This window comes from Gossypium raimondii, chromosome 11 (genome assembly GCF_025698545.1).
Source record: "Gossypium raimondii isolate GPD5lz chromosome 11, ASM2569854v1, whole genome shotgun sequence".
Classification (NCBI taxonomy): Eukaryota; Viridiplantae; Streptophyta; class Magnoliopsida; order Malvales; family Malvaceae; genus Gossypium; species Gossypium raimondii.
Window position 1 is genome coordinate 2,175,713 of NC_068575.1, and position 144,179 is coordinate 2,319,891.

The 144,179-nt window shown below is 31.9% G+C and overlaps 9 protein-coding genes and 1 pseudogene across 9 annotated transcripts; 9 read left to right on the top strand and 1 right to left on the bottom strand.

The window, feature by feature from the left end:
* The first annotated feature begins 5,611 nt into the window (after positions 1-5,611).
* LOC105801391 (probable disease resistance protein At4g27220) lies at positions 5,612-11,162 on the top strand (annotated as a pseudogene).
* Positions 11,163-15,107: 3,945 nt separating this feature from the next.
* On the top strand, positions 15,108-27,128 carry LOC105761611 (uncharacterized). The gene is made up of 15 exons (XM_052622992.1): positions 15,108-15,522; positions 15,621-15,705; positions 16,075-16,366; positions 16,512-17,018; positions 17,479-17,934; positions 18,037-18,405; positions 19,177-20,010; positions 20,151-20,264; positions 20,593-20,658; positions 21,303-21,364; positions 21,464-22,007; positions 22,381-23,214; positions 23,352-23,876; positions 24,439-25,134; positions 26,286-27,128. The coding sequence occupies exons 1-15, from the start codon at positions 15,108-15,110 to the stop codon at positions 27,126-27,128; spliced, it is 6,642 nt and encodes a 2,213-aa protein (XP_052478952.1).
* A 35,211-nt stretch (positions 27,129-62,339) lies between these two features.
* LOC105761606 (uncharacterized) lies at positions 62,340-73,404 on the top strand. The gene is made up of 8 exons (XM_052622975.1): positions 62,340-65,255; positions 65,544-65,999; positions 66,106-66,813; positions 67,253-68,086; positions 68,223-68,729; positions 70,136-70,840; positions 72,185-73,013; positions 73,158-73,404. The coding sequence occupies exons 1-8, from the start codon at positions 62,724-62,726 to the stop codon at positions 73,202-73,204; spliced, it is 6,618 nt and encodes a 2,205-aa protein (XP_052478935.1). The 5' UTR covers positions 62,340-62,723; the 3' UTR covers positions 73,205-73,404.
* Positions 73,405-78,699: 5,295 nt separating this feature from the next.
* Positions 78,700-79,676, top strand: LOC128034554 (uncharacterized). The gene is made up of 2 exons (XM_052623061.1): positions 78,700-79,364; positions 79,511-79,676. The coding sequence occupies exons 1-2, from the start codon at positions 78,722-78,724 to the stop codon at positions 79,570-79,572; spliced, it is 705 nt and encodes a 234-aa protein (XP_052479021.1). The 5' UTR covers positions 78,700-78,721; the 3' UTR covers positions 79,573-79,676.
* A 2,852-nt stretch (positions 79,677-82,528) lies between these two features.
* On the top strand, positions 82,529-85,856 carry LOC105761602 (eukaryotic translation initiation factor 3 subunit E). Its single transcript, XM_012579454.2, has 7 exons — positions 82,529-82,964; positions 83,248-83,475; positions 83,570-83,691; positions 84,210-84,429; positions 84,582-84,724; positions 85,326-85,463; positions 85,580-85,856. The coding sequence occupies exons 1-7, from the start codon at positions 82,602-82,604 to the stop codon at positions 85,677-85,679; spliced, it is 1,314 nt and encodes a 437-aa protein (XP_012434908.1). The 5' UTR covers positions 82,529-82,601; the 3' UTR covers positions 85,680-85,856.
* Positions 85,857-87,353: 1,497 nt separating this feature from the next.
* On the top strand, positions 87,354-90,599 carry LOC105761603 (eukaryotic translation initiation factor 3 subunit E). The gene is made up of 7 exons (XM_012579455.2): positions 87,354-87,765; positions 88,050-88,277; positions 88,372-88,493; positions 89,026-89,245; positions 89,396-89,538; positions 90,075-90,212; positions 90,329-90,599. Exons 1-7 carry the CDS (start codon positions 87,403-87,405, stop codon positions 90,426-90,428), a joined length of 1,314 nt encoding a protein of 437 aa, XP_012434909.1. The 5' UTR covers positions 87,354-87,402; the 3' UTR covers positions 90,429-90,599.
* Positions 90,600-92,382: 1,783 nt separating this feature from the next.
* On the top strand, positions 92,383-99,244 carry LOC105761601 (DNA repair protein recA homolog 2, mitochondrial). The gene is made up of 8 exons (XM_012579453.2): positions 92,383-92,584; positions 92,973-93,033; positions 94,273-94,490; positions 94,909-94,996; positions 96,013-96,185; positions 97,438-97,584; positions 97,719-97,853; positions 98,508-99,244. The coding sequence occupies exons 1-8, from the start codon at positions 92,519-92,521 to the stop codon at positions 98,793-98,795; spliced, it is 1,176 nt and encodes a 391-aa protein (XP_012434907.1). The 5' UTR covers positions 92,383-92,518; the 3' UTR covers positions 98,796-99,244.
* Positions 99,245-100,652: 1,408 nt separating this feature from the next.
* LOC105761600 (glycosyltransferase-like At2g41451) lies at positions 100,653-107,153 on the bottom strand. The gene is made up of 11 exons (XM_012579452.2): positions 106,631-107,153; positions 104,950-105,099; positions 104,788-104,840; positions 104,119-104,227; positions 103,869-104,003; positions 103,686-103,730; positions 103,336-103,523; positions 102,470-102,611; positions 101,907-101,953; positions 101,401-101,488; positions 100,653-101,307 (listed from the first exon to the last, which is right to left on the bottom strand). The coding sequence occupies exons 1-11, from the start codon at positions 106,997-106,999 to the stop codon at positions 101,047-101,049; spliced, it is 1,587 nt and encodes a 528-aa protein (XP_012434906.1). The 5' UTR covers positions 107,000-107,153; the 3' UTR covers positions 100,653-101,046.
* Positions 107,154-124,388: 17,235 nt separating this feature from the next.
* Positions 124,389-126,001, top strand: LOC105761599 (uncharacterized protein At5g39865). Its single transcript, XM_012579451.2, has one exon. It carries the CDS (start codon positions 124,646-124,648, stop codon positions 125,723-125,725), a length of 1,080 nt encoding a protein of 359 aa, XP_012434905.1. The 5' UTR covers positions 124,389-124,645; the 3' UTR covers positions 125,726-126,001.
* On the top strand, positions 125,785-129,870 carry LOC128034526 (protein MAINTENANCE OF MERISTEMS-like). Its single transcript, XM_052622993.1, has 3 exons — positions 125,785-125,836; positions 128,973-129,037; positions 129,151-129,870. Exons 1-3 carry the CDS (start codon positions 125,785-125,787, stop codon positions 129,868-129,870), a joined length of 837 nt encoding a protein of 278 aa, XP_052478953.1.
* Positions 129,871-144,179: the final 14,309 nt, after the last annotated feature.

Consider the following 144,179-nt stretch of genomic DNA (forward strand, 5'->3'; position numbering starts at 1 on the left):
TATATATATATATATATCTTCAAATAGAATTATCAATTCTATGCAAAATGAATTATTAAATATATATTGTGGAAACCAAATTTTAATACGGAAAAAGATCCCAAAATTCAATCGACGAAAAAGAAAATCAAAACGAGCAACTATATATAAATCTGCAAATAAATTTAATAATAAATAAAATGAAAAGCACAAAACATTGCGATAATCAATGTTTTTATAATTAGATCAGTTATCAAACTCATCAAATTATCAATTTTTATATGATCAATTAGTTTGATTTGATTAAATAGATTATTAAAATTTTAAAAATAAAAAATTTAATTAAACAAAATAAAAATGGAACTGGTTCAAACTAACAATGGCCTTGCCCCACCTCTCTTGGGTCAATGGTGTAATTGTAGTGCCTCCGAAATGTTAATTATTTAATTTATTCCCTTTTAACTTTTATTTAATTGGAACAATTGTAATTTTGTCCCATTTCAAAAGTTTAAAATTTAATTAAAGCTATTTTAATATAATTTTTTATTTTTTCTCTCCAAATTTTAGAATTTTATCTCGATCCCTCTTATATAAATCTTGATTTTGTCCTATGTACCAATTTACAAATTAATTGATTCAACCTCATTCTTGGAGTTAATAATATACCGATCAATCCGATTTGATCCCACAGCCTGCAACTATCGAAAGTCTTCTTTGTTTTTCTTTTTCCGAGTATGCTGTCCTGTTGTCTCTTTTATGTACTTTATTTTGGAAAAGCACTTACCTAATACATTATTTCATACATATATATGCATATATAGTACTTGTCATGGCTCGAATATAAGGAAAATAACAGAAGATTTAGGGAATCGTCTCTCTATAAATTATTGAAAGCTCTTTTTCTTGGAATCTACCTTATTTAAATTCCAGTTCATTTGTTACGCAATATAAAATATATATTTTCTGACTTCAAATACAACCATCAATTCTAAGTGGAAATCATTATTATATAAATTTTTATGACATAAGTCATGATTTCATCTAATTATTAAATGACATATAAAATTATGTTTGTACATGTTATTGTTTGACTAGAAATTTCTAAATAAAAATTATTCAAAAAATTTATTTTCTTCTTCTTCAACCATTATGTGTCTAGAGAATCATCAAAGTTTTTTTCATCAAACTTATTCTAAAATTCGTACTATACAACTATTGGTTTAAACCTAAACTACCCATCACATTCACAAGCATATTTGCTGTCCTAAAAATTGCACTACAATTTGCGGCACAAATAACCTATTTATAAGCCTCTTCAAGTGATTAACTAGTATTGTTTTGCTAGGCTTGAAACACTCATTTAAAAGTTGATTTTATTCCATTAATTATTTTAAGTATTTGTCACATAAATGTCTTTATAAACTAGCTAGTTAATAGCTTGAAATACTCTAAAAAATAAGTATCTATCAAAGTTCAAACTTCTCTCCTTCTTCAAATCTAATCAAATGGATGATAATTATATTATAATTTATCATGAAATTTCCTTATTAACTAATACTAAAATATAAATCAACACCAAAAACTTTGATTAAGTTAATACTAAAATATAAATCAACACCAAAAACTTTGATTGCTTCAAATAGTTGATTCTAACTATCATTCAAGCAAAGCAGTCAAAGTTTTCAATAGTTTTCATCTATAGATCTAGTTGTAAATCTTGGGTATTTTCAACTTTCTCATTCTTACTTTTCCACTATTTTGTTAAAGAAGAATTCAAAATTAATAAATTCTTGGGGTATTTTGATTAAAGAACCCGTATTTTTTTTAAAAGGTAAATTTATTAATATATTTAATAAATGGAATCATACAAGCTCCACCAACAGAAGAAAGGTTTTAGCCTTAGCATCAATAGAACATCATGGCATGTTGACAATTGGCTTTGTCACAACTCAAGCACGACATATCTGGTGTGATTGCAAGCACTTAATATGATAAAGAAATCAACCCCGGATGGTCCAAAGCGACGACAACAAAACTAAGGTTACATGCACCAGAGATACCCAAACTAGAGAGGATGACAACAAAACCATGCCTAAAATCACTTGTAAAACTAAGGTTACATACATAAGCAAGACTAAAGAACGTGCTACAAGAGCAGACAAAAACTTCTAAAACTAAAAACTTATTAAACAATGGAAAAACAAACAAAAAAAAACATATAAAACTTAAGACAACACAGATCCAAAACAACTCGTGAAATCATTTTTTGTTTTGAAATACTCTCAAAACATAAACATATTAAGAAGCTGACGAATAGCTACTCACTTTTCAAGAAAAATTACTGATGGCCGATGGAGTTTTAGCGAACAACAGGCGCCGTCATCTATCCATCACAACTTGTGAAGACAAAAAAAATACTCACAAAATAAATCTGCAAATCGAAAAAAGAGAAGGCATGTGGAATAAATGAGAAAAAAAAGAAAAAAATAGTGAGAGGGAGAAAAAGACTGGCGATAATCCATCGGGATTAAACCTGTATTTAAATCTAGTGGTGGTGACCCTTGCTAATATTCTTTTCAACAAAAAAGTATCAATTGTATTTTGTGAAACCAAAATACCTAAGATGCAAATCAAAGGTAGAAAGAAAATTTCGTAATTTGCAATTGTATTTTGATTTCTTCTTTAATAAATTTTCAAGAAGCAATTCAAAAGAACTTGTATTTTGTGATGACCTTTGCCATGGTTCTCCAATTGCCGTGTCGTTAAAGGAGAAAATAAAATTTTGGATATTTTCTTTTAAAATTTCTTAATCACAATGATATGTAAAAATAATTTTATATCATAAGAAGGATCTATCTAATAATTTCTTCTTACGCAGTTGACTGGTTAATTTATATTAATTTCTCATGTAAAATTTACAATTACAAAGATTATTTGACAAAAATAGTTATGAAGATCTGTATGATATATTTTTCATCATAATAATTATGTCGAAATCTTAATTTAATAAAATTATTAAAAGTTTAATATAGAATTTACTAAAATTGCCCTACTTTACGAAGGAGTAATATTATTTTTACAATAGATCTCTCATTTTAACAAAGTAAATATTATTTTGAAGATATTTTTATCGTTTTATATTTTATACAAAATTTAAGAAAATACTTATAAATGAGATTTGAACACAAAACATCGTAAATTTTACTCTCTCTATTTGACCATCTCAACTAAAAAATATTTAATAGTTATATTAATTTTTGGATAAACTACCTAGTTAGTCACCCAATTTTTATGGCAACGTTAAATTTCTAATGGCGGTTAACTATATACACTACATCATGTTTACACTTTCATTATGGTCATCCAACTTTTAGGCCGCTTTCATTTTGGTCACCCAAAAAATTCTTTTTTAAGTATTGAGTGGGATAAAAAAATCAAGGATTAAAGTGAAAAAACGGTAGAAACTAAAATAATATACAAAAGATTGTCAATTTGTACTTATTTATTCCCTTGCCAAAAATTTTATTTTTAAAAAAATTAAATTTTAAATTATAAAACATCAAAATAAATTGAATAAACTGTTGTAAAAATTATACATTGATAATGTGAACCAAATTTTTACTATAATATTAAAATTACTTTATATAATCTCTTTTAAATTTTAAAATTAACGAAATCAACTCAAATAATTCATATTTAATAATTGTCTATGTACATTTCTATTTGTTACAATAATTTTGAATATTAATATTTAAAATTTATATTTCAAAACCCAAATTTAGAATTTTCGCAAAGTGATAAACGATTAAAATTTGAAAATTTTTGTGTTATATTTTAGTTTCTACCGTTTTTCACTTTAATCATTAATTTTTTACCCCAATCAATACTAAAAATATATTTTTTGGGTGACCAAAATGAGAGTGCAAACATGATGTGACATATATAGTTAACCGTCGTTAGAAATTTAATATTTGGGTGACTAAAATAAAATCGCCCTAAAAATTAAATGACAGAATTGCAAAAGTTTCATTTTGGATGACCAAAATGAAAATGCTTTAAAAGTTGAATGACCAACTAGATAGTTCACCCTTAATTTTTTTATAAATTTATTAAATAATTATTTTACTTACGTACCATAATTTAGGATTCATTAATGATTATTTCATTGAAGTATTTAAAATATTTAAGAATATAAATAATAAAAATTTAAAAAGAATGAAATATAAAAGAGGGCAAGCAATAGATTATTAGTGATAGAAACATAAGATAATGGTGAATGATAAAATAGAATTAAAGCGCCAACCAAATTTGAAAAATCTGCTTTAAACTTTTTTTTAAAATTTCTCTTTTATTATTAACAAACAAACTTTAAATATTGTTTCAATAGGTCTACGTTGAAAAATTGAATAAAACATGTATTCTACCGTAATCATACGTATCTTATATATATGACATGGTTTATTTAAATTATCATATATTTTTTTCATATAGATTATTTTTGTTAAATTTGAGGCAAATTATTTAGGTAAACTACACCTATGGTCATTTTGTTTTCCTTAGATTACATTTTAATCACTTATATTTGAAATATTACGTTTTAGCTACTTTTGTTATCATGTTGTAACATTTTAGTCACTAAGCCGTTAATTGTTGTTATGATGTAATAGTAAGTGACGTAGTAGTTAAATCATCATTTCAAATAAAAATTTAGGTTAAATTATGCAATCGGTCCCCATATTTTTTATTTTGAACTATTTAATTTTTTTCTTTTATGTTCTTTAAACTTTTATTTTCTTTTATATTCTTTAAACTTTCCTGTTTTTTTCTTTTTTTTTTCCTTTCTCTTCTGTTTCTCACCTTGTTTTCCTACCATATTAGGAAGTCGAATTGGCAGTGAAGAAAAAAGCAATAAGTCAAAAGCCATCATTGCCTATAACTAAAACCCATAAACCCATATCATGCTTATTTCCTCGTTGCAAATTCAACTTCTTGATATATTAAAAAAAAGGAGAAGGTAGGAAAATAGAGGGAGAAGCAAAAACGAATGGAAAATAACAATAAAAAAGTTAAAAGAACATAAAACAAAAACTTAAATTGCTCAAAACAAAAAAATTTATATGGACCAATTGAATAATTTAACCTAAAATTTTTATTTGAAATGATGATTTAACATGTTATGTCAGCTTACCGTTACATCGTTAATGACAATTAGCAGCTCAGTGACTAAAATGTTGCAACACAATAACGTAAGTGACTAAAACGTAACATTTCAAACATAAGTGACTAAAATGTAACCTGAGGTAAACAAAAGTGACCATAGATATAGTTTACCCAATTATTTATTTTAAAATAAAGTATCTCATTAGTCCCTCTAAATAGGAGTTGTTACTATTTTGATCACTTAAAAAATTATTTTTATTAATTTAGTCATTAAAATATAAAATTGTTCAAATTCATTACTGAAATTTTAACGATTGATTTTCACGTTAATCACGTAGTAATTCGTTGGATTTTGGGTTAATTTAATTGATGAACCCAAACAATTGTGATTGGGTGAATGAAATTTCAAAATTAACTAGAATACATAATATAATACAACCCTCCCACATGATCTAAGTAATTCCATTTCGAAATCCTCAGCCGCCTACCCAAACGTACAACCGTTTTCTGCCCCAAGTGCCCACCATAGCAACGTTCAGTCCGCTTCAAATACTTCAAATCTTTGTCTTGTCTAACTTTCTTCATCTTCTGCTTCACAATTTCATTCCAGCGTTGTTTTTGTTCAGAGCTTGGGATCTGTCAAAACCAAGTCTCCTCATCCTTGTTTCCTTTTACTTGAATTTCCTCCCCCCTCTGTCATTCTATCACTTACTCTCTACTTTACTACCTTTGAACCCCCTCTTTTCAATGGAGATTACTATGGGCAGTGCTAGCAACCTTGTTACCGGTGTTGTCGGATACTTGTTCCAAAAAATCAAACGTAATTTCAGCTATGTTTTCCACCATAGAACAATGGTCTTGGATTTCGAGAAGAAAGTTGAGATGTTGAAAGACAAAAGAGACAGAGTGCTGCTAGACGTTGATGCTGCTCAAAATAACGGCGAGACTATATACCCCGACGTCAACAATTGGCTCATGAAAGTCGACGACATGATCATTTCAGAGTTGAACAAAGTGAAGGGTCTTGAAGACGAAGCAAAGAACAAGTGTTTTATCGGCTTGTGTCCTAATTTTAAGGCTTTCTATCAGCTTAGCAAGAAAGCAGAAGAAGATGCTGGTGCCGTTGATGAACTCCTCCAGCAAGGTGGATTTGACAAAATATCATACCGGGATGTCCCGCAGCCCATAGTGGTTGTACCTCCAAAAGATTTTGAGGACTTTAATTCAAGAAAACTGGTGTTTAACAAGATCATGGAGGCGGTGAAAGATCCTAATGTCAACATAATAGGAGTGCATGGAATGCCTGGTGTCGGCAAGACTACGCTTGTGAAAGAAGTTGTCAGACAAGTCAAAGAAGATAAGTTATTCGACTCGGTGGTTATGGCTGTTGTGACTTATACTCCTGACGTCCAGAAAATTCAAGACCAAATTGCAGATATGTTGGGATTGAAATTTGAGGAGCAAAGTATGAGTGGAAGAGCAAGTCGGTTGTGCCAAAGGTTGAAGAAAGAGAAGAAGATTCTTGTTGTTTTAGATGACATTTGGGCAAAATTAGACCTGATGGAAGTGGGAATTCCTTTGGGAGATAGGATCAGGTATGCACCATACTGCTGACGTCCAGAGATCGTAATGTCCTGAGGAAGGATATGGATGCTAAAGAGAGTTTTCCACTCGGAGTTTTAACACACGAAGAAGCTTGGAATTTCTTCAAGAATATAGCACGGGACGGTGTTGAAAGTCATGACTTGCCTCCTATAGCAATTGAGGTAGCTAAAAGATGTGGTGGTCTACCAATCGCCATTAGAACACTTGCAACGCCTTTGAAAAATGAACCTCCATTTGCATGGGAGGATGCTTTGCAACAGCTAAACGGGCCACCGTCGAGCAACTTCAAAGGAGTACCAGCAGCTGTATGTTCAAGTATAGAGTGGAGTTACGATCGTTTACCAAACGAGGAACATAAACAGACTTTTTTGCTTTGCGGTCTAATTGGTCATAATGCTCTCTTTGATGAGTTGCTTATGTATGCAATGGGATTGGGTTTATTCCATGGTCTCAACACGGTTGAAAAAACATGGATCAGATTATTGACAGTGGTGAGTCATCTCAAAGCCTGTTGTTTGTTAGTTGATAGTTATAGCAATCAACGATTTGATATGCATGATCTTATTTCTGATGTGGCCATCTCAATTGATTCTAAAGGCAACCACGTCTTTTCTTTAAGACCCCAGGATGTTTTGGATGACTGGCCAGATGATGAAACGATGAAAGAGTACGACAAAATATATTTACCGTATGGTAGCATCAGCGAACTTCCTGATCAGTTGAAATGTCCCAAACTTAGTTTTTTCGGTATCGGTAGCAAAAATCCTTTGTTGAAAATACCAACAAACTTTTTTAAGGAAACAAAAAATCTTAAAGTCCTAATTTTGGCTTGTTTGAATTTACCGTCCTTGCCTTCATCAATTTCCTTGCTGGCAAACCTTCGAACATTGTGCTTGATGTATTGTGCGTTGGGAGACATTGCCCTTATCGGAGAGCTCAAGAATCTGGAAATTCTTAGCTTTGAAGGTTCTGAAATTGAAATGCTACCGGAGGAAATAGGACAGCTGACTAAACTAAAGTGGTTAGGTTTAATTGATTGTTCCAAACTCAAAAGAATTCCACCTGGTGTCTTCTGCAAATTGTCTCGATTAGAAGAACTGTATATGAGTAACAGTTTTAATGAATGGGAAGCAGAGGGGCAGTCTAGTCAACAAAGCAATTTCAGTCTTGCTGAATTGAAAGCTTTGTCATGTTTAACTTCTTTAGAAATTCATATTCCTAATGCCAACACTATTCCCAAAGACTTCTCCTTTGAAAAGTTGCAAAGATACATTTTTTTTATCGGAGAAGCATCGCATTGGGATTGGAATTGGGGTTGGGTTCGTGAAAACTCCAGAACCCTAAAGCTTAGCCTACAGACAAGCATTAGCTTTCTTAATAATGGAGTCAAAGTTTTATTGAAGAAAGCTGAAAATTTATACATAGATGAAGTGAAAGATGTGGAGATTTTGCTACAGGAATCAGAAGTTGGAGATTATTTTCGACAGTTGAAGAATCTGCATATCCAGAATGGTGCAATGATCCAATATATCTTTAAAGATAATGATGATGTTGACAAAATTGAATTCCAACTAGAGATTTTGGAGCTCCATGGCCTACCAAAGCTCATTAGCTTTTGCTCTAAAAATAAAGGTTCCACTTCCACATCTCCACAGGAAACAACTCTTTTTGAGCAAAAGGTGTGTGATATCTTTTTCCCACTTCCAATGCATGCATTTTAATCACATTTCCTACTCTCTTTTTTTTTTTTTAATTTAACTTTTATCTCAACCACTCATTTTCAACTAAAACTCAATTTAGTTCTCTATCTGGCTTTAGAAGTTTAAGCTATGCTCTCTTTTTGTTAATCACATTTCCTACTATTTTCTCAATGTTGATGGTGAATAATTTTAATTGTCAAAAAATTTAACATAATATGAGATTTTGATATGATAGGAAGATATTGGAATACCATGTTATGCTTGCCTTGTTACAAAATATTCCACAACTATAATAATAAATTTAGTCCTAATATATATTCTCTTTTATTATTTTAGTTACTCTTTCATTATATTTGAAAAAAAAAAATCAAACTTAATAAGATTAGATTTGGTAAGTAAACAAGTATATTTTTGCAGACACAGTTTCCTAAGTTGAAGGAGTTGGTGCTATCCTCAATTAGCATCGAAAGAATATGGCTTCCCCAAGGGTTTTGTTCAACCCAAAATTTGACGTTGTTGATCATTGAGGGCTGTGCCAACTTAAAACACGTCTTATCCGACTTCATGGTTGAAAATCTCCAACAGCTCGAATGCTTGGAAATAAGTGAATGTAAGGGCATACATGAGATAATATCTAAGGAGAAGATTATCAAGGAAGCATTCAGAACTAGATACCTAATCTGCTTCCCTCGATTAAACTCCCTCAAATTGAAAGGACTTCAGAATCTCATCGGATTTTGTCATGAAGATTATACTGTTGAATTCCCAACCTTGAAGATTCTTGAGATAGAAAACTGTCCACAATTGAAGGGATTCATCCATAATTCTACAAGTAAAGAAATCCTTACAGATGTAGTTTTATTCAACAATAAGGTACTATTTTCAACACATTCTTCTTTTGTTATATTTAACTCTTTTAATCATTGCTTTCATTCGCATCAAAAATTCATTGTAGGTTGTTTTTTTCAATTTGGAGAAAATCACAATCTCCCATTTGAGAAAAGTAAAGCGGGTATGGGACAGCCAACTTCATACAAATTCTTTTCCTATACTAAAAGAGTTGAGTATTATGGAATGTAATGTGTTGTTGAATATCTTTCCACCTTTTCTTTTGGGGGCTTTTCAAAGATTGGAGAAATTAATAGTGACTGATTGTACTTCATTAGAAGAAGTGTTCCAACTCCAAGAACAAGGGTTAGATATTGAAGAAACGCATGTAGCAAACTGTCAATTAAGAGAAGTGAATCTCATTCGCCTACCAAAATTAAAGCATGTGTGGACCAAGTATCACAAAGGAAATATTTCTTTTGAAAGTCTACGACAAGTATGCATTGAAGATTGTTGGAGCTTGAAAACTCTATTCCCATTTTCAATTGCTAAAGATCTTCAGCAACTTGAAAGACTAACTATTGCTAGGTGTGGGTTGGAGGAGATTGTTTCAAAAAGTGTTGAAGAATCAGGCGAATTGAAAATTTGTTTTGCATTTAATCAATTGTCCTTCCTTGAACTTTGGGATCTACCATACCTAACATGTTTCTATCCAGGAATGCATAGAACAACATGGCCTACATTGAAGCAATTGAGGATACATTGGTATGGGGGGATTAAGATATTTGGGCATGAAGAATCCCAAATTCAACATTCACTTTTCCTCATTGAAAAGGTATGAACAGCCACTTTTTTCTTTTTCTTTTTTTTTTTTGACAAAGTTTATATATTATATTTAAACCATTTAATAAATTCAAATATTCATTTGAAAATATAAAACAATTAAAATAATAATCAAATTCATTTTTTTCCTATCTAATTGATAACCTCTAGCAGTTCTAAATTTTATTTTAGTAACAAATTGTTTGTAACTCTTTACATATTAATAAATTCTATTTAAGTTTTTTTTAAATCTAACATACATATTCTTAATATAGAATTTAAAAGTAAAAATACACAACAATTCAAACATTTGATTTCATAGTTCACGTATAGACTTATATTATGTCTTATGGCTATTCTTTTAAATGGAATTCTAAATCTAATACTCTACGGTTCTTATTGTTCTTACTTGTTTCTTTTTAGGTTATCCCTCAATTGGAGGAGGTTTCATTTAGCCATAGTGATATTGCGATGATAAGTGATGGCCAGTTTGAGGCCGACTTATTTTGCAATGTAAAATTTCTTCGAATCTCTTGCTACTTTGATGAATCAGCTATTTTCCCAATTTCTTTCCTTAGAAGGTTTTACAATTTGGAAGGGCTTGACGTGGTTTTTTGTAACTTCAAAGAGCTAGCTTCTTTCGAAAGCGATGCACATGAAGATAAAGACATGAGAATCACAACCCCCAAAATCAAGAAGTTGAAATTGGATCTGGTTAACAACATAAGACATCTATGGAAGCTAGACTCCCCGCTTGACCATATTTGTGCAAGTCTCGAATGTCTTCAACTTTGGCAGTGTGACAATTTGATTAATTTAGGATTAGGTCTTTCATTTTTTGAAACTCTTACAACTTTAGATGTCTGGAAATGCAATGGGATGTCAGAGTTGATTACATCTTTCAAAGTCCAAAGTTTGGTGTGCCTTGTTACAATGAGGATAAGAGAATGTGAAATGATGAGAGAAGTAGTTGCAAGCGACGAGGGTGAAACACCATACGAGATTGTTTTCAGAGCGCTGAAACATTTTGTTGAAAATTTGGATCGCAAAGCAACATGTGGCCAATGACATGGTTGGTGTCGAGCTTGGTGATAATGCTTGGTGTGCATGATGAAGTGAACCGGATGAAGCAATCAACTTTGGATGTTTTGTTCTTTTGTAATTTAGTTTAGTTCAACTTTAACTAGTTTCCAAAGTTAGTTGGATTAAGTTTGTGATTGGATTGATGATGTAAAAGTCGGTATGTCACTTATTTTGTATTGACTTAAGCTTGTATTAGTTTAGTTTAAGTGGGAGCAGTTATGTCATTAGGTAAGCTGTCAAATGAATCAAATTTGTAACTCTTTTATATATTCAAATTTTGAATGAAAAAAGGGAATGTTCAGTTACAATTTCTTTGAGTATTCAATTTTGTTCACTTTTTTTTGCTTTGCTTTGATTTCTTTTGCTTGATACTTCTTGCTTCAGTTTTGCAAATTCATTTTGCAACTTTGTTTTCTTTTCTTTCTTGCCATTGTTCCAACAAATGGTATCATGAGCCCGAGTCTTTGAGGGCCTTTGTATGCAATCTGTTGTGTTCAAATCAAAACCAACAACAAGTTCAAAATTTGGTAAGATCAAGCATCTGGATTCGATCTAGCAGGATGAGTTTCACTCCACCACCTCCATCTGTGTTCCTTTGGAGAAAACTATCACATTTGGATAGTTAAAATGAAGACTTACCTCCGGGCACATGATCTCCAGGTGTGATTGAGAATGATCTTGAACCACCTCCATTGAGAGCCAATCCCACTATTGCAGATGAGGCAACATCTTGAGGAGCGAGCTAAGAAGCACAAGGCTATGGCCTGTCTGCAGAGTGGAGTGTCGATGTGATATTCACACGCATCATGGCATGTGACACACCTAAGCGAGCCTGGGACAAGTGAAGGAGGAGTTCATGGGGACCGACAAGACAAGGCAACAGCGGTGATCAACCTCGGAGAGACTTTGAAAATTTGAGGATGAGGAGTGCGAGACCATCAAGCGATTACTCGAGACGGGATAATGGCCATTGTCAACATGACATTAGGCTCACGGGAGTGAACTTCACAGAGAGCGAGTTGTTGAAAAGTCATTACAACTCTCCCGAGAAATTTGAGTCAAAATCTCTTCACTTGAGGACTCGAGGATTTATCACCATTTCATTGTGCAGTGATAAACTCCTGTATGCACTTGAGCAAAGAAGGGCAAATAGGCAGGAGGAGAATCCTGAAGCTGCCTTCCAGGCTAAAGCCAGTGAAGGCTCGAGTGTGAATGCAAAAGGCAAGAAGCCTTGGCACAACAAAAGGGTCAAGTCAGGAAGAGATGAAGCAAAAAGGGTGTTCCCACCATGTGTTCATTGCAAGAAGACAACACATTCAGAAAAGTATTCTTTGGTTTAGGCGGATATTGATGTAGAAAGTGTAAGCAGTTTGGCCATGTGGAGAAGGTGTGCAAGGGCAAACCAAGGGAGGCTGCTCTGCAACAAGCTAGACCTGCTGAGGACATTCAAGCTCAGGAGGAGCATGTGTTCACAGCAACTTGTTTTGTTGGCACAACCAAGGCCAGCAATGATTGGCTACTAGACAGTGGTTGCTCACACCATATGGCTGCAGATGAGAAGCTGTTCAAGGGCCTAGACAGAAGCTTCCACTCGAGGATTAGAATTGGAGATGGCAGGGTGATTGAGGCTAAAGGCAAGGGCAATGTGTTGATAAGCTTGGTTCGGTAATAAGTCGATCTCGGATGTGTTTTTGTACGACTTAGACCGAATCGCTTAGTGTTGGCCAATTAGTTGAAAAGGGCTATACATTGGTTTTAAGGATAGTTCTTGTATTGTTCAAGACATGAATGGTGCAGAGTTAGTCCTTGTCTCTATGGTGATAGGTGCTTCATGTTGGATGTTAGCCAAATAAAAAGAAAGGCATACACCAGCCTTGTTGAAAGCACTGACTTGTGGCATAGGAGACTAGGCCATGCAAATTTCAGATCCATCGATCTGCTACATAGGCTGAATTTGGTTGATGACATTTCAAAAATTGAAGTTAGTGGGAATGTTTGTGAAGTTTGTCAGCTTGGTAAGTAGGCTAGACTGCCTTTTTCTGCTGACAGTGCTTGGAGAGCTCAGAACAAGCTCGAATTGGTGCACTCTGATGTTTGTGGCCCTATGAGAACACCTTCAATCAGTGAGAACAGGTACTTTGCCCTGTTTATAGATGATTTAACAAGGTTGTGCTGGGTCTACTTCTTGAAGCAAAAGTCAGAAGTGTTTGAGGCCTTCTGCAAATTCAAGGCATATGCTGAAAATCAGTCAGGCTGCAAAATTAGAGCCTTGAGGACTGATAATGGCTCTGAATATGTGTCTGAGAGATTTCAAAAGCTTTGTGATAGTGCTGGGATTCACCATCAGCTCACAACAGTCTATACTCCTCAACAGAATGGAGTTTGTGAGAGGAAAAATAGGATTTGTCTTGAATATGGCTAGGTGTCTATTGTTTCAAGGCAAGCTTCCAAGCCGGTTTTGGTGAGGCGATCAACACCTCGGTGTATTCGCTCAATAGGCGCCAACTCGGCGATCAAGGATAAAACACCTTTTGAGGCTTGGCATGGAGTCAAACCTATGGTAACACATTTAAAAGTGTTTGGCTGTATATGTTATGCTCTTATTCCAGTAGAGAAGAGGACCAAGCTCGAGAGCGGGGCTACTCAGAATCTTTGTTGGCTCTGGCAAGACAACAAGAAGGGTTATAGAGTGTATGATCCTCTGACAAAGAAGGTCTTAGTCGTGAGGATGTAAAGTTTGATGAAGAAAAAGTGTGGAATTGGAATGGTGTTGAAGCTGACATGTCTGAAATGGACCAGTTGGACTTGGTTGATGAACCTATAGAAGAGGGACCAAGTGAAGATGCTGTAGATGACATACCGATGAGGGCACGGGACTTTGGCTGATGTCTATCAGAGGTGCAATGTTGCTGTGATTGAGCCCTCAGACTTTGAAGAGGCTGCCAAGGACAGAAGCTGGATGAAAGCTATGGAAGATGAGTTAGAAATGATCAACAAAAATCAGACTTGGGAGTTGGTGAGCAGACCAGAACACAAGAAGGTCATTGGAGTTAAATGGGTGTACTGGGCCAAGTACAATCTGATGGCTCATCGAACAAGCACAAGGCCGGGCTTGTGGTGAAGGGCTCTGATCGTGAGTATGGTGTGGACTACTTGGAGACTTTTGCTCCGATGGCAAGATCGGATACAATTAATTCTTTGTTTGCTTTAGCATTTCGAAAGCGATGGAGAGTTCACCAATTGGATGTCAAATCAGCATTCCTAAATGGTTTTCTCAAGGAGGAGATCTTCATTGAGCAACCTGAAGGTTTTGAAGTTCTTTGGGCATGAAGACAAAGTGTACAAGTTAAGAAAGGCCCTCTATGGCTGAAAGCAGCACCAAGGGCTGGTATGACAGAGTTGATGCTTATCTGACCAAGCTTGGATTTGTGAAGAGCCTTAGTGAACCTACTCTGTATGTTAAGAGGTCAGAATTTGAAACCTTGCTGATTGTCTCCTTGTATGTGGATGACTTGTTAGTGACAGGGAGCAAAGTTGAGCTCATTGATGAGTTCAAGGTCCAAATGCAGCAAGTGTTTGAGATGACAGACTTGGGGATCATGACTTACTTCCTTGGCATGGAAGTTCACCAGTCTGATCGAGGTATCTTCATCAGCCAACACTCATTTGCTTTGAAGATCCTAGACAAATTTTGCATGCATAACTGTAAAGCAGTCAGCACACCTGTGGCTCAAGGTGAAAAATTGACCAGCAATGGTGATCAGCAAAGGGTTGATGAGAGGCATTATCGAAGCCTAGTAGGTTGCTTGTTGTATCTAACAGCAACTAGGTCAGACATTATGTTTGGTGTTAGTCGCTATCAAGGTTCATGCATTCTTTGTAATGAGGCGCATTTGAAGGCGCCAAAGGGTTCTTAGATACATCAAAGGCATGGCTAACTTTGGTGTAATGTTTGAAAGTGGGAAGGAACTGAAATTAGAAGGTTACTCTGATAGTGATTGGGCAGGATCCCTCGATGACATGAAGAGTACCTCTGGATACTTCTTCACACTTGGATCGGGCATGTTTTGTTGGAGTTCAAAGAAGCAACAAACTGTTGCTCAGTCCACAGCTGAAGCAGAGTACATTGCAGCAGCAGCAGCAGTCAATCAGGCCATTTGGCTCAGGAAATTGCTTCAGGACCTTAATGAAACACAAGCTGAAGCAACTGAAATTTGGGTGGACAATCAATCAGCAGTTGCTATAGCTAAGAACCCCGTGTTTCATGGGAAAACTAAACATTTTAAGATAAAGTTACACTTTGTTCGAGAGGCTGAACAAACAAAAGAGATCAGCCTTGTTCATTGTAGCTCAGGGGCACAATTAGCTGATATGTTGACTAAGCCCTTAGGAGCTGCTAAGTTTGAAGTATTGAGAAATGGAATTGGTATGTGTTGCTTACAGTCGAAGGAGGAGTGTTGAAAGCTGGACTGCAAAGCAACATGTGGCCAGTAGCATGGTTGGCTGTCGAGCTTGGTGATAATGCTTGGTGTGCATGACTGAAGCTGAACCAGATGAAGCAATCAACTTTGGATGTTTTGTTCTTTTGTAATTTAGTTTAGTTCAACTTTAACTAGTTTCCAAAGTTAGTTGGATTAAGTTTGTGATTGGATTGATGATGTAAAAGCTGGTATGTCAGCTTATTTTGTATTTGACTTAAGCTTGTATTAGTTTAGTTTAAGTGGGAGCAGTTATGTCATTAGGTAACTGTCAAATGAATCAAATTTGTAACTCTTTTATATATTCAAATTTTGAATGAAAAAAGGTAAATGTTCAGTTACAATTTGCTGAGTATTCAATTTTGTTCACTGTTTTTGCTTTGCTTTGATTTCTTTTGCTTCGATACTTCTTGCTTCAGTTTTGCAAATTCTGTTTTGCAACTTTGTTTTCTTTTTGCTGCTGCCATTGTTCCAACACATTTGGAGCTTCATTGTTTACAAAGGCTAGTAAGCTTTTGTTCAGGGCATTACACGTTAAGGTTTCCATCCTTAGAACAAGTTACTTTGAGCCAGTGTCCTAGGATGAAGAACTTTTATGAAGGAGTGCTAAGCACACCAAAACTGCATAAAGTGCAGTTAACGGTAACAGATTTTAAGGGACGTTGGGCTGGTGACCTTAATGCCACAGTGGAGCAATTATACAAAGAGCAGGTACTGGTTGAAAAATTCATTGAAAGATATATATATACATTTAATTATGATTTTTGTAATTTATTTTCACAATAGCATTGTAGGGCCCTTTTTTAAAATATGTTGGTAATATAAATATTTATCTTTTTTATATGTTGCTTCTTAGGTTGGATATCGTGGTCTAAAGAATTTGAAGTTGTCAGATTTTTCGGAGTTGATAAACATATGGAGTAGAAATCCTCAAGAAATGTTGGATTTTATAACTCTTGAATTTCTTGAGTTTTGTGATTCCAATAATTTGAGATACATTTTTAACTTCTCAATGGTCTTCTGCTTGGGACAACTCCGGCAAATGGAGATCAAGAGATGCAATAATTTGGAACAAGTCATCAAAGAAGAGGGTTCAATTACAATGGTTGAGGAAGCAATAACAGATAATAGCAAGATCATTGTCATATTCCCTCGTCTACAATCCATTATAGTGGAATCTTGTCCAAATATAACAAGCTTTTACCTAGGAAGTAAAGGTCTTGAATGTCCATCCTTGCTTGAAATTAAGATAGCTAACTGTTCAAACATGACTACTTTAATTTCTACATTTTCAACAGACGAAGATAAAGAACTTATAATTGGTGATGAAGTTGATAACGTTTCTACATTTTTCTCCCACAAGGTTAGTTTTTCTTTTAATAAATCTTCATTTATACATTTAAGTCATGGTTAGTCATGACTCATGAACTATATTTGTATTCCTTGCTAATGAAAGTTCCTAGCAATTTGAAGAATAAAACAACAATAAAGTTATGGCTGTATTAATATTCAATTAGGTGCCCTTCTTGTATTTTGAACATATTGTTTTATTTCGAATGGTGGTTTCCACCTGTTATTAAGAAAATTTATTTGGCTGAGAAAAAATTAGATGTGAAAATGATAATAACTTTAGTTTGATTGCTATGAAAATGATCACATATGTTATTTTATTTGTTTGTTTATTTTGGAATTACATGGTTTTTCTAGCTAAGTTATTTTCACTATATTATTGTTTGTATAATAAAATTATTTTATTATTGTTTGACTCATAATTAGCTAATGAAACTTATACATTAGGCAAGTAAACACGTATATTTCTGCAGACACAGTTCCCTAAGTTGAAGGAGTTGGTGCTATCTTCAATTAGCATCGAAAGAATATGGCTTCTCCAAGGGTTTTGTTCAACCCAAAATTTGACAACGTTGATCATTGAGGGCTGCGACAACTTAAAACACGTCTTATCCGACTCTATGGTTGAATATCTTCAACAGCTCGAATGCTTGGAAATAAGTGAATGCAAGTGCATACATGAGATAATATCAATGAAGAAGATTATCAAAGAAGCATTTGGAAATAGATATCTAATCTGCTTCCCTCGATTAAACTCCCTCAGATTGAAAAGACTTGAAAAACTCATTGGATTTTGCCATGAAGATTATACTGTTGAATTCCCAACCTTGAAGATTCTTGAGATAGAAAGCTGTCCAAAATTGGAAGGATTCATCCATAATTCTATGAGTAAAGAGATCTCTACAGATGCAATTTTTTTCAACAATAAGGTACTATTTTCAACGCAGTGAATTTTTCTTTTTCCTTTTCTTCTGTTGTTATATTTAACTCTTTTAATTATTGTTTTCATTGGCATGAATAATTCATTGTAGGTTGCTTTTCCCAATTTGGAGAAAATCACAATCTCCCATTTGAGGAAAGCAAAGAGGATATGGTACAACCAACTTCATACGAGTTCCTTTTCTATGCTAAAAGAGTTGACTGTTAAGGATTGTGATGCGTTGTTGAACATCTTTCCACATTTTCTTTTGAGGGCTTTCCAAAGATTAGAGAAATTAATAGTGATTGATTGTGCCTCAGTTGAAGAAGTGTTCCAACTTCAAGCGCAAGGGCTAGATGTTGAAGAAAAATATACGGTAGACAGTGAATTAAAAGAAGTGAATCTCGTTTGCTTACCAAAGTTGAAGCATGTTTGGACCAAGTATCACATGAGAAATATTTCTTTTGAAAGTCTACGACAAGTATGCATTCAGGAATGTTGGAGCTTGAAAACTCTGTTTCCATTTTCAATTGCCAAAGATCTTTAGCAACTTGAAAGACTTACTATTGATAATTGTGGGTTGGAGGAGATTGTTTCAAAAAATGTTGAAGGATCAGACGAACAGGAAATTTGTTTTGCATTTAATCAACTGTCCTTCCTTATGCTTTGGCATCTACCATACCTAAAATGTTTCAACCCAGGAATGCATAGAACAACATGGCCCGCATTAAAGCAATTGAGGATATCAGGGTGTTGGAGGATTAAGATATTTGGGCATGAAAAATCCCAAATCCGACATCCACTTTTCCTCATTGAAAAGGTATGAACTGCCACACTTTTAAGCAAAGTTGGTAAATTGTATTTAAATCATTTTGTACCTCTCAACTAATACATCCAGATGTTCATTTGAAAATACAAAATAATAAGATAATCACTTAACACATATTTCTCTTTGTCTCAATGATACTCCCTAACAATTCTAAATCCTAATTTAGTACCTCCTTTTTTTTGTAACTCTTTACCAATTAATAAATCCCATTGCATTCTTTTATAAAAAAAATCTAACATGCACATTCTTAATATAGAATTTAAAACTACAAATACACATCACTTCAAACTATTGATTTCATGGTTCATTTATGGGGTTATATTATGTGTTTTAGCTATTCTTTTGTGTTAAGTGTTTCTATTTAAATGGAATTCTAAATCTAATACCCTCTGGTTCTCATTGTTCATGCTTGTTTATTTTTAGGTGATCCCCCAATTGGAGGAGGTTTCATTTAGCCATGGTGATATTGCGATGATAAGTGATGGCCAGTTTGACGCTGGCTTATTTTGCAATGTAAAATTTCTTCGAATCTCTTGTTATTCTGATGTATCAGATGTTTTCCCAATTTCTTTCATTAGAAGGTTTTACAATTTGGAAGGGCTTGACATGGTTTTTTGTAATTTCAAAGAGCTAGCTTCTTTCGAAAGCGATGCATGTGAAGATAAAGACATGACCATCACAATCCCAAAAATCAAGAAGTTGAAATTAGATATGGTTGACAACATAAGACATCTATGGAAGCAAGACTCCCCGCTTGACCATATTTGTGCAAGTCTCGAATGTCTTGAACTTTGGGAGTGTGGCAATTTGATTAATTTAGGATTAGGTCTTTCATTTTTTGAAACTCTTACAACTTTAGATGTCTGGAAATGCAATGGGATGTCAGAGTTGATTACATCGTTCAAAGCCCAAAGTTTAGTGTGCCTTGTTACAATAAGGATCAGAGAATGTGAAATGATGAGAGAAGTAGTTGCAAGCGACGGGGATGAAACATCATATGAGATTGGTTTCAGAGCGCTAAAATTTTTGGAGCTTCATTGTTTACCAAGCCTCACAAGCTTTTGTTCAGGGTATTGCACTTTAAGGTTTCCATCTTTGGAACAAGTTACTTTGAGCCAATGTCCTAGAATGAATAACTTCTATCAAGGAGTGCTAAGCGCACCACAACTGCATAAAGTGCAGTTAACAGAAACAGATTTTAAGGGACGTTGGGCCGGTGACCTTAATGCCACCGTTGAGCAGTTATACAAAGAGCAGGTATTGATTGAAAATTTCATCCAAAAAAAAGAAATTTTTAATTATGCTTTGCATAATTTATTTTCATGATAGCCTTGTTGGCTCATGTTAAATATGTTGGTAATATAAATATTTATATTTTTCTATATATTGCTAATTAGGTTGGATATCGTGGTCTAAAGCATTTGAAGTTGTCAGATTTTTCGAAGCTTATAGACATATGGAGTAAAAATCCTCAAGAAATATTGAATTTTACAACTCTTGAATTTCTGGAGGTCAGTGATTCCAACAATTTGAGATGCATTTTTAACCTCTCAACGACCTTCAACCTGGGGCAACTCCGACAAATGGAAATTAAGAGATGCAATAATTTTGGAACAAGTCATCAAAGAAGAGGGTTCAGTTAGAATGGTTGAGGAAGCAATAACAGATAGTTGCAATATCCTTAGCATATTCCCTCATCTGCAATCCATTATAGTGGAGTCTTGTCCAGATATGACAAGCTTTTACTTAGGAAGTAAAGGTCTTGAGTGTCCATCATTGATTGAAATTAAGGTAGTTGACTGTTCAAACATGACTACTTTTATTTCTACATTTTCAAAGGACGAAGATATAGAAGCAATAATTGGTGACGAAGTTGAAAGCCTTACTACATTTTTCTCTGACAAGGTTAGTTTTTCTTTTAATGAATTTTCATTTATGCATTTAAGTCATAAAATATTTGCGATACCCTAAATCCATGTACCGCGTCTAAGAAAACACCATAATGGTGTATGAGATAAATAAAAAAGACTTTCATTAAAAGAACTTATATAATAAATAAAAGAAAAGTTATCTTTTATATTTTAAATTATTATGTTTCCATTAACTAAAATGTAAAAAGAAATATTATATTACTTATTCATAAATAATTAACTTTAATTATTTATATACTAGTTAAATTTATATTTCATATATACAATTTCGTAAATAATACATTTATATTATTTGTATATTATTTACAATCTACTGTCCAAAGTTTTTTACTATTAGGTATTTTTATTAGCACAATATTTTAAAATTATCAAAATAATTTATATATTCTAAAATCATGCATAATACATGTGAAACTAGCGTGTATATGAAGTAGTTACGTATATAAAAGTCGACCAAAGATAATTTTATATTAAATTCATTTAAATTCTTCTCAGATTACCAATGATTTCAATTGCCTTAATTATATGATTTACCGATGCCTTCATCTAAATATCGATGAGCTAACATTTTATATAATTTATTTCTAATTGCAATTAGCTTTTTCTATCATTATTCAGGTTGCTTTTCCAAATTTTGAGAAAATCACAATCTCCAATTTGAGAAACACAAAGAGAATATGGTACAACCAACTTCATACAAATTCATTTTCTATACTAAAAAAGTTGACTGTTAAGAAATGTGATGTGTTGTTAAACATTTTTCCACTTTTTCTTTTGAGGGTTTTCCAAAGATTGGAGAAATTAGTACTGATTGACTGTGTTTCACTAGAAGAAGTGTTCCAACTCCAAGTGCAAGGGTTAGATATTGAAGAAACATATGTGTTAAACAGTCAACTAAGAGAAATGAATCTCGTTCGCCTACCAAAGTTGAAGCATGTTTGGACCAAGTATCGCAAAGGAAATATTTCTTTTGAAAATCTACAAGTAGTATGCATTCATAAATGTTGGAGCTTGAAAACTCTGTTTCCATTTTCAATTGCCAAAGGTCTTCAGCAACTTGAAGGACTTACTATTAATAGGTGTGGGGTGGAGGAGATTGTTTCAAAGAATGATGAAGGGTCAAACAACCATGAAATTTGTTTTGTATTTAATCAGTTGTCCTTCCTTATGCTTTGGTATCTACCATACCTAACATGTTTCTACCCAGGGAAGCATAGAACAACATGGCCTGCATTAAAGCATCTGAGGATGTCTTGGTTGAGGATTAAGATATTTGGGCATGAAAAATTCCAAATCCGACGTCCACTTTTCCTCATTGAAAAGGTATGAACTGCCACACCTTTTTAGCACAGTTTGTAAATTGTATTTAAATCATTTTGTACCTCTCAACTAATACATCCAAATATTCATTTGAAAATACAAAATAATTAAGATAACCACTCAATTCATATTTTTCTTTTTCTAAATGATACTCTCTAACAATTATAAATTAACTATGAATGCAATGGAATTTATTAACTGGTAAAGAGTTACAAAAAAAGGAGGTACTAAATCACTTCAAACTATTGATTTCATAGTTCATTTATGGGCTTATATCATGTGCTTTAGCTATACTTTGTGTTAAGTGTTTCTATTTAAATGGAATTCTAAATCTAACACTCTACAGTTCTCATTGTTTTTACTTGTTTCTTTTTAGGTTATCCCCCAATTGGAGGAGGTTTCATTTAGCCATGATGATATTGCGATGATAAGTGATGGCCAGTTTGAGGCCGACTTATTTTGCAATGTCAAATTTCTTCGAATCTCTTGCTACTTTGATGTATCAGTTGTTTTCCCAATTTCTTTCCTTAGAAGGTTTTACAATTTGGAAAGGCTTGACGTGGTTTCTTGTCATTTCAAAGAGCTAGCTTCTTTCGAAAGCGATGCATGTGAAGATAAAGACCTGATCATCACGATCCCAAAAATCAAGAAGTTGAAATTGGATATGGTTGACAACATAAGACATCTATGGAAGCAAGACTCCCCGCTTGACCATATTTGTGCAAGTCTCGAATGTCTTCAACTTTGGCAGTGTGACAATTTGATTAATTTAGGATTAAGTCTTTCATTTTTTGAAACTCTTACAATTTTAGATGTCTGGAAATGCAATGGGATGTCAGAGTTGATTACATCTTTCAAAGTCCAAAGTTTGGTGTGCCTTGTTACAATGAGGATAAGAGAATGTGAAATGATGAGAGAAGTAGTTGCAAGCGACGATGATGAAACGTCATACGAGATTGTTTTCAGAGCGCTGAAACATTTGGAGCTTCATTGTTTACAAAGGCTGTTAACCTTTTGTTCAGGGAATTACACGTTAAGGTTTCCATCCTTGGAACAAATTACTTTGAGCCAGTGTCCTAGAATGAAGAACTTTAATCAGGGGGAGCTAACCACACCAAAACTGCATAAAGTGCAGTTAACAGAAACAGATTTTAAGGGACGTTGGGCTGGTGACCTTGATTCCACCGTGGAGCAATTATACAAAGAGCAGGTATGATTTAAAAATTCATTGGAAGATATATATACATTTAATTATGATTGTGTGTAATTTATTTTCACAATAGAAGTGTAGGGCCTTGTTAATTATGTTGGTATGAAAATTCAACTTTTTGATATGTTGCTTCTTAGGTTGGATATCTTGGTCTAAAGCATTTAAAGTTTTCAGAGTTTCCAAAGCTGATAGACTTATGGAGTAGAAATCCTCAAGAAATGTTAAATTTTGCAACTCTTGAATTTTTGGAGGTTTGTGATACCAACAATTTGAGATGCATTTTTAACCTCTCAACGGCCTTCAGCCTGAGGCAACTCCGACAAATGGAAATCAAGAGATGCAGTAATTTGGAACAAGTCATCAAAGAAGAGGGTTCAATTACAATGGTCGAGGAAGCAATAACAGAAAGTTGCAAGATCAATAGCATATTCCCTCGTCTACAATCCATTATAGTGGAGTCTTGTCCAGATATGACAAGCTTTTACCTGGGAAGTAAAGGTCTTGAATGTCCATCCGTAGTTGAAATTAAGGTAGTTGATGAAATTAAGGTAGTTGATTGTTTAAACATGACTACTTTTGTTTCTACATTTTCAAGAGACGAAGATAAAGAAGCAATAATTGGTGACGAAGTTGTTAACGTTGCTACACTTTTCTCCAACAAGGTTAGGCTTATTTTATTGAACGAGTCTTTATTTATACATTTAATTTTCCTTTTATGTGACTATGTCTCTTTCATATCATATATAGCTTTTGACACGTGACACTATCCAATTGAAGCACGTATTTACAATTTGAGTAAAATTCTTTTTGCTCCTTGCCTTTTTTTTTTTCAAGTTATTGCATGTTTTTTGTTTCTATTTTTTCTTTATAAATTTTTATATGTTAAATATAAACATTATCTCTTTATTATAGAATTAGTTAACTTAATTAAATTTTAATTTTATCATATTAAAATTAATAAATATTAAATTATTAAGCTTAAATTATAATTTTAGAAAATAATAACATACATTAAATTAGATTTACATTTTTAAAATATAGTAAGAATTAATTACATTAATTGATTAAAGTAGAGCAAATATAAATATAAAATTACAAGAAATAAAATATTAATAATTTTATTTATAAGTTAATTGAATACTTTTGAGAATTAAAATATAAGTTTAAAAATTTTTCTTGTTGTAATATTAACCTCTTCTAATAATTGTTTTCAATGTATTGTAGGTTGCTTTTCTCGGGTTAGAGAAAGTCACAATCTCCTACTTGAGGAATGTGAAGAGGATATGGTATAAGCAGCTTGATTCGAAATCGTTTTCTAATTTGAAAGAGTTAAAAGCAGAGCACTGTTATGCATTGTTGAATATTTTTCCACATTTTTATCTCGGAAATTTCCAAAGTTTGGAGAAACTAACAGTAACTGATTGTGCTTCATTAGAAGAAGTGTTCCAACCCCAAGTCCAAGGGTTAGATATTGAAGAAGCATGCTTCGTGACGAGTAAATTAAGACAAGTGAAACTCTTCCGCTTGCCAAAGTTGAAGCATGTATGGAACAAGGATCCTGATGAAAATACTTCTTTTGAAAATCTTCAAGAAATACATGTTCAAGATTGTTGGAATTTGAAAACTTTGTTTCCATTTTCAACAGTCAGAGATCTTCAGAAACTTAGGAGCCTTATTGTTAGTGGTTGTGGGGTAGAAGAGATTGTTTCAAAGAATGTTGAAGGATCAAATCAACATGAAATTTTGTTTGAATTTAATCAATTATCCTTCCTTGCACTCTGGGATTTACCAAATCTCGTATGTTTCTATCCAGGAATGCACAACATAATGTGCCCTATGTTAAAAAGGTTGACAACATCTTGGCCGATGAAGTTTAAGGTGTCTGGGAATGTAGTGTCACAACTGTTGCCCATTGGAAAGGTACGTCTCTTCACTCTTCCTTTACAAATAATTTCACTTAAATATGGTTCATTTCACTTACTTGAATCATTTATTACCACTTAACTAAATGCATTTAATTTTCATTCATTAAAAAAGATCATCACTAACTTCATATTTTATCTTTATCTTCATAAGTTATTACTTAATAATTTAATCAACGAGCATTTCTTTGGTCAACTCAACTACATACAAAGCTAGAAACACAAATATTGGCCTTTAAAACTAAAAAGATTATTTTACCTTTGATCCTTGTATATTTTGCTTTTTTATTATAAAGTCCTAATCCTATAAGATTATGAATACGGCATTGGAATCTATTTTTCTGGTGCACAAGGAATTGCTAAAGCCAGAGGACCAGGCTACCATTTTCTCTCTTTTGATTTCTAAAGATTCAAACCCAACACTTAAAAAGTTGGAAGTAATTCATACACTTAGGGTAATACAAAGAAGGGTAAATTACAGTAGTAGTCACCCAACTATTAGTATTTTTTATTACCCAATTATGAAAATTTACAAAATTGTCGGTCAATCATTCAGTTTTCTCTTTTTTGGTCTCCCAGTTATCTTTTGTACTAATAAATAAGCAACTACTAGTGTAGTTTACCCTATAAAAAATATAATCTCATAAATTGAGACCAATTGTAAAAAACTCAATTTAATAAGTAAGACAAAAGTAGTCAAAATTACTCATTATATAAATTTTAAAATATGGAGTCAGTTCTTATTCTGTACTCTATACTTAAAATGCTAAAATTCATCTTTTTTTTTTTTTTTTTAAGTTTTAATCCAAAGATCAAAGTTACTAGATGAAAAGAGATAAACTAGAATGTATCAAATGAATGTCCAAATCTAGCATAGCATATCAAGAAAGAATATGATAACTAATCAGAATAAATCTAAAAAATTTGAATGCCACTGTTTAAATGTTAGTACAAATTTTTAGCCATATGTTTGTTTTTAATTATAATAATCACAACAAAATCAAGCATTGAAAAGTGCAGAATTAATTAATGCATGTTCTTTAATTTATTGGTTCTTTTATTGGCTCATGTTTGTGTTAGACCTTCCTATTCCTCTGTAATTCAAAAACCAGTCTAATATATCATCATTTTTGGGTGTTGACTTCTCAGATAATCCCTCAATTGGAACATATTTCACTTACTACTGATGACATTGCAATGATCACTGGTGGCCAGTTTGCGGTTGACTTGTTTTCCCATATTAAAGTTCTTCAAATCACTGAATACCTCAATGATTCTGCAGTTGTTGCGCTCCATTTCTTCCAAAGATTTTCCAATTTAGAAAAGCTTAAGATGGTTGGTTGCAGTTTTAAAGAGTTGTCTCCTTACGAAGGAAATGTTAGTGAGGAGAGAGACGTGGCAATGTTGCTCCCAAGAATTAACGAGTTAACGTTGGTAGGTGTTGATAAGATGACACATCTATGGAAGCAAGGATCTCCCCTCCATCACATTTGTGCTAATCTTGAAACTCTTCAAGTTTACGAGTGTGTTAGCTTAATGAGTTTATCATGTGCTTCTTCATCTTTCCAAAATCTTACAACTTTGGATGTTTGGATCTGCGAAGAGATGGTAGAGCTGATTACATCTTCGAAAGCCCAATGTTTGGAGCAGCTTGTTACATTAAAGATAGGAGGATGTGAAATGATGCGAGAAGTAATTGCAAGTGATGGAGATGAAGCACCATATCATGAGATTATTTTCAAGGAGTTGAAATGTTTGGGGCTTTATGATCTACAAAATCTCAAAAGCTTTTGTTCAGGGAATTACACTTTGAAGTTCCCAGCATTGGATGACTTAACAGTGATTAACTGTCCCGCAATGGAGAATTTTTGCAATGGAGCTTTAAGCACGCCAAAGCTACAACAGGTACTAACAGGATGGGAAGTTAGGAGACGTACTTGGGACCTTAGTGCTACCATGAGCAGTTTAAACAAAGAAGGTACAGAGTACTGAAATTCGTAGAAATATATATACATATAACCTTGTAAGCTTATTGTAAATCCATCTGATGTTGATTTTATATGCAGAAGTATAAATGCAAGTCTCATCTTGTTATATATGACTCCTTGTTATTACGGAATGTTAGGTGTCTGAAGAGACGGACAAAAATGGTGGACATAATTGGAGGATCATGTTCCTTGAATAATTGAAGTGAGGTGCTGATTTCGAAATGAAAAGCCAAAAGGTGAGGTATTTTAAAGAGGTTCTTAAATGGCAATTTCTTGTGTATAAGTACTGAATCTTGACTGTGGAGATTTGATCGTTTTGTATTCTTGGGATTGTATTTCAAGCATTCTTTGTGTTTTCAGACAATTTGGTCCTGTGTACAGGAGACTTTTTACCAATAAATTATACTGAGTGCAGTGTAAAATACAATATATTTTTAAGGAGAATGAGAGAATTTAGATTCCAACCATATATTACATTTCTAAATAGAAGGAGAGCATTTAGATTCAAACCTTGGACATCACATAATAACATTCATATCCATTAGACAGATATCATTATCACAATTTTTGCTATCTTTCTTTCCCGATTCTCTATCTCTACCCATCTCTTATCATACAAAATATTGGCCAATGTGCTCCCAATCACGCCATGATGGTTTATGGAATACAAATAATTAGACCGAGCAAGAAAAATAAAAAAAAATTACTTATACCTAAGTTTATTAAATTATTAGTAAGTTTTTGTTTTAGTTATTCAACTTTAAAGTGTTACAAAATGGTCACTGAATTATTTAAAATTTTTTATTTAATTCATTGGGCTATTAAATTTTTGTTTTAAGTTCTACTAGCAAGCTCCAAGTGACAATTCAACAATCGATACAGTGGATCAATACACATCGACGAGTAAAAGAACATACCTTACATCTAAGTTACTCTGACGATCAATGTTGGAGATCAAAGAAGAAGGATATTTGGATTTTGGTTTGCAGATTAATGATGTTCAAAGTTGTTTCATAAAAAATTAAACTGTAGAAAAAAAGGCGAATGAGAGCTTTTGATTGGTGCGAACAAAGAAAGCCATATAGTAGCACTTTAATTAATAGTCCGATAACTTAAATGAAAACTTTCGAATAGTTGAGTAACCACTTTATAATTTTTTGAAATTAAATGATCAAAATATAAATTTACTAATAGTTTAATAACCTCGAGTGTAGTTTACCCTACAAATTTTGTGATGTTTTTAAAACAAAACACCCTTGCCTATGGCATACGTAAAAAAGGAAGTACGTTTTATGGAAAGAGAAAATATTTAATACACTGTTAATAATTTTTTTAGACTCCACAAATAGAATCGAGTTATGACACGTGTCCTATAAGATATAGTAAAAAATTAAAAAATAAAGATATTAAATAAATGAGACAGCAAGTGTGCCAAATATTAACAGTTACAGAAAGGAAATGCTAATGAAAACGTTTTGTGGAACAAAAATCAAGCATTGAAAAGTTCAGAATTAAGTAATGCATGTTTTTCTTTTAAATTTATTGATTCTGAGAAAAATATAATGTCGGTAATGACAATATATCGCAAAGAAAAATAGAAATAGAAAAATAAAGAACACACAGATTTTACGTGGAAACCCTTTCGGGAAAAAAACCACGGGCAGAGGAGAAGAAAATTCACTATGTCGAAAACTTAATTACAAGAGGAGTAGACTATGCCTATTTATAGGCTTGTAAACTTTATTCTAATAGGAGTGAAACTCCTTATTCAAATAATATCAAATAGATGGAGTTTAATAAGGTTTAGAAACCTTATTTTAAAATAAAATAAAAGAAGTATAATTCTATAGGGATTTTACTTTTATTTTATTTTATCACAGTATTTTATTTAAATAAGGATTTGGGTCACTTAATTCTAACAATCTCCACCTTGACACGAATTCTTAATGAACAATTTTTCATCGCGAACTCTCAACGAACAAGTTTCTCCACCTCTTCCATAAAACCCCTTAAGGGTTTATTTGCAACAATGAACACCAACCAAGTTTAAGCAATACTCAAACTTGGTTATAGGAAGTGACTTAGTCATCATATCTGCAGGATTTTCATGAGTACTAATTTTGCTCACAACAATATCACCACGAGCAATAATATCACGAACAAAATGATACCGAACATCAATGTGTTTTGTTCTCTCATGAAACATTTGATCTTTTGTAAGGAAGATGGCACTCTGACTGTCACAAAATACTGTATTGATTTGAAGGTCTTCATTGAGTTCACTAAAGAGTCCCTTCAACCATATAGCTTCTTAACAAGCCTCATGAATCGCCATGTACTCGACGATTGGTAGACAAAGCGATCGTAGTTTGCAAACTGGCTTTCCAACTGATTGCACAACCTCTGATTGTAAAGACATAACCGGTGAGAGATCTTCTTCTATCGAGGTCCCCAGCAAAATCAGCATCAACATACCCAATGACTCCATCTCTAGTTCTTCCAAACTGTAAGCAAACATTGGTAGTACCTCGTAAGTATCTTAAAACCCACTGAACTGCTTTCCAATGTTCTTTACCAGGATTTGTTATGCATCTGCTAACTGCACTAACTGCATATAATAAATCTGGACGTGAACAAACCATGGCATACATGAGAGATCCCACTGCACTAGAGTATGGAACATGTGACATGTACTTAATCTCATCATCTGATTGTGGAGACAAAGCCGATGAAAGTCTTAAATGGGCTGCTAAAGGAGTACTAACAGGCTTAGCATTCTGCATATTGAATCTGAAAAGAACTTTCTCAATGTACCCTTTCTGACTTAGATACAATTTACTTGCTTTTCTATCCACGAGAATCTCCATACCAAGTATCTTCTTTCTTTGGTCCCAAGTCTTTCATCTCAAATTCTTCACTTAGTTGGGCTTTGACCTTTCTTATCTCTCCTTTATCTTTCGTTGCTATCAACATGTCATCAACATAAAGGAGTAGATACACAAAAGAACCATCACTATTTTTCTTAAAGTAAACACAACATCAAAGCTACTTCTTTTAAAATCATGAGAAGTCATAAAGGAATCAAACCTCTTATACCCTTGTCTTGGTCCTTTGTTTCAAACCGTAAAGGGACGTTTTCAGCAAGCAAACATAGTCCTCTTTTTCTGAGACTGTAAAACCCTCTGGTTGTTGCATGTAAATATCCTCCTCAAGTTCTCCATGCAAAAATGCAGTTTTTACATCTAACTGCATAAGCTCCAAATCATGCATGGCCACAATACCAAGCAAAGCTCGAATCGAACTATGCTTCACAACTAGAGAGAACACATCTGTGAATTCCACTCCTGGAATTTGACTGTAACCCTTTGCAACAAGCCTTGCTTTATATCTGGGTTCTTTAACTCTTGGAGTCCCCTCTTTCTTTTTAAACACCCATTTACAACGAACAACCTTTTTACCTTTGGGAAGTTTCACAAGATCCCATGTTTTATTTTTGTGGAGTGATTCCATCTCCTCTTGCATAGCAAACATCCACTTTTCTGAATCTTCACAACTAACTTCCTCAGAATAATTAGATGGCTCTTGGTTTGCATCTATATCTTAAGCCACATTTAAAGCATAAGCAACTAGATCAGCCACATTTAAAGCATAAGCAACTAGATCAGCCTCGGCATACTTCTTTGGAGGTTTAATTTCTCTTCTAGTTCTGTTTTTGGCGATAGAGTATTGTGGTGAAGAAGCAACTTTATTTTGAATTTTCGTACTGGCTTTAGTAGTCGACTCTATTGCAGATTCTAGATTAATCTGATGCTCCACCTGCTTTTGATTTTCTTTATTGGAAGAGTCTTTAAGAGATAAGTTAGGTAGCATAGCAGTTTCATCAAAAACAACATCTCTGCTAATCACAACTTTTCTATTTTCAGGACACCATAACTTATACCCTTTTACACCAGCTTTATAACCAAGAAAAACACATTTAATAGATCTCGGTTCTAATTTTCCATTATCAAAATGAGCATACGCAGGACAACCAAAGATCTTTAAATTAGAATAGTCAGCAGGATTACCAGACCATACCTCTTGTGGAGTCTTTTTCTCAATGGCAATGGATGGAGATCGATTGATCAAAAAACATGCAGTAAAGGCTGCTTCTGCCCAAAATGACTTTGATAAGTTAGAATTTGACAACATACATCGAACCTTCTCCATGATCGTTCTGTTCATTCGTTCTGCAACGCCGTTTTGCTCTGGAGTATGACGAACTGTCAAGTGTCTCACGATCCCTTCTGACTTGCACAGTTTATTAAATTCATTAGAACAGAACTCTATGCCATTGTCTGTGCGGAGATATTTTATTTACTTTCCCGTCTTTTTTTCAATCATGGTTTTCCAAGACTTAAATGCGGAAAACACATCGCTTTTCTGCTTCAGGAAGAACGCCCACACTTTTCTGGAAAAATCATCAATAAAAGTTAGCATATAATTAGCTCCACCTCTCGAAGGCACTCTGGATGGCCCCCATAGGTCAGAATGAATATACTCCAACGTTCCCTTCGTGTTATGGATTCCTCTGGTGAATCGAACTCTCTTTTGCTTCCCAAAAATGCAGTGCTCACAGAACTTCAGTTTGTAAATTCCTTGCCCATCAAGAAGTCCTCTTTTGCTCAATTCTGCCATGCCATTCTCACTCATATGCCCTAGGCGCATATGCCAAAGTTTAGTAATATCATCATCTAACAAGGAAGAGAATGACACAGCTACATCACCAGTAACAGTAGAACCCTGCAAAACATATAACTTGGCAGTCTTTCTCTGCCCTTTCATCACAATGAGGGAACCTTTGGAAATTTTCAAAACCCCACTTTCAGCTGTGTATTTGTACCCTTTTGAATCAAGAGTACTCAATGAAATTAAATTTCTCTTTAATTTTGGAACATGTCATACGTCACTGAGTGTTCTGACAACTCCATCAAACATTTTAACTCTAATTGTTCCAACACCTACAATTCTACATGAAGCATTATTTCCCATCAACACAATACCTTCAGATACTGTTTCTTAAGTTGTAAACCAATCCCGATTGGGACTCATGTGGAAGGTGCAACCCGAATCAATGATCCATTCCTCGCTCGCTTTGGAATTGTTGACAGAAGCGACTAGAAGTTCACCATCGCTGTAATCTTCTACAACATCAGCTTTACCAGAATTTTCTAGTTGTTTTCCATTTTGATTCGCAGCCTCCTTTTGATCTTATTCGTAGCTTATAGCTTTTCAGATTTAATGTGCCCTTTTTCTTGCAAAAGTTACAAGTTTTCCTCTGTTTGAAGACTTGATCTACCTTTAGATTTACTACGAGGATTACATTCTGTGTCCTTCCACGATCATCATCGACATTCGATCTTGTCTCTCACGAACAATAAGACCCTCTCCACGAGAGTCGGTTTTAACCACAAGATGCTTCATCTTATCATACGAGGTTAAAGAATCATAAACCTCATCAACTGTGAGAGACTCGCGGCTATATAAAATTGTATCTCTAAAGGTTGAATAAGACGGGGGCAACGAACAAAGTAGAATTAGCCCTAGATCTTCCTTATCATACTGAACCTCCATGGCCTCCAAGTTTGAGAGAATTTCTTTGAACACTGTTAAGTGTTCGTGCACAGATGCACCTTCCTCCAAACGATGAGCATAAAGACGCTGCTTCATATGTAGTTTGCTAGTTAGAGTTTTCGACATACATATCTGTTCCAACCTCTTCCATAATCCAGCGGCAGTCTTTTCCTTCATCACATCCTGCAAAATTTCGTTAGACAAATGCAGATGTAACTGTGTTAATGCCTTTCGATCCTTGCGCTTCTTCTCTTCTTCCGTCAATATTGAAAGCATCTTATCTACCCCTAGTAGGGCTTCCTCTAAGTCCATCTGTGCAAGAACTGCTTGCATCTTTATCTGCCACAACGTAAATCTGGTGTTGCGATCCAACAATGGAATTTCGTACTTCAAAGATGTCATTACCGTGATTGAGATGAACAACCCAGAAGCTCTGATACCAATTTGAGAAAATATAATGTCGGTAATGACAATATATCGCAAAGAAAAATAGAAATAGAAAAATAAAGAACACACAGATTTTACGTGGAAACCCTTTCGGGAAAAAAACCACGGGCAGAGGAGAAGAAAATTCACTATGTCAAAAACTTAATTACAAGAGGAGTAGACTATGCCTATTTATAGGCTTGTAAACCTTATTCTAATAGGAGTGAAACTCCTTATTCAAATAATATCAAATAGATGGAGTTTAATAAGGTTTAGAAACCTTATTTTAAAATAAAATAAAAGAAGTATAGTTCTATAGGGATTTTACTTTTATTTTATTTTATCACAGTATTTTATTTAAATAAGGATTTGGGTCACTTAATTCTAACAGATTCATTTATTGGCTCATAATTGTATCAGACTTTCCTATTCCTCTGCAATTTAAAAACCAGACAGATATATCATCATTTTTTGTTGTTGACTTCTAAGATTATCCCTCAAGTGGAAGAAGTTCCATTTCCTAGTGATGACATTGCAATGATCAGTGAAGGCCAGTTTGCGATTGACATGTTTTCTCATATAAAATGTGTTGAAGTCACTGAATACCTCAACGAAGTAGCAGTTTTTCGTTCCATTTTTTTCCAAAGATTTTCCAGTTTGGAAAAGCTTCAGATGTTTTCTTGCAATTTTCAAGAGTTTTCTCCTCACGAAGGTGATGTTGGTGAGGAGAGAGACGTGGTAATGATGCTCCCGAAGATTAAACAGTTAACGTTGCAAGGTGTTGATAAGATAACACATCTATAGAAGCAAGGCTCTCCCCTCCACCACATTTGTGCTAATTTTCAAACTCTTCAAGTTTACCATGATAGCTTACTTAATCTATCATGTGCTTCCTCATCTTTTAAAGATCTTACAACTTTGCATGCTAAATTTTAAAGGACATTGGGCAGGTGACCTTAATGTCACCGTGAAGCAATTATACAAACAACAGTTGTTAAACTGATTGAAAAAGATATACATCTAATTATGACTTGTGTAATTTGTTTTTACGATAGCGTTTTAAGGCGCTTGTTAAATTTGCTGGTAGGGGGGCTACGTTTTGTGAATTTTCTTCTGGGTCGCTTTCAGTGTTGAAAATTTTTATTTTATGATCCCCAAAAGTTTCGTTTGTACATTTGGTAATTTAATACAACGTAGTATTCAAATATTAGTTTAGTAAAATAAAGTTTAATAATTACAATATTTAAGTGTAAAAAGCATCTAAACAATAATTAGATAAAAGAATACATTTAAATAATTATATTTAATATAAGTTGAGCCTTTAAATTTTTTTAATAATCTAATTGGCATGGATTCAAATCTTATCATATTCATATTTTGAGAAGATTGTATGAAACCGGGATGTCACGTCATCTGTATCCCTTTTCCAATTGTTTTATGCCACATCAGCATCTTCATCTTGAATTTCAACATTTTCACCCTGAAAAATATCAAATTTAAATGAAAATCCTAAAATTAAGGATGAAATTACTATTTTGTATAAAACTATTGGAAAGTGACAATATCCATGTTTCATACAATCCTTTCTCACATATTTTTATTAGAATTGCGTTAAAACTATATTGATGAGTAACACCAACTCAATAAAATAATTTTCAATTAACTAATTTGTTTGCATAAGTATTAGAAAGATTTTGGATTGAAGCCATAAAAGTAGATATCGGCTCTTCTATTATTTTATTGAAGTTTGTAATTAAAATTGAAATTTTAATGCAGTATTATCACACAATTTTATTTTTTACTCATTTTACATGATTTGATTATTTGATTTTAATAATTAAAAATGAAATTAAATCGTAAAATATTAAAAATAAAAATACTTCAATTTTATTTTATAAAAAATCAACATTTCGTTTGGTTTGATAAAATGTTTTTATTTTCATTTTAGAAAATAGTTTTTATTTTAATTGAAAAATATGTTTGTCAAATGAAAATGAAAATCTATTTTGAAAATGGATTTTCATTTTTGGTATTTATTTTCAGATTAAAAACATGAGTAATGACTATTAAATAGTAATTAATTAAAGCATACTATTTTTAAATAAATAACGATGTCACTAATATAATAAATTAAATTAAATTTAAATAAACATAAGCCATCGAATAAAATTAAAATAAAATGTTTTTACTTTTCTTTTCTTTTCGCTTTCTTTCCTTTTCCCCTTTCAAGTGAGATATATTTGAGAATTAAGATTCAACGAAAATGCTAAATTGCATTATCTCATTTGAAATGAAGCAGATGAGATGGTGAAAAATTTAAAAGTATATAATTTAAAAATGATTATTGGTTGCCTAAAACAAAAATTAAGAGTAGAAAACTTAAATAGGAAATCATATATTCAACAGATGATAATTTAATATCAATTCACTTATATTCCACGCTAATCAACAATGATTCTAACTATCTTAATGATATGATTTGCAGATGTCTTCGTCTAAATGTCAATGAGCTCACATTTTATATACTTTTATTTCTAAGATGACTCTATAAATTCACTGATACAATAATCGTTGTAATTATCTCTTTTGATCATTATGTAGGTTGTTTTCTCTAACTAGCTAGGAATGTAAAGAGAATATGGTATGCCAAATTCATAAACATTCCTTTTCCTCTGCTGAAAGAGTTGAATATTGTAAATTGTGATGCGTTGTTGAACATTTTTCCATCTTTACTATTGGGTGTTTTCCAACTATTGGAGAAATTCATGGTAAGATTTTGAAGAAACGTATGCGATAGGCAGTCAATTAAGAGAAGTGTCTCTCTTTGGCTTGCCAAACTCTAGGATCTCAATAAAAATATTTCTTTTGAAAATCTTTGAGAATAGTATGTGTTTGGGAATGTTGAAGTTTGAAAACTCTATTTCCGTTTTTAGTGGCTACAAATCTTCAGCATCTTGGAAGGATTAGTGTTTATAGTTGTGGGGTAGAGGAGATTGTTTCAAAGATTGTTAGAAAGATCAAACTAAGAGGAAATTTGGTGGAATTTAATCAGTTTTCGTATGTTGAGCTTTGGAAGCTACCAAACCCTGTGTGTTTCTTCCCAAGGATGCATACAACAATATGGCCTGTGTTAAAAGCAGTTAAAGACATACAAGTATGGGAAGTTTAAGATATTTGGGCATGTAGAATCCCAAATTCAACATCCAACCTATGGCATCCAAATTTTTATTTAAATATAGAAAATAATCACTGACTCCATATTTTTCCTTGTCTAAGTAACAATCCCCAACAGTTTTAATTTTTTTTCCTTCTAAAACTTGTTACCGCCCTGTAACTCTTTGTTGATTAATAAATTCTCTTGCATTTAAAAAATATATATGAATCCCATGTGATAGTTTGATGGTCAAAAGTATTCACCGCTGCAAGTGTGGTCTAAATTTGAGTCGAGCTAGTCGCGTAGATTATTAATTTACTAAAATAAAAAAAATCTAATATGCATATTCTTAATATAGAATTTAAAAAGATACAAATACATACTTGAGTATTAGTTGTGTTAGGCCTTCCTATACTTTTAATGAAATTCTAAATTAATTAGTCTACAGTTCTTGCTTGTTTTTCTTACGTTGTCCCCCAATTGGACCAAATTTTATTTAGCATCGATGATAACGAGATGATAAGTGACGGTTAGTTTGCAGCCCACTTGTTTTGCAATATAAAATTTCTTCGGATTACTAGCGATTCGGATAAATAAACTACTTCTCCAATTTGTTTCCTTCAACGGTTTTTTACAATCTGGAAATCTTGAGTTGATCTTTTGCAATATCAAAGAGTTGTCTTCTTTGGAAAGTGATGCTAGTGAGGATGAAGACATGATCATCACGCTCCCAAAAATCAAAGAGTTGAACTTGAATGTGATTAGCAACATAAGACATCTATGGAGGCAAGGCTCCCCATCTTGTGATCTGTGACTCCTTGTTATTACAGAATGTTGAACCGTCTGAAGAAAAAGTATGAAAATAGCCTTTAATTACATGAAGCTGGGCTAATCGGACGAAAACAGTGGTTTTACAAGTGAGACACAGTGGCGATCATGTGTGGAAATACTAAATATTGACTTTTCAAGGATTTGTGAGATTGGATGATTTTAGATTCTGGGGATTATATTTTCTGCATTCTTTGTTTTTCAGACAATGTAGTCCTCCTAACAGGAGACATTTTCAGCACTCTTTTCCTCACATATATAATAATGGTGATTCATGCGCCATCTGCTTTGACAAAGCTGAATATTATGAATTAATTTTGGATTGCAGGTAGAATTGTTCATCTTCTTTGCAACCCAAAATATGTAATATAATATATGAGGCTACTTTATTTTCCATTATCAAGTCAAGAGGTATTTACTTTACAGAATAGAATATTCAATCTTCTTCGTTGGTAGCATTGTATTCTCAAGTTTGCAAATTGCAGTCACAAGATACCACTAAATTCCAGATTTTGCAGTGTTTTTCAAACAAAACGACCCTACATTATTTGCATTTATTATTTAAAATAATATATATTAATATTTAATTAAATTAGTTGGTGATAACAATAGCAATAAGGTGTTGAAGAAGAATTCTTGTGTGTGTAATTCATCCGGGTGAAGAAGAGTATTTAATACATGAAGATTACAGCATTAACTAACTGTGAAACAGCAGTTAACTCATTCTGTTTAACAAACTAACTTCAAAGCTGCTCATAACAGTTACAACGGTCAACTTTCACAATCATCTCTATTCCTTAATAGTTGGTTTAGGTAATTTCATGAATTGAAGCCAAAGCATTACATAATTTCCTGGCAATGCTACATTATTTTATGTAGTATTTTCTTTTTTAAAAGCACTTACCTTATATATAATTTTATATATATTGCTTGTCATGGTTGGAAATATTAGGGAAAACAACAGAAGATTAAGTGAATGGTCTTTCTTTATAAATTTCGGATAGCTTCCAATGTCTTTTTTCCTTGCCATGGAATCTACATTTGTTTGTCCATTTCATTTTGTACGTATTATAACATAAAAATTTCTTCGATTCCAAATAGAACCATTAGGCTCTTTCTCCCACATTAATCATTATTTTATAAATAAAATGAAGAGCACAAAATATTACAGTAATCAATATTTTTATAATCAAATTGGTAATTAGATTAGTCAAATTATTAACTTTTTATATCTTTGTTGATTTGATTTGATTAAATAAATTTTTAAAACTTTTAAAAATAAAAAATTTAATTAAATAAATAAAAATAATTTAATAGGTTCAACTCGTGTTTTAGCCCAACTCAACTGGTTGGTACCAATAGGGACTTCCCACCCCCTTGGCTCAATGGTGTAATTTTAGTGCTTCCCAAATGTGAACATGTTTAAGGCTCTCAATTATTCTTTTCAATAACATTATCTAAAAATCAGCAAGAAAGATTTTATTTGATGCGTTATAGTTTTATGTCTATGTTTGAATGATTTTTTTCAAGGTATTTATAACCCCCAACAACTAAAATGGAATGTGTGTATATATATGTGTGTGTTAAATTTATGAGTAACTTAAGAAATTTAATAATTTCTATGTTTGATCGAAAAATTGTACATAAAATGAATTTTGAATAGAAAATTAAGTATATAAAGTTTTGTTGTCAAAATTAAGGTATCTATTATTGGTAGCAATGACCAATTCCTTGTTACAATTACTCTCTAAAAATGTGAACAGTTGGTCATACAATGTGCTCTATTCCCATCCTTATCCTTAAAAGTATCAAATGATATTTGTTTAGGAAGAAAAATGTTTAATAATCTTTCCAAAAAAATTAATTAATAAAACCAAAGCAAACGGAAAAAAATTATTGTAAGATAAATGGCAGTAAAATTTTTCCAGATCACAATATTCAATTCTTATAATTATTACAGTCCAAGTCCCTAATTAATAGTACTAACTAGTCCTTTTCATTTGAGGGGGGCTGGGGGGACTGTGATAGACATTTTAAATGTAAATGGTTAATCCTACATTATGGACTTTTACCTGTTGACAGGTTACCCTGCAACACCCACGTTCATGTTTACTAAGAAGGATTTCTCACATGAGCTTATTCTTTTAATGATGGAAGAGGTTTTGCTCTATCTGTAATATTATTTCAAGTTTACATCTTTGGGAAATCAAAGGTTGTAGTGGCATAGAGGCAGCTAAATAAGCATATATTCTATCACAATGCTGATTCAAGATGAATAAAGATCACAATGCTGATTCAAGATGAATAAAGAATGTGTATGGAATATATGGTAATGCATGTCCCGATGTCTTGTTTATGTATCTTCTTCCACGTCCTTTTTCATCATTTTTAAGTAAAGTTTCGTGATTTATGTAAGCCACCTTATGACCATGTCTATCTCTGATGTTTTTACTCTTTTTACTGTTACTAAGGTTGGGCCATTTATTCAGAACACTTTTTAACTTTGAGCTTTCCAATGTAGATATATGACGAGATGAGCTTGCCAAATGGTGTTCTGAGGCTATCTTCATCATACGTATTTGAGAAATACTAGTTCATAGATTCATCCTTATGATACGGAACAAAAAATGAAACTCAAAGTTGTTTCTCCTGTCTGTTTAAGTGCATCCTTACCTCTCTCCCAACAAATGGTGATTTGAAAACATTAACTTATGCTTTCTTGTTGCCGAGTGAAGAGTGTGATGGGGCATCTGGATGGCAGTCGAATCCCATCTGTTTCAGCTTAATTTTTGCATCATAAACACATATCCCTTTTAATAGGTAGATTAGATGTATACGGTGATTCACAGTTCCATAATTCTATAAGAATAATTTATTGTTTAGGCATTGCAAGTCCACCTAGTGCCATTAATGGTCACTAAACTAATTATAAATACGACTAAAGCAAATACACTGATGAAGCAATAGTATAATTATGATGAGTAGAAAATATCATATCCAATCAGAGATGGCGATAACTAGGCGCAGGCAAGGCAAGCAAGAAGAGGAATAAATTAGGAGGAATGGAAAGCTTAAAAACCCAAAACCCTTTGAGTGGGTTACGAGTTTTGTACATTCAAGATTGGGGTTCTGATTAAAAGGACTCTCTTTTCGTCCCAAATAGCAGGCTTGCAAACCCAATACGGCTTGCAATTGTTAATGGGTTATTGGGTTAATTTGGTTCAAATCAATGACACCCCTTATAATTTCAACAAAACTATATTACCTTCTTTCATATATATATATATATATATATAACCTTCTAATTTTTTTATATTTTTGTTTTTTAATTAAAAAGGCTGAGGGATTTATTAGAAAATACATCATGTTTCAGCTGCCATAAAAGCAATCGACATTATGCAATACAATGATATGACATTGATGAATGCAACATACGACTGCATTCATACCAAAAGAAAGAACAATGAATTTGGAAAAGTTCTTTTCTTTGTTGAATTAGAAACATACCACCTTAACTAAAACAAAAATCTAATAAGCGTATTCTTAATGGAATAATATTTAATGCATCTTTAGTGTATAGAACCATACACCATTAATAAATCACATTAAGTCACTTCATTAATAAGTAAAATAAAATAAATATTTAAGGATTTATAAATAAATACTAAAATTATTTAAATATAGTTAAAATTAATTAAATTTATTAGATTTTCATCTTCTTCTCAATTAATCGAAATAGAAAATTTCTGTAAAATCCTAAAAAGAAAATTTACACTAAATTAATGCAATTCAAGTTATTGTTGAAAGGTTGTTTGTTCATAGGAAGTTATTTTTCTTAAAAGATTTATCGCATCTCTTTCCCAAAACCAAGTTTATATATGTCAGGATTTTTTTTTTTTGATAAAAGATTTTCAATAAGCAAACAGGGTTTTATGTAATCAAGAATTTCTAGATTAAACTTGCTTATAAGGATCTATCACTATAAATTATATATACTTTTTATTAGCTATTTCTATTGACCTTTTCAAGATTTCAAAAATTTCAATCGAAATTTTAACAACTGTGGTGATTTATAGGAAAAGAAAGGGACGAGAAACTAAAATTTTAATTATACTTAAATAAACTTATTAATATTTATTTATAAATCTTTAGTTATTTATTCTATTTTACTTATTAATTAAGTGGCTTAATGTAATTCAAAGACAATACATGAGACTTATACATTAATAATGTATATAAAATTTAAAAAAACAAAACACATATCACTTCAAACATTTGATTTCATGGTTCGTTAATGGGCTTATCTTTTATATTATGCTTATTTTTTGTGTCTCAATGAAATTCTAAATCAAATATTCTGTCATTCTTTCTTGTTGCTTCTCAGGTTGTCCCCCAATTGGAGGAAGCTTCTTTTAGCAGTGATGATATATTGAGATGATAAGTGATGAGGTTGACTTGTTTTGTAATATAAAATTTCTTGGCATTACTTGTGATTTTGATGAATCAAGTATTATTCCTATTCGTTTCCTTTAGAAAGCTTTGAGCTAGGTTCTTGCAATTTCAAAGAGTTGTCATTCCTTTGAAAGCGATGCATGCGAGGATAAATACATGGTCATCATGCTCCCAAAAATTAAGAAGTTGAAATTATACGTGGTTAATAACATAAGACATCTATGGAAGCTAGACTCCCTACTGGACTATATTTGTGCAAGTTTTGAATGTCTTGAAATTTGACATTGTGGCAGTTAGATTAAATCCTTTAATATTTTTTGAAAATTTTACAACTTTAAATGTTTGGAAATGCAAAGAGACGTTAGAGCCAACTACATCCTCCAAAGCCCAAAGTATGGTGTGCATTGTTACAATGAGAATAAGAGAATGTGAAATGATGAGACAAATAATTGCAAGCGAGGGGATGAAATATCAATGAAATTATTTTTAGAGAATTGTAATGCTGTTTACAAAGCCTTACAAGCTTTTGTTCAAGGAACCATGTCACATCCCGAAAATCAGAGACATTTTTGCATTCTTTGTATTTTCAAACTCTCTGTCTGGGTTTTCTAAATGCTAACGGGAGACATTTTTCTGTATTTTTTTTTCTCACGTGTAGAATATTATGCATTAATTTTGGATGAGAATAAAAAGTAAGCTTATGTTATGTAGGCCCTTATTATTATTAGCTTTGTGTAAGCATTAGATTTAATAAAGAAATGAAGATCTTTCTGGACTAGATTCTTTTCAAATGCTTTTTTATTTGTATGATAAATTTGTCTTGTTTAGTTGCAGTTATACAAAAATTATGGAGATTTATAACATATTTTAACATGAGAACTAAATTAGGTGCCATAGGCAATCAAGATTTACTATAATCTAGAAAACAGAGTTTAGGGACATCATGTTCCTTTGAAATTTCATTTGGTGGTTGATATTTTAAACAGTTGTTCTATTACCTTTAAGTCACAACCAATGATAGAGCACAATAACTATAGAAGAAGGTAATTTGAGGTTTGAAAGAGTGAAAATCAAGTATGAATTCTGAATTTTTCTATTTCTGTTAGCTTTAATTCTGAAACTGTAGGTTGGAAAAATGGGTAGATATAGGCTTCCCCATTGCTAATTATCTATTTTGTTTCTATCCCTCATTTTCCATGCTAAAGCCAATCACACGCCTCCTTTAACTTCTTTTCAAGGTGATGACCCGTCCACGCCCTCATCAATTACTTTTCCTCTTTTATTATTATCAACCGACATGATTTCCACCCATGCTTTTGCCTTCTCTCAATTCTTCATATAAATATATATATATATATTGTTAAATTATAAAGTAAGAATTTAAATATATAATATATTAAAGTATGTAGATTAAATATCAAATTTGAATGAAATATAAAGATCAAAACTAAAATTTAATCATTTTTATATAATCTCAAAAAGGTAAAGGGATTAGAACTACTTGACCATTATATTCTCATGTAAAAAAAGCAATGAATTAGTTATCGATGTTGAACTTTAGGGAGCTCTGAAGTTCTCCAACTCGCTTGGAACCTTATGCTGAAATGAATAATTCTCGAGTTGGACAGTACTGAAGCTATTCAGGCGATTTAAGAAAAATGTAGTCTATCAGTATTACTCAGTTGTGACATGTACTATTAAGAATTTGTTGCAACTTTCTTGGATGGTTAAAGTCACTCATACCTTCAGAGAGGATAATAAGGTAGCTGATGGGTTAGCATCAATGGCGTTCTCAAGACCGATGGGTAGATACTTTTTCATGCAACTGCCGAATGAAATCCTACAACCACTACATGATGATTATTCTAGAGTGGCTTGGCCACGCATAGTTTAAGTTATGGTTTAATCATTCTCTTTGGTACAAATAAATGTAAGGCGTTAGGGTTTTTTTTTGTTTTTATGTAGTAGTATAGAGTATAATTATTAATAATTTTTAAAAATAGAAATAACGTTAATCATAGCATTTAAATATAGGAATGTATAGATTATAATTATTAAGGCGTTAGGGACTTTGGGAATATGTCAAAATTATACTAAGATTTTTATAGGAATGTATCAAATCAGTAAATATTTTTAAGATTGCTTAAAAATATAACATTTAAATAAATTAGAAAAACATTTTCTTTCTAAAAAGCTCGGATGAAAGATTTATGGAGTGAGATATCAATTTTTTAAAACTTTAAAAAGATATTTCTCTTGTCGGCTGCAAAAATACGAGGCAATTCAATTAGATTTTTAAACACCGCGTTATTAATTGTACAATAATTTTTGAAGGCTTTTAAACACCGTGTTAATTGTTTATGGCCCATTGCCCAAGTTGCTTTTATTAATTTTTGGGTAAACTATAAGTTAATCATTTTAATTTTATAAAATTTTATTTTGGTCATAAAAATATTGTATCTTAGAAATTGCTTTTATGAATAATTTTTATTTTCATTATCTATTATTAATTCAATGTTATTGTACAGTCATTTTAGCCACCTAACTTTAATAGTATTTCATTTTGTCACTAATTTTATCTTTTCAATTTCTTTTTTTCAACTTTTAAAATTAATTTTATTTTTATTTTTATAGTAAAACATTTTAAAATCTAGGTTTTCCAATTTTTAAAAATTAAATTATTTATAAAATTCTTTTTTATAGTGACATACATTTGAATTAAGAAAATTCATCTCATGAAACGAAGTTTAAAAAAAAAAACTCTTTTCCGCTGCAAAATTACAAGCAATCTAATTGTTTGTAGGGTATGTTTGATACAAACATTTCCGAACATCGCATTAATTGTTTATGGCCCATATTGCTTTTATTAATTTTCATTTTGGTCATTAAAATAAAAATTGTATTTTAGACACTGCTGTTTTGAATTGTTTTCATTTTGGTCATCCTCTATTAATTTAATGATATTAAACATTTATTTTAGTCACCCAATTTTAATAACTTTTTATTTTGTTCACTCACTTTTTTTAATACTTTTTTTTCCTTTTTAGAATTAGCTTTAGTTTTTCAATAAAAAGAGAAGCCTGGGTTTTATAAGAAAACTGTAACAAACTAAGTTTTTACATAAAAAAAAAAAGAGAGAACATTATATCTTTTCAATTTCTATTTAAATTAATTGTAAAGTTAATTTTTTGAAAAAGTAGAATTTGATGAAGGGTTTACTGTACGAATGACATATCATCTCATGAAACAAAGGGTGAAAAAAATTCTATTGCACTTACTGCAATTGTTTGTTGGGGCCATGTTTGGTACAATGATTTCTAAACATGGCGTTAATTGTTTGTTGCTTTTATTAAATTTTGGGTAAACTATATAATTGGTCCCCAACTTTCATAAATTTCCATTTCGGTCACTAAAAAAATTGTATTTTAGGCACTATAATTAGAGATATTATCTTTATTTTGGTTATCCTTTGTTAATTCAATATTGTTGTACACTCGGTTTAGTCACACAATTTTAGTAAATTTTATTTTAGCCACTCATTTTGTCTTTTAATTCCTTTTGTTATAAAATAAAGAGAGATGGGAGAATAAAAACAAAGAAAAAATGAAAACAATAGAGAATGTACTTTATTAATCAAATGGATGATTACAATACTTCATTAGAGTCTCTATTTATAGGCATAAGAAGTATAAAAGAAGTAGAGATCTAATTCTAATAACTATTAGAATTTAAAGTATATCAAAATTCTAATAACACTTCCCCTTGGATGTCCATTGGTAAATAATGTGCCTCGTTAAAACCTTATTAGGAAAAACCCTGTGGGATAAAAAATCTAATGAAGAAAATATAATATATAATCTTCTATAACAAGCTGCCTCGTTAAAAATCTTTACCAGGAAAACCCAATGGGACAAAACCTTGGTTAAAAGAAAAGAGTACAACTTGTTTTTAAACTCCCCCTGATGACAACATTACATTTACATCTTTGAGTCGACGCATTTCAATCTTGTGTAGTAGTCTTTCAAATGTTGAAGTTGGCAATGTCTCAGTAAAAAGATCTGCTAAATTCTCACTAGAACGAATTTGTTAAACATTTATATCACCTCTTTTCTCAAGATCATGGGTAAAAAATAATTTTAGTGAAATATGTTTCGTTCTGTCACCTTTAATATACCAACATTTAATTGAGCTATACATGCTCTCGACTTGCCTCATGCATTGCAATTATTTCTGCATGATTTGAAGAAGCAGTAGCTAATGTTTGCTTTGTTGAACGCCATGATATGGCAAAACCCCACATGTAAATAAATATCATGTTTGAGATCTACCTTTATGTGGATTCGATAAGCATCCAGCATTAGCATAGCTGACTAATAGAGATTTTGAATCATTTGAATAAAATAACCTCATATCAATAGTCCCTTTGAGATATCTAAAATACAGGTTTAATTCCATTTCAATGTCTACATGTTGGAGAAGAACTAAATCTTGCTAACAAGTTTACAGCGAAAGCTATATCAGGTCTTGTGTTGCTTGCAAGATACATCAATGTCCCTATGGCACTTAGATATGGTACTTCAGGACCAAGAAACTCTTCATCATTCTCGCAAGGACGAAATTGATCTTTATTTACATCTAACGATCATACAACCATCGAAGTACTTAATGGGTGTGTTTTATCTATGTAAATTTTCTTTAATATCTTTTCCGTATAAGTTGATTGACGAATATGAATTACATCTTTTAAATGCTCGACTTGTAATCTAAGGTAAAACTTTGTTTTTCTAAGATCTTTCATCTCAAATTCTTTCTTTAAAAAATTTACTATATTTTGAAGCTCTTCAAGAGTTTCAATAAGATTTAGATCGTCGACATAAACAGCAATTATCACAAAATCTGACCCAAACCTTTTTAAAAATACACATGGCCAAATTGGATCGTTTTTGTAACCTTTTTTTTAACAAGTATTTACTAAGATGATTGTACCACATACGTCCAGATTGTTTTAATCCATATAAACTTTTCTTTAATCTGATTAACTAATTTTCTCAAGAAACTCTATATCTTTTTGGGATTTTAAATCCTTCAGGGACTTTCATATAAATTTCACTATCAAGTGTACCATATAAATAGGATGTAATAACATCCATTAGATGCATGTAAAGTTTTTCACGTACTGCTAGACTAATAAGAAATCTAATCTTGATTGTATCCACCACAAGAGAATATGTCTCTTCATAATCAATGTCAAGCCTTTGCGAAAACCCTTGTGCTACAAGTTGAGCTTTATATCTTACAACTTTATCAATTTTATTTTTTTTCGCACAAATACCCATTTATATCCTACCGGCTTTACACCTTTAGGTGTTTGGCCTACAGGTCCAAAAACTTCACATTTAGAAAGTGAATTCAATTATGCTTGAATTGCATATTTCCATTTTGGCCAACCTTTTCTATTTTTACATTCCTCAATAGATTTAGACTCAGGATCCTCATTTTCTTTTATTATTTCAATAGCAAAATTATAATCAAAATTCTTATCGACAACTACATTTTTTTCGATTCTATCTTTTTCTCGTATTGACATAACATATTTAGATCTCTTTATTTTCATCATTTTCATTTCCACTTTTAAGTACCTGAATCTCTTCTTGAGTTTTATAATTAGTTATGTCATGGGTCTCTTCATGATCCCTCGCATCCATAATATGACGATCTTGAATGTTTGCTCCTTTTCTTTTACGGCGATTTTTATCTTTGGAACCGACCGGTCTTCCACGCTTCAAACATGGATTACTCTCTTTTGCACTAACAGTTTGCCCTATTAGGACATCAATTCATATTGGAGTATTTTCAGATGGTATGTGAGATTTAATGAATCTGTCAGTTGATTTGTAAAATGAATCATCTGTTGAACTTCTGGTTCACGTTGCTTTGTACGAGGATCTTAGATATTGATAATTCATTTCAAGTAATTTATTAATCCAGTTTTTTATCCTCTCCTCCTAATGTTTGGAAAACTGACAACTCATGTCATAATTAAATCTCGAATTAATAGCTCAAAAATATTATAAGGAGACTCATATAAATATACATTCCCAATCTCGTATTATTGATGCAAGCTCATATTCGTGGTTGATTACAAGTTGCAAATGTTCCCGATTGTAAATTAAGTAGTATCGAAGTTGTAGGGCTAAGTATGAATGGTTTCAAAAAATGGCAGGTTTGCAAAGGGTGTTTAGATAGATGAAAATGGCTAAGTTATGTTTCAAGTTAAGGTTAAAGAATGAACCAATATTATAAGGGAATATTGACTCGATTCTTAGGTTAACAATTAGTAATGAATATGCTAAGGATAACAAATCGTGACCTTCTATCTAGAAAGATAAGAACCAATCAGTATAGGACTTGAACACCACACTTACTAGAAGTGATAAGTTCAAAAAGAATCAAATTGATGCCACAAGGTTAACTTGATAAGTCAACTTGAGTCAAGGAAGAACAAAGAGATTGAACACTCTTAATTATATAAAAATTCATCAAAATTCCTTACAACATGTTTCAAGCCTAGTATTTATATGCTCACAATATACCAGTCGAATAGCCATAGTTTACAATCAGGTTTAATGAGCTAAATGTCTATTGTATTGTCCAACACATCCCTTGAAGACTTCTAGGTGTGGAAGATGCCAATAGCCTTGTCATTTGCAATTCCCAAATAGTTAATTCATTGTACTTTGAAGTTGAGATGAATGTGCAAAAAGATGATCGGTTAAAAAGGTGTAAACGTGAATTGATGCTACTTTGGGAAACTGAATGTGCATTTAGCTCTTTGATGCTGCTTGTGGCACATGAAAAGTCTTCAAATGTAAACAGCAAAATTTGGATGGTCTCTTCGGTGTGAACATGGCAACCAGCCGATTAGTCAAGTGTGAAAACACTTGATGCCATATGTAATACTCCAAAAATTTCTACAGTAAAGAAAGTAAGATAATATCTCTGATATAGTAAAATAAGAAAATAAAGTGCTAAAAAGGGGTAATTTTGAGTTATGGTAATATTGGGAAGTATATTATAACATATTAATTCAAGAAAGGACTAAATCGCAAAAGTGAGAAAAGTTTTGTTACCCAAGAGTAAATACTCAAAAGTTAAAAGGTTAAAGTGTAAATATGAAAAAGTTGAAGGACCAATGGTGTAAATATTTTAAGGGTGGAATAATCTAGAAACTAAGAAAAATGGATGGATTGGGACCAAATTGAAAAAGGTGAAAAAGTTTAAGGGACTAAATCACAATTTTACCAAATTAAGTGGTGACTCAAGGATGGAATTTTAAAAGATCATTAGGGGCAAAATGGTCAATTAGAAGAGAGAGAAATCTAGAAGATAATGATGATGTTGGAGATATTTTAGATTAATAAATAAATAAATATTAGTTTATTAATATTTTAATTTGATTTTTTTAAAATGATATTATTTTATTATTATTAATTTATTTAGTATATATATGTGTGGAAAGAAGGATAAAAACCCAGCCATTCCCCCCATTTTTGCATGCATTAACGTGAGAAGAAGAGGGGAAGAAAGAAAGCTTTGTTTTCTTTACAATTTGGTCCTTTCACCAAAAATCCACCATTTTCACTTAGAAATCAAAGAAATTTCCATAGCCACCAAGAGAGAAAATTGACAAGGAGACTATGGGGAGCTAGAATATCAAGTTAGATTCAAGAAACAGGGGCTGGAGGAGAGAGAAAATCAAGTTAAAGATTGAAGTCAATAAGCAAGGTAAACACATCATGATTTCAATATATTTTTGAGTTTGATATTATTGAAAAGTATGAGATTGATATTAATGTAGGGTTTTATTATATAAGGTTATATGTTCTTGATATGTTAGTGAAGAGAAAATAAGAGAAAGTGTTGAGAAATAGTGTAGAGAAGGAAAATAAGAGTGTTATAGACTTAGTAATCAATAGGTTTTGTGAGATAAGGTCAGAATAATTTTGTGTTCCCCTGTTCTGACTTTAGAAAATCATCAAAAATTGGAGAAAAATAATTAGAGTCTTAAATTTATATGTTTAAATCCTTAAAGAGTCTATTTTCAATACAAACAAACGGTAACATCATTTGAATTCTGTATGAAGAGATAATTAAATTTTAGTGAAGAAGGGTCGGAAATGTCAGACAGCAGAACAGGGATGATTTTAGAGAATAAACTGTACTTATTGGCTAAACCAAAAATTCTGAAATTTTATGGTAAGAAGATATGTGAGTCTAGTTTCATAGAAAATTTACGGATCTCAATTTGGAGTTTTGTAGCTCAAGATATAAATAATTTAGTAACTATGACTCAAGTGGACAGCTTTGAATGAATATAAATAAATGTGAAATTATAGATTATATTACATATAAGCATGTTATATATATATTAAGGATGTGGAATGGAGAGGAGGAGGAGGAAAATATATGATTGCTCAACTAGCATGAGTTTTCATTAAAAATGGCCAATTTACATGTTTTAGGTTCAGGGACTAAATTGAACAAATGTGAACCTTTAAGGGTAAATTTGTAAAAATGTCAAAATGTGACTAAATTGCATGAAATGAATTGTTTTATTATTTAAATTACTAAATTGAATGAAATATTAATTTAGATCAAGATTGGGTGGAAATTCGAGAAAAATAGAAATTTTCTAAAATGTCCCTAAGTTTTGGTATTTCTGCAATTTAGCCTGATAAGTTCGTATGAACTATATTTTGTATAATTTTAATTGAATTGAATGCTATTTGGTAATGAACATTATATATATGTGTGTGTTTTATTGTTGGAATTGAATTATTATTAGTAATATGTATAATTATTAGATGTTTTGAAATGATTATCGGAAGCTCGATTGGGTTGAAAGCTTGTGGGAGATATATCACATTATCTATTGGTTCTATCAGTAATTTTGGATGATTTGATTCTAGTTATAATGACTTGTATAAGTTAAATTGGCTAATGTTAGCTTATAAATGTTCTAATTTTGATTGGTTATAAATATGAATGCTTGATGAAATGAAATGTCTGAAAATTAATTTGTAAACTCCGGTAATGCTCTATAACCCTATTCTGGAGAAGGATACGGGTTAGGGGTGTTACACCATAGCCTTTCACGAAGGGATGCTTGGAAGAATGTAATCAACTGGTCCCATATGAATGAACGTCCTAATGCACATATTAGGTGCATTATGGTGGAGCAATTGGAACATATACCGCACATCCAAAAATTGTAAGATGGGAAATATTTGACTCTTGACCAAAAATCAATTGTAATGGGGAGTATTTATAATTTATTGGCTTGATGCGTACAACATGTAAATCAATACAATCTCATGTTAAAATAGAAAGTTTTGTTCTCGTAAGTAATGATTTAGCTATTAGTTGGAGGCATTTCATAAACAATTTAGGTAAATCATTTTGTGTGTGAACATGAGCAACAAAATGTTTAACTTTTATCCTAATTGACATACAATAATCATTGAAAACTTGGGATGTAAACTCACTAACATTAGCAAGATGAATTTTTTTAATTGCATAATCTGAAATTAATCATTTAAACAAACAATCTCACAAACGACAAGTTACAAGTTGATAGCGCATGTGATTATTTTGTAGATGCATCTACCAAAATCATATAATATCAAAACCATCCACATGGTGGATTAATGAGCCCATATTTCAAGCCTAATCGATTTTTACATATAACATTTGCAGCCCATGTAATTCATAAAATTTAAAATTTTCCATGAATATTGACATATTTACAATTTAGTCCTTAAATCACAATTTCATGAAAATTCACTTTACAAAAATTATTTATCCATCACCAACCTTTCATTTTCTACCATAAATTTCATAATTCATGCACATTCATCCATGGCAAAATCCTAGTACTTTAATAACTTTGCAAATTAATCCCCGAGATAGCTAAATTAAGCTATTACGATATCAAAAATATAAAAATTGCTAAAAACGGGACTTGAATACTCACCTAATTAGGCCAAATAAGTTTTATCTTTCTTTAATTCTCCATGGCTAGGGTTTCCATATTTTATTTGGGAAAGATGATTATAAAATGATGATATTTTCTTTATTTTATTATTTATCAACTTTATTTTCATCTTTCCAATTTTATCCTTTTCTTTTCTAATTTTTCATGGAAGAATCATCAAACTTATCTACTAACTCCTCTTAATGGACTATTTTCCATATAAGGACCTCCAATTTTGAATTCTATAGCTATTTGATACTTATAGCTACTAGAACTCAATTTTTTCATTTCATGAAATTTGGTCTTTTATCAATTAACATCTAATCGGTAAAATTTTCTTAACAAAATTTTTATACGATATTCCTATAATATGGTAGACCATAAAATAATTTTAAAATAATTTTTCTTACGGACTCAGATTTGTGGTCCCGAAACTACTATTTTGATTTCACTGAAAACAGACTGATACACGTGGTCCGGCTAGGGGTGGTAATGGTTTGGGCTGAGGATAGAGAGCACCAGACAAATGTGCTAACCAGACTGAAGTGGGGTAACCTACATTAGCTTATGTTGCTCAACGCCGAGAAGATAAAGACGCCCTTGATGTGATCACAGGTACGTTCTTTCTTTTTTATGCTCCATATATTGCTTTGATAGACATAGGATCCACACACTCCTACGTAGCTAGTTCTGTTTCTAAAAATTTGGGGATTACTGTTGAGGGTACTTCTGGTGAGATCTTTGTACTGAGTCCGTTAGGACAATCTGTTTGGGTGAATAGACTATATAGGGATGTACGCTGGAAGTATAAGGGGTTGTGTTTTCAGCAAATCTGATGGAGCTACTGTTTGGGGGGTTCGACTTAATTCTAGGTATGGATTGGTTAATAGAGCACCAAGTTAGTTTGGACTGAACGACTAAAAGGGTCGTTCTAAGGACCAAAGATGATAAGAAAGTGGTTGTGATCGGTGAGCTTCGAGATTACTTATCTAATATGATCTCCGCTTTAGTGGTTGAAAAATTAGTTCGGAAATGGTGTGAGGCATATTTGGCCTATGTTAGTGTTTCAGTTTCTAGGGACTCTTCTGTCAGGGATATTAGAACAGTGAGAGAATTTTCAGATGTATTTCTTGATGAGCTACTGGGTTTATCTCCGAAATTAAGAAGTTAAGTTTGGCATTGAGCTTCTACTAGGTACAGCTTCGGTGTCCATCGCTCATTACCGTATGGCACCAAAAGAGCTTACGGAGCTTAAGGCTCAGCTTCAAGAGCTTCTTGATCGTGGGTTCATTCGTCCAAGTGTGTCTCCGTGGGGGGCACCAATTTTGTTTGTGAAGAAAAAGGACGGTACCATGAGGATGTGTATCGATTACCGACAGTTGGCTATGAAGAATAAGTACCCACTTTCGAAGACCGACGAATTGTTTGATCAGTTTCGTGGGGATCTGATATTTTCAAAAATTAGACAATTAGAGCATATTTCAGGAGCCACATGGGTTCGGCCTTCCTACATGGGTTGACACACGGCCGTGTGAGTCACACGGGCTGCCATAAAACCATGTGCCAGACCATGTCAATTTCACGATTCGCATTCCAAATATGCGAAAAAAACGAAATTTTTAGGATTTTCGAGCATTCTAAGACCTATAAATACCAAATAAAAGAAGAGATGAGGGAGCGATTAGAGAGTATTGAAGAAAACAACTCAAAGAACACCATTGAAGTAGACTCTGAAGCAGATTTTCATCAAGATTGAATATCTCATTTTTAATTTCATTGAAGTTTATTATGTGTTTTTTTATTTATTGTAGATATACTATCTTTGAGATGTTTTTTTTCACGATTTCTATTTTACACAATAAATATTTAGATCTTGTTCTCAGTTATGTGTGCTTAATTCTTGGTTTGATATTTTTATGCTATTAATCTATGTTTGATATGCTTAAATCAGAGGAGGAATAGACCTTGTTTAAGAGTAGATTTAGCATAATTGAGTGGAGTTGCATGCAATCCTAGAAATAGGATGACATAAATATACTAGATTAGAGTCAAATCTAATAAGGGGATCCATAGATCGAGTTAATTCGACAATAAGGGTTTTAATTAGAAAAAAAATATTTCAATTAATCAACCTAAAGTCAGGTGCTTTTATGCTTGAATAGAAGTATTAGCATAATTTAGGGATTTCTATGGATCAAGATACCTAGTGAATAAATTGTTTAATTCAGATTCATAATGACAGATTAAATTTAGGTGGATTATTTCCTGGGTATTGTTTCGTCTCTTGATTATTATTCGATTATTTTCCTAATTTATTCTTTGCTAAGTTCTTTAGTTAGTTGATTTAGTAATTTTAGTTTAAATCAATCATTCCAATTTGTCGTTTAAATAATAGGAAAACGGTAGTTACTAGTACTTTTAGTCCTTGTGGAAGCTATATCTTTACTCACCGTAGCTATACTACTTCTCGATAGGTGCACTTGCTTTTGTCATATTTTTAGTTGGTTTCGTGACTATCAGTCATCAACTGAAATTTAATTTTTAAATCAAACAAGTATGAGACAAAGTCCTTAAGAGTTAAAAATAGAGGGAGTAATTTTCAAAACTTGGAAGAGTTAGAGACTAGTGCTATAATTAAACCTACTTGAAAGAATTCTATCAAATAAGCTATCTATTTGGAAAGTCAATATCTGTGGTTAGCAAGCTCACTGTTTCTAAATGATTCCAAAACCAAAAACAAGCTCAAAACATTTCAAATTAGATAAAGTCTCTTTTTTCTCTAACATGCTTGTATTGTGTTGCTCAATATATGGTTATATTCTCTACTTCATGTTTTTACTATGTTTGAAAGATGATTAACTTGTCCTGTTAAAACTGCTTTGCATGTTTCATAATTGTCTCCATTATGCTGCTTGAAGCAACACATAAAATAATGAATCATTGATCTGAACTAGAGGTGCTCATGGGCCGGGCGGCCCGGCCCGGTCCGATGGCCCGCCCGAAATATAGGAGGGTTTGGGTAAAAATATAGGTTCGAAATATGGGCTTGGGCAAAAAAAGAGACCCGTTTAGAAAACGGGCCGGGCCTCAGGCACAACTTTTTTGGCCCTGGCCCGGCCCGGCCCGATATAATAAATATATTTATTTTTAAATTTTTTTAATTTTAAAATACTTTTTTTTATTTTTAAATTTTAAAATATTTTTAAAATATTTTTTAATTTTTTTAATTTTTAAAATAAAATTTTGGTATTTTATTAAAAAAATGGGTCGGGTTGGGCTGGGCCCGGGCTTATAATTTTTTCCCGGGCCGAGCCTGTACAAAATTTTAGGCCCATATTTCAGGTCGGGTTGGTCCCGGGCCTAAGACCCGGGCCGAAATTTTTTATGGGCCCGGCCCAGCCCATGAGCACCTCTAATTTGAACATGGTGGAATTGGTTCATCATCTTTACTTCCAATCTTGGATTTATAGATATGTGATTTAGTAGAGTCTGAGCCTTTACATGCTATTAAGGGGTTCAGAGTTACCACAAAATAAGGGCTTTCATATTGCTCTAAGCCAACAGCTTGCTAGTCAGTATAGGGAACCTGCCAATTTCACGAGGCCTGACTGGTTTTGGATTGTATTCGAGCCTTGTTTTTTCTTTTTCTTTTTTTATGGTTCTGAAAGCTTTTTCTGAGTGGGACTTTGGTGTTGCTTGCTGCAGCTGCAGTAGTATGATGTGGTGTCTTTTCTTGCTCGTCTTGTAATGTGGGCCTTGCTTTGTTTGGGGTGCCTTCAAATCCTTCTTTTTGAATTAATTATCTATTTTGTTTTTATCCCTCATTTGGATGTTAGTTCTTTAAAGTCAGTCACGGCTCCTTTAACTTTTTCTAAAGGTGATGATGACCATTTGGTGCAGTCCACTGTCCACGCCCCTTCAATTATTTTATAGTAATAGTTAAGTTTGGAACAAATAATATCAAAAAAAAAAGTTGTTAAAATGTAAATTTAATTATTTAAAATAATATATCCATAATTTTAAAAGAAATTGAGCGTAGTTAAGGTCGGTAGGATCCTAACCTTAAAATAATAAAAATTTAATTTAATCTTTTAAAAATTATAAAATACGAATTATTTAAATAATAAAATTATATTTTTATTATAATAAAAATTATAGTTTAATTTCAATTGCAATAATTTTTTTTTTGAATTCGTCCCTCGAGAAACATCGATGGTGCTTGTTCTTGGACACAGCATGTATCATTTCTCTTGAATTAAGAAAACAAATAATGTGAAAAATACTCTGTCATGAAACAGTTCCGTTATATAATGATTTCAATGAGATGTAACATTTAAAAGCAAGAGTTTATCTTCTTCTTTTATAAACTAAAGTTGTTTGTGTTTCATAAAACTAATCCCCACTTACCCTTTTATCTTTCTCTATTCTCACACTATCATTTTCTCTCTTTTACTAAATTTTAATTTGTTTTTATACCATTTAACTTTATACTTTTTATACAATTTTGTCAAGAATCGCAATAGAATGCATCGATTATTATGAATTGGATGTGGTTTGCTCTGGTAACTGTAGTAACGTTTCGTAGCTCAGGTTCAATAATTGATTGGGCGAGGGATGTTACAATTTAACTTTATATTTTCTATACAATTTTGTCAAGAATCAGAATAGAATGAATTGATTATTATGAATTGTACGTGGTTTGCTCCGATAACTGTAGTAACATTTTGCAGCTCAAATTCAACAATTGAATCATTGATGATGCTATAAAATATTCTTATTAAAATTTTATATTGATATCAATTTCACATTTTATTTTTAAGATAATTTTATTTAAAAAATTACATTTTTACATTTAATATATTTTAATTTCAAAATACATAATAACAAAATCAAAAGATAATTGAAGCAACTAAGCAAGCAAAGAAGTTAACCCATATATAAAAGATTAATAAATAAATTATAAGGAGATGAAAGTTAATAACAAATTTAATTACGGTAGGTGATAGTGATTACAAAGACTTAAAATTTTTTTAATTTAACTCGAACAAATGTATTTGATTCAATTCAATTCGATTCGAATTTCATATCACTCGACTCGATTGGAGGAAATTTCAAATCAAATTAAGATAATAAAATATGATTCATCAACTCGAATAACTTAAAATTTTTCATTCGATTCGATCGAACGCTCACCCTAATCTCTAACTAGTACTAGTGTCAACACCATGATATTGAAACTCCATAACGCTTGGAGCTTGTGACATAGATGGAGGTTTTTACATGTGTTGAACTCCATATTGCTTGAATGCAAATAAAGAACGGTATTTTAAAGCGCCGGAAAAGTCACTCCGACAAATATAAACTAATTGTCAGGCTCGCCGAGAACTTTTAACCTGCACTTAATAGGGGCATTTCACCGGTACTTATAAATGTCGGTAAAAGAATATTTTTTTTATACCGCTTGTTATTTTTCTTCCCTACCCATATTAGATGATTAAAATTTGCAAATTTGTGATCACTTCAATAACGTTGTTCAATGTATCAAAGCAAGTTTTACATAATTATTTATAGATTTAATACAGATTTTGGACAAACTGATTGTTACTAGGGTGAAACGTTTGATCGAATCGAGTGAAAAATTTTCGAGTTAATTGAGTTGATAAGTCTTATTTTATTATCTTAACTTGATTTAAATTTTTCAAATCGAGTTAAATTAAAAAATTAAATATGTCAAATTAAAATCTTGTTATAGTATAACTAATTCTATGTTAAAGCACATAAATTTGAAACCATATATATTTAAAAAATTTCAAAGCAAAGTAATAAAAGAATACTTTAGTATGATAAACTTGAATCATTAATGAACTTATTTAGGTCTTCAAAATTATTATTTTAGAAAAATTTTAATTTTTATATTTCTTTATATATTTCTTTATAATTTTTTTTGAATTTTTTTAAAATATAAATTTTGATTTTTATAAATATTTTGAATTTTTAAAATTATTTTGTTTATTTTATAATTTTTGTTCAAGAGACACAAATTTGCTCATTTTTAAACTTGGCAGGGATCAAAAAGGGTATTTATACTAATTTATTATTCGTATTATTCAAATTATTCAGATTGTAAATTCAACTCAACTCTAACTCGAAACTCCAAAAAATAATTCGAATTGACTCGAATAATTCAAACAACTCGATTCGACTAACTCAAAATTAAAAAAAATTAATGTTTTCAAATCAATTCGAATTTTAGTCGCACTAATTGTTTTTCTCCTCCTTTTACCGTCCTTTGTTGTTGAATCTTTTAAAAAGCGAATACCCCATTCAATCGACTCCTTTTAATTTCTTTTCAAAAACAAAAATAGAAGACAGAAAGAATAATTTCCCACTAACCCTTCTTTCTCTTTTTTCGATGCACTTTCTCTCATTTCCTTCCAAATACTGTTATTTTATTTGTATATTATAATAAAAGTTGTAGTTAATTACCATATCTTCCAAAACTAAGTTATTTTTTGATAATTGTAGTTGGAAATTAATTAAAATGATTTTTAATAAAATTTACAAATGAAAAAGAAATATTTGTAGTTGTCACCTTTTAAATCAAGTAAAAGGAGGGCTGGGAACACTAGTTTGATTTTACTGATGAGACAAAGTGGTGGACAAGTTTTATTTAACACAAATTAAAAACTTCATTTATTTGATTTAAATTTAACTATTATCACCTTCTCTTGTATTTTGATATCAAAGGAATAAATTTTAAAATATTAATAGTAGCAAAATATTTAGAAAAGTATACCATATTTTCTATTATTTAAAATTTTATTAATAAATTCATCCTTAAATTATATTTCAATTACCATATTATTCATTAAAAATTTGATGATAAATTATTAATTTTATCTCATTTTGTCTAAAAATTATCGACATCTAATAAAAATATTGCGGTCATATTCTTTTTAATTGCAATTGTTTTTAGGTTTAAATATTATTTGTAAAACAAACTTTAAACATAAATATAAAACTTAAAATATAATTCAAAAGTGAATTTAGTAATAAATTTATATTAAAAATATATCAATATTTTCTTTTTGTTATAAAATAGAAATCCTAAATTCACATCAAATTAAATTGAGCAAAAGCACCATTGACTTTGTCTTGTTGTACTATCCCTAGAATTTTTGGGCGTGTCTTCAAAAATTTGTAGACTTGACCTGCACACTAAACTCAATTTAACTAGACAATCAGCAACAATATTACTTTCTCTTGGGATATATTAGATCCTCCACTATTATTCATCCTTTATGATATGTTGGATCATTTTAAGTACTGTGATTTCTAAATTTGTCGTCATATTTTTAAAATATATCATTATTTTTAAACTAAAGGAAAAAAATTCATTTGAGAGGACCAAGACATTTGTGCCACTTGAAAAGGAAAAGAAAAGAAAATGATGTATGATGGAGAAGTAATCCCACATAGTATTTCCTTTTCTCTCATTCCAATCTAATTATCTTCTATTTGTATACTTTATTAAAAAGTTGTTTTCAAAATGGAAAGAAATTATTTTAAGAGGAGAGAAGTGGTATTCATTTTATCTTACCACTTGCACCACAAACAACAATTTATTCCCTTTTAAAGTACCACACTAAATTCATAGTCCTTTTAAAAGGGTACTCATCTATTTACTACTTTTATTTTGTATATAAAAATTTATTTTTATTTTTATTTTTAATTTGTTTTTTTCAAAATAAATAGAAAAGTTGATATTTGTTAATTTTGTTGAAATGACATCCACCTGTATGCCACAACAACAATTAATTAATTTTAAATATATTTATATATAAGTTTTGAATTTTTTAAATTTTTAAAAAGTGTAAAATTTATCAAATTTATTTAATAATAAAATTATAATAATTCTCTATAATTTTTATATTTTAAAAATTCTAGCTGCAATTTTCAAATTTTGATTTTTTTGTTATTTAAATTTGCATATCTCCATCATTTGTAGTTATTTATTATTCAATTAATGACTAAAATTATTGACAGGTTCGATCATAATCTTTCTTACTTTTGAGATATGCAAAGTTGTACTTACTTTACTCTTTCTACTATCAAGAGAACACAATTTCTCCTGTTTCAATCTTCTTCTTTTTCCAATTTTTAGTAAAAGTAAATTGCTAGGAAACTATATTAGTAATCTATCTAATTTTATTGTAGAAATTTTCGGGATTAATGATTGATCTATGTAAACTAGAAATATTTTTTCTTGAACAAAGAAGGAGATTACTCAATTCATTTCCGTATCCCTCTTGCTCTATATAATAACCTCCATTTCAAATGCATATCCCATTTTTGTGTAACAGGGGTATGAAAATCCACGAGGAGCAACTGGACTTATTGTATGTGTCAATTTCCATTTAACAAATAAATCCGTGGAGTTTAAGAGCTAAAAGAGATGGAAAATTAAATAAATAACTGAAATAATTTTCTTTTATAAAGTTAAAAGAGCCAAATAAATTAGATAAATTTGAGGAAAATGCCGATTTTGGGAAAAAAATTAAGGAAATGGCTGATTTTGGGGAGAAGATGAAAAAGCGTCCAACAAAACATATTTTCATCTTTTTTCTCTAAAATCGACCTATTTCTCCAAATATCATAAAAATTGGTCTATTTCTATTTCTTTTCCAAAATCGGCATTTCCCTCAAATTTAGCCCAAATAAATGATTATGCTTTTAAGAAATTAGTAAAACTTTTAAATATGATTCTATCATAAACATACTTAAATAATTCACAAATATGTAGCTAATATAGGCTCTTAATAGTTTGATGCGACATTATTTATGTCCAACAATAGTTGCTTGGTTACTAAGAAGGATTAACAATGATATCAATAACTACCATAACACCAAGCTTAAGAAAACACTCGTGGCCATGAATATGACTTCTCAATCCCAGAGAAAACCACCACTAGTCCCATCTTCTCATCACACTCCATCTGTTTCATTTAAATCTTTATTGTCTCTATACAAAAAAATTGCACTACTTATCACACTTCACCCGATTTTTCACAGTCTTTGAGCCAATGTCACAAACAAGCTTTAACCAAAACATAGTGAATCTGAAATAAATTATTTAAAGAAAATAAAAAAAATTGAAATAAGGGTAAATTCCGCCAATAGTCACTCAACTTTGGGATAGCTAACAAAATAGTCACTTTGGTTTCAATTCAGTCACTCAACTTTCAAAAAATAATAAAATAGTCACTACCATTACAAATGTAACAAAAAACTGAAGTGGCCCGTTAACTTGCCATGCTGGCATCCCACATCCTGTTAACTTGAAGTATTTGACCAGAACAAAAAAAAAAGAAAAAAAAAACAGTGGGGAAGCAAAAGATGGAAGGGGAGAACCCTGATCTATATGCTCTTTTTTTCTTATTCTTTATGTTGAGTGCTTTTCTTTTTCATCTTTGTTTGTTTCCTCTGTATAATCACTTTGTCAAACTTTTTAGGAAGTAAAGAAAGGAAAAGATAATAAAAAGAAATTGAAACCAAAATTAGGATATAGAAACTGATAAAATACTAAAAATCAATATCTTTCTCTCTTTCTTCTGCTTTATTCTTCTTATTGTCCTTCAATCTTTGTTTTTTGTTCTGGTTACTTATGTAAGGTTATTGACCAAAATTAGGCGAGAAGGCTTTTTTTTTTTGGGTGATTTAGTGTTTCAGGAAGAAGTTTCCCTACGAAACAAAGTTTAACCTTTGAAATTTATCCACAATAGAAGAAGAATATTGGGGAAAAAACCCTAACCCAGTTTAATGGCGATGCAAGTGGTGGTGGCCGGAGTACTTGTCGGTGCTGTAGGTTTGTTTGTGGGGTCGATTGTATTGGGGCCGTTGGAGATTTTGAGAGGGATTTTACAGTCTGTTCTTCTTCTTCTTCTTCTTCATTGTTATTAAGGTTTCTTTTTTCAATTTCTTCTTAAATTGGGTGGATTTTCACTGTGGACATCCAACGTGGCTAGTTAACTAGTCACATCACCTGTCTCGTTAGGCTTGTATGGAAAATATTAATGGTTGATTGATTTGTCACTTTTCGATAATGCTAGTGACTGTTTTGTTATTTTTCGAAAATTAAGTGATTGAATTGAAACCAGAGTGACTATTTTGTCAGCTACCTCAAAGCTGAGTGACTATTGTTGTAATTTACCCTTGACATAAGCCAAATCCAAAACTTAATATTTATTAGATATCTGAAAAAGGAACAAATAAAATAATCCAAATTGATATGGGTATTTAGATTAGAAGAGCAAGAATAAATAAGTTTAATTTCTGAAATAGCGAAAATAGAGACTGTACCAAAATCGAGATATCTCAATGCGTTTTGATTTGGTTAATGTCGCCCATGAGAGAAGGGACGATGCTGGTGAAAGAAAGGGAGAAAAGCAAAGATGATTTTGTGAAAAGAACATGAGAAAAGAACTAAGAGAAGCGAGTGTAAAATGACTTGGGGAAAATAAAAGGATAAGTCGTTTTTCCAGTTCACCAGTAAAATAAATTAAATTCAAAATTTTAATGAAAATATTGAAATTTAGAATGAATTAACATTAAATTATTAAAAAGTATATAAATATGATGTCAGTATTTCATACCATAATTTCCGAACTTGCATTTATCTATACCGAAAAACAATAGTTCTACATTTCAATACTATTTACGATAATAGTTATAGAAATTGATGTCTGAGTCCCACATCTTTTTTAACTTCCCATGTCAAAGTCATCGGTTGTTGTGCTTGAATATTGCAGGTTCCTCATCCCCATTACTTAGATCTCAGCTACTGCCTACCCAAACCCACAACCGTTTCCTCCTCTATTTTCCCATCGTAGCTACGTTCAGTCCACAAAATAAACCTTTTCCACTTCTTCACTCTTTGTCTCCTACTCCCCTCTGATCATCTTCTGCTCCGCATTGGCTTGTTGTTTGTAACAACAGTTTCCTTGTTTCCTAATTATTATTTGAATCTGCTCCCCTCTTATTCTATCACATGCACTTTTTGCTTGAGTTTTGAATACCCCTTTCCCAAGAAAAACATGGAAGTTATTACGGGCACGGCTAGCAACCTTGTTGCCGGAGTTGCGGGATACGTGTTCCAAAAAGTTAGACGTAATTTCAGCTATGTTTGCCGCTATAGAAGAATGGTTTCGGGTTTCGAGAAGAAAGTCGAGACGTTGAAAGACAAAAGAGACGGAGTGCTGCTAGATGTTGATGCTGCTGAAAAGAACGGTGAGAATATATACCCCGAAGTCAACAATTGGCTGGCGAAAGCCGACCAAATGACTGATTCAGAGTTGAAGGAAGTGAAGGGTCTTGAAGACGAAGCAAAGAACAAGTGTTTCATCGGCTTGTGCCCTAAATTCAAGGCTCGCTATCAGCTTAGCAAGAAAGCAGAAGAAGATGCCGCTGCCGTTGATGAACTCCTCCAGCAAGGCGGGTTTGACAAAGTATCATATCGGGATGTCCCGCAGCCCATATTGTTTGTATCTCCTAAAGAGTTTGAGGACTTTGATTCAAGAAGGCTGATGTTTAACAAAATCATGGAGGCGGTGAAAGATCCTAATGTCAACATAATAGGAGTGCACGGAATGCCTGGTGTTGGCAAGACTACGCTTGTGAAAGAAGTTGTCAGACAAGTCAAAGAAGATAAGTTATTCGACTCGGTGGTTATGGCTGTTGTGACTCATACTCCTGACGTCCAGAAAATTCAAGATCAAATTGCAGATATGTTGGGATTGAAATTTGAGGAGCAAAGTATGACTGGTAGAGCAAGTCGTTTGTGCGAAAGGTTGAAGAAAGAGAAGAAGATTCTTGTCGTTTTAGATGACATTTGGGCAAAATTGGACCTGATGGAAGTGGGGATTCCTTTGGGAGACGAGGATCAGGGATGCACCATACTGCTGACATCCAGAGATCTTAATGTTTTGTTGGAGATGGATGCTAAAAAGAGTTTTCAAATCGGCGTTTTAGAACATGAAGAAGCATGGCATTTCTTCAAGAAGATTATAGGGGATGGTGTTGAAAGTTCTGACTTCTTGCCTATAGCAACTGAGGTAGCTAAAAAATGTGGTGGTCTACCAATTGCCCTTAGAACACTTGCGACGTCTTTGAGAAATAAACCTCAATTTGTATGGGAGGATGCTTTGCGACAACTAAGCAAGCCATCGTCGAGCAACTTCAAAGGAGTACCAGCAACTGTATATTCAACTATAGAGTGGAGTTTCGATCGTTTACAAAGCGAGGACCATAAACAGACTTTCTTGCTTTGCAGTCTAATGGGTCATAATGCTCCGCTTGAGCTTTTGCTTCTGTTTGCAATGGGGTTGGGGTTATTTCATGGTGTCAACACAGTTGAAGAAACACGGAATAGACTATTGACAGTGGTGAGTGATCTCAAAGCCTCTTGTTTGTTACTTGATGGTAATACCAATAAGCAATTTGATATGCATGATCTTATTTCTGATGTGGCCATGTCAATCGCTTCTAGAGGCAACTCTGTGTTTGTTTTAAGATACAAACATGATTCGAATGATTGGCCTGATGATGAAACAGTGAAAGAGTGCGATAAAATATCATGTTTTGGTATGAGCGAGCTTCCTGATCAGTTGAAATGCCCCAAACTTACTTTTTTAGGTATGGGTAGCAAGGATCCTTGGATGAAAATACCAACAAACTTTTTTAAGGAAACGAAAAATCTTAAAGTCCTATATTTGCTTGGCATGAATTTATCGTCCTTGCCTTCAATTTCCTTGCTAGGAAACCTTCGAGCACTATGCTTGAGAAATTGTGTGTTGGGAGATATGGCCCTTTTTGGAGAGCTCAAGAATCTGGAAATTCTTAACATTATTAATTCTGATATTGAAATGCTACCGGAGGAAATAGGACAACTGACTAAGCTAAAGCGGTTAAATTTACGTCGTTGTTCCAAACTCAAAAGAATTTCACCTGGTGTCTTGTGTAAATTGTCTAGATTAGAAGAACTGTATATGCGTGACAGTCTTGTTGAATGGGGTGCAGAGGGAAACTCCAGTAAGGAAAGCAATTCAAGTCTTGCTGAGTTAAATGCTTTGTCACGTTTAACTGCTTTAGAAATTCAGATCCCTAATGCCAAGATTATTCCCAAAGGCTTCTCCTTTGAAAAGTTGCAAAGATACATTATTTTCATCGGAGAAGCATCGTATTGGGATTGGAATTGGGATTGGGTTTATAAATACTCCAGAACACTAAAGCTTAACCTGCAGACAAACATTAGCTTTCTTAATAATGGAGTTAAAGTTTTATTAAAGAAAGCTGAAAATTTATATATAGATGAAGTGAAAGGTGTGGAGATTTTGGTACATGATCAATCAGAAGTTGGGAATTATTTTCTGCAACTGAGGAATCTGCATATCCAAAATGGTGAGATGGTCCAATATATCCTTAAAGATAGTGATGCGGTTCAGAAAATTGAATTTCTTCAACTTGAGTCACTGACATTGCAGGGTCTACCGAATCTCATTAGCTTTTGCTCCAAAAAAGAAAGTTCAACTTCCATATCTCCACAAGAAAGTGCCCTTTTCAAGCAAAAGGTATTTAAATACTTTTTTCTTCATCCAGTGCATGCATTTTAATCCACTACAATTATATTATTCAATTTTTATAATGTTATTTTTAGAATTTTTATAATGTTTTGTATAAACTACACAAAATATTATTCAATTACACAAGACATTCACTTAATGTTTTGTATAAACTAAATTATATTTTTTTTATAATATTTTGTGTAGCATTAAAGCCAATGGAAATATCAAATTAAAGAGCTTTTTTTGAATTTGCCTTAGATTAGATTTGGCAAGTAAACAAGTGCTTGTATGCAGATATTGTTTCCTAAGCTGGAGAAGTTGAAACTATCCTCAATTGGCATTGAAAGAATATGGAGTCCCCAAGCGTTTTGTTCAACTCAAAATTTGACAAGTTTGATCATTGAGGGCTGCGCCAACTTAAAATATGTCTTATCTGACTCCATGCCTGAATATTTGCAGCAGCTCAAATGCTTGGAAATTAGTGAATGCAAGTGCATACAGGAAATAATATCAACGGATAAGATGATCCAACAAACATTCAAAAATAGAGCTCTAATCCGCTTCCCCCGATTGAACTCCCTCAAATTGAAGGGTCTTCAGAAACTCATCGGATTTTGCCATGAAGATTATACCGTTGAATTCCCAGTCTTAACGATTCTTGAGATAGAAAATTGTTCAGAGTTGAAGGAATTCATCCATAATTCTGTGAGGAAAGATATCCCTACCCATGAAGTTTTGTTCAATAATAAGGTGCTCTTTTCAGTGCAGTGCATTTTTCATTTCTCTTTTTTCCTTTTTGTTGTTATATTTAACTCTTTTAATCATTGTTTCCATTGGCATGAATAATGCATTGTAGGTTGCTTTTCCCAACTTGGAGAAAATCACAATCTCCCATTTGAGGAATGTAAAGAGGATATGGTTCGACCAACTTCATACGAATTCCTTTTCTATGCTAAAAGAGTTGACTGTTAAGGAATGTGATGCATTGTTGAACATCTTTTCACCTTTTCTTTTGGGGCTTTTCCAAAGATTGGAGAAATTAATAGTGATTGATTGTGCTTCACTAGAACAAGTGTTCCAACTCCAAGTACAAGATTTAGATATTGAGGAAACATATGTGATAGACAGTCAATTAAAAAAAGTGAATCTCGTTCGCCTACCAAAGTTGAAGCATGTTTGGACCAAGAATCACAAAGGAAATATTTCTTTTGAAAGTCTACAACAAGTAACCATTCAGGAATGTTGGAGCTTGAAAGCTTTGTTTCCATTTTCAATTGCCAACAATCTTCAGCAACTTGAAGCACTTACTATTAATAGGTGTGGGTTAGAGGAGATTGTTTCAAAGAGCGTTGAAGAATCGGACGAACAGGAAATTTGTTTTGCATTTAATAAGTTGTTCTACCTTCAACTTTGGAATCTACCATCCCTAACATATTTCTACCCAAGAATGCATAAAACAACATGGACTGCACTAAAGCAATTAAGCATATTTAGCTGCGGGAGGATTAAGATATTTGGGCATGAAGAATCCCAAATCCAACATCCACTTTTCCTCATTGAAAAGGTATGAACTGCCACCCTTTTTTTTTTTTGGCAAAGTTTATAAATTGTATTTAAATCATTTTGTACCTCTCAACTAATACATCCATTCAAATATTCATTTGAAAATACAAAAAAATTAAAATAATCACTGAATTCATAGTTTTCCTATCTAACCAACAATCTCTAACCGTTCTAAATTTTATTTTAATATCGAATTCTTTGTAACTCTTTACAAGTTAATAAATTATATTGCATTTCTTTAAAAAAAAATCAACATGCATATTTTTAATCTAGAAATTAAAACTTCAAATACATATCACTTCAAACATTTGATTTCGTAGTTCCTTTACGGGCTTATATCATATCTTATTGTTGTTATTTTGTGTTAGGTCTTTCTATTTAAATGAAATTCTAAATCAAATACTTTATAAAACTCATTGTTCTTATTTGTTGCTTCTTAGGTTATCCCTCAATTGGAGAGTGTTTCAGTTAGTCATGGTGATATTGAGATGATAAGTGATGGCCAGTATGAATCCGACTTATTTTGCAATATAAAATTTCTTCGGATTTCTTGCTACTCTGATGTATCAGCTGTTTTCCCAATTTCTTTCCTTAAAAGGTTTTACAATCTTGAAAGCCTTGAGCTGGGCTCTTGCAATTTCAAAGAGCTAGCTTCTTTTGAAAGCGATGCATGTGAAGATGAAGACATGATCATCACGATCCCAAAGATCAAGAAGTTGAAATTGGTTCTGATTAAGAACATAAGACATCTGTGGAAACAAGACTCCCTGCTTGACCATATTTGTGCAAGCCTCAAATGTCTTGAAGTTTGGCAGTGTCACAATTTGATTAATTTAGGATTAGATCTTTCATTTTTTAAAACTCTTACAACTTTAGATGTCTGGAAGTGCAATGGGATGTCAGAATTGATTACATCTTTCAAAGTCCAAAGTTTGGTGTGCCTTGTTACTATGAGGATAAGAGAATGTGAAGTGATGAGAGAAGTAGTTGCAAGTGACGGGGATGAAGCATCATACGATATTGTTTTTAGAGTGCTGAAACGTTTGGAGCTTCATTGTTTACAAAACCTCACAAGCTTTTGTTCAGGGAATTACACCTTATGGTGTCCATCCTTAGAACAACTTACTTTGAGCCAGTGTCCCAGAATGAAGAACTTCTATCAAGGAAAGCTAATCACACCAAAACTGCATAAAGTGCAGTTAACAGAAACAGATGTTAGGGGACGTTGGGCTGGTGACCTTAATGCCACGGTGGAGCAATTATATAAAGAGCAGGTGCTGATTTAAAAATTCATTGAAAGATATATACATTTAATTATGATTTGTGTAATTCATTTTCACAATAGCATTGTAGGACCCTTGTTAAATATGTCGATATGAAAGTTCGACTTTTTGATATGTTGCTTCTTAGGTTGGATATCGTGGTCTAAAGCATTTGAAGTTCTCAAAGTTTCCGGAGCTGATAGACATATGGAGTAAAAATCCTCCAGAAATGTTGGATTTTACAACTCTTGAATTTCTGGAGATTTGTGATTCCAACAATTTGAGGTACATTTTTTACCTCTCAACGGCCTTTAGTCTAGGGCAACTCCGGCAAATGGAAATCAAGAGATGCAGTAATTTGGAACAAGTCATCCAAGAAGAGTGTCAAATTACAATGGCTGAGGAAGCAATAACAGATAGTAGCAAGATCATTGGCATATTCCCTCGCCTACAATCCATTATAGTGGAGTCTTGTCCAGATATGACAAGCTTTTACCGGGGAAGTAAATGTCTTGAATTTCCATCCTTGGTTAAAATTAAGGTAACTGGCTGTTCAAACATGACTACTTTTGTTTCTACATTTTCAAGAGATGAAGATAAAGAAGTAATAATTGGTGACGAAGTTGATAACGTTACTACATTTTTCTCCGACAAGGTTAGGCTTATTTTATTGAATGAGTCTTCATTTATACATTTAATTTTCCTTTTATGTTGCTATGGTTGTTGGCGTATCTTTCATATCATATACATACCACAAGAATATGAGGTTACAAAAAGGAAATAAATAATCATCATCATATTGTAGTTTTCTTTACACATGACACTCTCTAATTTAAGCTGTTATTTACATTTTCGGTAAATTATTTTTTTCTCCTTGCCTTCTATTTTTTAAGTTATTGCATGCTTTTTGTTTCAATTTTTATTTATAATTTTTATATGTTAAATATAAATTTGATTTTAAATAAATTATCTCTTTATTTTAGGATTTTACTTAATTTAATTAACTTTTAATGTTATCATATTAAAATTAATGAATATTAAATTGTTATGCTTAAAATATAGTTTTAAAAAAAGATGAATAAAAATAACATTTATCAAATGAAATTTATATTTTCTAAATATAATAAGAGTTCATTAAATTGATTGATTAAAGTAGAGCAAAGATAAATATAAAATTACAAAAAAATTGAATATTAATGATTTTGACATTAAAATAAATTAATTTAACAATATATATAAAATAAATAACTTTTAATAATTTATTAATAATATTATTTAATATGTAATATATTTATATTAATATTTTTAATTATGATATATTAAATATTTTATAAATTAAACAATTGTAATATAACTCATTCTAAATTAATTAAATATTTTAAATAATTAATTACATTACTTTTCAATTTATTAATCATTTTCAAGAAATTCATTAAATATTTTAAACAAAAACTAATGTTATAAAAAACTATAAATTTAATATGCACACTGTGCATCACATGAGAATACAAACTAGTTATATATATATATATATACATGTATCGTATGACTAATCATTACTTATGATGAGCTATGAAGTTTACTTTTAATGAAGACTTTATGATAATTTAATTATGAAATTTGAACTCAATTAAGTATTATATAGATCTTTGGTTTTAAAAATAATGTAAATTTAGTGACAAAATACGGATAAATATAACATTCATGACTATTTTTAAATTCATGAATTTATTAAAGGCCTATTTAGTATTAAATTTGAATTCCTACTATATTAATCAACTTGAAAAAGTTATTATACTTTTTATGCATAATGTATTCCATTCTTACTATTTATCTAGCAAATAAAATTCAAATCCAAAATTTCAAACTCATATTACTTACATAGCATAACAATTCACTCGATTAGGTTTGAACTTTCAACTTAGTTGAACTATTAAAATATTAAATATTATAAGGAAATTGAACACTTGAGAAATAAAACTATTAATTTAAAATTTTCTCTTGTTGTGATATTTACCTCTTCTACTAATGGTTTTCATTGGCATAAATAACGCATTGTAGGTTGTTTTTCCCAAGTTGGAGAACCTCACAATCTCCCATTTGAGGAATGTGAAGAGGATGTGGTATAAGCAGCGTTGTTCAAAATCATTTTCTAATTTGAAAGACTTGGAAGTGGAGCATTGTGATTCATTGTTGAACATTTTCCCACATTTTTTCCTTGGAGTTTTCCAAAGGTTGGAGAAATTAAGAGTAACTGATTGTGCTTCACTAGAAGAAGTGTTCCAACTCCAACTCCAAATCCAAATGTTAGATATTGAAGAAGCATGCATCGTGACCACCAGTAAATTAAGACAAGTGAAACTCTTTCGCTTGCCAAAGTTGAAGCATGTATGGAACAAGGATCCCAATGAAAATATTTCTTTTGAAAATCTTCGAGAAATACATGTCCAAGAATGTTGGAGTTTGAAAACTTTGTTTTCATTTTCAATGGCCAAAGATCTTCATCAACTTAAAAGCCTTATTGTGGATAGTTGCGGGGTGGAGGAGATTGTTTCAAAAAGTGTTGAAGAATCAGACCAACATGAAGTGTTGTTTGAATTTAATCAGTTATCCTTCCTTGCACTTTGGACTTTACCAAATCTCGTATGTTTCTATCCAGGAATGCACCACATAACGTGTCCTATGTTAAAAAGGCTGAAGACACATTGGCCCAAAAAGATTACGAAGTTAAGCCATGTAGTGTCACAACTGCTACTCGTTGAAAAGGTACGTCTCTCATCCTCTCTTAACAAAGAATTTCATTTAAAGATGGTTCATAAGATCACTTACTTGAATCATTTATTTCCTCTCAACCATATGCATTTAGTTTTCATTTATTAAAAAAATTCATAATTAACTTCAGATTTTTATAATTTAATCGACAAGCATTTTATTTTGGACACCCCAACTATATACAAAGCTAGAAACACAAATATTGGTCTTCAAAACTAAAAGAGTTATTTTACAATTGATCCTTGTATATTTTGCTTGTTACTATAAAGTCCTAATCCTTAAGACTATGAATACGGCATTGGAATCTATTTTTCTGGTACAAAAGGAATTGTTACCATTTTCTTTCTCTTTTGATTTCAAAAGATTCAAACCCAACACTTAAAAATTGGAACTTGGAAGTAATTCATACACTTATGGTAATATAAAAAGGTTATTACCCAATTATTATTATTATTTTTGATCATCCAACTATGAAAACTTGTAAAATAATTTTTAACTATTTAATTTTTTTCTTTTTGATCGCTCAATTATATTAAATTTTAAGTATTTTATTTTATATTAACCCAATAGTGACATTGGCAACATATAAAATTTATTTTGTGAACTCTATACATAAAAATGTTAAAATTTAATTTTTTTTTATTTTAAAAGTTCTAATCCAAGGATCAAGGGTAGTAAGTGAAAAGAGATAAACTAGAATGTATCATAATAAATGTGCAAATCTAGCATAGATTTATTTCAGGGTGAAGAGTTGGGATTGAATTAATAAGTGTTTGGTGCAGTAATAAAGTATACTGTACTTTCAGGGAAGAACGCATATTCTAATTTTAGAGATAACATTAGAGCAATCATAAACCCCATATATATATATATATATATATATATAGACTATAAAATGAACATGAAAAATACTAAAAATAAAGTTGAGACTGAAATAAAAAATAAAAAATTTATTATAAATATTTTGAGAATAAAAACAAATTTTTACCAAGAATATGATAATTAATCAGAATAAATATAGAGAAAACTTGTGCATTTGAATACGGTGGGACTTAAATTCAAAGTTCCTAACACGTCAGCCTTTGTCACTGAACTAATGCCCCTGTTTAAATGTTAGTACATTTTTTTAATCAAAATAATCTTATCTTATGGCTTTTTTTTTTCCTTTTAATAATAGTAAACAACAAAATCAAGCATTGAAAAGTGCAGAATTAATCAATGCCTGTTTTTTAATTCATTGGTTCTTTTATTGCCTCATGTTTGTGTTAGACCTTCCTATTTCTCTGCAATTCAAAAACCAGTCAAACATATCATCATTTTTTGTTGTTGACTTCTCAGATAATACCTCAACTGGAACACATTTCACTTACTACTGATGACATTGCAACGATCACCGGTGGCCAATTTGCGATTGACTTGTTTTCCCATATTAAAGTTCTTGAAATCACTGAACACCTCAATGATTCAACAGTTTTTTCATTCCGTTTCCTACAAAGATTTTCCAATTTGGAAAAGATTGAGATGGTCAATTGCAATTTTAAAGAGTTGTCTCCTTACGAAGGTGATGTTGGTGAGGAGAGAGACGTGACAATGTTGCTCCCACGAATTAAGCAGTTAACATTGAAAGGTGTTGATAAGATGACACATCTATGGAAGCAGGGCTCTCCCCTCCATCACATTTGTACTAATCTTGAAACTCTTGAAGTTCACAAGTGTGGCAGCTTAATCAATATAGAACGTGCTTCCTCATCTTTGCGAAATCTGACAACTTTGGAGGTTGGTTACTGCAAAGAGATGGTAGAGCTGATTACATCCTCGAAAGCCCAATGTTTGGAGCAGCTTGTTACACTGAAGATAGGAGGATGTGAAATGATGAGAGAAGTAATTGCAAGTGATGGAGATGAAGCAACATATCAAGAGATTATTTTCGAGGAGTTGAAATGTTTGGAGCTTAAGGGTTTACAAAACCTCAAAAGCTTTTGTTCAGGGAACTACACTTTGAAGTTCCCATCATTGGATGACATAACAGTGATTGACTGTCCCGCGATAGAGAATTTTTGCAATGGAGCTTTAAGCACGCCAAAGCTACAAGAGGTACAAACAGGACGGGATGTTAGAAAATGTACTTGGGACCTTAATTCTACCATTGAGCAGTTAAACAAAGAAGGTACAGAGTACTGAAATTCGTAGAAATATATACATGTTAATTGTAACCTTGTAAGCTTATTGTAAATCCATCTGACATTGAACTTATATGCTCAAGTATAAATGCAAGTCTCATCTTGTTATATGTGACTCCTTGTTATTACAGAATATGTGGTGTCTGAAGAGACGGACAAAATAATTGAAGTGAGATAATGATTTCGAAATGAAAAGCCAAAAGGAGAGGTATTTTGAAGAGGTTCTTAAATGGCAATTTCTTGTGAGCAAGTACTGTATCTTGACTTTGGAGATTTGATGGTTTTGTATTCTTGGGATTGTATTTCAAGCATTCTTTGTGTTTTCAGACAATTTGATCTTGTTAACATGTCAAATATATTAGCCTGCTTTATTATCCATAGTGGTGATTCGTGCATCATTTGGTTTACAAAGCTGAATATTAGGCGTTGATTTGGATTGCAGGTAGAATTGTTGATCTTTTTGGCAGTCAATATTGTTTGGAACCCAATATTCATTTTTCTTTGCTGATTGAATTGTATTCTCTAGTTTGTAGTCGCAAGATATACCACTAAATTACAAATAAATAAAGAGAGAAACAAAGTTGAATCTCTTAACCATTATATTCTCTACCTACCTGATTTAGAATCTAAAGTTAGAAGTTTGTGACTACCCCTCCCAATAATATCATCTTTATGGTTCGAATTTAAGTCTCTCCTTGAGAATGCAATGTGTTTTACCACTATATGAAAGACTTGGTGCAAATACAAACATTATACCAACACTATTGTTCAAGTTCTCTGAAAACTTTTCTCCGACACCCTAGTCGTTGATATTAATAAGGAGAATTTTATGACCTTTTTCTGATACTTATAAATGTTGATAAAATTATTTTTTTTATGGTGCATGTTAGTTTTCTTCTCTATCCATCTTAGAGTAGAAACAGGAGAAATAATATATCAAAATTTATAAGGTTTAGAATAGCTTAAATAGTATTCGTCAACAAATCAAAATGAGTTTTTTACTAATAATTAGGATGAATACAGTGATAAAATATATTATATTTTAAGAAGAAAATTTAGATTCAAACTTTGAAAATGACATTATCCAATAAAGTTGTGGACTTTTGTTTCATTATAACACTTTTTTGCTATCTTTCTTTCCCGTTTCTCTTTTTCTACCCATCTTTTATCATACAAAATTTTGGCCAATACTCCCAATCACACCTTGATTATGGAATAAAAATAATTACACCGAGGAAGAAAAGAAAAAAAAAAGAGAGTAAACTACACCCAAAATCATTAAATTATTAGTAAGTTTATGTTTTGGTCATTCAACTTCAAAAAGTTATAAAATGATCATTGAACTATTCAAATTTTATTTAATTCATTGGGTTGTTGAAGTTTTTTTTTTTTTTTAAGTTTTACGAGCAAGATCCAAGTGACAATTCAACAATTGATACAGTGGATCAATACACATCTACGAGTAGAATAACATACCTTAAATCTAAGTCAATTTGATGATCAGTGTGGAGATCAAATAAGAAAGTTGTTTGGATTTTGATTTATAGATTAGTGACGTTCAAAGTTGTTTCATGAAAAAAACTAAACTGTAGAAGAGAAAGAGAATGAGAGCTTTTGATCAATGTAAGCGGTGCGAACCAAAAAGACCACATGGCAGTGCTTTTAACAGTCCAATGACTTAAATGAAAACTTTCGAATAGTTCAATAACCATTTTATAACTTTTTTTAAAAATTAAATGATCAAAACTTAAATTTACTAATAGTTTAGTGACCTCAAGTGTAATTTACCCTACAAATTTTGTGGTGTTTTTCAAATAAAAACACCCCTATTTATGGCATAGGTATGTTTTATGGAATTTATCTCAAAAAAAATATTGGGTACATTGTTAATGGAGTTTTTAAACTCTACAAATAGAGTCGATGTGATGACAAGTGTCTTATGAGGTATAATAAAATATTTTAAAATATAAATATAAAAATGAGACACATGACAATTTTTAAGTAATTAAAAAATTGTATATTGCAAGTGTATCAAATATTAAGACTTATAAAAGGAAAATGCTACGAAAAATATTTTGTGGAACCATTATTTGCTATAGTGTGCTTCTCTCCGACCTTTTTTTTTTTAAGGAGAAAAACTCATTTTATAAAAACAAAAAGAAAATAAGAAAAGCAAACGAAGGAGACAACTAAAGACTCATTAAATTATTAATAAAAATGATGATGTGACCGTTTTAAATTGATATAATAATACAATTAGTCTTTAATATTTACATATTTTATTAATTTGATTCTAATTTTAAATAATTTAATAAATTTAACTTTCCGCATTTACAAATTTTATAAATTTGATCCTCAAACAAATCTAATATATTCCAAAGTTATAAACATATATATTTTTATATTAGCCAACTAGCTAAGATAACATTTTTATTTTCTTAGAGGAAAATATTCATGAGGGCAAAAGGCACCATGATAAATTCCCAAGAAACCGTCTTTGATGTAGAACTCTCTTATTTTTCAGTTTAGACAAGATTAAGGGTGGGTTTGGATGAAGGATGCGGTGTGTTTAATTTATTTTTTGTCTCAAGTTATCGTATCTAATCTCGCTACCGCCTTTGTTTTTACACTAACCACATGTATGTAGACGTTCTGTTCATCCAAATCTATCCTAAATCTTTGAAATTTTATTTTTTTATTTTTAATTTTAAAACTTATCTATTATTTTTTACTTTAAGATTTTGCTTAAAAAAATTTTAAATTAATTAATATTACTTTTTTATTATCATATTATTAATATTACAATAATTTATTGATAATGCTAAATTAATATTATAATAAACAATAAAAACAATATTTTAGGTTCCAAAGTTTCCCAAGCTCATGCAGCAACTCAATTGTTAAAAGTTTTAAAACCATTTAAAAATAATAATAAATACTTTTATGTTGATATTTTTGTTCAAATCTGTAAAAAATATTAAGGCATGATGAAAATTTTAGCCCTCAATGTTTACATGTTTTTATTATTTTTATTTTTAGTTAAAATTGACTATTAATATTTCAAAAGAGTCAAATGGTTTTCTTAATGAAATCCATAATAATAATAATAAAGGATATAATGACAATTTTAGCTATCAACATTTACATTTTTATCATTTTAGGCCTTACTCTTTCTTTTTTAGTTAAATTTGGCCATTAATATTTCAAAAGAATTAAATTACTTTTTCTTAATGGAAATGCTAGTTAAAACATTAATTTTTAACAATATAGGTGTGACAAGTCGCATGATAATCCACATGCACTTCATGCTAATATGATATTTTTATTTTACATGTCACATCAATAAATAATTTAAAATTATAAAAAATCAAAGAATAAAAATTCAAAACTTTAAATATATATATATAGTTCGTGAAAATTCAAAAAAAATTAGCATGAACTATATGTGAATTGTCATGAGAGTTGCAATATTAAAATTTTTAACTCTTTAGTCAATATTTCCGTTAAAAAAAGTAAATTGGCTATTTTAAAAGCTTAATGGTTAAATTCGATTCTTTTTAAAAGTTGAGAACAATTTTAGCTAAAAAAAATAAAGAATAATATCCAAATTGACAGAAAATATAAATGTAAGTGCCTATTTTCGTCCGGCCCAAACAGAAACCAAAAATAAATAAACAAAATAAAAACCAAAAATAAAAGTCTAAGTCCATTTACAAAATAGATTGGCCCAAACAAAAAAAAGCCCAATAGCCAAATCTATTTGCTAAACCTAATACCCAAAGCCCAATAGCCCATAACCTAAACTTTTTTCAGAAAACCTAAAACCCTAAGTACCCGTTTTGCGCTGCACCCCACCATGTCGGTGTACTCACCGCCTGAGGCCTAACGCGCCTCCTGCCACCATTGCACCAAAATGGCAAGGCACGACTCCCATCGTCGTCGTTGGCCACCATGGGTACTTGCAAAGAGAAAACGAAAGAGGACAGAAAGCAAAACAGTGGAAATGGCAGAAACAGTAAAAACAAAAAAGAATACAAAAATAAATATTTGGCTATAAAAGCCATGAAAACCACATGTGTTTTTACAGAGAAGATCAAAATAAAAATCGAATACAAACACTAAGCAAAAAGAAAGGTGATTTACTTTGTTTCTTTAGAGTCGAAAACAATAAATAAATATAAAACCTTTTACTTGGCTTCGTCTCGCGCCGCCGTCGAGGGTCTCCCTCGATCCCGAAAGCCGCCGAACCCATTAGGATTTCACTTGGGCTTCAATAAAAGGGGAAACAAAAGCCGCCGAAATCTTCTTCGTTTTTTTATTCTTTTAAGGCATTTGCCTTTAGATTCGGGTTCTAAGGTTGAAAAGGGCTGAAAAAAGGGTTTTTTTGGACTCCGGCCACCGAAGGTGACAGTCGCCGTCGCCGATGACCGGTGGCCACGATGGCCCACGGCGGCTCAATGGCCGAACATAGAGGAGGATGGAGAGAAAAAAGGGTTTTCAATTTTTTTTAAACTAATTCTAAAATAATTTTTTTGGGAAATTTTTGGCATATATAAGAGTCACCATATGACGTCGTTTGGGGCATGTCTCAAAAGCCCCAAAACGATGTCGTTTTGATGCGACCAAAAAGTGAAGGATTAGACAAACATATGAAATTTTGTTTGAATTTAATCAATTATCCTTTCTTGTACTTTGGGCTTTACCAAATCTCGTATGTTTCTACACAGGATTAATGCACAACATAACGTGTCCTATGTTAAAAAGGATGAGGACATATTGGTCTACGAAGATTAAAAAGTTTGGACATGTAGTGTCTGAACTGTTACTCATTGGAAAGGTACGTTTCGTCGCCCTTTCTTTACAAATAATTTCATTTAAAGAAGGTTCATGTGACTTACTTGAAACGTTTACTACGTCTCAACCAAATGCATTTAATTTTCATTTATTAAAAAAATTCTCACTAACTTCAGAATTTATCCTATCTTCATAAGGTATTACTTTATAATTTAATCAACAAGCATTTTATTTGGACACCCCAACTACATACACGGCTAGAAACACAAATATCGGTCTATAAAACTAAAAGGGTTATTTTACCATTGATCCTTGTATATTTCGCTTTTTATTATAAAGTCCTTATCCTATAAGATTCTGAATACGGCATTGGAATCTATTTTTCTGGTACACAAGGAATTGTTAAAACCAGAGGATCAATCTACTATTTTCTTTCTCTTTTGATTTCCAAAGATTCAAACCTAACACGTAAAAAGTTAGTACATTCTTTTAGCTATTTGTTTGTTTTTAATCATAATAATATTATCTTGTGGCCTTTTTTTTTCTTTTAATAATAGTAAACAACAAAATCAAGCATAGAAAAGTGCAGAATTAATCAATGCCCGTTTTTTAATTCATTGGTTCTTTTATTGGCTCATGTTTGTGTTAGACCGTCCTATTCCTCTGCAATTCAAAAACCAGTCTAATATATCATCATTTTTGGTTGTTGACTTCTCAGATAATCCCTCAACTGGAACACATTTCACTTACTACTGAAGACATTTCAATGATCACCGGTGGCCAGTTTACGATTGACTTATTTTCTCATATTAAAGTTCTTGAAATCACTAAATACCTCAATGATTCAACAGTTTTTTAATTCCATTTCCCACAAAGATTTTCCAATTTGGAAAAGATTGAGATGGTTGATTGCAATTTTAAAGAGTTGTCTCCTTACGAAGGTGATGTTGGTGAGGAGAGAGACGTGACAATGTTGCTCCCAAGAATTAACCAGTTAACATTGAAAGGTGTTGATAAGATGACACATCTATGGAAGCAAGGCTCTCCCCTCCATCACATTTGTGCTAATCTTGAAACTCTTGAAGTTTACAAGTGTGGCAACTTAATCAATATAGCACGTGCTTCCTCATCTTTGCGAAATCTTACAACTTTGGAGGTTTGGTACTGCAAAGAGATGGCAGAGCTGATTACATCTTCGAATGCCCAATGTTTGGAGCAGCTTGTTACACTGAAGATAGATGGATGTGAAATGATGGGAGAAGTAATTGCAAGTGATGGAGATGAAGCAACATATCATGAGATTATTTTCAAGGAGTTGAAATGTTTGGAGCTTTATGATTTACAAAACCTCAAACGTTTTTGTTCAGGTAATTACACTTTGAAGTTCCCATCATTGGATGAACTATACGTGAGCAAATGTCCCGCAATGGAGAATTTTTGCAACGGAGCTTTAAGCACGCCAAAGCTACAAGAGGTACAAACAAGACGGGATGTTAGAAGATGTTGGGACCTTAATGCTACCATTGAGCAGTTAAACAAAGAAGGTACAGAGTACTGAAATTCGTAGAAATATATATACATGTTAACTGCAACCTTGTAAGCTTATTGTAAATCCATCTGATGTTGAATTTATATGCAGAAGTATAAATGCAAGTCTGATCTTGTTATATGTGACTCCTTGTTATTACAGAATGTGAGGTGTCTGAAGAGACGGACAAAAATGGTGGACATAGTGAGGATCATGTTCCTTGAATAATTGAAGTGAGATGATGATTTCAAAATGAAAAGCCAAGAGGTGAGGTGTTTTCATACAAGTTGATCTCTGTTAACAGGAGACTTTTTTCTACTATTTTATTCCTAGCCTGCTTTATTATCCATAATGGGGATTCATGCACCATTTGGTTTACAAAGCTGAATATCAGGCATTAATTTTAGATTGCAGGTAGAATTTTTTTATCTTTTTGGCAGTCAGTATTGTTTGGAACCCAAAATATCTCAATGCATTTAGCCTACTTTAGCTTCCATTATCAACTCAACAAAGGCATTTAGTTTAGAGGACCCAATATTTATTTTTCTTGGCTGCTTGAATTGTATTTGTAGTTAGCAGTCACAAGATATGCCACTAAATTACAAATAAATAAAGAGATAAACGAAGTTGACTGATTAGTTTGTGGCTCTGTATTTTCGGATGGGCTACTATACTGATAAAACACTTCCATTAGGTAACTGCTTATTATATAAAGTGCAAGCACTGCTTTTGAAATCGGGTTTTCCACTTTTCCTATTCTAATTTGAAGCTAATAGTATTTCGTTATAACACAAATACAGTGTTTAATTGTCCTTCCTGTATCTACTCCAAGGTTTAATCATGTCCCAAATTCGTACTCTTCAAATTTTTGAATAAAAAATTTAATTCCTCTATTTATTTAGTTTAAAATTTAAAATTATTCACTTTTGTTAAATTTGAATATATATTATTAATTGAATTTTAATTTTAAATAACATAATTGAATACTAAATTAAATGATCAAAATATATTTATTATTAATGAAGTTTTTAAAATCCACAAATAAAATCATGATGATGACAAATATCTTATAGAATATAGTAAAATGTTTAATATATATAACACATAACAAATTTTAACTCTACTTATGAAATTACACTTATGGAAGGAAAATGCTAATGAAAACGTTTTGTGGAACCATTAGTTGCTAAGAAGTGTGTATTTCGACCTACCCGTATTTTTTTTAAGAAAAAAACTTGTTTTATAAAAAGAAAAAGAAAAAAAAAAGAGACAACTAAAGACTAAAGCGAATAATTTTATTCATATGTTTTATAATCAAAATTCCAATATGGATCAATAGGTATTGATCAGAAACATTTTGATTCCAACTGGGTGGATCACATTACAAAGTGTCAGGTCAAAAAAATTTAAAAAGTATACAAATTAGACCCAATATGAAAGAGACCCAAAATTCTTCATATAATATGAAAAGGGCAGCAACCCTAATAGGAATACTAGAGTGTCGTCCATCCCTCTCCTACTTTAAGTAGAGCATTTTTTTTTTCTATTTGAAATAAATCACTACAACTTAACAATGGTTTTACCTTTTCTTCTTATAAATATGTGGCACCAGTATAGCTATTAACACAATTTTAAGATATTGTTATTCTACTGAAAAATAGGAAAATTTTATTCTCAACTATTACATATATTTCTTTAAAATAATAATTCTACCAGTTTCTATTAAAAATAGAGAATTTTCATTTTACCCCGAAAGGAGAGAAATCTTTTTCTAATTTTGTATTTCAATTTAATTAGTTCGAGCTCACATTTAAAACAATTTATGATACGAGAATAATAAAAATATTTTTGGTTGAAAGCCAAAACACATCATAAAGAGAAATGATAATGAAAACGTTTCGTGAAATCATTATTTGCTATAGTGTGCTTCGGTCGACATTCTTTTGTGAGGAGAAAATTTTATTTTATGAAAACTGAAAAGAAACAAGAAAATGAAATACCCAAACTAACAAGTTTATCCGTAGATTAAAATATATTAAAATAATAAAATATATTTATCATTAAAATATTAATTTTATTACCAAAATTGGGTCATTAGGGATTGATGTGAAACATTTTGATTCCAATTGGGTCGAAGTTTGATGGTATTTGTGATCTTCAAAATGTGATTATATCAATGGTGATTTATGAGCGAACATTATTTAATTGTCTAATTTCATATTTTTCCAATTTCTTGTACTAAAAATTGTCATAAATAATGATACTACAAATTACTATAGTTGAAGTTTAAGGTAAATTGTGTTATTAATTATTAATTTATTAGCATTTTTTATCATCAAATTATAAAACTTTTAATTTCATCATTTAATAATTCAAGTGCACTTCGTACTGATATAACATTCTTAATCTTACATGATACATCAATAAATAATTTAACAATTATAAATAAAATTCAAAACTTTAAATATATACATAGTTCATAAAAGTTCAAAAAATTAACATGAACTACACATAAATTGTCACAAAGGTGCAATATTAAAATTTTAACTCTTTAATTAATATTTTCGTTAAAAAAGCAAATCAAATATTTTTAAAAGGTTAATGATCAAATTCAATTCTTTTTAAAAGTTTAAAATAAATTTAACTAAAAATAATAATAATATCCAAATTGATAGAAAATATAAACATTGACGACTGCACTTATTATTATATCAAAAATCAAATTAAAACAACATACCATGATTTTGAACCCATTGACGACTCCAGCTTACTTTGCTGGATCATGGTGTGCTATAGATTTATTTAAGGGTCGGAATATCTATCCAAGCTTGGAGGCCTACTTAAAAAATGAGCTCAGACAAAAAATTAAACTTGTTTAAAATATGGATTGAATTTAGGCTCAAACATTCAAGGCTGAGCTTATTTTTTAAATTTTGTAATATATTATATTATGTTATTTTTATATATTATGTAGTTTAGAACACATAAATATTAAATCTATAGTAACATATAACATTACATTGTAAACATTAAAAAAAATTAAGTTGCTTATACATAAAATTTTAATAAATAAAAAATAAAAAAAATCGAGCGTTTTTATTTTTGTAAAGATAACTTATTAAATTTATATTCGAAAATAAAAAATAATTTTAAAAGTACATTTTAACTCTGAACTCTATTTGAATTAAGAGAGTGGTATATCAAACAAAAAAGTCACAAACCAGAATAAACCCTAAGAACACTGTCGGCGGCAATGGCAACTTACGATCTAACCCCGCGTATCGGCCCGAACCTAGACAGGCACTTAGTGTTTCCATTGCTGGAGTTCTTGCAAGAGCGACAACTATACCCAGATGAACAGATCTTGAAAGCAAAGATTGAGCTTTTGAACAAGACAAACATGGTCGATTACGCTATGGATATCCATAAGAGCCTTTACCGCACCGATGATGTTCCTCAGGACATGGTCGATAGGAGAGTCGAGGTTGTCGCTCGTCTCAAAGCTTTGGAAGATGCCGCTGCTCCTCTCGTCACTTTCTTGCAAAACCCTAACGCTGTTCAGGAACTGCGTGCTGATAAACAGTATAATCTCCAGATGCTTAATGACCGCTACCAGGTCTGTTCCCCCCCCCCCCTTTTTGATGAATTTAAGGTTATTTTTATGTTATTTTAACCCCTTCTTGATTTTTAGTGAATAACCCATTCAAGTGTGAATTTGTATTGGTCATAACATTATGTGATTTTTAAGGAAAATATAAAGAATAACCAAATAGATGCATAGGCTTTCTTGTGCTAAAATTCTAGCATGCTCTTTGTTGTTAAAGTTTTGATTTTGCCTGGGTTTGAATTAATTAAAGTTTTTTTTAATTTAATGGTGGATAAAATTATATTTTTAACAGATTGGTCCAGATCAAATAGAGGCATTATATCAGTATGCAAAATTCCAATTTGAGTGTGGCAACTACTCTGGTGCTGCTGACTATCTGTATCAGTATCGGGCTTTATGTACTAACAGCGAAAGGAGCTTGAGTGCATTGTGGGGGAAGCTTGCTGCCGAGATACTGATGCAAAACTGGGATATTGCTCTTGAAGAACTTAATCGTTTGAAAGAAATAATCGATTCCAAGGTTTTGGTTATATCCCCGTTGATTATTCGGTTTTTGTTTTGACAATTTGCTTTCCGATTATTCGTTGACTCATTTATTGGTCTTTTTGCTGCAGAGCTTCTCATCACCTTTGAACCAAGTTCAGAGTAGAATATGGCTTATGCATTGGAGCCTCTTCATCTTTTTCAACCATGACAATGGAAGAACACAGATCATCGACCTATTTAATCAAGACAAGTATGTCACTTTAACAACTAAACTTAAGGTTTCCATGTCTTGTTACTGATGTTGTTAGTTGCATCATTTGTGTGGTAGTCACATCTGTGCTTATTTGTTCTTTGTGCATTTTCCTGTCTTTTTATGCCATGACTTACTTCTGTTTCAAGATCCTGCTGTGTTCACATGCTTCGGTTTTGATTGTGTTGGAATGGAACATGTTTAGAAACTTTGTGGATATCTTTTATCATTTGCATGGTTTTTCTAATATGAAAAGTTAACGCACAGCCTGCCATGTAATTTGCAAAATGTTTGTTCAAAGTTTTGAGGCTAAAGTAGGTGATATGTTTGCCATACTGCTTATTTTGGAATTTTGTTTCATAAGGGAGATTGTTGTTGGAACTAAACATAAAATTGTGTTTGAATTTAGATGTTTTTACTGCTTTTTTTCATTGGTTAACGCATTATTTTCTCTGGGTTTATATTATCCAACTTTGTGTATTTGACTCATCTTACGAGGTGATTTCACTTCTTTCCAGGTATCTAAACGCCATTCAAACCAGTGCTCCCCATCTTCTAAGGTACTTAGCCACTGCTTTTATTGTTAACAAAAGGAGAAGACCTCAATTCAAAGAATTTATCAAGGTTATCCAGCAAGATCAATGCTCTTACAAAGATCCCATCACGGAGTTTTTGGCATGTGTTTATGTCAACTATGAATTTGACGGAGCACAGAAGAAGATGAAGGAGTGCGAAGAAGTAAGTTAGATTGTACTATCTTATACCATAAATTTGTGCAATGTTTTAGCTTGAAGTTTTGTCATCTGTTTTGGTTGCCTTTAGCTTTTTGTTTGATATTGGAATTGTAGGCTCTATCTATTACACCCTTAGTTTTCCTGTCTTTGTTGTAGGTGATACTGAATGATCCCTTCCTTGGAAAAAGAGTTGAAGAGGGCAACTTTTCTACTGTCCCATTAAAAGATGAGTTTCTTGAGAATGCTCGTTTATTTATCTTCGAGACATACTGCAGAATTCATCAGCGCATTGATATGGGGTAAGTTCCTGCTTTGTCAAACTTATATAATTAGCTTCTTATGTGTATAATTGACTTCTTCTTATGAGTAAATGACACGGAATGACTTCCATTTGAATGTTAAATTGTCGATAGGCTCACAGTCTGCTTTGCATGGTGGGTTTCCCATAACATTGCACTGAGTTATGAATTTTTTTTGGCTAATTGCATGTTAAGGATTGATGAAATTTTGTACAAAATATTAAATCAAAACAGATGTAATGCATGTTTTCATCTGCACAGAGGCACGTGCACAGATCACAAAACATCACAACATAAACCTTTGGTTTGCTATTATCTATGCATTTCCTGACTGTTCATTTTTCTTGAAGTATTTGTCTTGCGGTTATGAAGATATGATCCTTCAATACATGGAAAAACTTAGAAAACAATTAAACATACCGGTATCTGAAACTCACCCAAATCTGAGTAACATGGACTTGAGTATCTCTTATTATAGTGATTACTTCCCATTGGTCTTCTTAACTCTTTCAAGATATGCTTTTACTTATGAGATTATGTTGTTTTAATTGCTTGTTTTAGATTTTGATCCTACATTAAATGATTTTGTATGTGTTTCAAGGGTGCTTTTTGAGAAACTGAACTTAAATTACGAGGAGGGTGAGAGGTGGATTGTGAATCTCATTCGAAACTCGAAACTTGATGCAAAGATTGATTCAGAGACTGGAACTGTTATTATGGAGCCTAATCAACCTAATGTGTAAGATCTCCTTGTTCTTTGTATTGTGCATCTTTCATACTATGTTCCTTCCATAACTACATTTGTTTGTTCCTCTTCTCTTAATGACTTCCAATTTCGATACTGGATTTCTGCAGTTACGAGCAGCTAATCGACCACACTAAGGCCCTTCAAGGGCGGACCTACAAGCTAGTCGGCCAGCTTCTCGAACCCGCACAAGCGCAGCCTGCACGTTAAGTTGGACGAGGAAGCTCTTGAATTTATATGCAATTTTGAGCTATTTGCTGATTGTTTATTTCTTTCAGACAAATTTAACAGTGATTTTAGTTTTTGAGTAGGAACAAGACTGATAAATCATTATCTAAATCCAAATTGTATTCTGCTCTTTCAACTTATGTCAAGAAATTTTTTAAATGCTTGTACCGAGTTATTAAAAGTATAGCGTTGTGTTGAGATTTGAGAACTTTGGATTTAAATGTGTTATTAAAATAATAATATGTAAGTGGATCTCTCTTAAAGATAATAATGATCCATTTACAAATATGTTACAAATATGGGTACACTTAAACGAAATTTGTTTTTTAGTGTTTAAATAAAAAACTGAACTACATCAACACGAGATTAACAAAAACTTTCTTGTCTGGTTGTATAATCTATAGAATTTCATTTGGGGTAACATCAAAGACATGAAGGCTTGAGTAAATTCATGTTAGTCAAATAATCAGCAGCATGATTGGGTTCTCTAAGCACGTGTCTAATGCTCTATTGTCCTTTAGCTCATAAAATTCTCGGGATCCTTTTAAACATTGTAATACCAGAACTTGTTAACCAACTTAACCACCTTAGACTGAATCGCGGCCTTTCTGAATCCTTTGCTAAGCAATACTAATAGGCCATCTAAAATTCACCGTAACTCAGCCTTAAAAACTGACCATCGCCCTAAGTAGTGATTAAATCCCAATATCCAGTTCTCATGTTGGTCCTGTGGAACACCTCTAACGGAAGCATTGCCATCACCACTACCTACTGCTTCGTTAGTGGACAAGTATGTCCACCTGATGGCCTTTGTGACTTAACTCAAACTGTTGTACCTAACTGAACTAGACTTTGATAGTATCAAAAGTCATCAAAGTGATGTCTTGAAAGATGAATAGGTCCCTATTCTTCCAAATGCGCCACGCAATCAAACCGAATAAACAAGGACAAATTACCCCTTACTAGGTAATTGGACGTGATAGACAAGATTTAAAGTCAACCATTCCGGAAGAGACCTAGAGAAGAAACATTGTTGTCTATCAAAAGATATTACCTATAACCAAACTTCCTTTGTTGTCGAACAATCTTGAAGCACATGGAGCATGTCTTCTATTTCATGGCCACAAACAAGACGTGAGATATTATGATCAGTTCCTCCTAGTTCACTCCATATTAGACAAAGTCTTTGTTTGAAGGCTAGTTAAAGAAAAAATTTAACTCTTTGTGGCCCTTGAAATTTTCAACTATGGGTTCCAAAAACTTTTTAAAAAAAACCAAAAGGCGTTATGGATAAAAAAACCTAAAATCGTGCGTGCCCAAATAATATTGTTTGTACCCAAAGAAGGATGAGGAGGAATACAAACAATATGTGACTTAAACGAAATTTTAAACATATATTTCAGATCAAAATAAATTTAAATAAGTATAAAATATATTAGTATCGTATTTAATTACTTAAGCATGACCAACAATTATCTAGTAATTATTATAAATAATATTAATAAAATTTTTTTAAACTCGTTTGTATTTTTTTTTTTGTAAAAACAACTTATTATATTTAATTCGAAAATAAAAAATAATTTAAAACTATATTTTAACTCTTAACTCCAGTTGAATTAAGGGAGTGGAGAAGGAATATATATAGTATAAATTTGTTTATATCAAACAAAAAGCACGAAACCAGAAACCAGAGTAAACCCTGGCAATGGCTACTTACGATCTAACCCCACGTATCGGCCCGAACCTAGACAGGCACTTAGTGTTTCCATTGCTGGAGTTCTTGCAAGAGCGACAACTATACCCAGATGAACAGATCTTGAAAGCAAAGATTGAGCTTTTGAACAAGACAAACATGGTCGATTACGCTATGGATATCCATAAGAGCCTTTACCGCACCGATGATGTCCCTCAGGACATGGTCGAGAGGAGAGTCGAAGTTGTCGCTCGTCTCAAAGCTTTGGAAGATGCCGCCGCTCCTCTCGTCACTTTCTTGCAAAACCCTAACGCTGTTCAGGAATTGCGTTCTGATAAACAGTATAATCTCCAGATGCTCAATGACCGCTACCAGGTCTGCCCCCCCCCCCCCTTTTTGATGAATTTTAGGTTATTTTTATGTTATTTTAACCCCTTCTTGATTTTAAGTGAATAACCCATTCAAGTGTGAATTTGTATTAGTCATAACATTATGTGATTTTTAAGGAAAATATAAAGAATAACCAAATAGATGCATAGGCTTTCTTGTGCTAAAATTCTAGCATGACCTTTGTTGTTAAAGTTTTGATTTTGCCTGGGTTTGAATTAATTAAAGTTTTTTTTTTAATTTAATGGTGGATAAAATTATATTTTTAACAGATTGGTCCAGATCAAATAGAGGCATTATATCAGTATGCAAAATTCCAATTTGAGTGTGGCAACTACTCTGGTGCTGCTGACTATCTGTATCAGTATCGGGCTTTATGTACTAACAGCGAAAGGAGCTTGAGTGCATTGTGGGGGAAGCTTGCTGCCGAGATACTGATGCAAAACTGGGATATTGCTCTTGAAGAACTTAATCGTTTGAAAGAAATAATCGATTCCAAGGTTTTGGTTATATCCCCGTTGATTATTCGGTTTTTGTTTTGACAATTTGCTTTCCGATTATTCGTTGACTCATTTATTGGTCTTTTTGCTGCAGAGCTTCTCATCACCTTTGAACCAAGTTCAGAGTAGAATATGGCTTATGCATTGGAGCCTCTTCATCTTTTTCAACCATGACAATGGAAGAACACAGGTCATCGACCTATTTAATCAAGACAAGTATGTCACTTTAACAACTAAACTTAAGGTTTCCATGTCTTGTTACTGATGTTGTTAGTTGCATCATTTGTGTGGTAGTCACATCTGTGCTTATTTGTTCTTTGTGCATTTTCCTGTCTTTTTATGCCATGACTTACTTCTGTTTCAAGATCCTGCTGTGTTCACATGCTTCGGTTTTGATTGTGTTGGAATGGAACATGTTTAGAAACTTTGTGGATTTCTTCTATCATTTGCATGGTTTTTCTAATATGAAAAGTTAACGCACAGCCTGCCATGTAATTTGCAAAATGTTTGTTCAAAGTTTTGAGGCTAAAGTAGGTGATATGTTCGCCATACTGCTTAGTTTGGAATTTTGTTTCATAAGGGAGATTGTTGTTGGAACTAAACATAAAATTGTGTTTGAATTTAGATGTTTTTATTGCTTTCTTTCATTGGTTAACGCATTATTTCTCTGGGTTTATATATTTCCTTTCTCTGTTATCCCACTTTGTGTAGTTGTCTCATCTTACAAGGTGATTTCGCTTCTTTCCAGGTATCTAAATGCCATTCAAACCAGTGCTCCCCATCTTCTAAGGTACTTAGCCACTGCTTTTATTGTCAACAAAAGGAGAAGACCTCAATTCAAAGAATTTATCAAGGTTATCCAGCAAGATCAGTGCTCTTACAAAGATCCCATCACGGAGTTTTTGGCATGTGTTTATGTCAACTATGAATTTGACGGAGCACAGAAGAAGATGAAGGAGTGCGAAGAAGTAAGCTAGATTGTACTATCTTATACCATAAATTTGTGCAATGTTTTAGCTTGAAGTTTTGCCATCTTTTTTGGTTGCCTTTAGCATTATGTTTGATATCAGAATTGTAGGATCTATCTTTACACCCTTATTTTCCCGTCTTTGTTGTAGGTGATACTGAATGATCCTTTCCTTGGAAAAAGAGTTGAAGAGGGCAACTTTAATACTGTCCCATTAAAAGATGAGTTTCTTGAGAATGCTCGTCTATTTATCTTCGAGACATACTGCAGAATTCATCAGCGCATTGATATGGGGTAAGTTTCTGCTTTGTCAAACTTATATAATTAGCTTCTTATGTGGATAATTGACTTCTTCTTATGAGTAAATGACACGGAAGGACATCCATTTGAATGTTAAATTGCCAATAGGCTCAAAGTCTGCTTTGCATGCTGGGTTTCCCATAACATTGCACTGAGTTATGATTTTTTTATGGCTAATTGCATGTTAAGGATTGATGAAATTTTGTACAAAATATTAAATCAAAACAGATGTAATGCATGTTTTCATCTGCACAGCAGGCACATGCGCAGATCACAAAACATCACAACATAAACCTTTGGTTTGCTATTATCAATGCATGGAAAAACTTAGAAAACAATTAAACATACCGGTATTTGAAACTCACCCAAATCCGAGGAACATAGGCTCGAGTATCTCTTATTATAGTGATTTACTTCCCATTGGTCTTCTTAACTCTTTCAAGATATGCTTTTACTTATGAGATTAGTGTTTTTAGTTGCTTGTCTTAGCTTTTGATCCAACATTGAATGGATGTTCTATGTGTTTCAAGGGTGCTTTTTGAGAAACTGAATTTAAATTACGAGGAGGGTGAGAGATGGGTTGTGAATCTCATCCGAAACTCAAAACTTGATGCAAAGATTGATTCAAAGACTGGAACCGTTATTATGGAACCTAATCGACCGAATGTGTAAGATTTCCACGTTCTTAATATTTTGCATCTTTCATAGTATGTTCCTTCCATATCTACATTTGTTTGTTCCTCTTCTCTTAATGACTTCCAATTTCGATACTGGATTTCTCCAGTTACGAGCAGCTGATCGACCACACTAAGGCCCTTCAAGGGCGGACCTACAAGCTAGTCGGCCAGCTTCTCGAACATGCACAAGCGCAGCCTGCACGTTAAGTTGGACGGACGAGGAAGCTGTTTTGAATTTATATGCAATTTTGAGCTATTTTCTGATTGTTTATTTCTTTCAGACAAGTTTAACAGTGATTTTAGTTTTTGAGTAGGTACAAGACTGATAAATCATTATCTGGTCACTCAATTATTAATTGAATATTTTAAAATTTATTATTTTAGTCTTATTAGATTGAAAATAAATTGATTTGAGTTTTTTTATCTAATAATAAATTTAGTTTTTAATATTGAAATATTTTATTAATTTTATTTTAAATATAAAAATTCAATAAATCTAGTCTTTGATGTTTATGAAATTCGTTATTTTAACTTAAATTCTAGGAATTTAAAAAATTATTTTTTAAAAAATTCATTTTAGCCTCTTCCTTTGAGATTTTAGGGAACTAAAATCAAAATCAAAGCAGTAAGCATGTCATTGATGAATAGATCCATTCATATATGAATTTCACCAATTTTAGTTTTTTTTTTTACTTTAAATTTTTCAGTAATTTGTTGGGGATAAATTCGATTAAAGCATCGAACAAGTAAAACGATAAGGAAATTGAAAATATTAAATACAAATATTTTATGTGAAAAACCCTCTTTGGAGAGAATGAAAGACTACGGAGAAAGGTAATTTTACTATAACGACAAAAAGCAGATAGTAAAAGGAGATAATCTTGAATATTGAAATTCGAAATAAGAACTCTCAATTTGTAAACGTAAAATAATATTAAAATAATTTATATTAATCAGAGTTCGAATGGAACAAATAATCAGAATTTGACTGGAAGAAGAAAATCAAGAAAATTGCATAACAACCTATGCCTAGATCGTAGATAAATGGAAATTCTATTGATAAGACCTTTTCAATTGTAGTCAATATCTTATTACGAATAATTCCGACAACTTCAAGAGAAAAAGAGGCTTTACTTATTACAGAGATGGTGCGATTTGATTATTATATATATATATATATTCATTTATTTAACGTGGCTACTGTCTTGTCAGGACGCCCTTCATCGTGTTGTCAGTGGTCGCTTCGTTGGGTTGATATCTCTTCCTCACTTCGACAGAAAATGAAAGAGATACTCCACAGTTGTATTGGATTTTTTTAGTCTTAAATAATTTAAGTTTTATTTTTGATAAAATTTAGATGTGTTTCGGTTGATTTTTTCTTTTTTTTTTCCTCTTTACTTGAACGGTTCATATAAGATGATAATTTAATTGTGGATAAGCTAAAATTATGAGTAAGTCAGTGAATTATTTAAAAAATTTTATTTAAGTCACTAGGTTGCTAAAATTGAAGCTATATGGCTCTTTGTTTGCAATACCTACATTAATCGAAAAGTCTCTTTCCCCTTCTATTCTACTGTTTAATTTTTTTCCATGAAACTGTTTTGGATGCCATGAATCTGTGAACCAAAAATTAAACAACTTTTTTCTCCAATCTCTGTCATTGATCATCAGGTTGATTTGGATCTAAGGTATGTTCCTCTACTCGTTGATGGGTACTGATCCACCATATTGACTATTGAATCGTCGCTTGGAGCTCACTGGCAGAATTAAAAAGAAACTTAACAGCCCAATGATTAAAATAAAAACTTTAGAATAGTTTAGTAACTTGAATGAAAACTTTCAAATAATTTAATAACCAAATTATAATTTTTTTAGTTAAATGTCAAAAACAAAAACTTACCCATAATTTAATAATAAATGATATAATTTACCCTTTAATTTTTAATATATTCAATTTTTGTTTATTTTTATAATTATATTTTTAAATATATAATCTTTAAATCAAGTGTTTATATCAATTGAGAAAAATGATTAAATTTGAGTTGAACAAATTTGCTAAATTTAATTATCTATTATATTTGTCGATTAAATATTAACTCGATTGGTATATATGTTCTTATTATGACAAGAAAACGTGGGTTCGAGCACGCGTATTATATGTCAAATGAGATTTGTTTGTAGAGATGGCGCGTTAACGTTACACTAAAAAACCCTCGAAATTCAAATTCATTTCGCACCCAAAAAGAAACCCTGCTAAAACCCTAAATCCTAGAAATTTAGCTGAAGAAGGCGAAATAATGGCAATCTCTTTCAATTCTATTGTTCTTAATGCTATGTCAAGATCGCCTCGCTTGTTCCCTAAGGTTTCTCTTAATCTTTCTCTTTTAGTTTTATGTTTTATGTATATATTTCGTCAGAAATGACCCATTTGGTGAATGGAAATTTGTTTAGAATGTTTAATGGTTAGTGATTTGTACGTATTGATTGAAAGCGACTACGAAAAATTGTGGGTTTCGTAAAAAATTCTGACATGCTTGCTTCATTGAGTCATTTTTGTTCGAAAGTGATGCTCATGGTTGTTTCTTTCTTATTCAATGATTTATCTTCTGTAATCTATAATTTAATCATCTAATCCTGATTTTCTCTAAACTAGTATTGTTTTTTGTCTTTTTTTCTAGTGATTTATTGTATACATGGACCGTCAGGTATCTTTGTTTTCTTCTGACATTGTTGATTTGTCTCTTTTCCCAGTTTACACGAAGAGATGCAATCACTTTTGTTGGGGCTTCCACACGCCATCTTTCTTCTGTAGGTAGCTTCTCTTCCATTCTCTACTTGTTTCTTTCATTTTTCCATCTATTTATCAACTTAACATCGAAACTTTGATGCACTCATAAATGTATTTTGGATGTTTTAGATATTCGTAGTTATGTGAATAATGTTTAACCATTTTTATATGCTTGAAAGTTATTGTTTAAATTTTCTGTTGCTGGTCTCTGATTATGATTATGCTTCTGTCCAGTTCTATTGTTGTTTTTACTTTGTAAGTACTCCCTTTTTTTTGCTCTCTTTTCCTCCGGTGCAGTTTTGGGTACAAAATAGATATGTCATGGGTAATCAGAGGTGTCATATGGTTCTGGTGGACTGATCCCATGCCTTCATTTAAGAAAATAAACAAAACCGCTCATTATTGAAGGATAGTACATGTATATAGCTGGATGATAAAGTAGGTTCAGAAAGTGGGATTCTTGGGAAAAGTGACATCTAGGGGTTAGCTTGAACATTCCAATAGCTGCTGTCACCAGAGATTGCATGATGAAGGGGAAAAGAAGAAAAAGTGTTACAGGCTTGTTATAACTATGGGAAATCTGGTGATTAATGGAGTCAAATAAACAATTTTTCTGGGTTTCTCAAGGATTAGGAAATAAATGAAAGAAAGATGAGAGAGAGTATCTAAATGGAAAAAGAAAATATATGGCTTCAAAATTAAGAGAATGTGATGGAAAAACGAAAGAAGAAAAAAAGGACAGAGATGCTGTAAGAAACTGTTTCAGCTAAAGATTTATGTATGGATTCACAAACTAGAAAACCTGCTAGAGTGAGAAAGGAAAGAAGAAAAATGAATGGAGATCAAGCAGCATTAAAAGAAGGATTTATGGGTTTTTTAAGCTTATTTGATAATTTGGTAAGGGTTTTAACTTTGGGTAGTAGTTTGTGCAACTTGGACTATAAGTCAAGTTCGACTTTTTAAGTAAGTATCAAAGCACAGAATAAATTTCAGAAGTAACTAGATTGATTTACTCTTGTTTGGAAGAAATCATATATTAACTACTTCATTCAAAATTATTCATTCATTTTCTTATATTTCTTTATTGAAATAATGTGATAATGTTAAAAGATCAACTCAAGCATTAGCATTAGGCTATGATTTGGCCGTGCCTGATATTTGTATTTTGTATAAGTTAGAGCCTTGTGCAAAGTCTTACATCTTGTGATTCAAATGAGAGTAATTCAATCCCATTGCCAAATTTTAATGTTTTAAATCTTTCAGGTGATGTCTCAGAGTACCAATTTGATGAATTTCATGATGATAACAAAGAAATAAAGAAGGATGGGGCTCTGCGTGAGGCTCTCTCACAACTTGCTGGGGATTTTGGCAGAGAGTCTATGTTGTCCTTCCAGCGTTTTTTCAGATCACGGCATACTCCTGTGATATCTACGGGCTCATTAAAACTTGATCTAGCACTTGGGATTGGAGGATTACCAAAGGTGAAAAGCTGACAATGCTTATTTTCCTGTTAGCAAATTTCTTTTGTAATGAAACTGCTTCTTTCCTTTTACATGCCACTTCTTGGTCAAGCATATACACGGAGTTGTTAACTGATATCTGATACATCATGTTGTTAACTGATTTGTGACGTATAGTTGTATCCTCCTTTCTTTGGCAATTCCAACCCATATGCTTCCGGTTGTCTCAGTGTTTGTTTATGAATTATTTTACTTTCATATGTCGGTTTGATTACACAAGAACTTAAGGCTGATAGCTGAGACTGTCAGCAACCACTCAACCAAAACTTTTAATTAACATAGGTTCGACCGAAGCAATGATTATATACCCTAGAATGTCCCTTTCCTTGCTAAAAATTTCATCATGATATCACTGTGATCTTTATTGTGCGTTATTCAGGGCAGAATGGTTGAAATTTATGGGCGAGAAGCATCAGGCAAGACAACATTAGCACTTCATATAATCAAAGAAGCTCAGAAGCGTGGAGGTGGGGTTAACTTTTCCTCCCATACTATGGTGGTGGAATCACTTGAATATTGTAGTATAGTTGCACTTCTTTTGCCTAATTAGGGGAGCAAGAAACTGCTCTGTAACTAACTAGCCCCGGTTTATGTGTCGACATATAAACGGACTGAACAAGAGTAGATATAACATATATAGTCTATTTCTGGATATGAGGATAATATAAAATTAAATCTGCCATAATCTTTTCAACTCGTTGTAAAGTTACAACTGGTAATTCAGTTTCAGAGGTCTTGGATTTTTCTTTTCTGGCTTAAATCGGTGCTGATCAATAAACCGGCTGGAAATTCTTTATACTTGATTGCCAACATGAAGACAGGTTTCAGTTACATTGATATTGTTCATTGGGATATGTGCAACTATGTTGCTTTTACTCTTCATTTTTTTCTTGCAACACCTGTGCCTGGCACATATTTGGACATGGGTAGGGAGATATGACCCTCCAAAGATCCTCCAAATACATTGGAACGTACCTATGTTGGATGTATACCTGTATCCAACACTCATACCTGATTCCAAGTTACATAGATGAGTAACTTTATCTGCTATCTCTCCCTTTTTGTTTCCTTTGTCTGAAATTGGGAATTTGTCATCTCACTGCTGGTCTGAACCCTAGATTGCATGATCTTTTCTAACTCAAAAATCCCATAGAAATGAAACATCTTGTGGATCCTCATTCATTTCTAGCATCTGCCTTACATTTTAGCAGAATTTAGTAGGAAACATAGTTAGGAAGTTGATGCTAGGATTTCCCTGTATATCAGGGTTATACTTTAGTGTCTTTTACTTTGAATCCTAGTGAAACATGCTTTAAATATCCTAGTTATATTCCTAGCATGAAGACTTAGAAACTATACTGACATGTTATCAGCTTCCTTTTTTCACCTTATCAAGAGGAGGGTACTCGTGTTATTATAGTTCCATATTGGTTTCTTTAGTTCTAGTTTCATTTTTGTCTCATTGAATGATTCTTTCTGACAGGGTATTGTGCATATTTTGATGTGGAGAATGCTATGGACCCTTCACTTGCAGAAGCAATAGGTGTAAACACACAAAATCTTCTTATTTCACTTCCTGATTGTGCTGAGAATTTGCTTTGTGCTGTTGACACACTGACCAAAAGTGGATCTGTAGATGTGATTGTGGTTGATAGTGTAAGTATTTGTTCCTTTTTTTAAGTTACCCACACTATTGTCTATTCCATAAACTACATGCTATTGATTTTAACTTTCCATTTTGTTGGATACCTGATGATTTCATTGTCATCGTTCTTCTCTTACAAAAAACTGCTCATTCTGCATTCAGGATCTTCATTTGTATTTTGCCTTCTGGTCTGTAGTTTGTACTTGCTGGAGGCGTTCAGTGTCAATTGCTTGTTATGCCTTTTTTCAAAAGTGTTACTAACTATCCTCAATGAATGAGTTATGTAGGCCAAAGAGCAATAACGAAGAGGACATGCTTTTATCTTGATAGTCATATTGTGATAGGCCACCTCATCTATTTAACATATATACAATACAGTCCTTCCAAAGAGTAAAACTTGTTTTAATACTGTCATCACTGCATTGTTGAGAAATACAGTATTAGATTATATGTGATATCCTGAACTTTATGGACTTGCATTAAAATCATGCAACCAAGGTGGCAATCCCATCTTGCTTCGAAAAATATGTCAAGGATTCTATGCAATTGAACCCTGTTTTTAAAGTAAATTGGGTATAGAGCCTTCTATGCTTAACTGCCGTAGCTTGAGGGCCTTCTCAAGTCCTTTATAAATGTGTACCTTGATTACAAAGTGTTAAAAAAAAAGAGATTCTAGGTCTTTGACTATTGCTTGTGTTAGATTTTAATGCTAACCATAAATGCCAGTTTTGGATAGTATGCTGAGAAATATCAGCAAGCATATGATAGATTCAATTCTTAGTTTGTACCCAGCATAAATATTTTAAATCGTGCTTACACTATTTTGGTAAGAATAATGCAGTGCACGGTTCTTTAAAAGGTCTTTACCTCAGAGTCTGAGCTATCAGGAAGATCAGAGATCAAGGAATTGGCCATGTAATGATAATTTTTCTACATTCCCAAAATTATAATTGTCATTGACCTTGTAAAGCTTCTAATTTGTTTTATTTTGAGTGCTTGGCTTGTAAACTAAGAGTAGCTTTAATGCATATGCTAATGTTGTAGTGCCACAGTTCATATGTGAATCCTCTTACATATTAATTATGATTAACATTCATAATTGCACAAATGGGTCTGTTCCGGTGCATGGTTTGGCTATTTTATAGTGGCATATATATATTATGTAGGTTGACCTCTGCCAGTTTGCTGCTTTGAAGTCTTTGATATCTCTATTGTTTCTCTTCTCAATTTGGACACTAAATTCTCGATGCTTGGTATTCGCAGGTTGCTGCCCTTGTCCCTCAGTGTGAAATTGATGGTTCAATTGGTGACAATAAGCGTGATGTACAAGCGCGAATAATGACTCAAGCACTTCGAAAAATTTCTTCTTCTTTATGCCGTTCTAATACTCTTATTTTATTTCTTAATCAGGTTGACACCTTGTCAAGCTCTCTCTGGTTTACACATGCACATGCATAAAACAAATTCGCATACACATATACACCGCAGATTTAAGTAGTAAGCTATGTCTTGTAGTACATATAATTCTTATCATTTACATTCAGGTCAGATATAATTCAAAACAAGGTCAAGCTTTTGGGCATATGGATGAGATCACTTGTGGAGGAAATGCCCTTAAATTTTATTCCGCAATACGGTTGAGGATGATAAGAACTGGATTGCTGAAGAATGAGGATAAGGTATAAATCTGCTAGTGTGATTTATGATATTCAATTGATGATAAGACATATCATAAGGAAAATATTTTCAAAATTTATTCGTTATGAAATGGTATATTGCTCCACTATGCTTGTTTTCTTAGAAGTGTAAGATATTATCCGTATGTATTTTTTAAAATGAATGTGTACTCTTTATTGTATGGTTGGCTAGTTTTTCATTGACTTAGAGGGAAGCTATATGATAATGCTAAGAGTAAATAACTTAAAATCCATGGATGGTATATTAATTTCGTATTCTGCTTGAATTTTACATTTAGCCACTGTTTTCAAAATGGGACCGGCTGGTCTGATAGGGAACCGGTCTAGAATAAGGGATTAGACTACTTGACACGTGGATCGGTATGAACCGAGCTAAAAAACTGGTTGGACTGGTGATCAGACCAGTTGGACCATTTTTTCTCCCTTCTTTTTTTTTAAATTATGATTTTTTTAAATAATTTATTCAATTGAATTGGACAAACCAGTCAAATGATTGGATCAGGAAATGGTGGCCTGACTGGTTCGATTACTGGTCTGGTTTTGAAAACCTTGCATTTAGCTATCTTTGTGACTTTGAGTTCTCTGCAGATATTGTTGGCATGCGTTAATCTCATTTCCACCATCTATCCTTATTAGGTAACTGGCTTAGGTGTTTGTGTGCAAGTGGTGAAAAACAAGCTGGCACCTGTAATGCAGAAAGCCGAGCTCGGGATACAATTCGGCAGAGGGTTTTGCCGTGAATCCGAAGTCTTGGAGTTGGCATGCGAGTATGGAATCATCAACAAAGAAGGAAGCAACTACTACATTGAAGGTAGGATTTTTAGCGGTAAACAAGAAGCTGAACGATACTTGGCTGAAAAAGATGGTGTTCTTGAAAATATAGCCATGGATTTAAGAACTATACTATTCCAGAGGAAAATGTGATTGTGATAGACACCCTTAGCTGACTAAGGCATCGTAACCGAACTCATTTGAATTCAAACCGAAGGTTCAAAATGGTCTTTAGACCACATCAATGGTAATAATCTATAGGTCAAGCTAATCATGTGACTATAACAAGAAAGGAAATGGCAGTAATGCGGGGCATTTCATTGCAACCGAGGTGAGTTTTGCTTCAATTTGCAGTGTTTTCAAGTGTAAAATAATAGGCGAAAAATGAATTCTAGTGTAGAATGAATTCTAGTGTAGAATGAATTCTAGTGTAGAATTACACCATTCATGTATCTTTCTTAGGGGGTAGAGTGTTATCATGATTTGTAATTGGAAACAATGAGCTTTGATGGACGGCATGACTGTTTGGTATGATAGAAAGCACATGCAACTGGGAAAATTTTAGTTGGTGAAAATCTAATGTCTATTTAGAAAAATCTTCACTTTCTTGAAAATGTTGGGAATTTTGAGAATTTCTTTCCTACAAATATTGGGAACTTGATTCTCATGAGAGCTGTGAGATTGAAACTTTGATTCCTGTTATCTTTTCAATTGGATGGATTTGCATAGAGTTGTGACTATTTTCTAATTAATGTTGGAGGAGATTGGTTAATGTAATACTGGAAGTAGCAGATTTTGCGAACTTCACGATGTACTTAAAAGAGAGTTTGATATGTGTCTTTCAATAGAGCCAACATCATAGGCAACCATGCATAGTTGCTTACCAACTAGTGAACCTTATCTTAGTGAACCTTAAAACGCTTTAAGACAACTTATAATCAATGATCCAAGTTACGACATAACATCATTGTTATTGCCAAGAATATCAAATCAGACATTTGTATCAACGGCCTTAGGACACGGGATTAAATTTGTCTCCAGCTATAACGTTAATGCAAATTACTTACACATTCTTAGTACATGCTTTTCCCTTAAAAACCTAAAATCTCTTGCCAAAAAACCTTCTTCTCCGTCCTCTAATTATTCTTCTTGACAACTCATCTCCCACTTTCTCTTGTTAATCTAATGGTTAACAATTTGGGGGCCAAAGAAGGTTATATAGTAACCTTCGCAAGTTTGTTAGGGAAGTTTGCGTTGGAGGTGTAGATGGTGAAGGTTTGGGTAATTAATCGGTAATCTTTTTGAATACATGTTTAACTATATTACAATTCTTCACCATCTACACGTAGAACATCAACTTCCCTAACAAACTCATGAAGGTTACTGTATAACCTTCTTTGGCCCCCAAATTATTAACTGTTAGATTAACAAGAGTGTACAAACTGTTTGCATGAGCCTTTGTTGGTTGATAGGTAGACTATGCGTGGTTCTCTATAATATTCACTCCATGGAGAGACATGAGTCAAACTATCTTTAGGTATATCTTGAGGTTCATGAAGGTCTAACAGTTGACATATTGAATATTTAATTTTTAACTCTAAAAGTAATTTACGGCCACTTTATTTATAATTAATATTAAAAACTCCAATTTGAACTCACATTTGAAGGTCTATACGAGTTCAATTCAGCCTAATCAAATGAATTTAAGTAGTTAAAATTTTATATCAAATTTAACTCAAACTTTAAAACCAGAACTTCAAGGTAAATGGGGACACTTCAACTATAACAACACTTTTGATCCTCTAAGAGTAGCTAGAAGTGTTAATGACCAAGTTAACCTAAATTAAAATTTGAATTTATCAAAATTGGCCCATTTCACTGTTCAAAAAATAATAAAAGGATCATTTAAATTTAGTTATAAAAATAGTAAGACGAGCCAACCCAGGCCGACGAAGCCTAAGCCCAGCCCACAAACACCTGAATTTCATCAAACAGCCACAACAACAAATATAGCCTGCAATGATCTTTAAAATTATCACTGGAAGCAAAATCAGAGAAAGCAAGAATCCATGAGGTAAAATGCAAAAGAATGGAACAGCAATGTGCCATTCCTCAATTTTGAATGATACAAAGTTCACTGTCTTCTATAACCTGAGGTTCATGTTATGGCATCCTAAAATTAATATCAAAAAGATGCACCAACCTCTACTATTTGATCGAAACCTTAAAATGTACAGTGCCGCTTGGGTAATGATCGGGAATAGCCCCCTGGAATCCGAATACTGAAATGCCCCATCAAAACTGGCGTTAACCAACTTGTCCCATCCATCGAGTTTCGATTCAATTCTCCAACTCTTTGAAGGAACAATGAGGCAGCAGTAATCGCAGTGAGTCTGATGTGTTGTTATATTCCGATGTGAAGATCATCCAGGATTGGAGGAGAAAGTGGTGGGATGGCTGAATCGTAAGAAGTTTCGTTGGGTATTTCCAAGATCCTTCGGGCAGTTGCTGTTGTTTCTTTGACACCGATCTTTCTGGATGAAATCATTCCAGGTTTATCTACTCTAGAAGTGTTGCTACTCTTGGTGTCCTTTGAGAGAGTCGTTTGTGCCGATTGTATTACGGAACCGAAAAGCCCTGAATCCCTAAGTCCTTGAATTATAACCTGTGAACAAAGGAAAGGAAAGGTCATGTCATCAATGAAATAATCCATCACAAAGATCAGTAAAAAAGCCAGAAACTCAAAATTTTTACAAACCATGGGAGCATAAATCCGAGTTAAGATGCCCCTCCTCAAAAGTTTCAACTTCAATTCCTTATCAGTCCACACTACATGCTCACGGTACCTGAGTAAAAAGATGAATATTATCTGAAGAAGACAAATATATACTCCGGTCCAACACCACTATAAAACAAATTTTGATTATTGAGAAACATGCATGTCTACTTGTGGAAAGTAAAATGAGGATCATCATAAACGATTCTTAGACAACCTAACAATTTGCAAAGTGTAGACATTTGACAGCCTAAACATATCGTTAAATGTTTGACTTAGATTATTTTAGGGTCTCAAGGAACCAATAATCAAAGATCACATCCCTTCGATCTGAAGGTGCTATTCAGAATAGTAGCTTCTCATAACGCAACTTTTTTAAGGTAAGAATTAGAAATCCTAGCTTGTAACATGCAACATCAAAAGCTCTGTTTGGTTCAAATTTGAAACAAAAAACATGAAATGGAGGACAGCTAACATATGAGCATTACCAGTGAAGCATTTCCTCCTCCGTTGCAGTTGAAGCAATTATGAATGCCTGCAAAAATAAAACATGAAAAAAGTAAAAGCAAACTAAGCTAAACTATTTAGCTGTATCATTTCTAGTTCATCACTGATCAAGAACCCCAGAAAGCAGCATCAATAAACATGTAATCATCATAGTGAACTCACCAACCTTTTCCTTCCGTAATTAGTACAAACTACAAACATTACAAGTATAGTCGAATGTTAATACAATTTTTCTTTCTAAGTCAAAAGTCACATAAATACCACTTCATGATGACCTTGTGGTGGCAGACTTACTTAACATGATTGTAATGCAAAGAGCAGGTCAAAAACCATGTACTATGGCTTTGACACCTCTGCTTTAACTTTTAATGCTCCTTTTTTCGGGATGTGCTTTACATAAGTACATTAATATCTAAACTTGATCGATACAATCAGGTTCGGAGTAATTGCAGATCAGTGAAATAGATCTAAAAAATCACAAAACAATAAGCAGGTTAAGAAACAAATAAAAGGAATTTGATGGTGCAAATCAATTAGAACTTACAGCTCTATCAAACTCTAACATGAAACATCTTTTAACATCCTCCTTTGTAGGCTTGCAACCACATCGATCACGCCTTGAGGTTAGATCAGAAAATTTGGGGTATGTATAATGCAGAACAGCAGCCTCATCCAATTTGATCTCACTATGAAATATTACACAAAATCAAGGTGGTTATATACCCATGCATAAGAAAGGAAAGATGTGCTATTCAACCATAAAGTAAATGATTAGTTAAAAAAAGGGACATAAAAATGTTGTCAAAAGCTCAAGGCTTTAAACAGAAATAATTAATAGTATATATATAACAAAGAAACTCTGTGCACTGTATTTGAATAAGCTTGAAATTTATAACTAAGCAACTAGCCCCCAGAATAAGCTAAAATTTATGATTTTGTCAATAGAACATAAAGAATCTGCTTTGCTTTATTTATTGTTTAACAGTTTCAAAATGAAGAATTATCATACTAATTAACTAAAAGTCATTATAACAGAAAGCTCAATGCTTTTTCACTTCAATCTTCAAGAGAAAACACATGGACTATATTAAGATTATTACCCAATGTTCAATTCTAGTAAAGAAATCTAATATTATCTTTCTTTTGAAGCAGATAAATAAAAAAACTAAAAACTAAAGAAAAAGAACGAAACTTATGTGTGCATTTTTATTCTTTTGGTCTTGAAAGAGTGCGCCTAGGCACAAATGGTTCACACTAGGTGTGCACCGAGCCTTAGCACCGTGGCAAGTACCTTGGCAACACTGCTATAGAAAAGATGCATGAAAACTTCCAATAGCTAAATAAACATAACAATAATTTTAACTATAAATTCATTCACAAAAAATCAATAGAAAAAGAGAAATACTGTACTTTGGTGTCTTCATGTAGTTATGCCATCTATGTGCACCATTAGGCCGAAGATGATCTTGAATACGAGCAGCTGATTTCCCGTTTCCATAGGTCAGAAAGTAGTTTGGATTACCACGGGTTGACTCTTTATAATTGCCAAAATACACATCCTTGGGAAGATGATCATAGTTCTTCTTGAACATTGAGACCTATGCCACATTAGAAGATACAATCAAGTGCAATGAAAGCGTACATGATCATAACTCCAGCAACAAAAATTGGATCACTCCAGGAGTAAGAGAGAAACTTAACAATCTTCCCATCAAACTAATATTAAGCAAAGCATGAGAAATTGATAGAGGAGATTATACCTCAGTAAAAGGTTCCTTGATATCATCCCGCTCAACACTGCTTTCCTGAAAATTTTATACGGTTTAATTGCTTGTGGTGTAAAGAACAACCATAGATAAATATCACTTTGCCAACTAAACCTCTTTATCACCAAAATAAACACAATTAACTTTATCTAAATTTATGGAGTCAGCTCCACTCACATAATTTGGGAAGACAACCATATCAACATTTCCAGGTACACCTGCCAGTAATTGTCTCAAAGAGTACTCGCGAGCACCCACGGGATGTATAAGCTCATCGGTGTCAAGATGAATAATCCAATCCATGCCAGCATCCTATAAATGAAATAAGAAAAGAATAGTAAGGATAAGAGTCATAGCTTAACATCAATATGAATCTATGCTATACGTAACTATATATTATGCCAGAGATAAAAATGTAATAAAATACCCTTGCCATGACAATAGACATTTCCATATTAAGGGATTGCTTCACAAACAACTCGTAGTTACATGGTTTGTAGAAGAAACTTGCCAACCAGGTCTCATTCCAAATCCGACTACAGGCACCAAAATGAAATTGGAGAAAGAGATAGAAGAAACATCAAGTCAGATTCAAGGGACATAAAACAGAAAAGTAAGAAACGTAAGAAAGGACATCTCAAGGCACCATCATATGGAAGCAAACTGATTATCCATTAAAAAATAAAATAACACAAAACCACATTAACATACATATCAAAAAAAAAAGAAAGGACGATGGCTTACAATCTAACAGTAAATTTAGAACTGTTACAGGTCATCTCCAGTTTTAGAGCAAGGGACATAGCATTATTTAATTCAGAGCTCATGTCTCCCAACATGTGTAATTTATTCTGATTTTGTGGGCTTACCAGAATAGTATTTTGGTCCATAAATGGAAGCTTAGATTTCATTGCTGCCAAAACACTACAATTCCAAGACTAAAAGTAGGTCTCTTCTTTACTCTCTAACATTGACTTTTCCAAGAATCATTAATATTTCGTTTAGAAAGAAGAAAGTGCAAAAAGTGCCTTCTGGAACAGGACCAATAGAAAATAAGAGCTTTTTGTTATCCTAATCCAACCAATCATGTACCAACCTTTTAGCTTGTTGTTCCTCTAATTCTTTTGTTCTGTAAATCACTTTCACCCCCTGCAAAAGATGATTTTGTAGATAGCAACAGGGCCAAAGTGGAATAAACAGTAGAACATAAAAAACAAGGTACAGAAAATGAAAAGGAGGAACAAAGATTTTTACTCACTGGAATCAATTCAAGGACTTTAGATACATTAGGAGAGGCAGCCTTCCCCTCAACAAAAAGGAAAAAGGCTGAAACTCCAATAACCTTGTGATAAAAGATCCATGGTAGTGTCTGTTCTAATCCTGCAGAAGTACTTGAAATAATACATATCTGGCATACAGTAAAACCACCAAACAAAGGTAAGAAATAGCATCCACAATTCATCAAAACACATACATCGGTGATAATAATGATCCATGTACAGTAAAAGACATCTTTAAAAATGTGATAATTGGGATTGAAACAACCACTAAAAGTGAAAGGAAGAATCTTTCAGGATCTTTCTCTTTTCTGATGAACAAACTTAGGAGACAGTTTCAGTATTGTAATTAATAACTTACAAACTATTGGATACTGATTGAGAAAAGAAAAACCAAGAGAATATAAGTGTCTTTAAGATACAAACATAACTCTGTATCATAGAAAACCATACACTTAACAATTTTCTTTAAATTTACATCCTGAAAAGCGTAGAAAAATTTCAAAATACGATGAAAGCCTTCTGCTTTAGTGGAATTTCAAAGGAAGGTTTAATATATCCTTGCATTTAAAAAAAAAAAAAAAAGGTTTGCTGCCATAAATTATGTCACATGGACTTGAATATGAGCATCAGATTCATGCATGTGCTAAAGAGAGGCTAAGTTTTTCATGTATTTGAAAGATCTTTAGAGGGTTATATCTCAGGTATGCATCGGACACGGATACTACAAGAAGCAACATGGGCTATATTTCAAAGGATGTCCATTTACAACAAGACAAAATAAATTTGAAATCCACCAATAACTTCTACAAAATGCAAAAATTCTAAATATACATATTAACTTCATTCAATTTCAAAATTCATGAAAAGGGACTTCATTTTACAATACACAGATGCATGATCAAAAGGAAATGCTTGATTTTTTACTTTACTAGCTTTGTTGGAACTTGTAAATATACATTTACAGCATTCCAGATTATTTAGGTTATTATATTAAGAAAAATTATCTCATTCGCCAAAGAAAATTTTTAACTCCACAATCAGGATTAACCAGCTACACGAACCACTATGTATACTAAAATATATTTTTTAAAAACTAATTGCAATCTGTTAATCCTACTTCTAAATTTTAAAATTCTAAAAATAATCTCGTTCTTATAAATTAGTCCTTCTTTTAATATTTATTTATCCTAACTTTTGGAAAATCTAATCAGCCCATTTTAGAGTGAGCATGAATAAAATATCATATACGAAAAATAAATTTAGAAAAAAAGAAATTAACCCTTAATTCCGATATTCACTGTTCGAACCAGATCCAACCCACTTTAATTATATAAATATAATATTATTTAATTGTGTAATTTATACGAATACATATATAATAATAAGATGCAACCCATTTAGCAGTTGAAGCTAATCTTAATCTGCATCTAATTTCACCCTTGCTTATTTTAATTTTACGAAAATTCTAGGCTGAAAAAAAGTATAATTTAACATAGAAAATAGGTAGTTAAATTCCAGGAAAAAAAGGACATGAAATTCACTATGATTCAGATTCTCTGGGAAATATAAACCTGAAAAAAGCGCATCAAAGAATATGAATATACGCATTTCCATCAATTCAAAAAAAAAAGGGGGGGAAGACCCGAAAATCCAACTAACCTTAGGGTTAAGATCCGACCCGACATCGAATTTCCAATCCTTAAAATAAGGGAAAGCCGGGGACTTGCTTCGACCCAAAAGATCGACACAATCCGAACCGGAACGCCGATCCGATCCAACGTTCGAGCCAGGATTATCCATACCAGGGAACTGAAACGGGTCTGGAGACCAACGGGTGACCGGGTCGGTTAAACCGCCACGCCATTGGAGAACGAAAGCAAAGAAAGCAAGGGTTAATGGGAGAAGAGTCAAAAGCAAGAGGAGACGAGAAGTAAAGACTTGTTGAGAGGAAGATGATGATGATGATGATGATGATGATGAAAGGGAAGAAGAAGAGGAGGGTCTTGAAGAAGAGTGGAGACCCGCCATGAAAATGTGTAATGTAGAACTTGAAACATATATATAAATGGGACAATTTGTGTGTGACCGTGTATGTATATATGTGTGTGTGTAGGCTGTTTGGAGAGAGAATTGAGGGGAGAAACAAGAAATTGAAACTGAGGAGAAAGGTTGGCGAAAGAGAGAATGACAACACGCATAGAACAAAGCCGTTTTGTCCTTTGCTTTTGGCGTTTAGCAGTTTTATTAAATTAATTAATAACAATGAACCTGTATAATTAGAAAAAGATTAAATTACTATTAGGGACCTAAACTTGACAACAATTCCACATTGGGGCTTGAATTAGACAATTGTTCTCATATTGGGGCTTGAATACTTTTTTAAGTTAGACCCTAAACTTAACAATGTTCTCCCATTAAGGCCTAAACTTTAGGGTTTTCAATAAAATATCAGAGACTAACTTGGACAAAAAAATTCAAGCCCTCAATGTGGGAATAATTCTCAAGTTCAAAACTTAACTTAGACAAAAAAAATTCAAGTTACGAGAATAGTTACCAAGTTCAAACCTTAAAAAGATACTTAACCTTTAAAAAATTCCTAGCTCTAAGTGTTGATGTGAGTTTGAAAGTAGTTAAATGCACATTTTCCTTCAAATGATGATGAGTTTGTAGGATCTATGTAGGTAGAAATAGACATTGCATAAGAAAAAGATAAAACAACATTTAGTCTTTGAACTTGTTAAATTTTCCCAACTTAGTCCCTAAACTTTTTCTTATCTACCGTGAATCTTGAACTTGACAACTTTCCTCAATTTCAATTCATGTGGTGATATATTTTCCACATGCAAATTTATAATATTTTAGCAAAAAAAATAGATGATGACATGGCACAATTTTAGAGTATCATATCATCACACGAACCAAAATTAAAAAAAGTTGTCAAGTTGAAGGACTAATATAAACAAGAAAAGTTAAAAGATCAAGTTGAATAAAGTTATCGAACTCAATGACTAAAATTGCATTATCCCAAAAGAAATAGTGAGATATTTTATTATCATAAAATAACTTTAAACTATTATATACTTATTCAAGTCTGAGATTATTATTTTATCATTTATTTGCTTATATTCATGAAAGGGAAGGAAAAGATGGAATATATATAAAATAAACAGTAAAGAAATCTAAAACGATAATTATTAGCGTTCCAAAATTTGTATTAAACAAAAAAAGAAATATTTATGAATAATTTCTGGTGTTAATCTATAAATCGAAAGTAATTATAAGTTTTGTTGCTAAATAAAGGAGTTTTGACTTTTATAGAAAGTTCCTTTTCCTTTTCCTTAGTGACAAAGAAAGTCACGTTGATTATAATAGCATTTTTTTGTTTAATTAATTCAATAATAATTAAAAAATCAAAAAATAAAAATCAGTTGAATTGTTTGTTTTATTTTTTATTAATTTATAGCCATTTTTTAATAATATAATTGATTTTAGTTCAACCAAGTGATTTAATTTGGTTCTTAAAACTTTTATAAAAATAAAATAAATTATACACATAAAAGTTTAAGCTCAATTTCAAGAAATAAAACTCTAGATTTAAATTTTAAATACGTAATAAATAAATTCTCAATTTTAGAAAAAAAATTTGGTCATATTTGTTAGCAAGTTAAAATAGAAACATCGTCATTATTTTCTTTCTTTCCAAATATTAGCCTCTTTCCATGTATGCTTGCTGTAAGTAGAACAAATATGATATGAATTATTATAAGGTATAATATCAAATTTAGTCCTTAAGGTATATATATTTTTAATTTGGCTTTTATTTTTTCTTGAGTTAAATTTGACTCTTAACTTTTTAAAAGAGTCAAATTATTTTTTAATAGAAATATTGACTAAAACATTAATTTTTAATGAAGTTGGCATAGCAACATGTGTGGTGGTTCATATATGCTTCGTGTTTATATGACACTATTTATCTTATATATCAAACTAAAATTAGCATGGAGTACATGCAGATTGTCATGCAAGCTTCTATATTTAAAAATTTAACGTTTTAGTTAGTTTTTTCATTAAAAATTATCAATTTGGTAGTTTTTGAAAAGTTAATGGTTAAATTTGACTTTTTTTAAAGGTTGAAAGCCAATTTTAACTCAAAAGAACAATAATGGTCAAATTAACCAAATATGTATAGTATATAAGTATTTTTTTACACTTTATTATTTTTAAAATAATAACATTAGCTATTTGAGGTGTCATGATCCATTTCGAATGAGCTTAACAAAGAGATTTCAAAATGTTACAAAATTAATTCAACCCGATCCATAATCATATTTATTTCCATGTAAAGCAAAATTGTTTTTATTAAAAGGTGAAAGTACCATTTTATTATTATAATAACATGTAATTTCATAAAAATTCAAAGGCCTAAATGAAAAATCTATCATTTTAGTGGATGGCTAAGACCACTTCATACCCCTTTGCCTTTGTCCCTATTCGTTAAATGTGTTCATGGGTCGAGCCTATCCATGATAGTAACACACTCTATGCTTGCCCAAGCTTGGCACGACCCGAAATATATACATAAAATTTTGCTAAAGCCCGTCCATATTTGTAAAAGGTTAACTCTAGCTCATTTTTGGCCCACCAATATTACATTTTTAAATTTTTTAAAATATATTTATATTATTTTTAATTTAATATTTAATATATATTTATTAAACTTTTACATATAATCACCATAATATATTTTAATATATAAAAATTACATAATATGAAACATTATTAACTTAAAACAGGTTAGATCAGGCTCAAGTATTGAATGTTCAAATTTGAGTTCAACCCATATTTGAAATGGGCCTAAAATTTTTATCTAAACCCATTTTTTCGAACTTAATATTTTTTCAAACCCTCTCACATTTTGAGCAAACTTTCAGATTTGAAAGAGTAACCCGACCCATGAATAGTTCTACATAAATCCTATTTGAAAGTATGTTATATCTTTCTACTTTCAATGATGACAACATTTACAAATTTATATTTTTATATTTTCAGATCCCTTTTCATTTATATAACAATAACAATAAAAGAACCTAAGTGGTATGTATGATCAGCATTATCTGAATTGCTTTGTAATCCCATTTACTCAAAATGCTTATTCTTTTATTTTTCTCATTTATTTAATTTTAAGAATAAAAATAATATTTAAAATGATGTTTGATTGCTTCAAACCTTATCTAATTATTCAAACATGTTGTTGTTTGGAAAATAATCAATGTTATAATGATTAACCGAACAAACCACTTGCCTCCAACTATACCTCTCTAACATCACCCTCCATTATGTTTTGTCAATCACTAATTTCAATATCTTCAACTCTTTAATATATTTATATGGTTGCAATTGAATATTTATCTAAATAATTTAAAATAATAATTAATTAATACAAATTACAAATAAATTGATAATCGAAGTATTTACACAAGTGAAACTTATAAAAATAAATATTGGGAGAACCCAAATATGATCTGCACAGAATAAGACTAGAGGTGGACTGTAATGGAGGCCAAGAGGGCTTTGCTCCTCCCAAAAATATAAAAACTTTAATTTTCCCCTTAAAAATTTATTGAAAATTTTAATAAAATTTTCATTTTGCTTTTAATCAACCTATTTTAATTTGTTTTTCAAATTCTATTTAATCTTGAAAAACTTTTAAAATTTTTATTAGTCCCCAACTTTTGAGAAAAAAATCATTCAACTCCTAAATTTTTGAAATTTTAGTTAGATTTATTAGATAAACTGAAAAATTAAGTGTTGAATTTAAGTTATAAAATTTATTTAGTATTTTTAAAAATTGAATACAATATATAATTAGACTATTTGATGTAATGTTGAAAATTTTAAGAATAAATTATTTAAAGAATAATGTTAAAAGAAATAAAATAAAATAATAAGAATTGAAAAAATTAAACATTAATTGATAAATAGCCCTTATCTGCTTATTATTTTCACACTTTTCATTGAAAATTTCTATCATTTGTTTTATTATTATGAATGATCAAACGTATTCGAAAAATTTAAGTTACTAAAATATTATTTTTCAGTTGATTTAATATTTTCAATAAATTATAAAACAATATATTAAGCTCCTCAAAATTTAATCCCAAGATCTACTGTTAAATGATGCATGAATTGAGATCTTAAATTTTTATGATCCCAATCTTATCGTTAAATCAAAATATCACTAATTCTTTGAATTTTATAATTTTTTAAATCTTTTATTTAATTTTTGTTTTACTAAAATCATATAATTTCCCAAATATCATTCCATTTTTAATAATTTAGTCCCTATAGAATCCCAAGCTCAACAAAAATTCACCACACTCCCTTTCTTTCAATGCTCTTTCTTTTAAGCTCTTCTTCAATACCCAACCCTTTTCTTGTTTTGCATTGGTTGTTTTTTATTGCAAATATTGACTCTTGATGAATGCAAAGAGGCAATGGATGGAGCTTAGGATTGTGAGACAAAACATTGTTCTCCACATGAGTTTTGCATTATAAATGTATGGAGCTTTGGATTTTGGGCTTTTTTCTTAAGGAAGTGGAGAAGAAAGTCAATGGATAAAGCTTTGTATTAAAAAATAGGGTTAATAAAAAATTTGACCCTTAATTTAATAATTAAATATATTTTTTGGTATCTATTTTAGTTTAGTTGGTTTCGTATTTGGTATGTACCATTCTAATAATAAATCTTTACAATCAAATTTTTTTCGCATCGATTAAAATTTTAATTTGTACCGATCTCACCGGATCATTCTATCCAACTCCATTTACATTAGTCGGAACATTATGCACCCAACTGGTGCATGAATAATATTAAAAACATATAAAATTTCTAACTTTTTACTACTACGATAACAAATTGTAAAAATATTTACCAAAACATTTATGCATCGATTGATACATAAATATTTTATATCTGAAATTTATTTAATATAATTAATTCAATACTTGTGAATATTTTTATATACATATATTAAATATTTTTCAAAATATCGATCAATTGAAATGGTACATTGAAACAAGTCAATACTAATACATACTAGTTTCAATAAATAAATAAATAAAACAATGTGTACACCAATGTAGTACCAACTACCTTGATCTATATATATATATTTGTCCACTTTGGTATTTAAACTTAGCAATTAGCACAATTTTAATTCTTGATATTGAAAAAAAGAAGTTTGATGGTACAAGACTATGAGATGATGTCATGTCATCACCTAAAAAAAATGGATCTAATAATGTGGCACAATCTCAAAGTGCCACATCATTGAACTTTTACGCTTTTCCAAGTTCAAGAATAAAAATAGACCTAATTACCAAGTTTAGACACCATAGTGGATTAAAATCAATACAATTATTAAATTAGACCTAATTACCAAGTTCAAAGACCAAATTTTGCATTAAATAAAGGGTAAACCACACCCACGGTCACTTCCGGTTCTTCATTGCTTTTGAAAAGTACTGAAGAAAAGTGCTATTGAGAAGTGCTTTTGAAAAGTTTGATTTAAAATTTAAGTGTTTAGCATTGCTTTCAAAAAGTGCTTTTAAGAAATAAAATGTCAATTTTAGACATGTTATTATCAAGTAACAAATATGCATTTAAATAATATTTAAATTAGTTAATATTATTATATTTTAGTAAGAATATAAAAATATTATAACTTCTTGTTAATATTTTAATATATGAAATATAAATTTTAAATATTTTTAAGCAATAAATATTAATTGTTTATAAAATTTAATTAGAATATATAAACTATATTTCAAATATTTAATGGTTTCAAATATTTAAATATAACCATTAAATATTTGTAATTAGTATTTTAAAAATATTTTTTATTTTTAATTAATGATTTTAACACATTTGTAATTAAGCCAAAAAAAAAAGGAAATTACTATGTTATTGGAGGGGTAAAAAGTAATTAAGCACCAAAAGTGTTTTTGGGAGAGAAAAATCTAAAATTTTTAGCTTTTTTTTTTTAGAAGTGCTTTTGAAAAGCACTTCTGAAAAGCTAAAATTTCACCTAAAAAAATTGTTTCGCATGACTTTTCTTCCAAAAGTGCTTTTGGAGTCAAAAGTGTTTTTTTTAAACAATGAAGAACTGGCCCTAAACCATTTGTATTGGTCACTCAACTTTAAAAAGTTATAAAATAGTCACTGGAACTATTCAAAAATTTTAATTTAAGTTACTAAAATATTCAAAAAAAATTATTTATGTTATTGAAATTTAAAGGGTTTATTTAAAAAAAAAAGTCATTGCTGGCAAGCTCTAAATGATGATTCAATGATCCACATGGTGTATCAGTACTAGACCTATCCATGGGCCGGGCGGCCCGGCCCGACGGCCCGCCTGAAATATGGGAGGGTTTGGGTAAAAATATATGCCCGAAATATGGGCTTAGGCAAAAAAATGAGGCCCGTTTAAAAAATGGGCAGGGCTCGGGCTCAACTTTTTTTGCCCGAGCCCGGCCCGGCCCATCCCGAATATAATAAATATATATTTTTTATTTTTATTTTTTAATTTTAAAATACTTTAAAAATATTTTTATTTTTATTTTTTCATTTTTAAAATATTTTTTTATGTTTATTAAAAACCGGACCGGGCCGGGCTTATTATTTTTTCTCGGGTCGGGCCTGGGCAAAATTTCAGGCCCATATTTCGGGCCGGGCCGGGCCTGGGCCTAAGAATCGGGCAAAAAATTTTTTTGGGCCCAGCCCGAACCCGGCCTGGCCCGGCCATGGACAGGTCTAATCAGTACCCATTGACGAGTAGAGGAACATACATTAGATCCAATTCGATTAAACCGTCTGTGCCGAAGATCGAATAAAAAAGTTGTTTTGATTTTGGTTCGTAAATTCATAACGTTCAAAGTTGTTTTATGAAAAGAAAAAAATTAAATTTTAGAAAAGAATATGAATGAGAACTTTTAATTGGTGTAAGCGGTGCAAATAAAAAAAATCATACAATATCGATTTTAATAGCCTAATGATTTAAAATAAAATTTTTAAATAATTCGATGACCCTTTTATTATTTTTAAAATTAAATAATTAAAACGTAAACGTATTAATAATTTAATAACGTGTTTCATAAGTAAAATTAAGAGAGAGAATGAATAGAGGAAGCATGGAAATTGGAAGATGGAGAAGTTGACATAAGATGGGTTTTCCATTAAAATAACAAATTTTCTTTAAAATTTATATTAGATTAAATGAAATATCTATATAAGCATTTAACATGGATTTTAAAATCCATGTGCCGCCCATTGATTGGCCTATGTTATCGTGAAGAAAGAAACACTAATACGGTTAACTTTTTGCATAATATGTGGAATGTTTGTAAAGTATTAAATTAGAAAGATGTATTTACGTTAAATTTTACTATTAGTCCTTATACTTTATAAAAGTTGTGTATTTAGTCATTATACTTTAATTTAGTTATTTTAGTCCTATACTTTTTAAAATTTTAAATTTTAATTCTCACCAACTGATAATTGTTAATCTAATTATACATATTATCATATGTGTAATGCCATATTAGCTTGTTATTTTCACATATTACTAAATTAAAATCTAGTTAATGGATTTGCAATGATTATTTACATCAAGACTGAAATTTCTCAAATTGAAAAATATAAAGACTTAGAATGATCCAATTGAAGAATATGGACTAAATCTACAATTGTACGCATAGTATTTAGATTAATTATGACATTATAAAATTTGAAGTACCAAATTATGTCAAAATTAAAGTTTATAGATCTAATTTCAAATTTGAACATATCATAGGGATCAAAATTGAAATAATTATTATATAATCTTAAAAATAAAAATATTGCGTATTTAGGCACGTGTACGCTAATATTTTAATAGAACAAAATATTTAGACTAGTTATGACATTATAGAAATTAGTATTAAATTATGTGAAAAATTAAAGTATAAAAAATAAATTTAGAATTTAAGTATAATATAAAGATCAAAATTGAACTTTAATCATTATTAACAAATCTATAAAAAAAAGACTTTATTTGTATTTGGACATGTGTCATAAAAGGAATGCCTTGTGCACTCGAAATTGGAATATTATTATCAAATATAGAGAGAGAATAACTCATATATACATGTAAATTATTAATTTATATTTTCAAATTTTATTTACATATTATTCGTATTATAATATTATTTAAGATTTCTATATTTATATAATTTTTAATTTATTAATATAAATTTTGTTAATGCATTAATCATATCATGCTTGATAATATCAAATTCATACCGTACCCTACCGATTCGCATGCTGATAATTCGGATCAAATTCATCTAAGATCTGGTCTAATTACCTAAAACTTCAATTTTAAAATTAAAATTCTAAACTTAGTACAATTTTCTACCTTCAGTAACAAAAAACAAAAGAAAAGGAAAAATTCGAATCATATGTACTTAAACTCAGAATCCAACATCATTGATTGAGAATTTAAACCATGACTGGAAAAATAGTTAAAAACAACACAATATCGATTTAATTACATAAAATAGATCCTCAAAAACTAATTTAAACATTCAAAAACGGTTCGAATTCTCTTCGGCAATCAAAAATCAACGAAGGAAAACAAATCTAGTTTCGCGATAACTTAATTTGCTCAACTCGATTGCGCACATAAATCCTACCACGCTGTTCGCCTTGTTTCCTAATGGAAACACTCATCTTATTGCCACGGTAAACCACGATCCGAGGCTTCTTATTATCATCGTCGACGATGTTTTTCTCCTCGATCGGCGTCGTCAGAGCTGCCGGAGGAGTAGAATCGACGGCCGGAGACGGCGTAGATTGTGCCGGACGAGGATAGAAGAAATCAGTAGGGAAGAAATTATACTGAAGACCTGCCATGGAAATTTGGAGCTTCGAAAATTCAGTGTTTAGTAAAAGGAAATTATTTTTTGCGTTGTTATAATTGAATTATGGGATTTTGAAAGGTATTTATAGGGGAGGGGAAATAGGCAGTTAATAATCAGTTGAAGAAACTGCCTTGGGATTCAAGCCATTATTTAAACGTGCGTGGAGATTTCTATGAGTCAGCGTTCTGATTTAATTAGAGCCGTTTGATTTGTGGCTGCTGGTTTCTTTGACTAATGGGTTTCGGAGAACCTTTTTTTCTTGGTTTCTTTTGGGCCACGTTTAGGGTGTGGAATATTCCTGTTTATGCTTCATCTAGACATGTGTAGGAAAAAAAATGTAATGATTTGGTAAAATGTCTACTATAGTCCTTCTCAATTTCGAAGTGGAATAAATTGATGCTTCTAAAAGAATTGGAGCAATTAATATCAATTAATTTTAAAAGTGAGCAATTAAGGACAATTAATTATAGCGTTAATATTTTTCACCTATTGTACATCATTTTGATTGGTATACTAACATGTTTAACCTTTAAAGTTTACATATTCGGTCAATTTGGTCCTAATTTAACAAATTTATCTCATGACAATTGTGTAGATGTATAAATATTGAGGCTAAATTTGTCAATTTTTTAGATACAAGGCTAAAATGGCAAAACGTGTAAACACCAAATGCTAAATTTGTTATTATACTGAACACAATCATGTACAATTGATGGAAAACATTAACGTCGTGATTAATTGTCCTTAGTTGCTCACTTTCGAAATTGACGGGGATAAAATTGCTCTAATTTTTTTAGAGTGGCCAATTTCCTCAATTTTGAAATTGAGAGAGACTAGAGAGGCCTTTTTACCTAATAAATTTGAAACAATATTTAAAAGGTAAAAGTATAGTGGATGCCCCTATATTATTAGTCAAATTATATTTAGCCCATTTTACTAAAAAATGAGTAAATTAGTCATAGTACACTAGATTAAATAGTAAATAGGTATTTTTTGTTAAAAAAATCCATCAATTTCTACTGTTAAAAACTAGCTTGGCTAACATAACAACGAAACGGTTGCACATGGTATGCTACGTGTACCTCATTTTTCATACAATGGCCAATTTTTAAAAATAGAAATGAATGAAATTTTTAACAGTAATGATCAATTTGCCATTTGATCTAACGTGCAAAAACTAATTTACTCAGTTTTTTTGAGTAAAAAAGAGTAAAATATAATATGATTCCTAATAGACGTTTTTACCTAATTAAACGTTTCATGTGACACTTACATGTTACAAGTTTTAATCTTGACATCTACCTTTTCTTCCTTTAATATTGTAATAATTTGGACTTATATAGTTCAGTCATGAAGATGACTCAATTATAAGTAATTAAATCTAGAATGATCATGAGTTGGAATTATTTATACTGTAATAATTTAAACCTTAAAATCATTCAAATTGAAATAATCTTAAACTTGAAAATAATTTAAAATTTTTAAAACGCGGATTCACCCAACCTAAAATGACATTTGTTTGAAATCAACACTACTTACCTCGATTGATATTTTAGACTTTAAAATGATTAAAATTATTTATTATAATAAACGTAATTGAATTTTCTTAAAAGTGATAATTTTAGATTTCAAACAAACATTACATTTATTATATATAAAATATATAATTAGATATAGACATAAATTTCACCTTTATCGTATTATATATGAACTATTTTAAAAAAAGAATAAACATATTCTTCGTTTATTCTATTTTTCAGCATAATCATTTTATTTTAGAAATTTTCGAATATTCCTCATAACAGGGATGGAAGGATCTATGGCGGCCCGCGGGTCCAGCGCGTTTCATGGTAGCTGCGAGAGTCAACTAGAAAATGGCTTAATTAATTAGCAGGTCCATTATTTTTATTTTATTTTACGTTGACTCAAAATCAAGACTTTATCTAGAAACGTATTTAGCTTTTTGCCATTTGATTTGGGCATAGAAATTGTTATGTGTATTTCATCTTTATTTATCTAGATTTCATGTTTTAACATATTATCATACTAAATAGTGTGAATTCAAGAATTAGGATCAAAATTGAATTTTAAAGTTTTGTAATTAAAATCTATAACTTTTAAATTTCTAGCAGAATCAAGTCACAGGGGGCAAAATCAGAAATTTTTAGGGGTTAGAAGAATCTAGAAGTGGCTGAGTGCAATGGTAAGACACATTGCACTTTTAAGGGGAGAATATAAGTTCGAATATTAGATATAACATTATTAAGAGGAACAATTACAAACCTCGAACATGCATAATAAAAAAAAAAAGCGTATAAGTGAAGTATTATTGGCCATTAAATTTCAATTTTTTATTTTTAAATAAATAATCAATCTTAGGATAATATATGTTTCATCATTTTATTCACTCATTTGATAGAATTTGTAATATTGCATGGTAAATTTGGTAACACTATTAGTTTAAACTTTAGGATAAAGCATATTGGTAATCATCTATTTATTAGTATTTTTTTGTCAGTTAACTATTCGCTTTTTTCTTTTTTATTCACTGGTCATTAAATGACTAACGAAAAGTTACCATGGTAGCTTTTAAAATAGTATAATAACAACTTTTAACTCTCACATTTATACATTGTGCTAATTTAATATTAATTTTAAAAATCGAACCCTCAACGCTTACACATCGTGTAATTTAATTATTTTACAATTTTACTTTGTGACCCACTTCAATTCTGTCCCTGTGTTTGATTCAATAAAATGAAGAACAAGAAGTAAAAAAAATGACTCAAAATTTGAAAAACAACCAATTTAATTGCTTGAAAAAAAATACCACTTCGTTATATCAAACCAATTGTAAATCAAACAACTTAAAAAGAAAATTTTAAATTTTTTTTTTAGCTTTGATTTGCTTAATCAATGGCGTTCGGGCCAAGCTGACAAAAAATGAATTAATTATCACTAAGAGATATCATGTTTTCAGTCATGTAAAATATACGAAAGCAATATATTTGAGGATTGTTTAGCTTAATAATAAATAGTTTTAAAAAAATATATTTTATTTTTTAATTTGTATTAAATTATATTTTCATATAAAAAATAGGATAAAATTAGGCTTGAAATGATAAAAAAGAAAACACAAATTCAAAATTTTTAAAGGAGAAAGCACAGTTAGCCATGATTTTAGTCTTCGACTTCCATAGTGGATTATATATTCTAACCAGGCAATTGAGGTACTATTAGCCCACCTTAAACCTTCCTCTGTGGACCTCTGTATAAGGTATTTAGAATCTTCATTATTGGACCAGGTTGGGCCTGGGAACTATGTTCCATGGCCCGAGCTTGGAATATTTTTAAGGGTAAATTACACTTATAGTCACCAAAATTTGATATTTTCTTTCATTTTAAGGCCTGTGGAGGGTCAAGTTAGGTTTGTACTTTTTTATATAGAAATGCCTAAAATCATTTATAATCCCTTCTCAACCTTTAAATAGAAGGATAAACGGGCTTTAGCGTGTTTAAATCCATGTCCTCTTGCACTAGTAACATTGCCAACGCTAAAATGTGTAGAAATATAATTTAGATTAGGTCAAATTCTGTTATTAGTCCTTGTATTATGTATAAGTGGTGGATTTAATCATTTTACTCTAATTTGATCAAATTTTACTTCATGCACTTTTTTTTTTTAATTTTGAAATTTCAAAGCCATTAAATTAGTTATATTCAGCTATTTCCAAAATCTCATGTCCATTACCACACGTGTAATTCCGTCAACGAGCACTATTTGAGTCAAGAGTAAAATTTTAAAAATAACAAAGTACAATCACTAAAAAATTCGAATTGGAGAATAGAAATTAAATCCACAACTTACGCATAATACAAAATTAATAGCAAAACTCGACCTAACCAATTTAATTGTTACGATTTAATTTAGGACTAAAACTTTAAAATTCGAAAAATACAGAAACTAAAATCGACCAAATACACTTATTTATAATACAATAATTAATTGCAAAAATTCACCTTTAAATTGAAAGGCAAAACAAAAAAGTGAATGCAATGATAACAAAGTAATTGGGTCACACACACCTAAAATGGGGTTAACACTTAACATGTGGTCCTCCATATTTATCATATGTCTATTTCAGTCTGTTTCTTTACTTGTTTGTTAGGCTACAATATGAAGACCACTTACACAACAATGCTGGATTCATCATTACTTCTACTTTTCATTTGTTTTTCATTTTTATGTTGCTGGATATTTATGCCCTACATGTATTCAAATATTTATATAAAATATGATCATATAAATATATAAAAATGTTCAACATAATTACCATATATCTTTATTTGATGCTCATTTCTTGATTTATAAAATTTGTTATATAATGAATTGTACGATGAAATTCAACTATTAGTATGTTTTTGTTTTGATTATTCAATTATGAAAATTTTAATTTAACCGTTAATATTATCATTTGATTATACAGTAGAGTGCCTAAAATGTTTAATTATTGTAATGTCGATGATTAAATTGCAAATATTTCTATTTAAATGACCAAAATGAAAATATCTAAACAAATAAGTGATCAACTAAATAATTTATCTATTAAAAATTACCATGTATTTATTGTGTCAGAGTAATTACAATGTATCTTTAAACTGACAGGGCCTCACACACGTAAAATGAAAAAATTCATTTAAATAATTTTAAATTAATAAATATAAAATTATACTTTAATCTCCGCTAAAAATAATAAATAAAAATTATAAAATATATACTATTAGTGATGAATTTCTTGCAACATTAATTGGGCTTAGGTGGTTGAAATGACATCTATCAAGCTTTTCAACTTGTCATGGTTTTAATTTAAAAGCTAAATCTTATTGGACCTACCAAATAAGAAAATGCACATGGTTAACTAACAAGTTGACTACTAAACTTATTCCACATTCAACAAAACTATATATGTAAGATTAATAATTATATACTCTTAGGTAATTATTAAATTAAATTACCCTTTTTTTTTGCTTGTACCTAAAGGAAATATATATGCCACTAACGTTATTATCTAAAAAAAAAGTAAAGAGGTTGATTGAGTCTTAATTCGATTGTTATGGGGATTATGTTAACGTAGGAGGATGTGGGTTCGAGTGCGCTGGAGCGCATTATCCTTCTAATTATGGGTTAGAGAGAAATTATGAATAGTTTTAATCGTTGTATTACAAAGAACAAATATTATCGGAACCTATAATAAATTTAACGCAAGTCAACCAAATTATTTTACTAATTTAATTTTTAGTAAAAAAAATTCATTGTAAAGATTCAATTATTTATATAAAATTATTGTTGTAGTTACAAAGATAATGACCATAATCATTGGATGAAATGGTTTGGATTTAATTATTTATAGAATTTCTTACAACATAAGTGTCATTTATTAAGCAACACATTGTCTGTTTCAAATTAAATGAAAGCAGTAAGAAATGGGCAAAGATTGCTATGGTGTTTGTAAGGTTGTTCTCTTTTACTCATTAAACATCAATGCTTTTATTCACCACAAATTCTGGAGAAATATGAAATGGAGAGATTCCATATAATTGGGAAAAAATCCAATTAATCTGAATTTAACTCTAATCATAAAAGTTTAATAATTTCAACTAAAAAAAAGTCGAATTTAGGTGTCAAATACTTAAAAATTCGACTTGTACAAATTTGAATGACTAAAAAAAACCCTAAATCTAAAGCAACTCGAACATAAAACTGATTTGATCTTTAAATATTATAAATTTGAAATGATCCAAATATGAGATAATTTGAACTTTGAATTACTTGAACATAAACCCAAAAGGAATTGAACAAATGGCTTAAAATTCAACGGAGCTAGGTGTCAAACTCTAATGGGAAAATCCTAAATAATTTGATTTGAAAAACTTAAATGACCTTGTTGAAGGAAGGTCAGATTCATTTTGAGAAAAGTTTTTGAAGTGTCAATTGTCGGCTCAAGTGGTACTGTTCTTGTCCACTAATACTATATAAGGGCATGGGTTCAAACCTCACCAAAGGGCAAATGCTCGCATTTCCTTGGTGGGCGAGACGCTCTCATTATGTGAACTCGTTGGGGACTTTTCACAGAGTCAAGAGACAAAATCTAGAGATAAAATTGAGAACAAACACCTCAAACACAATACATCAACCGTTGAGAGGTCCATCGGCTCCCGATAGATGACACTTCAAAGACTTCTCCCAGAACGAGTCCAGCCTACCCTCAATAAACCTAAACTCATAATAGTACTCCAAACTCAAAAGAGCTCGAACTCAGAGTCAACTCACTCTCTAAATCATCTTAACTTTAAATTTATCTAAACTAAAAAAAAAAACCGACTTGAAAAGATCTAAACCCAATAAAACATGAACCCACGTATTAAACTCGAGTGAAAAAAACATACAATAACATAATCCAAAAAATATGATTGACAAAGTTAAATGATCTAAACTCGAAATATTCCGACTTAAAAATTATTCAAGGAAAACTCAAAAATAACTTTACTCAATTTCATCTAATTCAAACCCCACCCTTTACACACTTTGATGGCAAAATCTTTGTAAAAAGTGTAGCAAAGAAAAGTGGGGAAAAGAACAATTGAGAGGAAGCTGTGGTGGTGATGTAGAAAACACGACGTGGCTGGCAATGAAAACGATATGTTTTTCCTCAATACCAAACCAGTGAACGAGACATACCATCGATAGTAACACACAACATTAGCTTTATCCCACTTTTCTTGTAAGTTTCCTTTATTACCAAATTTGTACTAACAATTCACTATTTTATTGCACCATACATTCATAACCAAACTCTTTCTTCTACTTCTACTTTAACCACACATTTCAATGGACTGCTTATTTACTTTCTCTTTTACTTCTGTATGAATATCAACTTAATGTCTAAAGTGAGGTTTTATCCTAGTAGATTTTGTTCGATTTTTTAAATTAACGGGTTTGGTTAAAAGATAAAAATGAAAAGATTGTAGTCATTCGATCAAGTCACATTAGAAATTAGGAAATTATGCTGGTGACTTGAACTTATTATAGCGGTTAAAACAAATTAAATTGTTTAAAAGGTAAACTCGTGTTTCTCAATACAAATACTACGTGGCATGATCAATTGTGGATTGTTTTTTTTTCCCTTCCTTCTTATTTCAATAGTTGATTTAAAAGAAACTCACAATAATGAGATCTTTAAATCGATGTCATCGTTTTTCAATTAAGATTTTTAATTAAAATCCTACTGTGTTTTTAAATTTGAATAGATGGATTAGATCAGTTGAACTAATATTCAATCTGGACACCAATCCCACAAAATTAGAATGAAAAAATATTAACTGTCTTGATTTGAATGGAGCGAGATTTTTTTTGAATAGTTGAGATAAGATCATGCATGTAGTTTTATTTTGGAAGGTGATACGAAATGAATATAGTAAAATGAAATTATCATTTTACTTTTATTTATAGTTATTTTTTCAGAAAGACCCTTATATGTAACTATTAAAAATGTAAAAGTGTAAAATTGTGTATATGGTATTCATTTTATTTTCTCAATACATATATGGTATTCTATATTTAACTTTTTAAAAATTCGATTTAAAGTGAATAAAATAGAGATGAATATATCCAACATCTATGGAGATGTAACGATTTCTAAGATTAATATTCATAGTGGGTGAAACATCCGACTACTCCAACTCTATTACCATCTCTAAACAAAATAATCAAAGCACAATATATAAATATATTAAAATTTAGGGTAAACTACACTCAAGATTACTAAATTATTAGAAACTTTACGTTTTGATCACTCAACTTTAAAAAATTAAAGAATAGCCACTAAACTATTTGAAAATTTTCATTAAGTCACCGAGCTATTAAAATCGTTGTCATACGACATTCTTTCTTTGCACCGCCCGTATTAATCGAAAACTCTCATCCTCTTTCTTTTTTATAGTTTAGTTTTTTTAATGAAACAATTTTGAACGTCATGGATTTGCAGATCAAAATCCAAACAACTTTCTACTTCAATCTCAAATACTGACCATTAAATTGATTTGGATTTAAGGTATGTTCTTCTACTCGTTGATAAGTAGGTTCTAATCTACTGTATCGATTGTTGAATTGTCGCTTGAAGTTCACTAATCAAACTTTAGAAGAAAAACTTAACAAACTAATAACTTAAAGAAAAACTTTCTGATAATTTGGTGACCATTTTATAAAAATTTAAAATTAAATAAATAAAATATAAATTTACTAAAATAAGATAGAGTATAATTTACCCAAAATTTATATAATAACTTAATCCCTTTCTTAAAAACATCAAATTCAAAGTAAAAAAAACAAACTGTAAAACAGCTTTTTTATTATACTTTTTTCCCTTTTCAAAACAGCATTTAATATCACCATCTCCCACACTCCAACTTTCATGACAGCTCTTTCCCACCAACACTATTCTCTCTCTCTCTCTCTTTCCCTCTAAGCCTTCACAAAAACACACCAAATTCACTGCTACGATTCTCTTTTCCTCCATTGAAGCAAAAAAGCGAAGCAGAGCAACCCCATTTCTCTTTAACCCACCAAAACCCAAATTGATTCCAGAAAAGCCCCAGAGTTCCAGTGAAAAAAGGAACAAAGATTCTTCTTCATCGTCGTCATCATCATCATCATCCATGGGTTGTTCTGCATCAAGACCCAACACTAATATCATCACCAAACCCCAGAATTCTTCACAGTCTTCCACTTCTTTAGAATCCATGGCCTCTTCCCACTCTTCCCCACCGCCCGTTTCTCGTGCTTTGTCTCTCCCGACGCCGCTTGTTCACCATCCGCCGTTGAAAAAAGGCGACACCCACCACTTGGTTTCGTTAACATCCACTACTTATGGTTCCCTTTCACTCATCGACGTCCAAAAGCCTGTTATCGACGATACCCAAAGTTTATCCGACCAAGATTCGCCGGTTCATGGTGGTCAAACTGACTCGTTGTCACCTGACTCGGTTATCAACACTTGGGAACTCATGGATGGACTCGATGATGATGATGATGATGTGGGGCATGATTTCGATCTGGGTAAGCCTAAATCCAAACCTTCGTTTAATACTATTATTAAACAATCATTAACAAAACCGTTATGGAAACATTTATCTGAAGAATCACTGCTTTCAAAACTTGACCCAAATGTGGTTTCAAGTTACAGAAGAGCTTTATCTTCAAGAGCTTCCCCTTCCCTTAGCCCTTCATGTTCTTCATTATCTGATAGTTGGGTCAAAATCCCACACACCGAAAAAAGTCAAAAAACCAGAAACATTGTTCTATATTTCACTAGTCTAAGAGGTATAAGGAAAACATATGAAGATTGTTGTTGTGTTAGGATGATCTTTAGGGGATTTAGAGTGGTTGTTGATGAAAAGGACATTTCAATGGATTCCATGTATAGAACTGAATTGCAGAGCCTATTAGGAGGAAAATCCATTTGCTTACCACAAGTGTTCATACAAGGAAAACACGTTGGTGGGGTTGAAGAAATCAGACAGCTTAATGAAAATGGTGAATTGGCTAAGCTTTTAAAAGGGTTTCCTGTTAGAGATCCTGGGATTGTTTGTGAAGGTTGTGGTGATGCTAGGTTTGTGCCATGTCCAAACTGTAGTGGAAGCAAAAAAGTGTTTGAAGAAGATGAATGTAGGTTAAGAAGGTGCCCTGATTGTAATGAAAATGGGTTAATAAGGTGCCGTGCTTGTTGTTCATGGTAATTAGCCATAAATATATGCATAATTGTTTATACTCGTAAAAAAAAAAAAAAGACTTGGAAATGTTGAGCATTGGTGCTTCAAGGAAGATGAGGAGCTGGAGCCGGAGCAATGGTTAGTTTCTTGAATTGGTATTTTGTAGTAGGGGTTTTAGTTTTCATAATTTGTGGTATGTTTATATGCTGTCTGGCAGGTTGTTCTTGTTGTTTCATTGTCCTTTTGAACTTGTATGAAATTAAATAATGATTAATTATAATAAAAGTGACAATTTTGATGCAATTGTTGATGCTTGTTTGTTAGTTTGTGAGAAAATTTATTCGAATGTTTCATTTTGATTCAATCGGTTCAGTTTGAGGACTCGAAACTAATTTGTGTCTGGTCGTGCGCTTACTTGAGTTAGAAATTATTTGACGAAGCTGCTACTGCATCAACCGAGGGTGTGGATTGGGGTATGGCTACCCCTTCGACCATGGGCGTAGAGGGGCAGTAACATTTAGGGATGACAATGGAACATGGTGGATTAGAATCCACTATTACACCACAGTTAGCATACTTTGATATTCTATCCGTGGCTTTGTGCATAATTTAAAAATAACCGTCACTTTCATGAATGTTAAATGCATTCATCTCTGTCGTCTCGATTCGTTGTACTCCAAGTTAATACTTGTTAATTATTTCTTATATTTTCAATCCTTTAAAGGAAAGTAAATATTTAAATAGAATTTTTCAAAAATAATATATTTAAATATAAAACATATGAGTTTCTTATAATAAATTATTATAATATGCAAGGGTAAAATAGTAATTTCAATAAGTATAAAGGGTGAAGTGAGTCAAGTTATTATCATAATCTATTACCTGATAAATTGTTTTTACCCTTCAAATTCATTATTCATTTTGGACTCATCCTAAAACAATTTTGACTTGGCCCTTGGTTTCAACTTTCAACCTTGAGTTGCTTGTTTTGATTTTGGGATAATGACAAGATGAGGCTGTAATCCATTTCTCATAGCACCTGAAATTCAAGGGCTAAAGAACAATTAAACCATCAAAAGTTTGTTTTGATTTTGGCTTGCAGTGAGCTTCCAGCCAAGAAAATTTACAATCTATATGTATACATTGTCTTTAAACACAATTGGACAATGCGGTGCAGAGGAGCAGTAGGGCAGAGAAAATGAATGCAATGGGTAGCGAAAATGGCAGAAAAGGGGGTTTTTTACAAAAATATTATAAAAAAATAAAAAAACTACCAAAATGTTATAACTTTTTTTTTATTTATCAAAATATATATAAATTTTTTTTATTTATCAAAATATATAAAAAAAAACATGCAAAAAAATCAGATTGATGTGACGGCACACTGGTCACGCCAATGGCATTGGCGGCACCAGTTGATAATAGGGGGGTTGGTGGTGGGGGGGGGGAGAAGGAGAGGGAAAGAAAGAAAGAAAGAAAGAAAGAAAGAAAAAAAGAAAGAAAGGAGAGGAAAGAAAGAAAAAGAAGGAAAGAAAATGAAAGGAGGAGAGAAAAAAAGAAAGAAAGAAGAAGAAGTAAAGGAAAAGAGAAGAAAAAAGAAAGAAAGAAGGAAAGAAAAGGAAAGGAGAAGAGAAAAAAAAAAGAAGAAGAGGGAAGGAAGGAAAAAAAAGTAATTTTATTTATAAATTTAATTTTTTTGTAATATTTAATGTTTAAAATTTATGTTACGTACATCATAGTTATTTTATTATTTTATTTAGCATATATATTTTATGAAATATATTGAGAATAAAAAATAATGGTATGTACATTGTATGTTGATTAGAGATTTTTTATGAAATTTACTTAGGAATTTGAAATTAAAATTTTAGTAAAATAGCATTAAAAATAAAATGACAAAGAAAGAAAGAAAAAAGAAAGAAAGGAGAGGAAAGAAAGAAAAGAAGGAAAGAAAATGAAAGGAGAAGAGAAACAAAGAAAGAAAGAAGAAGAAGAAAAGGAAAAGTGAAGAAAAACGAAAGAAAGAAGGAAATAAAAGTAAAGGAGAAGAGAAAAAGAAAAGAAGAAGAAGAGGGAAGGAAGGAAAAAAGGTAAATTTATTTATAAATTTAATTTTTTGTAATATTTGTGTGTTTAAAATTTATGTTACGTACATTATAGTTATTTTATTATTTTATTTAGCATATATATTTTATGAAATATATTTAGAATGAAAAAATAATGGTATCTACATTGTATATTGATTAGAGATTTTTTATGAAATTTACTTAGAATTTGAAATTAAAATTTTAAGAAAATAGCATTAAAAGTAAAATGACAAAGAAGTATGTTTAAGAAAACATAAAATACGAAAAGAAAAAACGGAATTGTATATTTATCGAAAATAATAAAATGCGAAAAAATGCGAAAAATGCACATGTAATAGATTTCAAACATAATAAATTGAAATAATGTAAAATTATAAAATAAAAATTACGATATTTAAAAAAAATAAAATACGGATAAAAAATAGGAACAAATGGTCAAGTAAGAGTGTATTAGTAAATTTTTTAAAAAATTCAGAAATAATTTATACAAATAATTGAAACAAAATGTATTGAAATAATATAAAATAATAAAATAAGAAAATAATATAGTTTTATTGAAAGTAATAAAAATCGGAAAATAATAATACGACCAAAGGAAGGGGAAAGGGTTTATTTTGAGTTTTTACCAAAATATTACAAAAAAATACCAAAATATTATAAACTTTTTTATTTACCAAAATAATAGAGGAAAAAAAGGGTGATGGAGGGAAAAAAAGGCGGTACCAATATGTGGCTAATTACCTTTTAATCCCTCCTTATTTATTATTATTTTATTCCCCTTAACACACTAAATTAATAAATTTCAAACATGATGCACTGAAATAATGTAAAATTATAAAAGACTAAGTTTATGATATTTTTAAAGTAATAAAATGCGGAGAAAAAATACGAACAAATGGCGAGGGTAATATAAAACAATAAAATACGAGAATAATATATTTTTATTTAAAGTAATAAAATCGAGAAAATAATACGAGCAAAGGGCATGGGTAAGGGTTATTTTTTTACACCAAATTAATTTAAATAACATACTAGAGTAATAAATTTCAAACTTTATGCACCGAAATAATGTAAAATTATAAAATTAGAAATTATGATATTTTTTAAAGTAATAAAATGAGGAGAAAAAAATACGAATAAATGGCCGAAGTAAGCTTTTTTTTACTAACTTTTTTTTCAACTTGCAGGCATCGCAATGGCTCGATTGATTCGAAGCGATATTAGACACATATCTGATGCGGCTAATAACGCAGTATGATTTATTATTTGTTAATCAGGAGTTCTATTTATTTAAAAAGGATATACGCAGTATATACAAATAAATTATGTTATCGTAATATTTTTTCTGTAATTTTACACTATCAGGACTTGTTCCGAGTATTAAGGGGCCGTGTGAGTGTTTTAAAGATAGCTCCGGATGCACGATTGATACCGTACCTGGAGCTAGCCGGATTTGGGTCAGTAGCATTGATTCGGTCCTCCGACTTGCGCTTTGATTTATTATCTGCGCTAGTGGAGCGGTGGCGTCCGGAGACCCATACTTTCCATTTTCCGTGCGGGGAGTGCACGGTGACCTTGGAGGATGTTGCAGTGCAGCTTGGGCTCCCAATTGACGGGAGTCCCGTAACGGGAGTATCTTCATTCACCGATCCGGCTGCAGTTTGCTATCAACTCCTAGGAGAGTCACCAAAGGATTGTGATAAATATTTTTCCGGCATAAAATTTACATGGCTAAAAGCCAAAATTAGACAATTATCAGCGACCGCCACTGAAGGTGAGTTGATGTGCACTGCTCGAGCGTACATCATGCATATGATAGGGGCAGTACTCATGCTTGATGCAAACAGCGACAGTGTGCATTTGTCGTACTTGCCCCTGCTAGCTGATTTCTCCACTGCTAGGTCGTATAGTTGGGGTTCCGTCGTTCTAGCAACGCTGTACCGGGAGCTTTGTCGGGCGACAGAGCCGCAAGTTAAAGACATCGGTGGATGCCTCATACTGCTGCAGTCATGGGCGCTTTATCGGATGCTGTTTTTGGCACGCGTTAGTCACCAACCCTATGTGTATCCACTGCCACTCAGGTGATAAAATATAAATTGTCATTATTTGTAGTCATAATATATTGAGTAATGTTACCAACCCTAAACCCTATACTATTTTTTGTAGGTGGACGACCCGTCCAGGCATCGGGAAGTTAGTCGTCGCCCAGGCCATGAGCGTCGACCTCCGCGTAGGTATACCCCCCGGACAACACCATCGAACCATCAATTTTAAAGGTTTAGGGTATTTTTTGTATAAATTTAATATTTGTATTTTAATTACTGCTTACTTCTGAATTTTTTGTATAAAAATCCATTATTCTATTTTTTCATTATATTAAAGCTCAATCAAATTATGAATGACTCTATTTTCGATATAGTCTTAATAATTATAAATGCGCACATGGTATTTTATAACTTAACCTGGAAACAATTTGGATACAATTTAAGCGTAAGCATAAGCCGAATAATAAAAATTATTATTAATTAAATTACTTTTTATAACAATATACATAAAAATATTACAGCATTAGCTCAATTTCGACCTGATCCGGACGACTGTCCAACATGAAAGTTTCGGTTAGGGCATTTATTCCGGCTATGACCACTTAACCTGCATATTCCACAACGCTTTCCGTCAGATTTCTCCCTAATGTCCATCTCATTACGGATTCTGCTTGACTGCGGACGACTCATTGGATTCCTCCGTAGTCCTCTGTCTGGGAGAAGCTCGAAAGTGATCGGCGGCACCTCCCACGTAGATAGGTCTGGCAGGACGGGGAACTCATTCTCCCAGACACGCAATGTGCACTCCAGCGTGTACACATCATCGACATATTGTTCAGCATCAAGGTTGACTTTAGCACACGCTGCCACTACATGCGCACAGGGATAATGAAGTGTTTCGAACTTCCTGCACTCGCACTGTCTGTTCCGGAGATCAACTCCGTAGGACCTAGGTTGACGACCGATTTCTCAGTAACTCGAAACGTTTCCAGTTGTCGTGAATATATTTCCACGTTCATTGACCTCGCCAACCGACGGTTTACGACCATTGCATCCCTTACATGTTTGACAAACACATGTCCCGCCTGAATCTGGTCGACTTGCTGCTGACCCATTCTTGGCATCAAAGTAGCCAGCCTGTAGAAAGTAGCAGAAAATACCGATGCAATCGGAAGATGACGTGTTTTCAACAAGACAGCGTTGATCCCTTCGACTAAGTTTGTGGTCATATAGCCATAACGAAAGCCCTCGTCAAAACTTTGAGCCCACTACCATGGCTCAATTGTGCGCAACCATTGTCGTAAAGATGTGTTTGTCTGCCCCTCCATGTCACTCTCAAGTCAGATCATTCTTTGCCGAAAAATATGTGGCTCTAACTCGTACGCTGCGTACGTATTAACGAAAAATAAGTTCTAGTAAGTCGATAACATCAAACATTACAACTTATATTGAAAAGATAAGGTTATCATTTACCCATTGCCACGGCTTGTCTCTTCCAGTCTGCATTCTTATGATCTTTATGGAAGTTAGACGCAATGTTACGAATGCAGTAAACGGATCTCCACGACACACCGGAATGCCTAATAGCTGCAATTAAACCTTCCCTCTATCGGAGATGATGCAAATGTTATCGTTCCTAATAACATACCTCCACAGATTTATGAGGAAGAATTCCTAAGACTCCATGTTCTCTTTATCTACGATAGCAAATACTATCGGGAGCACGTTTCTCTTACCGTCTTGAGCAACTGCAAGAAATAGGATATGTGTATATTTTCCATACAGCCAGGTCCCATCCACCTGCACAAGTGGCTTGCAGTGGGGAAATGCTCGCACACATGGATCGAACGTCCAGAACATCCGATGGAAAATCTTTTTTACCGGCTGTAACAGGTCATCCGGGCCGTAATATGGACTTGTCTGCAACTCAATCACAGTCCCCGGTACGTACTCCCGCATAGCAGCTATCCAACCTTGAAGCTCGTTATACGACGAATCGTAATCCCCATACAGTTGCTCCATCGCCATCTGTTTAGCTATCCATGCCTTCCGATATGAGACTCGATACTGGAATCGTGTTTGCATTTCCGCAATGAGTACCGAAACTTTAATGGTTGGCATATCCTTCACCATTGGCATGATACATATACAAATAGTTTTTGAATCAAGTTTTCCATGATCTTCTGTCATACGTGTTGATGTGCATGTATGAGGACCAACAAATTTTCGTATCTCCCACATCTGAGAACTTCTAATGAATGCAGCTCGTACCCGCCAATTGCAGCCTTCCGCTGCCTTCCAACACTCCCCAACATATATTGTCGGAGTAGACACGGAGACTTTATAATCCACCGATATCTTCATGCTGTACCGTTTAATGGCATATACGCACTCTTCTTTACAGCTGAATCTCTGGCCTATGAATAACTCATCATCATCAGATGTTACGGCCAGCCCGTGAGAATGAACTATTTCATGGTACTCCGGAAACTCAGCTACATACGCTGTGTCGGGGTCTATGAGCGACATGTGTGGCACAGGATTATTGTGTATCAAAATACGCCGCATCTACTCCCCGACCGAAGAAGCGTTAATGCCTTCATCGTTGTTGACATCTTCATCGTCAATATCATTAGGTACATCGTCCACATCGGGATCACCGTCACTACCGACCTCTTCATCCCAATGATCAGCACCACATTTTTCTTCACCACCAACCATGTCAACATCGGGTGTAATATTCAGGTCGATACTGATCCCACCCATAGTTGATTCACTATCAACGTATGATATTGGAGCCACCATCCACGGTTCTTCAGCCCCATCTTCTTCATCAGATGCATTAACATCTTCATTTTGCTCCATACCGACTAACCCAACAAATAAGTGAATCGATGCATTCTTCTCACTCCCATTCCCATAGTAGAGATCGACCATTGTCTCCACGTCTTCGTCGTCTACAAGTTTCATTTCGACGAATTTGACTAGATTTGTCAAAACTGGAAACTTGTAGAAAATTTTTGATATCCTTCTCCCACAACGTCTATGAATTTTTGCATTAATCCTTGCTTTCATTTCATCGAACGATACATTTCTATTAAATCTCATTGCTATTTGTTGCCGACATTCAAATACACATCCAACACTTGTTGTCAAGATGACTCTATCGAAATAAACGCATAAAAGAAACTTAGCATCCATCTTCAATATTTAATCTGTAAAAAAAAAACAAAATCTCATAAAAATTCTCGAACGGTAACTAAATTACTTAAAAAAAATTTCATGTTTCAATATGCAATTTTGTACATGAAAACCGTTTAACCACTAATCCTTATAACTAACACACTAATAATATTAATAATTTTATACTCAAAATAATACACACTAAAATTATTAATTTTATTAAAATAATAACTAACTAACTAACTATAATAATAATACTAGTTTTTTACTAACTAGTTTATTTTGGTAAATAAAAATAATAAGTAACCATAATAATAATACTAGTTTTTGCTAACAATAATATTACTAAGTTACATCTTAATACATTAATAACATCTTAATACTAATAACAACAACAACAACAACAATAATAATACGAACTAATACTATTATTTTGAGTTTTATTAATCTTAATAACTAAACTAAAACAAAAAACATTACAAAATATACAAAATAATAACAACAATATAATCAATTATTTTTTAAAAAATACCTTCTTTTTCTCTTCTTTTCCGCTGCACCTCTTCTTCTTCTTCTTTTTCTTTTGATTTTTCTCCCTTCAGCTGGACAGAGCTCGTTTTTATAATACGAGTAGTGCCGCCAATCAGTATGGCACCATTGGTGCCGTCACATCCGTCTGATTTTTTTTGCAGGTTTTTTTTTGTTTTTTTGTTTTTTTATATATTTTGGTAAATAAAAAAAATTATATATATTTTGGTAAATAAAAAAAGTTATAACATTTTAGTAAATTTTTTTATTTTTTATAATATTTTTGTAAAAAGCCCCAGAAAAGGAGTAGTCCCCTCCCCGTGCACAGAATGGTCAATGTTGTCAATCCACAATCATTAATTGACAAACGAAATCAACCATGTGAAGTAAGACCAGACAATTTGGACATTATACGATTTACATGATAGGCGTATGCTAAAAGAAAAATGATAAAATAACGTGAAATTGGATAAAAATAACATGGAAGTCCCTGTATATTGAGTTAGATTGCATTTTGCTCTCTATATTAAAAAATGAGTAAATTAGTCCAGATATGTTAGATCAAAGAGTAATTTGGTCATTTCTATTAAAATTTTCATTTAGTTGTAGTGTTAAAAATTGATATGACTAACAAAATAATCAAATAATGACATGTGATGAGTCATTGTACCTCAAATTGATGTATATGAACCAATTTTTAACAATAGAAAAAGGATTAAAATTTTAATAAAATAATCAATTTACTATTTGATCTAATGTAGATAAACTAACTTGCTTAATTTTTAGTAAATAAGATAAAATACAATCTAACATTTACCATACATGTTTTTATGATACTTATACCTGTGAAAATGATATTGATACATATATTACCATAATTTATATAAATACATAATATGTTAAACATAATTACACTAAAATGGGATATTTTGAAAAATGATTTGTTGAAAATGTATTAAATTTTTTGGAAACTTGCTGATGGTGCATGGTATGCATCAGTTGAATGATATGAATCCTAAAACTTTGGAAGATAAAGAGAAGAACGAGTAAGGTATCATATGTTTTGACAGTGAAATCTGTTATGTATGCCATGTTGTGCAAAACACCAAATATATTATATAGCTATAAGTGTCACTAGCTGATAACCAAATTTATCCAAAAGTGATAGTCATTGAATTGAGGTGAAAGTACTTACGAAGAACTAATGATATTTTTTTAGTTTATGGAGGAGTTGAGTTTTGTGTCGAAGTTTAAATAAATGTTACATTCCAATCATATGATAATAATAAATCGCAATATGAATTCATATTTATATTAAACATTATTGTAATAGAGGAATTAGCTTAAAACAAAAGTATAATATTAAATTCTAAATATACAAAAGTACTGTACTTGAAATATATTTTATTATTATTGAAACATAGAAGCGAAGAGCTCCAATAAAACATACATAACATCACGAGACACACTCAAAAGAGCTAAACTTGTACTACATCAACGGGCCCATAGTACACACACTTAAAAAAAAAACACAACACGAGGATAGGTGCCTCTAACAATCTTAAAAGGCGCTTTCCTTCCTTATATAACAAATCCCTAAACCGTAATTTATTTTACACCATTCCTTACTTTAGAAACACGCTCACATACCCACATACAATAATTCTTCGACATTAAACTTTAAAATCCTAAACACTCGTTCACTCCATCTTCGATTCTTCCATACAACATCGACGACAATCGAGCTTCGTTTTTGCATCCATGACGTGCAAAAAAATGCCCTTTATCTTTCTTTTGCACTAATTTTTATTTTAACTTCTTTCACATCCTCCTTTAACTTTTTTATTTCCCTTTTCAAGTCCCTCAATTCTTCCATAATTTTAATTTGATCCTTATTGATCTTATACATGTTCTCTTCCGAGCTGTATCCTATGTGTTTTATCATCAATGTTGCTTAACATATGTGCTAAATTTTGAGGCAATTTAGCCATCTCCTCTTTTATCCCTTCCATGTCATTTTCCTTCTCTTTCAATTTGATCCTGTTTGTGACTTCCCTCCTGGTTTCATCCAATGTTTCTCCTAATTTTTAGAATATATTTGAAAATTCTAATGATTTGGCGGATACAAATAAATTTAGCCACTTTAATTGTTTGTGTTCTTGAAGTCCACCTGGGCCTTCTAAAATGTAGGGGATGAATTCACTATAGCCGTGGCCCAAGTCTCTGTAACTTGATATGGGTAAATCACTGGATTTGAGATCATATTTTCTTGTTTCTAATGATTTTATAAATTTCTCATCCATCTTTTTTCGATTACGGGACCTAAAATTAAAAAGAAGAAGAAGAAGAACAAAGCAATGGTTAATAAGAAAAGTAAGCAAGCAAGAAATACAATCAACTTCTAAAACAGGGTAACTAATATTAGGAATAAAAAATATTTAGTCTTTAAACTTAACAATTTTTTTAAATTTAGTCCATGAATTTAAATTCGTTAAAGAGCGATAGCATGCCACTTTAAGATTATGTCACGTCATTATTTGAAAATTTTAAAAACTTAGATAAAATCTAAAAGAATGAAAAGAAAATATTATTTTTTAATAAAAATACAAGTGATGATGTAGCATTGACCAAGGTTCAAGGACTAAACTAGAAAAAATTATCAAACTTTTGAATTAATTTAAACAAAAAAAAGTTCTAAGATCAAAGTAGATAAATAACTAAGGCTTCGGCCACCTAAAATGGAAATTTATGTTTTGTGTGCTTTTAAAAGTTATAATTGATTAGTGCGTAATTTATTATTTTCTGCCGCACTAATGTGAAATAGGTTGACTTCATTCAAAAAATTAATTTTTTAATTTTATCAGTTAATGGTTAGTTGACGTGGCAGGTGAGTCACACTAATCTCTTTAATTTTACTCACTTTTATTATTTATTAACTAATAAAAAATATTATTTTTATAATTAATAAAAATTTTCAAGTTATTTTATAAAAAAACCTCTAATGAGAATTAAATTTCAGCCGACACTTTTTTATAATGAAATAGGACAATATCCAATTCTACTATTCGTAATATAATATCTCTATTTCCCCTCAAATCGTTGTCCTCCACGTACGTGTTCTGTCACGGAATACTCGTGACAGGCGGTGATTTAATCAACACTCTGATCTACAAGTACCACACAAAGTAAAAAAAAATTAGAGATAAAAAGTAAAACCCAGTTTTTCCAAAGATAAATTTTCAACGAAGATCAGAGACACCCGGCGTTTGAAGCTTTCATAGAAGTTTGCCATATTTTTTCCAGCATCACTCACTCAGCCAAAAACAGTTCACAAAATCACCTTGTTAATTAATTCGAAACGCTCACCCAGAAAATGTCGTCCACGGAGGAAGGAGGCGGCGCCGTCGGAGAAGTTTCCACTGATCAAACAATCATCAACAACAACACCAACAACGATTCCGTGAACATTGATATGCGGTGCACGGACGTCCCTCTCAGCAAAGGCGAATTAGCGAATCTCCAGTCATTAGACAAAGCTTTGGACGGCGGCCAACCCAACCTCACGGCCAATCCATTGATACGAAAAGTCCCATCAACCCTTCGCCGTACCGAAGACTTCATGAAGTATTTCAAGCCGAAAGTGATCTCAATCGGCCCAATCCACCACGATGATCTCACCCTCATTGAATCCAAGGAGCTCAAGCTCAAATTAGCAGCACATTTCGTCAAAAAAGTTGGCGTCGATGGGGAATCCTTGTACTGCAAGCAATAGCCGATGAGTATACCTCCCGAACATAAATGTACCGTCAATTTGTACCAACGGATTGCAGTATGGAAATACGTCTCAACATTTCTTAAAGGTCCAAAACATGCGTTTAAACACTTGACATCCACGTAGCAATCGACCATTGTAGTACGCATGTTCCGTCTGAAGGTCTGTTATGGCACCTGGGACGTATCTCTCTAGCACCTGACACCACTGCCATATTTTATTATATGAGGTGTCCCACCCACTATGCATCTTCTCCAACGCCTTTTGCTTAGCTATCCAAGCCTTGCGGTAAGAGGGCGTGTACCCCATTTGGCTACGGATACTGGCAATTAACACCGGCACTGAAGTCTTGGGATCTGCTTTTACCGTGGGCAGTATCAAGCTAGCTAACATAGCTGAATCCATCTTGGGATGATCTTGTGAAACACCTATAAACCGAGTACATTAAATAATGCAACATTCCATAATAAAAGTATTATTCAGAAACCGTCAATACTATACCTGCAACACATGTATGTGGACCTTTATACTTTTTAATCTCCTACTACCTTGTCATTTTCCTTAATGAGGCAACGATTTTCCATAAACATGTGCCGTCTTGGACTGCACACTACGCCTCAAACTTATCAGACTTTGATTTAACAACATGGTAGTTAACGCAGTTTTTGATGCTATGTTGTTTCAAAGCACCAATAAAACTATCCTTGTTGGTAAACTGATTACCAACTTCAAATTCACCGGAATCTACCCCTGAACTTGTACGATCACGTAACCAGTGTGGTAGATCTGAAAACTCTAACGTATCATCTACAGACAGATCGACATTATGCATGTGAGCTGGAGGTGAGTATGCTCTGAATCGTGGATTTTCTTCTTCATCTGTACTCCTTCCAGCATCTTCAAGTTCTGTTGGAATAGTCTCCGGTTCAAAAAATAAGCCAACTTCTACACCATCCGGTCTAGGCTCTCGAGGTGAATCCACATCGGAGTCATCTTCTAACCCACAATCATCTGTAGCGTATGAGGTCCCCTCACCGGTTGATGTCATAGGGAGTACGTCATCCCTTCTTCTGGGCATTTCATAACGTTCCCAATTGGATGTAGATTGCCACCCACTAGAACTTGATGCCGTTCCCCAGTACATATTTCCAGCATCAAAGTCGAGCCACCGACGTACATGTCCCATTCACCGACAGAATGCCTTGCAGGTGATGTGCATTTGATACCGCTACCGAACATGGTCTGTTTCATATTTTGTAACCCGCTAACCGAGTGTCGGCCAGGGGTCGTGTATACATCTCAAACATCGGTCGCAAGTACATCAGTTGGCGATGTAAATTGTACATATAACTCCATATAAGGTGCTCCACTAGCAAGATGAGTCTGCACCATTGCCTCCAAGTTATAAGCACCTTTTATGTCGAACGAGTCATATATCACCGGATCAACAGAAGAACAAAATCGACACGTGATAAACAGAACTTTCATTGGCATCGTTCTGAAAATTTTATGCCTAATTCTTTTACGAAGTTCTGTCAAATCTATGTTCTGGTTAAAAACCAATCGCACCGTATTCTTCGACAAAAAAAAAACCATTCTCGGTGTGGCAAACCTCACCATCGTAGTAAATAACAACACTAATACGTTCACTCATATTTGAAACTCTAACCTGCTTAGCCATTCTAAATTGTTTCTGCTGTGACTTATGCATTATGAGAATATTTTCTGCCTAATTTATAACCGCAGCCCAAACATGCTACTCTAGCAAAAACGCGTCCACGAGGGCGCGATTTTCACAAATTCTTTTCAAATAGCATCCTGCTAGAAGCGATTTTATACTATTTGGTCAGAAACGTCAAAAAAATTATTTCATCCATGACCTACTGTAGCAAAAGCGTGTCCACGAGGGCGCGATTTTACAAATTCTTCTCAAATAGCATCTTGCTAGAAGATATTTTATACTATTTGCTCAGAAACGTCAAAAAAATTATTTCATCTATGACCTACTGTAGCAATAGCATGTCCACGAGGGCGCGATTTTACAAATTCTTCTCAAATAGCATCGTGCTAGAAGAGATTTTATACTATTTGCTCAGAAACGTCAAAAAAAAATATTTCATCCATGAGCTACTGTAGCAATATCGCGTCCATGAGGCCGTGATTTCACAAATTCTTCTCAAATAGCATCCTTCTAGAAGAGATTTTATACTATTTGCTCAGAAACGTTAAAAAAAATTATTTCATCCATGACCTACTGTAGTAATAGCGCGTCCACGAGGCCGCAATTTCACAAATTTTTCTCAAATAGCATCCTATTTGAAGCGATTTTATACTGTTTGATCATAAACGTCAACTCAAAATTATTTCGTCCCGGACCTAAAAACCTTAAAAAGCCTGAACCTTAAGCCCTAAAAGCCAAAAAAACCTAAAGTGAAAAAACCCCAAAATCGCGTCCACGTCAGCACGATGTCAAGGTACGCGCCAGGAAATCGCGTCCACGTCAGCGCGCGTTGCTGATGTGGTAGCAAATCACGTTCTTTAGGGCGCGCGCGCTGACGTGGACGCGATTTCCTGGCGCGTACCATGACATCGTGCTGACGTGGACGCGATTTCGGGGAAAATGGACCATTTCGGTAAATAATGCAATAATGGGCCCATTTCGGTAATTTTTGAAAAAAATGGGCTTTTATTGGTAAATTGCCCTATTTTACCAATACTCTTTAATTTTGTTTGTATATACAATTTAATAGTCTGGGTCAATTTTTCTGACAATGAAGAGTGATTTATCCTCAATACTTACATTACAACAGCAATATGTGTACTTAAAATTTATTTAACCTAAAAATCTGTATAGTTGTTAAATTGAGTTTTTATTTAGTTAGTATCAACATTGTTATTAGTATAGAAGGATGTGGGTTGAAGCGTGTTGAAATACCTTTATCCTTCTATTAAATGTTAAGGAGGAATTGTGAATAGTTCTAAACATTGTAGCAGAAATCTTGTACCACAATCAAGTAATAATTACAATTGAAGTAATTTTGAAACTAAATATTTCAATCATCGAATTCTTAAGAATTAGTGTTGGGAGTTACAAGCATAGAATAAGATCCTAAAGTTCGCTAGACCCAACTAATTACCAAGGTTTAAAACAAATGCATTTCTATCTAAATGATCAATTAACAATGACCAAAAATTGAGAAGGGAAGGCATATTGAATTCCTAAGAAGAAAATTTATATTTAAATTTTAAATATAATAATATTATTGAGAGTGATAATCACGAATCCTGAAAGAATTAGTCTTCAAAAATCGTACATCAAACATGAAAGATACCATGATCATGTTAAAAATTTGAATTATTAATTTAACTAAAAATCTTGCAACCAATTTGAATTCAAAAGTGACTAGGACATTATGGTTTCACATGATCAATGGGTCCTCGACTTGTAATCTTTTTTAATATATTCCATCCTTTCCTCCTTTAAGATAGGCCTTATTTTGTTTAAGGACTGAATTGATCTAGACTTGTGGGTTTGGAAGAGCGATTTACTACAACAATGTTTTAGCCAAAATGAACATAAGGTTATTGAGAAAATTCTTAATACGTCCTTTACTAAGCGAGATAAATCTAAGTGGCATTTTTTGAAAGACAAATCTTACAACATTTGATATGGGTACTAGTGGCTCTTTTCTCTACCTCTCTCATCTGTGGCCCCTAACGGATCAAATGCTAACAATGATTTGTCTTAAAAAGGTTTGAATCATTCATGGGAGCTTAATGTGATACTAAATATAAAAAATCTCCTTAGGAGCTCTTGCAACAATGTGTTTACTACTAAATAAAACATTGCCAAAAGGTTTAAGGAGGTGGATCCTCATTGACCGAGGTGTGGGGAAGAAGTGAAATCCATTGAGCACATTGTTCTTTTACCTTTCTATTAGCGTAGGTTGGGGTTTCTTTGTTAATTGTTTTGTTTTTGAAAAACCTCAATTTTGACAAGGCTGTGATTTGGTAATAATTATTACATGAATTTTCTTATTCTAATGATTCACAGGCTTCAACTAGAAGCCCAAGACTCCTTAATAGTAGCTTGATCTTTTTCTCACCAAAAAAGGTGAAACTTGTTGCATGAGTTAAATATAATTGTGATTCTTTTTTTTTCATGTTTTTGTGGGATGTTCAACATCAAAGTTGCCTATTGGGATCATGATAGGGTACTAGGAGACAGTTGGTTCAATCTTGACACTATAACATTTGTTGAGGTTGAGGAAGCTTTAGTTATTCATGTTGTGATTGGAGCAATTGCTCAAGGTTAGCTCAAAGTTATTTTTAAGTTGAAATTTAGAGTTATTATTGTTGAGAGTGCTTTAGTTGAATATTATTACAGCCCAAATACAATTATAATTAAAAGTATTCATGCATCAAGCCTATGTTATGACTCTAAAAAGAAAAATCAAACCTAGTTCCAAACCCATCGTTCAAATAACTTGTTTCATTGTTTAAAAAAAATTAAATCTGAATAATAAAATAAACCAAACATCCAAACCAGAAAACAACGCTAATAAGCTCCTTTCCTTCCTTCGATGCTTCCTTTCTTAATAAATTCTATGAAATGATCTCAAAGAAAGAACAAAACCTAAAATTTTCCTTCCATTAGCTCATCCTTTTGAACTCTTCCTTTCTTCCACCATGTTTCTATTGCTTTCCTTCAAACGCTCTTTCAAAACCCACCTCAAAACACTCATCCATTGCCCCCAATACCCGCCACCTCGCAAGTCCTCTTCTCTTCAATCCGCGCTCTTTCAACCGCCTCTTCACCTCCGACTCCGAGCATGTTTAGTGTTATTTCGATTTGACTTTTATTTGTCTGTATGCCTGAAGTGTAATGTTAAGCATAATTAATGTAAATCTACTCAGTTTTCTCGGTTATTGGTGACAGATTTAGAACTTATATGATGTGCCAATTTCTTGTGCTTCAAATGGTGGAACCTTTGGGGCTGTGATAGACCAGTAATGTTCTGCAGAAATTAGCAAGACGAAGAAGCCTGAAAGTATTTGTAAAATCATATATGGGTTTTTGATAGTGTAAAAGGAAGAGAAGAAACCCAATGAAAGAAAAAAAATAAAATCATAAATTCAGAACATCTTAGAGCTTTGTATCACATGATCAGGTCAGTGTTCACGTCTTAGGTATGTCTTATTTTGGTATATTCTTCTTTAAATAGGGCTGTTCAGTGACAACTTACGTTGTCCTAATTTGTATACATGTGAATTTTTGTTGGTGTTTTGACAGAAAACAAAGGAGAAAAGAAGCAAGAAACGGATGCAAAGAGAATTGAACAAAAATGAAACCTGAAAACTATTTCATAAACATTTTTCATTAAGAAAAACATATAAGTTACATGAAATGCACAACTACTCCCACTAGTAACTTGACTAAAACAAAGCTTAAATTACACACAAAATGCAGCTGACATATCAACTATTACATCACATTGGACATCATTCAAATCATCAACTAATCTTACTAACTTTAAATACAAATTACAAATGAACTAAAGCTAGTTGCATATGGAACAAAATGTTGCTGCTGTACTGGTTGAGCTTTCAATGCTTCATTGGATTTGAGATCATATTTTCTTGTTTCTAATGATTTTAGAAATTTCTCATCCATTTTTTTTCATGGGACCTAAAATTAAACAAAGAAGAACAAAGCAATGGTTAATAACAAAAGTAAACAGGCAAGAAATTCAATGAACTTCTTGAACTTGAATTCTATTAAAGAACCATGTCATCATTTGAAATTTTTAATTTTTTTTAAAATTCCAAGATGTAGCATAGACCAACGTTCAAGGACTAAATTAAGAAAAGCTATCAAATTTCAGGATAAATTTAGACAAAAAAATAAATTACCAATGAGGGGTGGTGACAAGGGGTAGGCAAGGCCTTGGTACCCTAAAATGGTAATTTATGCTTTGAGTCTCCTTGAAAGTTGTAACTTTAAATGTTAAATTGCATATTGACTTCCAAAATAATAAAAATTTTATCTAGTCCCTTAAATAATGTAAAATTAAAAATTAATATAATTAAATTACATTTTAACTTCAATGAAAATATATATTTTTCAACTCCGTTACTATTACCAAATTTCGATAATTAAATATTATTTTATCCCTAAACATTAGCAATTAAAAACAATTGGACTAGTGCATACTTTATTACTTTCTGCCGCACTGATGCGAAATAGGTCGTGGCACTAATCTCTTTAATTCAATCACTTTTATTATTTATTACCTAATAAAAAATATCATTTTTATGATTAATAAAAATTTTCAAGTTATTTTATAAAAAAAAACTGCTCGATGAGAATTAAATTCCAGCCGACACCTTTTTATAATCAAGTACGACAGTATCCAGTTCTGCTATTCGTAATGTAATCTCTCCATTTCCCCTCAAATTAGCAGCACATTTCGTCAAAAAAATTGGCGTCGATAAGCAACCTTGTACAACAAACAGAGGTCAATGGCTTGAAAAATGTTATCCAAAGGAATTAAAGAAGTATAGTAACAATAGTGAGAAACTGGCTTGGATGTTCTTCGTTTACGACTGCACAATTTTACAAGCAGTTTATATGCGTTACAATCTTAGACATGTCTTCAACCAAATTGAGTTTGTGCAGCAAACCGAGTGATGTATAATTGAAATGGCCTAACCTTTTATGTCATAAACTAGCTTTATCAGCAAGACTAGTATAGGCCTTCATTTCCAACACATCCAGCATAAAGCATCTTCCAGTCATAGCAATTGTATCTAATTATTGACCAAGAAAATCCTTAATAACACAGGAGTTGTTCTTAAAGTTGAGT

Excerpts from the sequence above, each read along its gene's own strand:
- LOC105761611 (XM_052622992.1), top strand. The coding sequence starts at position 15,108 with ATGGCTAACTTTGGTGTAATGTTTGAAAGTGGGAAGGAACTGAAATTA. Across the intron at positions 18,406-19,176 it reads CTTTTGAAAGTCTACGACAA|GTGATCCCCCAATTGGAGGA; the intron begins GTATGCATTCAG and ends GTTTATTTTTAG. Across the intron at positions 23,215-23,351 it reads AGCAATTATACAAAGAGCAG|GTTGGATATCTTGGTCTAAA; the intron begins GTATGATTTAAA and ends GTTGCTTCTTAG.
- LOC105761606 (XM_052622975.1), top strand. The coding sequence starts at position 62,724 with ATGGAAGTTATTACGGGCACGGCTAGCAACCTTGTTGCCGGAGTTGCG. Across the intron at positions 68,087-68,222 it reads AGCAATTATATAAAGAGCAG|GTTGGATATCGTGGTCTAAA; the intron begins GTGCTGATTTAA and ends GTTGCTTCTTAG. Across the intron at positions 68,730-70,135 it reads CTACATTTTTCTCCGACAAG|GTTGTTTTTCCCAAGTTGGA; the intron begins GTTAGGCTTATT and ends AACGCATTGTAG.
- LOC128034554 (XM_052623061.1), top strand. The coding sequence starts at position 78,722 with ATGGTTGATTGCAATTTTAAAGAGTTGTCTCCTTACGAAGGTGATGTT. Across the intron at positions 79,365-79,510 it reads TGAGCAGTTAAACAAAGAAG|AATGTGAGGTGTCTGAAGAG; the intron begins GTACAGAGTACT and ends TTGTTATTACAG.
- LOC105761602 (XM_012579454.2), top strand. The coding sequence starts at position 82,602 with ATGGCAACTTACGATCTAACCCCGCGTATCGGCCCGAACCTAGACAGG. Across the intron at positions 83,476-83,569 it reads AAGAAATAATCGATTCCAAG|AGCTTCTCATCACCTTTGAA; the intron begins GTTTTGGTTATA and ends TTTTTGCTGCAG. Across the intron at positions 85,464-85,579 it reads GAGCCTAATCAACCTAATGT|TTACGAGCAGCTAATCGACC; the intron begins GTAAGATCTCCT and ends GGATTTCTGCAG.
- LOC105761603 (XM_012579455.2), top strand. The coding sequence starts at position 87,403 with ATGGCTACTTACGATCTAACCCCACGTATCGGCCCGAACCTAGACAGG. Across the intron at positions 87,766-88,049 it reads TGCTCAATGACCGCTACCAG|ATTGGTCCAGATCAAATAGA; the intron begins GTCTGCCCCCCC and ends TATTTTTAACAG. Across the intron at positions 90,213-90,328 it reads GAACCTAATCGACCGAATGT|TTACGAGCAGCTGATCGACC; the intron begins GTAAGATTTCCA and ends GGATTTCTCCAG.
- LOC105761601 (XM_012579453.2), top strand. The coding sequence starts at position 92,519 with ATGGCAATCTCTTTCAATTCTATTGTTCTTAATGCTATGTCAAGATCG. Across the intron at positions 96,186-97,437 it reads ATGTGATTGTGGTTGATAGT|GTTGCTGCCCTTGTCCCTCA; the intron begins GTAAGTATTTGT and ends TGGTATTCGCAG. Across the intron at positions 97,854-98,507 it reads TGCTGAAGAATGAGGATAAG|GTAACTGGCTTAGGTGTTTG; the intron begins GTATAAATCTGC and ends TATCCTTATTAG.
- LOC105761600 (XM_012579452.2), bottom strand. The coding sequence starts at position 106,999 with ATGGCGGGTCTCCACTCTTCTTCAAGACCCTCCTCTTCTTCTTCCCTT. Across the intron at positions 103,524-103,685 it reads TCAAGGAACCTTTTACTGAG|GTCTCAATGTTCAAGAAGAA; the intron begins GTATAATCTCCT and ends AATGTGGCATAG. Across the intron at positions 101,308-101,400 it reads CTCGGATTTATGCTCCCATG|GTTATAATTCAAGGACTTAG; the intron begins GTTTGTAAAAAT and ends CTTTGTTCACAG.
- LOC105761599 (XM_012579451.2), top strand. The coding sequence starts at position 124,646 with ATGGGTTGTTCTGCATCAAGACCCAACACTAATATCATCACCAAACCC.
- LOC128034526 (XM_052622993.1), top strand. The coding sequence starts at position 125,785 with ATGTTGAGCATTGGTGCTTCAAGGAAGATGAGGAGCTGGAGCCGGAGC. Across the intron at positions 125,837-128,972 it reads GAGCTGGAGCCGGAGCAATG|GCATCGCAATGGCTCGATTG; the intron begins GTTAGTTTCTTG and ends TTCAACTTGCAG. Across the intron at positions 129,038-129,150 it reads CTGATGCGGCTAATAACGCA|GACTTGTTCCGAGTATTAAG; the intron begins GTATGATTTATT and ends TTACACTATCAG.